This window comes from Strigops habroptila, chromosome 11, assembly GCF_004027225.2.
Source record: "Strigops habroptila isolate Jane chromosome 11, bStrHab1.2.pri, whole genome shotgun sequence".
Taxonomy (NCBI): Eukaryota; Metazoa; Chordata; class Aves; order Psittaciformes; family Psittacidae; genus Strigops; species Strigops habroptila.
Window position 1 is genome coordinate 20718184 of NC_046360.1, and position 121896 is coordinate 20840079.

Here is a 121896-nt window from a genome sequence, read left to right on the forward strand (position 1 = left end):
AAGGAAAAGAAAGGCATGACAACTTGTTAATTCGGAGCGTTTGGGACTGTATATTTAAGTAATAATAAATCAAAATGAAGTTGGTAATTACTGACATGGGTTAGATGAAACTGAGTTGTACAGACAACAGGAATCACATCCTAATCCATTAACCAGTGCAGCTGGGAGATACTTCAATAAAGACAGATAAAATAAGGTACAAAAGGGACACTTAAGGAGATACTTCCTTTGAGTTTTCTCCCCAAGTGATGTTTCTGGATGCCTTATTTTTGTCATGTTGAGGTAATTAGCGGCATATAATGTAGTATGGACCATCTTCTCCACTAAAACAAGCACTGATGTTACGCCATGACTGTGCTGTAACCAGTCCAAACCTGGTCTGATAAAGTGGTAAACAGGCTTTACATGCTCTGAAAATCACCCCCGTGAAAGGTTCAAAGGACAGGAAAGGACCATGAGCCCTCTCTGCTGCGGGGCCCTTGGTGGTAGGATCTCACCCAGAGGGAGGAGGGCAGGCTGCACGTGTGCTCGCAGGACTAGCAGATTCAAAGATCTCCACCCTACATACATGGAAACAACCTCTTTTTCTTGTGTGCTCCCCAAGAAATCCCACAGATTTCCAAGCAAAACATCCACAACAACTTGCAGATGGTGGGGGGAAAGGAGAAGGCTTGGAAATTTCCACTCCTTGGGACTACAGAGCTTCCCTAAATCCAAAGGGACAATCAGGGTAGATGCTGCAGAGCACAGGCTGGTTTCCAGCGATGTAAGCAGCACCCAGCATTGCCTCCTCATGTATGCCAGCATTGGGAGTACCTATGGAAAGCTGCAGCGGCATTTACCAGTGCTGCCTGGCTGACACAATGTGCCCCAGCACTATCTGCTGCAGACATCTCGTAGGTTCATATCGGAGCAGACGCAGCCCACGGATGTGTTTCGGGAGCAGCCTGACAGCGGTTTCCCCACCCTCCTAAGAGCCATTCCCAGTGGCAGAAAGAGGAGAAGGTCCACAAGGGCACCTGCCTGCTCCATCGAGAAACCTGGCTATAAATGGGTAAAAAGAAACCCAAAATAAGGTGGCTTACCATCATGTGCAGAAGACAACAAAGCTGATATACTTCAAAGGAAATATGGGAAAGATCTGAGCACTTTAAGGACAACACATGGTTATCATAGAATCCCAGACTGGTTTGGATTGGAAAGGACTTTAGAGTTCACCAAGTTCCAACCCCTGCCATGGGCAGGGACACCTTCCACTAGAGCAGGTTGCTCCAAGCCCCTGTGTCCAACCTGGCCCTGAACACTGCCAGGGATGGGGCAGCCACAGCTTCTCTGGGCACCCTGTGCCAGCGCCTCAGCACCCTCACAGGGAAGAACAACTTCCTTATCATCTGGCCTGAACTTCTCCTCTTTAAGTTTAAACCCATTACCCCTTAATGGTTCACTGCATCCTATTGCTGGTCCTACAGGGACTACATTAATGGGTCCCAAACTTGGAGCCCCACAAGTCCTGAACTTGAAATCAGTAACGCAATTAAAAGTTACTGTAGAGAAGCTACTGGAACAGCAGACTGCAGAATTAAAATGGAAAAAAATGCATTACCCCATCCTGCAGGCTTGGCGGTTATTGAGATGAGAATGGTTTAGGCTCTGACCACCTCGGGGGCTTAACCTAACTAGATCAAACCCAGCGCTGCCCAGCTGCAGTGCAGACCTACCTGGAAAGGCTTCAAACCATCAGTGTTTACTCTGGCAGTTAACTGGGAGTTTAGCATTTAAAAGGAAAAAAAAAATCCAGAAAAAGAAAGGAAAAACCCAACCAAACAATAATTTGTCTCCCTAAGAAGATTAATAGGTGCATTTAAAGAAATCAGTCTGTAGGCTTAATGAGAAAGAGGCAGCAAAATCCTAAATGTGAGTCCTCCTACAGTTTTTCAGTCCAGCTGTACAATCAAATAATAGTTTATGTAACTAGGATTGGAACAAAATAAATTAAAAGTAATTTCATGTTTCATCAAAGGAAAAAGTACAGTTCAGAGTCAACGTGGAAAACGATCTAGTTCAGCACAGCATTTCCCCCAAGCCTTTCATAAGCTTTGTATTATCAGCTGCTTGGGTTTTTTCACAAGAGGAAGGCAAATTACCAAGTCCCTGAAGAACTTCCACATTTCCAAATTTCAACTATTCCTATTTTATAACTCATAACTTCACATATCTGTAACTGAAATGTTTTCTTTAGGAGATGGGAGAAAAAAACCCCACACTGTTTCTCCCAGGCTGCAATCTGTTTTTTCTGGTTAAAAAAACCCCCAAAACTGGTTAACAGCTACAACATGTCAATCTTTGAAAGTAATTCCCACGCACAATTTCATCCTTTTGCAGACACTAATATGGCAAAATCTCTTCATACTCCTCATGTCTAGACTGATGAAGGAGGACGCAAGCTACCCACAGACTCCTTCTTATACTGGGGAGCCCACTGCAGACCCAGTTGGGTCTCACACCGGCTAGCAAGAGGGGCAGGACCACTCTAAATCCATTTAATAGCTGAAGACAATACATCTAACATTGACTTCAGGCCCACGTACAACTTCCAAGGACAAAGCACCCTGAGAAGGAGCTCCCTGGGACCATGTCAGAAGAGGTCATGTACTTCAAGTTCTCCTAACAGAGCTCAAAAGCCATAAGTAAAGACAAATTCCCAAATAAATCCCGACATTCATGACACTATGATCCTCATAAGAGCACTGGTCCTGCAAAGGGATGTCCACTGGAGCCAGGCTCTGAGCTCAGTGTCAGCCTCATGTCCCTCTCAGCAATCGGAGAAGCCTGTGAGCCCCCATTGCTGGGAACAGGCTAAAAAGCAACTAGTGGCAGGCAAGAAAAAAAGATAAGAAAGGTTCAAAGCCCCTCAGTGATTGACATCTGGCTTCTGAAACTCTCCCTCTCCTATAACACCTACATAGATGGCTGTGCCTCCGGCACCCTGGGCCGGATGGCGGAGGGAATGCTGACCTCAAACACACCAGCTGAAACACTGAATTTCATCACGTCTGCACTGAGCAATGCTTTGGTCCAGTGATTTTTCTTCTGCGGCCTTCAGAGAAGCTGTCAAATCCTCATCTGAAAGCTATTCAGTGTGGGAAACTGCTTTGTCATGTCTAAAAGGCTGTGGTCCCTGGCAGGTCCCGGAGCCAAGTGAGGAATGGTAAGTCATACCTGCCCAAAACCCTCCAAATTCAGCAACATTTCTCAAGCAGCATGGATGCACTTTCCATGCAGCATCTGCTTGCTCTAGGTTGTGTTATAGCTTTCAAAAAGAGGGGAAACCATCTGAGAGGAGGGCAGGAGATGCTCTTGTCGTGAGGAGCAGCTAAGCACGCTCAGGCACAGAGGTTCAGATGACTGCAGGTGTGATGGGCAGCAAGTCACAGGCAGGAGAAGGCAGCCTGCACCTCATATGGGGGATCAGAAGCCGCAGGACATCCCAGTAGAAGTCACAGCACAGGACTGAATCCTGCTGACAAAGAATGAAAAAACACCAAGAAACACAGGAATGACCCCAACAGTCTTCCAGGAGGAGAGAAAGAGCTTCTCATGGGTCAGAGGAGCCTGTGCAGAGCTAGCTACAACTCAGGAAATCACCACATAACTGTGACACGGTGAGGAAGCTTGGTGTCCATATGATATCCCCTCCATACCTCCTAAACCACCCACTGCCTGGCTGTGAACACAAAGGAGAAGAGCATGGTGGACAAGGGTAGGACTATCACGTCACCTCCAAAGGCTCAGCTTTGAGTCCTGACCAACACGCCAAGGGCCACCCTCCTGTGCATCCGAGCCATGCAACATGCCCCATCATCTGGCTACAGAACCAGAAATGGGTGAACATCTCCGTCACCGTTTGCCCGCCAGTACCTTACACACCCTGTTACGGTCACTTGGCTCTTGCACAACTGCGCCCATCACCAGCAAGCACTAACAGTCTCCGAGTGAAGATGTTAACCTCGGTTGGTCTAGGGGAAACGTGTGAAAAAAGGCTCTTCCCAGCGTCAGGAAGCAAGAGGAGGACAAGGGCTGAGGTGACCTGTGAGCAATAGGCTTTCAAGAAGGACTGCTGCTGCAGGAGACAGGGAGAGGAGAAAGGTCTGGGAACAGACTGGGGTTTTTTTCCTGTTGTTGTAGCTCTCTTAGAAGGTGCCTAATACACTTTACCACATTAAATATATACACAATTTTCTTCTATACGCTGACCTAGAAACACAACTAAATCATTTTTGACAAAAGAGAATGCACCGAACTATTTAATCACATCTTCAAGGGGAATAAAGCCAGTAAGAATGGCTAATCTGCTCTACATCAGAGAAACTGTCATTTTGAGCTGAGGAAGACTGTGTATTTTAGGAGGTGAAGCTTTTATTTAAGCCTTCTGTGATCATATATCCCATAACACCCTCTAGTACACTGCTTCCACACTTACTTATGCTCACTGTTTACACATATTTCATTGACATTTGGCTAGCTTGGACCTCTAAACTCCAGACTTCCTTTTGTCTTTGTTAGCCATCGGAATGATCTTTACCACCCAGTGCCAGAGGTCAGGCTGGATGGCACACCATCACTTCTCATCTCAAGCCAAACTGTAACACTTGGGAAAAAAAGAAAAGAGAAAACAAAATAAAGATCACATTCAGACACGGCTTTTCTTGCCATGGTGGATGATGTTCTCTGAGAAACTCAGCATGGGCGAGGAGCTGCTGTCTCCTGCCCCACCGCCGTCCCCAGTCTGATAACAGGCCAGGGTTGATCTTCAATATCAAACACACACTACTAAGCTATAAAGAGGCAACAGTCAGTGAGATACCATCACCATCTTTGGTCAGCTTTGATATTAAATATGAGCAGAGTCTGGGTGAGGAACCCCCCAGGAACACGTCTTCCAGCCCTGCAGTAAAGCACAGGCCAGTGTTAACAGGACACAAGGATACTGCTCTCTCTTGCAGGCTCCTGAATAGCTTGTTGGAGGTGCTGGGTGTTCTGAGCAAGGAGCCAGCTCCCTGTATTTATAAAACCACCTCAGTGTCAGTGACGTGAAAAGCGGTACGGCATGCTCAGCGATGACTGACAGGCTGCACAGCAGCACTTGGGGGTCACGCTGAAGCTCAGCACCTCCAGGCACTAAAAAAGACAAAAAACCCTGTTCATCAGAACAGTCGTGTCCACGGATTGATGCAAAAATAACAAATCTGTCATTCAAACAGATGTTTGGAATCACGGCGATGGCTCAACAGCGACAATCTCAATCTCAAGAAAATACATGCAATGCTCGCAACAGTTTGCAGTGTGTGGGACTGGGATGACCATCGGCGTGTGCTGCCACTCAAAACCCAAGCAGCAACCAGGAGCAGCAGCACTCATTAGCAAACAAAATGGTAATTTTCTAACGGAAATAAGAAAATCTTATTTCCACATTCAGTGAAAAGCCAGAATGCCTTTGCCATGCATCCCATTTCGCCCTTCTGAGCTACTTGCTTTCAGGAAATGCTGTTTGCAGCCTGACTGCCCATCACATCCTTCCAAAGGCGCATCTCATACATGAGGAAATGAGTCTGATGTTGCAAAAGGATTACTAGAAAAACACCCTCGGCCAAAAGTAAGACAGTGCCAGCCCCAGCCAGAGCACCAGGGGAGGAGGCTGCACAGAGAGGCAGGGTTGCGGCTGTGTTTTTCTAGCAGGTAGATGTTCAGATGCACATCGTGCATTCCTCAAACCGGTATGAACAGCAGGAATATGTCACAACACTGAATACCTGTTTGCACTGAATTGGAAACACGACGGGAAGCATCAACTAAGTGCTCAATTCACAGCAGAGGAAAGAAACAGTTTTATTCAGGCACGCTGGAGAAGCATACGCCAGCCCATAGCGCTGCTCAGCACGACCCATGGTGTGAGGGACCCACCGGCACCAGCAGCTGCGGTCACTCAGGCTGCGGCACTGCTCCCGAGCGTCAGCAGAAGAGGCTGAGCAGCAGTACTCGGGATCTGGGCACACAGAAAGCAGCAGAAACCATGCAAGGAGGAGCCAAAGAGTCCTCCAACTTTCAACCAGCACAAACCAACAGAGTGAAGGAAATCAACCCCTCCAAACTATTCCACGTCAGAATACAGCAGATGCTGTATGTGCATCCAGGAGCCCCTCCCATGGCAAAAGCAAAGGGTAGAGGCATGTCTCCAGCATGACATCCAGGCTGGTTTCAGCAGTGAGAAACCCCAACCTGTGAAGCGACTGCAAATCTGTGTATTTGTTTTGGAAATAAAGCCATTAATGTTTGATGCCAAACATTTTGAATATTGATGAGCGTGTTCACAGAAGAGGTTTTGGAGTTATTTAAGCACCCAGAACTGCACCATCTAAATTCAGTGGCCTAGCGGCTGCTGTCAAACCCATCAGAAGTATGCAAAGCACCGCTTGCTAAAGGGAAAATGTGTTGTAGCTGACACTGCCTGCCCATCATGGCAGAGGAAGATGAATTGAAGCCCAGTGGGATATTTAACACAGCAAATATTTTGACTCAATCTGTCAACTGTGGCACTTTGCACTCCTCCTTTTACCTTTTATCTGGCTTGCACAAGTTCCGTGAACTTGAAACGTTGCTTATTTGCTCTTTCCCTCCTCACCTAAACTAAGCCTCAGCTTCCTCCTGACCCTCCAAATGTCTTCTAGCAAACAGAATCACAGACTGGTTTGGGTTGGAAGGGACCTTAAAGCTCGTCCAGTTCCAACCCCCTGCTACGGGCAGGGACACCTTCTACTAAACAAATACTAATCATGGGTGCATGGCAGGCTTCTCCAGAGTGCCACTCCACAGTTCAGCAAAAGGCCAGGAAAAGGAACCTATCTGAGGAAAAGGTTTTCCAGCGATGCCTCTGATGGTAACAACCCTGCGCTGTCCTGCTCAGGGCTCAGTCTCTCTGGGGACAGCAGCGCATGGACACGAACACGGAGCTGGCTCTCCAGAGCACTGCGAGCACCGTCCACAGCCTGGTTTTCCATCACACAGCCTTCTTTCATTCCTAGCACAGTCATATGAAAATGGACATCGCCTGCTCGTCTCTGCAAGCTTGTGGAAAGTGCCCATTTAAAAAGAAATGGGCAAACTTGATTTTTTTTTTAAATTACTTTTCTGTATATACTCATTACCTATTATTGCTGTGGTACTTATGGTGAGAAAACAAGCCTGCACCAGCAAACACAAATGAGCTACCAAAAGGGCAGAACTGAGCATATAGCTGCACTAACGTTTCCTCCAAAGATGAGCTATTTTCCCTAACTGGGGGCTGCTGTTTTCAGTCCCATTTCTACTATACTCTTTCCTATCACCTGATTTTTTACTTCAAGCTCCACCACCTGCAAACAGACCGATGCTAAGTGTATAACAGGATAAACAGGATCAACTCTTGACTTGTGGTTCCAAGCCAAGCAAAGCTTCGGGGAGCACTCACAGCACACACAGGAGGTGCTGCCACTCAGCACTGGCAACTTCCCTTCTTGGCCACTTCAAGACCTTCAACTCACAGCAAGCCTACCTTGAAGCTTGAGGAATTCCGGGGTATTCAGTAAGTGGTTTCTTTATGATGGATAGCAACGGTCCTGGCGGCTTGTGCTGGCATGCTGTGGGAGAAAGCTCCCTCTCAACCTTGAATCCCAGCAGCCAGCCCGGCTGTTTGCCACATGCATCTCCCAGCTCCAGAGAAACGGTGATGCTGAAAGCGCTGCTGCTCCCACTGGCAGCCCGTGTATCTGTGCCCGGTCCTCAGTGCTTCCCAGGACACTGACCCTCTTCCCCTTGCCCATCCTTCAGCCTTAGCTCATGCATCCAGGCATCAAAAACAAGTCTTTTACAAGCTCTACAGCTGAGCAGCAGACAGACCGAGAACCTGAATGAACTGGCCATAAATCAGGCACAGACAAATACAATCACAAGCAGCAATAAAGTCTCTCCTCAGGATACCAGGAAAACCGGACACCTAAACAGCTGTGCCCCAAGCTATGTTTCTGAGCTCGGGATCAGCCCCGCTCTCTCATCCAACCCCTTTTCATCAGTCCATCAAGCTGCACTGTAAAATGAGCTTGTCCCTTCTGCTCAGGGTGTCTCTCTGGAGGAGCAGACCACTCCTGGAAAGGGTTCAGTCCTGGCAGGCAGCTGGAAGGTTTTCAGTCCAAATGCATCAATTGTGGTCCTTTGATCCTATAGGTTAACAAAGCTCCATCTTTCATCTCCTTTCTGGCAACAGAGGCTCTGTGCAGGCAGACTAGCAGCAAGCCTTCCCTCCCTCCTCAGCATCACCTTGCCCGAGCACTAAGGCTGGGCACAACTCCCTAGGTGAGATTCTAGCTGCACCTTGCACAGGGGCAAGGTCTCCTCATCTGCACTGAAAACGCCTCGCCTGATGCAATCCTGCACCACGTTTGCCTTTTCAGAGCTGCACCCCACTGGCAGAGCCCAGCCGTGGCACAGCCACACACTGTGCCCATGTTCTCTTCATCCCCTGGCTCCACCGTGCCTCACCCAAAGCACACAGGCAGAAAATCAAAGCTTATAAATAGCAGTAGATGTTGCAACCCCATGAGAAGATGTTACTTTTTAGGATGTTTTCCACTCTCTGAAGTCTCTCCACAGTGTGCACAGTTTCTTGAAAACGATTATTATGAATTTAAACACAAGACCCTGAAATCCACTGTACCACGTATCAGGTATTCAGACTATTCCCTGTATAACACAAAGCAAGTTGTGAAACACCACACAGAAAAGTAACACTGTTACACTTCTCATTGGCTTAGATACAAGTTACATATTTCAGATAAAATAAAAAACAATTGCCCAGATATTGGGAGGAATTCCCTTTCCTTTCTCTTGTCACTTGGGATTTCTGGAGCGGTGCTCTGTGCACCACACACTCGCTGCTTGGTCAGCACGAGCCATGCTTTGCTAAACCATTTACAACATCTGGTCTGCCTTACGTGCCCACTCCTGCGTCTCACAGAAATGACTTTCTTCTCGAGGCCTTCATTTCCACTTTCATTACCTTGCACTAAAACCCCTCAGCGTTACCTCAGCCCCCCACACCCGTCCTACCCTGGTACAGATCAGCATCTTCCCCATCCCATCGCTGCTCCGCAGCTGCCTTCCCCGCCAGCCTGCAGAGCCCCGAGCAGCCCACCTCCTTAATTGCATTAATTAATTGCAGGGGAGGGCAGCTCCCGGCAGCAGCTCCCCAGGAGGGGCAGGAGTGTCAGCGAGGGCTCGAGCATGGCTTGCAAAACCCAGCTGGTGTTCCCGGCAGGAGATGGTCAGTGCTGCAGGACTGTGGCTCCTCCACCCCTCCAAGCCTCCAGGACCCCCAGCCCTGGTATAACAGCGAGCACAGACCCCAGGCAGTAACAGAGGAGCCCCAGGGCAGTGCCAAAGCCAGAGACAGCAGATCTGCACGGCTCCCTCGGCTCATCTCACTGCACCAGCCTAAACAGCCCCACAAGTCTTTAATTTTAAATTGCTACAGGCAGCCTATGAACAACTTCTCACTGGCAGAGGCCGAAGCAGAGGGACCAGTGACTAGTTAGCAAGGGGGGGCTGGAAAAAACAGGATGGAAAACAGGCACGATTTCACTCAGGGTATACTTCCATGCTCCTTGTGCAAAAGCTAACAGAGATTTTACACAGAGAAGCCTGCCCGCAGCTCGGCCGCCCTGTGAGATCCCTGAAGCCCGTCTGGATGCAAGCAGAGACTGCAGCCAGCTGGGAGCGAGAGGGAAGCTCCGTCAGGCAAGACTGCAGCCTCCCGTTCGGCTCCTGCTTGCATTTTCCCTGCTTGAAGTAACACAACGGGCAACACAAGCAGAGCTCGTCGCTTCACGGGAGAGCCCGAAACACCGCCGCCTTGGCCACGCAGCGTAGGCAAGCTGCCCGCCGGGTCCCCCGCATCCCTCTGTGCAACTTTCTGCTCCTGCCATTTGTTTTTCCAGATAGGATGGTATTTTAGGACCGGCTCTTTTTCCTGTAAAGGAGTATCTCCAATCCCACGCCCGCCTCCGAAACATCTCGGTGCCGGCTGGCACTGCCTGGCAGAGGGAGTGCGGCTCAGCACCGCTCCCCGCAAGGCTTCGCACCGACGGCTCCTGGCAGGGCCGCACGTCCCTCCTGTTACATAAGGACCTTCCCTGTTTGGTGCTGGCTCCGTTTGGGATGGACATGGTTGGGGTGCCCATGGTTGGGGTGCCCATGGCTGGAGTGGCTACGGTTGGGCCACCACAGGCACCGTCCCCCCACCCTGTCCAGACCCCCAGCCAGGCACCCCAACCCCAAACCACACCCCTCCATCCTCCTAACCCCCGAGAGCTGCCCCAGCCCTCGCTGCCGGACCTCTGCCCGCCAGGCAGCACCCCGCTTTCTCTTGCCCCCCAAACCGCTGCACTCCTCACGGGGCACATGCTGTCCCTCTCCCGCACCCAGCCTCGAACTGCACCCTCGCCTTCCCCCAGCACCCATGGGTGTCCCCGAGCTCCCCTGGGGCTGCACCCTCCAGCACTGCCCCGCCGCGGGTGCCCCTGCCCGCCCCCCGCACCTGGCCCTGCTCTCCTATCGGCTCCTGCCCCTTGCACATCCCTGTCACCCACCCGCCCGCCCCTGCCCGCCCGCACCCCGCACACCTGACACCGGCCGCCCCCCGCCCGGCCCCCGGCTGTGCCCGCCGCGCCCGCGCCCCGCGCTCTCACCTGGGCCCGGTCGCGCTGGCCGGGAGCTGTCCGCCGCCGCCCGGTGCTGAAGGCGGTTTGACGGCGGCGGCGGCGGGCGGCGGCGGGGCCCCGGTGGCGGCGGCGGCGGCGGCGCCGGGCGGTATCTGCCCGTCGTCGCCGCCGCCCTCCAGGCTGGCCTCGTTGCCCATGGCGGGCCGGGCGGGACCGCTCCCTCAGCGCAGCGCCGCCTCCGCCGCCATCAGCCCCGCGCCGCCATCGCCGCCTGCCCCCGCCGCCCCGCGCATGCGCCGACCCGCCGCCCGCCCAGCCCGCTCGCGCCGCGGGCACGCGCGCCCGCCGGGCCAATCACCGCCAGCCGCCCCGCCCTCCTCCCCCCACGCCCCGAGACGGCACGTGCCCAGCGCGGGCCCGGGCAGCCAATGGTGGCGCGAGGCGGTGGCGGGCGCGGGGGGTGGGGGGGGTGTGTGCGCCCCGCCCCGACGAGCCCAACCGACCAATCGGCGCTCGGCACCGCCCGCGACCGCCAGGCGGCGCCCCCCGAGCTCACACTGCAGCAGCCAACGAGTGGGCAGCCCTCCGTGAGGTCACACCCCAGCGGCCAATGAACGCTCGCTCCCGCATGAGGTTACACCCTGATAGCCAATGAGCACCCACTCACCCATGAGGTCACGGACTGCTGCAGGACGTCACATGCTGCCAACTAGTGAGCCGCCCCCTCCACTATGAAGTCACGTCCTGTCAGCCAATGAGAACTTCACTCCCTTGAGAGGTCACAGTCTGCCAGCCAATGAGCGCTCTCCTCCCCCATGAGGTCATGGGCTGCCCAGGACATCACACCCTGCCAGCCAATGATTGCCCTGCTCCCCGTAAGGTCACAGGCTGCCCTGGGATGTCATACTCTACTGGCCAATGGGCGCCCTGCCACCTCATGAGGTCACAGACTGTCCTAGGAGGTCACTATCAGCCAGGCAATGAGCACGCAGCTTCTTGTGAGGTCACACAGTGCCCCGTGGGTAAGCACACTGGCTCAGCTGTGAGGTCATAGGCTCTCTGATGAGGTCATAGAGCCGTCAGCCAACCAGCACCCCATCCCCTTACAGTGCTCAGCTAGTGATCATCATTGCTCTTCTATGATGCCCTTCTACAGGGTCCAACCAATCAGCGTGCACGCCAGCTTCTGCAGGGAGATCACAGGCAGGAGCCAACCAGCACACCCCATGCCTGTGACATCACACAGCACTCAGCCAACAGGTGTGCCCCCTCTGCATGAGGTCACAGGCTGCCCGATGAGCTCAGAGAGCCTTTGGGAGAGCACCCAGCCCAGCCAGGGGCTCCCACAGTTACATCTCACCCACATCCCTCCCGTAGCTAATGAGAGGTGGTGATAATTAAAGCTGGTGGGAACAGCAGAAGTCAGTGGGAGGGGACAGGCTGCAGCCCAGAGGCCACCCTGAGGGGCTCAGCAGCCGCAGGTGCCTGTGTCCTGCTGCCACCCTGCAGCCTCCCACTCCCAGGATCAGGCTGGGGGCAGAGGAAGGACCCGCAGGACTCCTGGCTGCAGCAGGAGCAGAGGGGCTGCTCCCTCCAGCCCCACAGGAGATGGAGAGACCAACATCAGGCTCCAGTGCAGCTGCAGGAGATAGGGCCTCTGCCCCTTCCAAGCCCAAGGAACAAGGACACCGCAGTCACTGCTGTCATATGTAGCACCAGGCATAGGGGGTGAACTGTGTAACACAAGGAGGAAAATAGCCCAAAATCATCCCGAGCAAGAGTAAAAAGGCTCCATGTCTGGGCAGGGGGAAGGTATAAGGCAATAAAACAGAGCAGAAACACAGCAGGAGCAAGTTCTAAAAGTGCGAAGGACATGGAAAGTTGGAGCATGCTGGATGAAAGATCAGGACTGACACTATGTCCAGCAGGGGGGTGGGGGTGGTGCAGAATAAAACAAAACAAAAAAAAACCACCAACCCCCCCCCCAAAAAAAAAAAACCTACACACAAAAAAAAAAAAACAAAACCAGACAAACACAAAAAACCAAACTGGTTTTGGTGGTTTGGGGTTTTTGGGGTTTGCTTTTTTTTTTTTTTTCCCCCAAAACCCCGGAGATTCAAAACATCCACCTTCAACTGGACAGGGGGTTGAGCAGGTGCCAGCAGCAGCCCCAGCACATGCAGTGCCTGGGCCCCAATCACCCCACTTGATCAAGTCCCCCAGGCTTGTTGCCCAGACCTCTGAATCCTCCCTTTGTGGTCCTTCAGGGTCTTCCCTATCCCCTGTTTTCCAGCAGCCAGCCCCACTGCTGCAGGGAAGACACAGCAGCTGCTCTGCGGGTCTTTGCTGCATTCACTGCTCCAGAGCCTGGCATCACTTTTATCACAGCTTCACCCCACCACAGCCCTTCCTTCCAGAAGGGGCCTGTCCCAAGAGCTGGCACCAAAGGTTTCAGCACATCCATCACCCCGCACTCAGCCCTCCACGCCAAGAGCTGCAATAGGAAGGAAGATGATCAGAAGCCAGTTGTGTTAACTAGTGCATGGTGTTATATTTTATTCCCTAAAGGCATGGGTTTAGGCAGTCCAGGTACTGCAGGTTCCAGCCTGAAGCAGCTGAAAACAGCAAACACTATGGATTTGTACAGTGCAAGGTGCTGCACCAAGTCTGTTCCTTGCAGCTTGCACAGCCCTGCTTCAGCCGTGCGGTGAGAGGGGATCTCCAAGCTGAGGAGCCCCAGACAGGTTCAGCCGTATCTGTCTCCCCCCTCCCCTCAAGAGAGGTGTTCTTCAGCACGTCTTTAGGCTGTTCCACACCCTCAGAGCACTAGGCAAAGCAGTCAGAAAAGAACAAAACACCTCTACAATCTCATTAAAAAAAAATATAGAAATTCATAAACTAGCTTCACTCCAACACATACCACGAAGAGAGGTCACATCAGCACGCCCATCTCCCCATTCCCAAGCAGGGCAGGGAGTCACCCCAACACCCCTCTCCCCGGGTCAGCAATTTCAGTACCAAGTCTGCAAAAACACAGTGGACTTCATAGCCCAAACCAGAACACACCCCAGGGTGGGCTGTGGGGACCCCAACCCTCACAGGCCCACAGGAGAGGGAAGTTTAATTTGATGATGCCTATACACAGCCACCCTGCAGCAATGCAGGCCAGCACTGTTCCTCCCCTTGCCCACTTCTTCCTCCTGGGAACTTTATTGGAACTATTTACCCCCTGAATAGAGCGAGTCTAGGTCCCTGCTCCCACCCCAGACCGACATCCCAGATATCCTTCCCACACCTCTAGCTTGCGGCTGCATCCAAGAAGAGCAGTTCCACCTGGTGTCAGAAAGCCCAACAGCAGCAGCAACTGCAGAGCTCTGAGCAGGCCAGAAGATGAGAAAACCCTGTGTTTATTCTGCATGAAAATAGGAGGAAGAAGGGGTAAAATGAGGGGGGTAAATCAGTCCAAGCACTAGCCAGAGGCTTGGTCTCCTGTTGGCTTGCTGCAAGGCCAGCTGCTTACTGCAGGGCAGCTTGTCTCCCCCACCACACAGAGCATAGGTGCTTTGTAAATCATAGCCACTCACAGAGCAGTGGTTGCCCATTGCTTCGTGCCAGGCTCTGGGCAAGCATGCTCTATGCTATGGCCACCCTGGCCAGCCGCTCCCAGGGGCTCTCACTGCAGGAAACCGTCCAGTCTGGCTTGGCTGCTGCTGGACGTAGATGTGGAAGGAGCCGCAGACGCCGGCCTTGAGACTTTCTTCTTGCTCCTCACTGCCAATGGGCGGATTTCTGCCAGGTTTGTCTGGAGGTAGAACTGTCAAGGAAAGTACAGACCAATGCCCTGGAGACAAAAGTGATCCAATACCAGCTGCAGATGGACCTGAACCAGACCTGGGACCCAGCCATACATTGGCACCCTCAGAAAGATGCCCTGCAGGAGACGTTGGTCTTTGCCGCCTATTCAGAGCAGCAGAGCTCAGGCATGCTCCTGCCCCATGAGTCAAGGAACACTTCCCACTTCTATGCTACCCCCTTGGTACACAAGAGGGTGTTTAAGTGTATCTATCAGAGCTTCAAGACCTACCCTGCATGTCAGAGCCAGGACACTGTGCAGGGAAAGGCACAGCAACTACAGCCCGCAGCTTCCCAAGGCAGAGCAAGCCCGAGGGAAGAGCAGCTTCCCCACCACAGGGTGAGCTCAGCCCAGCCTCTCCTCACCTGCTGCAGGGCTGCCCACTGGGACAGGCACAGCAGGGCAGCAGCATCCCACAGGAATAGAGGGGCTGGAGGGCAGGCAGCCAGGAAGGGGCTGTGCTCAGAGATCCCAAGGGCACAGGCAGTCCCTGCAAGCTGTACCAATTTCAGGCTGCTCCACTCCTCTGAATACGCCACCTCTGATAATGCTCTCGGCAAGTTCAGATCCTTGATGCCTTTTCTGAGCTCAGACTTGTTCAGTCAGATGGAGAGAAATCTGATGGTTCCTTGAGGGTCCTAGCCCATTTTTTGTTGGCTGGGGGACAGGACTCCCAGAGATGAGCTGAGGCCAAAGAGCATGGACAGAGGAGAGGTCCCGCAGCATCACTACTGCCTTGCGAGCTGCAGGAAAGGATACAGGCTGTATGAACTTTGTTCTGCCTCCCATGCCATCATAACCCGTCCTAACCTAGGAGAGAGAAAGAAAGGAGTCTGGAGCAGCAGCACAGACTTGGCTACCTCTCCTCACACTGGTTATGTGAAAGGGGGAGCCTTGCAGGCTGCAGCTTCTGGGGAGGGGTTACAAGCAGCTGGAAACACTCAGTACTGATGCTAAGCCCTCAGCTTCATTAAAAGGCAGACCCAAGGGTATTAGTAAAGTTTGGGTATCTTGGGGACTTTCTGCAGCACACTGAGACTGCCAAGCAACAGCTTAGGATCTTGTCACTGGGACTTAGTAATACAAGGAAAACACCCAAAGCTCCAAGGAGGTGGAGGAATGGGGTGCAGAGAGCCATTTAGTCTGCTGCCAGGAAGGGAAGGAGCATCTGTCATCCCTGGAGCTCTGCAGGACTGGGAAGTAGCCAGGTCACACTCCAAGATTTATTTTCCACACACTGTTTGTGGCAAAGTAAAAGCCTCCTTTGCTTCCTCCTGCAGGGTCACTTGAGGACAGAGGCGTGCAGTGCCAGCCCTTGACACGCTCACCAACTGGACAGTCATACTTACAATGCCCACATTCCTGTGTGGACCCAGCAAGCTACCCGAAGGTGGCTTCTTGGAGAGAACAGAGTTCCTGATGAATGCTGGCAACAGTCCTTTAAGAGCATCATCCTCCGGATCATCTGCCCAGTTCTGTCCCACGAAACAATGAGAAAAGCCCTTTAACCAGCATGATCTGCTGAATTTAGCCCACAAACAGGGAGCACTAATAACGCGGCCAGCTACTTAGGATAACAGTTACTGCTGTAGCACGTCCGGCCAAAGAACAGTAGCTTCAAACCTCCCACCGTGGCTCATATGGAACAGTGCCTGGGACACAGCACCCAGCAACCCAGGGAGAACAGCCCCCTTCACTGACCCCACAGCCCCATGTTGTGTTTGCCAAGCACATCTGAGTCAGGGTAATCAGCAAGAAGCATGTAGGTCCCCATCCTCCCTCTCCTGCCCAATTCCAGGAGGCCTGAGGCAGCATTTCTAAGAGACTGGCAAGCAGAGCACTTTGAAGCATGTACAGTGGTTCTACAGATGGGCTGATCTGTGGTGACAGCATCTCCTACATGGAGAAAATGGGTCCTTTATCCTACGCTTATTAACAGCGGAATCAAAGAAATGATACAGAAAAATCAAGATTAGTCCTTTTACCTCCACTGTTTCCTTCAGAACTTTCTTCGCTAGATTTACCACGGGAGGCCTGCAAGAAGCCCAAGGAGCAAATCAGCAGAGATTTATTGTTCAAGTGGAGCTGGCAAGGACAGACAAGGCCAAGCAAATTATGACAAAACTTGCAGCACGACATCAGGCAGCTGGAGAGCTATCTGATCTCACACAGCAACTTCCAAAGAAGCGAGACTTTGATCTCCTTCAGAAGCAGAAAGAGGAGGGAAAACTCACGGCTTTTTATCCAGCTTCTGCCTTTTCGCAGGGCTGCAGAGAGAACTGCAGGGCTGATGTTCAGGGGTATCGACATCAAAAGAAGCATCCAGATTGATCTCCTCGCTGTGGGCCGGGCGGTGGAGCTTCGGGTGCCGCAGTTCCACAGGAGCAGGGCTGCAAGGCCATGCAAAGTGTCAGCCAGAGGCCACCGCCTGCCACCAGCAGATGAGAGGAGACAGAGCTGCACGATTGAGCTGAGGCAGCAGTGGGACCAGGATCACAGCCCCCTTCTGCTTACCAGCCAAAGAAAGGACAATCTGAATCCCTGAGCTTACAGCCAGGGTCCCAAATTACTGTTCACCCCCAAATGGCCTGTGCTGTAACAGCAGCACCCAGAGCACAGGGTGTACCCTGGCACACCAGTGCTGTGTGTACAACCCAGCTTGCTGTACTGGGGCAATAGCACAGGCTCTTTGCAAGAAAGGGCTTGATAAATATGCAAGAGATGCCATTTTTCAGGCTAGGTTCCTCTGACCGGCCAAGATTTCCAGTCCCCATACACCAGGACATGCTCACTGAAAGGCCACCTCTGAGGCAACCACAAGAGCAGCTTTAGGGATATTTCTCTGGAAGGACATAATGATAAAGAGTCTGTCAAAACCTAGCCCATTCTTCCATCCCATCCTGACCCAAACCCTCTGAAACACACACCTTTTCCCATGGTAAACCAGACACCACCTTGTCAGCAACAAGAAAAAACCCACAAACTAGGATACAATAAGCAAAAGGTCCATGCTGCTGTGATGCCTGCCAGACTAATACATCTCTGCTCCCACAGCTAGTTAAACTGTCAGCTCTTACTTTGGACCTGACATCTCAATCTGTAGCCTGTATCTAAGGATGCACTTCACTAACCTTTCAAAGACGAGCCGACTGAGTGTCTCTCTGGTTACGGATGGCACCTTCAGAGTATCCTGCAGGATGTCTATCTTCTTCTTCAAGCTCTGAAGGGAAAAAGGAAAGCAGACAATGAGATGAGGAATGATTTAGTAGCAGATACTTTTCCCCTTCCCATAAATCAGCATCAGGTGGAGACCAGAGGTGGGCAAATAAGAGAGGCAAGATGTGCTGGGTAACAGTCACTGAGGAAAAGCCAGCATAACTCCTGGCTTTGCAGCTGCAGGCCATGGCCAGCTGCCAGTTACTGCAGGCCAAGGAATAACATTCTCACCAGGATCTCCTTGTCCGCATTCTTCAGATCCTTCTGGGTGCTTTTTAACTCTTCCTCTGTCTTCTCCAACTCTAAAACTGTTTTCTGCAGCTGCAGAATAAACCCCCCCAAACAGCAGAGCACTGGTTACAACACTTGGATGAGGGAGACCGCAGATCCCCTGCGAGAGCAGCATGCTCTGCAGCACATCCTACTTTCCCCTGCTTAAGGGCTCAGTTTTCTTGTGCCAGTCTGACCAACCTCTCCTGTATCAGAGCAACCAAATACCTAACCATTTCCTCAAGCTGCCTGCAGAGGGATCTCCAGGGCTGCTCGCCCAACACAAACCTTCCTATAGTATTTCCTGAGCATTTAGGCCTGATGGCGACAGCTTTTCCCTGCTCTAACACTTGGTGGCTGCATTCTGAATTCCTGCAGGACTGTGGACACACCAAAACACAGGAATTACAAACCACAGGCTGGAGGACGGTTGTGCATCAGCGATACTGGCACATGGACAAGCCTGATTCAACAGGGAAACATGCCAGGAGCAGGGATTGGGAAGTGGACTGCCACATCAGAGACGTTGTGGGTTCAGGAGTCTGGGCCAGCCCACAAGTGTGGGTACAGTCAGCTCTCTGTCAGCCAAGCCAAGCCCCGAGTGCACTGACTCGCATCCTCTTGACCCAAGCTGGTGACTGCAGCTTGGCACCGACTCCACCAGAAGCAGCTTGATTCCAGCAGCAGCACCTCATGTAGGAGGTTAACTCGCTTGGAGAGCAGCACAGCTATCTGAGGACTTCCTTCTCCACTTCAGGGGACAACAGCTATGGCTGAGTAACAAAAACAGGCCAAATCCACCCACAGTCTCTCACTTTGTGAGCTTGCACATGGGGATGCCCCAGGGAACATAGAGCAAAGCCACACACACACACACACACACACACACACACACTTCTCATGGGGACTTGCTACCAAAACTGACAAAGCAATTCCCAACATAAGCTAACAAAGCCCAGCCAGACCTGGAGCAGGGGGAGCACAGCAACAGGGGCACATTAGCAGCTCCAAGCTCTGCACCAGGCCAGGGCCAACCCAGGCAGGCTCTGTGCAGAGGTATCTCCATGCCCTCACTTTGGGAACCTCACCTGCCTGGGAACAGCATCATGCAGAAGCCCTGGCCTGGTTTAGTCGGCTGAAGGCACAAGGCTGTGGTTGTGCCAAGCCAGGACTAAGCCCTGCGCAACTGGTGCTGCCTCCAAACCCCTGCCCATCTTTCCTATGAGCCCAGTTCTGCAGCAGGAGGGGCTGGCAGCTGAGAGCTCGGCAGCATGGCAGGATGAAGCGCTGCTTCCAGAGCCCAGTGGGAGCAGCGGAGCACCTGCATGCTGCTGCCTTCCAGCCCAGGCTCCCTGCCAAATTCTGGCTGGCTCTGCACACACTGCCCCACCAGCGTCCCCAGAGACTGACAGCCCAGGAGCTGCTCACTCACCAGTGTCACACCCTGCTCCAGAAACCCCAGCCTGACACTTCCACACCACCGGTACCACTCAAGCAGTGCTCAGTGTGGGAGGAGGTCACTGCAGAGGGCTTGGGCCAGTTATTGACAGGGATCTACAGGCCAGGTGTCACCCTCAGGACTCACATCCTCCCTTTACCTTGCTATTGACAGAAAATAGCTCCTTCTTCAGCTTCTCCGACATCTCACTAGACATCTTCCGAGCCTCCTTCAAGTTTTCATATTCCCTACAAAGATACCAGAAGAGGCATTCTGTTTGTGAGAAGACTGAGCTAGAATTTCTCAAGAGGCAAGCCAAGACCCTTAATTTGAAGCTCTGAAACTGCAGAGCCACCAGAGAAAACCCAGGGGACACAAAGGCCTTTAGGGAACAGAACCAAGTGTACCAAGACTGACCAACAGTGAGTCAACCATTCCAGTACACCATGGGGAAGACAAAAGCTGCATGGGATACCATGCCTGAGAACAGGGCCTGAACAGATTTCACCAGCAAAATGGAAGCCAACTCCAGAGACATTTCTGTTGCCAGTGGAAAAGACAGACAGACAACAGAGCAGCCTCCATGCTGGCAGCAAAGAGGGGACTTTGCTTTAAGTGACTTTTCAGAGACTTCGCACTCTTGGCCATGCACATTCATTCCCAATTACACCACAGGGACACTTGCCTCATTACAGCTTTGTATCAAAGCTGCAATTATTCAGCTGCCATCAGAACGGACCCAAAAAAAGCTGTAGTTTTGCCCAGCAGGACCAGATGGATTTCCAGGTAGGGGAGGGCAGCACTGCAGATCCTCCTTACTGGAGAGCAATCGAGGCACAGCTGCACAGTGCAGTGCAGCAGAGGGTACAGCCCAGCACCGCTCATCCACTCATTTCCCCCCAGGCAGGAGAGGGAAACGGAAGGAATAATAATAATCACCTTATAGGTGCACTGACAACTCTGGAGACAGTTCCCATGGTGACGCACATGTCACTACAGTGACAGTGGGAACAGTTCAGTGTGACAGGCTCCAATCTAGGTCCCCAGGATCTGTCAGTCAACACCCAGTGGAGGCCCAAATAGGCAGCAAGAGCCCTAAATTGCTCATGTGCCTGCTGGTACTTGGCAGAGGGTTGTCCCATGGCACATCCAGGACAGCATGAGCCAAGTGCCAAGCCCACAGCACCTACTTTTTCAGTGAGACACAGTAGATCGCGAGCTGCTCCACTGCTGCCTGCCCAACTCCCATCTCTCTGATCATCTCCTCCACTTCGGGGCGCTGGCTGTGAAGCAACAGCTCGATGCTGCACAAAAGAAATAAAGTCCCCTCAGCTCATGAGTCACAAACAGCTGGGAGAGAGACTGAAGCCCTGCTTCCCCCCAGGGGGCTGGTGCAGCCTAAGCTCCTGCTGCAGGCACTCTGGATGTCATGGGGGAAGAGGCATAACTGCCCCACCACAAGCAGAGCTTTTTGCTAGGGAAGAAGAGCCCTACGTAGACAAACTAGAGAATGGGCATCTGTACATACAGATAATGCACATGGAGCTGATGTCTCAGCTCTGGGGCCCTATAGCCCTGAGGCTGACTGCAGTCCTGGGCTGGGATTCTGTCCCTCCTGAAACTGGAAACACAGCAGGGGCAAGGGCACAGACAGACCTGCTACAATGCACCAGTTTCCAACCTCACGGGGTAAGATGAACCAGCATGTGGAGGCTGCAGCAGGCAGAGCAGGACCCTCCCCTCCCTCCCAGCGAAGGGGAGAGGCATGCAGCGCCCCAGCAAGGCCCAGGCAGAGCTGGGATCTCACCGCTCCATGGTCTTCAGCTTGTTTCGCAGGCGGCGGGCCTCCTCCTTTGAACTTCTGTTATCCTCCTGCTGCTGCTCCAGGAATTTCATCTGCTTCTGCAGAGAAGCAAGCGCACACAGACCGTTAGGAAGGCTCCAGGGATTGTTAGAGAAACATCCTGGCTTATGCGCACTGCGGGCAGCTGGGAGCGTACATTGGCTCTTAATGCTATCACCACCTCAGCAGCCCAGGATTATGGAGAGGTTAGCTCCCTCCCCGCTGCACCCCCAGCTCTGCTCCTCGCAAGTGCTGCAGGGTTTCAGTGCTCATCACGAGACGAATCTGGTGCTGAAACCACACCATAGCCACTGTTCTGCTGGAAGCATCTGTGGGGCTGTGCAGTACCCTGTACGCAGTGACAATTTGTTTGTCAAAAGCAAAACCACAGCAAGCAAACCTTGCTATTGCTTTCTCCTCCGTGCACAGCTGATCCCTTTATTCCGCCTCCCAATTCTCCTTCTATTAGCTGCTCAGAGCATAAACAGGAAATGCTGAGTGCATCTCTTCTGGGAGACTTCAGCCAAACCAGACACCCACCCGGGGAACTTCTCTCACCTGCCTGGAGAGGCTGTAAGCCCACTGCAGGCATCACCTTGCCAGGCTCTCCAGTAGCAGGCAGCAGTAACAGAGAACCTCAGTTCAGCACAGATCTGCGGTGTGGACAGGGGGAAGCTGGCCTGGATTAGCACTGTTCCAGCGCATCCACATTGTCTAGGTTTGTGTGTGCCTGGGCACCTCGCACAGTGCCTGCAAAGGGCTCTGGGCTTGGTTTCAGCACAGTGCTGACTCCAGGGAGAGGCCTGGCAGAAGACCATCGCCTTGTAGAGCTCCCTTCCACACAGAAGTTAAGGGATTTTTATCTGCTTCCTGCCACAGAAACGAAACAGCTGTGAAACTGCTGGGACTTTACAGAGGGACAGTGTTGCAGGCTCCCGTGTTACCCTTGCTAAGGCAGAGCCCATCTTTGGCTCTCCCTAACCAGAGCTCTCTACACTTCAGATCCACGAAGCAATGTTTTGTGCCAGGTTGGAGCAGTCCCCAGTCCCAGACATGCCTGAAAGGGCAGCAAACTCCGACACAAAGGTTCAGCAGCACCAGACAATGCTAGCAGAAGACAGGAATGGTTTGCAGCCTGTGGGCTTGACCCTGCGCCATGGCTAGTTAAATCTGTATTTTCACTGCAGAAGTTTAGTGCTTTAATCTTTAATGATGCAGTATAAGACAGTGCTTGGCATTCAGCTGGAAACTCTGTACACCACAGAAAAGATACCTCCAGGTCCCTAATCCTTCTGTCCTGCCCAGCTTCCCTTAAAGGACTTAAGCACACACAGAGGGTTCTGCAACAGGCAAGATAACCACAGAGCATCCTCTGAGGTGCCAAGGCAGGCAAGCCAAGCACAGAGATGTTGAGTTGAGCAGCAAACACCAGATTCCACTGTCAGTTGTTTCTGCAGGAGTAGGGAGGATCAGAAGTATCCTGCCACTGGTATGCCCAGGATCCCATGAGCATCTCTGGCATGGCCCTTTACAGGGGCTGCCTTTACACCCAAGCAGACTCAATATAACCCCATGGTCAGGCAAAAAACCAGTTGTGCTGGCTCACAGCAAGGCATATCTGGCATCAGTTCCTTCCTATATCTGTCCTTCTGCCCTGTGACAGCCCCACACTGCTGGTGTCAGGCAGACCTCCAGGGCTAGTTCCTCCCAGAGGAGCCCAGCTGCAGATGACATACAGCAAGGCAACCCAGCAACATCATCTACAAGCTCTCCCTGGACCACTTGGCCTCGCAGGTGAAGGAACATTATGCAGTTCAGGCTATTGGGCAGAGATCCAAGCAGCAGAGATCTAGGGAAGCGCAGCCAACCCCTCCAGTGCCTTTCAGCCCGCAGCTCACAACCCCACATGCCTGAACCCCATCTTTCTGTGACAGTCATGTCCTCTTCACACAGCAGTGCCCATCCCAGCCAGGTAAAGCTGCTCCACTCGCTACAAGACACCAACAAAGCAGCTCCTGCTCTTCCACTTGCTGTTTACGCACAGTACATGACTACACACTGAGTCACTGCACGCTGAAACACAACAGGAATATCTGATCCCTGGACTTCACACATTACTAGCCTAACTAAAGGAAAGCCCTGGCAACAGAACACAAACAGGAGAGTTAGCTGGATCAAATCCCACTCAGCTGAAGCTTGCAACTCCCCCTCCGTATATTTCAGTTTGATTTCTCCTCCAATCAAACCAAGAAACTAATTTTCCTTGAATCCCGCCTGGCCTAAACCCATTCCAGGAGAACATTCTACCGCGGGGAGCCAGTGTTTCAGCAATGGGGCGCTGGGGCCAGTTCCCACACTCGGTTCGTGCTGCTACCTTTATGATCAGCGCTGCCACCTCATTAGCAAGGCTCAGCCAGCATCCCTCAGGCTGGGCTGGCATCTCTCCCCCACCACGGCCACCAGCACACAGCCACTTGTACACAGACCACAGGCTTGGCTTTTACACCTCTGAATCACCCCCGGGTGGAGCACACGCAGGACCTCGAGACCAGCAGCACCACTCACTTTGGATTAATAAAGCCAAAATGAAAACCAGCTCCGCTGCCTTCTGGTCATTCAGAGATCAAGAAACAGGCATCTCAAGGCAGCAGATCCAAAATCCCACCAGCACAATCCCTTTATTAGCAGGGCCTGCAGAGATCTTCAACAAAATTAACACTGACTGTGCGCTGGTTAGAGCTGAAGTCCTGCCGGGGAGAGGAAAGGTACCTTGAGAGAGGAGCACAGCATCTCTGTCTCTCCCAGCACCTTCTGGAGCGACTCTATTGTGGCATTGCGCACATCCAGAGTGTCCCTCAGCCCATCCACAACTGCCTGGCATTCCCGCTTTTCTTTCTCTGGAAAAGAAAAAAGAAAAAGGTCATGGCCTGGAAACCCAGACCTCAGCTGCCCCACAGCAGCAGGAGCACAACAAAGACACTGCTTGCGGTCTCAGGCTCCAGGCTGCTAGGAGGTGGCTGTTCCTGTACAGACACATTTCCCTAAGTGCTGTCTGCACCCAGGTCTATACTGAGCGCTTGCTTCTCCCACTGCCAGCAGGCTTCAAGATTTTCTTTACTAAAGATAAAAAATTCCCTTTAATAGCTTTCCAGTGCTAGCCTCCCTAGCATTAAGCTGCTGCATCTTAACTCTTGCATGCTCTCAAAGCCAGGCTAGCACAAGGAAAACCTTTCTCTCTGGCTGCACTGAGCTGTCACAGAGGTGGAGACCACAGTCCCGAGCCCATCCTCCCCACATGGAGTCTTCTGTACCAGGAAGCCCTTTCTTGGGCTGTCAAGCAGCTGCGTGCAGCGATCCACCACACTGCTGCATCACCACGCTGCTGCGCCTACGTCAAAGGGGAAGAGGTAGTAAAGCAGAGCTCTGCTGGGCACTGGGGACTTCACAGGACATGCCACAGCTCAAGTAGATTCCCCAGAATGACCACATTTTGCGAGGCACAACCTCTGAGATCTGCTGTCCCTCCCCACAGAGGCAACCCAGGAATGAAGCACATGCCTCTGGCCACAAGAGAGAAGGTGGTGGAAAGCACCACCAGAATTCAATTTGTTTTATTGAGGCAAGGGAAGAACATCACAAAAAGCAATAACCACCATCAGAAGCTGACAGACCTAAGTAGGGAGCAGCCAGCATTGCTGGAAAGCTTGGAGCAGTTGGGCAGTGAGGGAAAGCAGGAACCTCCTGTCTAACCCTGCTGAGAGCAGGGTAAACCATTCAGGTCAGCATCTTCTGCCTTTGCTCAAACTGCCCATGGCTCCAGCTTGACAGTAGTGGGAAGCCAATCAGTGCCTTTCCAAAAAGGCTTTTTCTCCTTGCAAGCAATCCAGTTTCAAATTGTGCCATCACATCCCATGGAAGCATGACCTGCAGAGCAAGCTTCATTGCTCGATCCAACAGTAAAAGAGCCACATGGCACTGGGAAGGAATAGAGGAACCTATCCCAGCAGAAGCACAGAGCTGCCATGGGAAACATTTGTTTCTTAGCAAGACCTTTTCTCTCAGTTGATGTGAATAACCCTTCCTCACCAGAGGCAGCACAGCCTGGAGACACCCCCCTTCATTTCTGCAGGGACTCCACATCCACCAAAAGAGCTGGGGCTTCCCCCTCCTCCGTTCCCAGCTGCCCAGAGGCAGATGGCAGGAATCGAACCTCCCCGTGCTGCAGGAATGAGCTTCCAGCTCATTCAGAGTGCCTCCCACAGCGCCTGCTGGGTCTGCTCGGAGCTCAGCACCTCCAGAGCCATTTGCAAGCTGATCAGTGACTGGCAATTACACAGCTCCTCTACAGCGCGCAGCACAGAGCACATCTTTAAAGTGAAGAATTTATACACAAGAACCACCAGAGAGCAGAGTGCCCGCAGCAAAAGAGGCAGGAGGTGGGAAGGAGCTTCTCATTTCCAATATGAAAAGAGAATGGGACCGGGAATGTCAAATCCAACCTCTACTTACCAGAAGCCGAGAAGATGAGCAGGCCTTCGAGCAGTTTTTCTTGAATAACATCCTAGCAAGAATCCCAGACACCTTCCCCAGAAGATCTGGCTCTCTACCAAGTCACTAAACTCAACCAAGCTGGCAAGAGAACAGGCCTCAGAATAGAGACTTGCAGACCATCCAAATCTGCTCTCAGGCTAAGGACTGAATCCTCAATCTACTGGCTATTCATGTCTGTCTCGTGCACGCAGGGAAGGGAGAGGAAAGACGACTCTTGTGGCGTGGGTGAGCCCCCAGCATTCTTTAAAGAGCTTTTTTTTCCCCCCTTCTGCTAGTGTGTCTTTGGATTTCTGTCACTCAGAGTGACATTTTCCTTTTGCTGCTCATGACTCATGTTCTGATGACAAGCTGCCTACAGACGATGCTTAAAACCCATCGACAAGTCTCCAGGGCTTTTGCTTTTCCTGCCTCCCTCAAACATCCTCTAAAATTAAAGATGGGAAAATGGAAGCGCACACACTGAACTCCGTCTGCTCTTCACGCAACACATGTGGCACTGCAACAGCCAAACACATCCAAAGCCTTCCCACTGCTGCTTTTGGGCAGCTAGATCTGTTGGAGGGAACAAGGCTTTGCCATGTGCAGCTGTGAGTTTCCCAGTGAGCAAACCAAGGGTTTTGCTTTCAGCAAGCCTGCTCCAGATATAGCTGTGCTGCAATTCAGTACCTTGTGATCAGGAAGAGGAGCAAGAAAAGCGCATATATGTCTCCAAGCTTGCAGAGAGCTCCCCAGTTACAGCAGAGCTGGGCCAGGCTTTGGCCTCTGGCTCTGTGAAACAAGCTTTGTCCAGCTTTAGATGGTCTCACCTTTAGAAAAAGCAGCCTGAACTGTGCCCTGAGCTTCAGGGAGGGTGGGCTCTGCTCAGAGGTTCCTTCAGGCCTCAGGAAGCTGCCTAGCACAGGCAGAGCCCAGGACCTGCTGATCATGGGCTGCTGGCCCCCATAGGTGGCTGGAACTCACCTTTCACAGACAGCTCAGCCTTCACCTTGTCCAGTTCATTCTGAAACACAGATTGAAAAACAGAAAACCTGATTAGGAAAGAGGAGCTTTCACCAGATCCTAAAGGGACCTGAGAGTTTTCTCGGCAGGACAGCTGCACCAGCCAGGTGCTAAGAAGGGAACGCGCTAGCAGCAAGCACCAAGTTACAAGCAAGTACTATCACAGGGAACGCAAAGAGCACCTCCAACTGGCATCCTTCAGGGGGAGAAGAGAAGATCGCAGTTTCATCTTAGCCTTGTCAACCTTGTGTTTCTCACACTGTCAGTCATCTTGTTTTAGCTGAATAACTTTGGAAGGCTCTCAGGGAAACACAGGAAATCAGACAGGAGCAATTATTATAATGTTTTACCTAAACAAGGCAATAAGGCAGGGATGTTGCCAGACTAACTGGATTGAGAGTTGCTCTGAACTGAAGCGAACTTGAATCAGGTGCAGGTGGGAGACAGGAGGGTATGCCCAAACACCCGAGAAAGTCACCCAGCACACAATCCAAAGGCACCAGCCAGCATTCTGACCAACACTGAAGTCTCTGCAGTTCAGGATGCTGATATGAGCTAACAGCTCAGTTGAATGGCCACAAACAGATCACCCATAAACCAATCCATACCATAGCAATCTGAGGGTGCATAATGTTTCCTGGGTGCCACAAGGCTCTAAGGAACATCAAATGCTTCTAACGTCTTTATTAAGGATCAGAAAGAGGCAGCAAATGCCCCATAGCTTAAGTTATAGAGAGAGGATTTATGAACGCTGGCAAATAGTCAAATAAAAAGGAGAGGTTATAAAGAGAGGCTATCTATATATAATATTAAAAAAGGGGAAAAAACCAGAGTGAGGGAGACACAAATATATACAGGAAAGAGTCAACAGAAGATGACTTAAAAAGCTGTGTTAGGGAACTGCAGAGGAAAGCACATAACAAGTCAGGCAGGAACTGCAGTGGAATAAAACCACAATAAAATGCCAACACAGTACTGAAGCAGAGCACACAAATCTGTGCAACCCGGAATGCTACATGCAAATCTGAGCTGAGAATAGCACTGCCAGTGACCACGGATCTGACGGGACCAGAGTGAAGCTCTGCTACCAACAGCAAAGGCAGGAAAGAGAATATGGGATGCAAAGCTTGGCAAGCAGGAGGGACTAAATGCAAAGCTTAGCAGAGCTGACTTGGTTTTGACCCTGGGGGGACAACATCTGGAGGGCTGACATGGAATTAGCTCTGCTGCAGAAGCTATTCTGGAGTAGCTTCCTCAGAGTCCTATTCAGTAACGATTAGTGAGCTCACAAGATGTGCTAATTAGCATGATAGCAAAGAAATCCCAGGCTACTGCAGGCAGCTATGTAACATTACCTCATTCATCAACTTAATCCAAAATCCCTCATCCTCATCCTCCGCCACAGCTCCTAAAGGCTGCTCCCAATTTTCACTCCTCTGATAGAAGCTCTCCTCTCTCCGCCAGCCCGAGTTACAAGACCACATTTTCCCAAGATCAAATGAATATATCCTGATCACAAACAGACAGCTGTCTCCCAGGTTTCTAGCCTCTCCAGCAGGTTTACAGGAATTCTCCTCCTCTTGCCTCCTCTTCACCTAGCTGAACAAGCCAAAATCTCCTAGTCTCCTTTGAAAGAAAGGCTTTCTGCTCCCCAAATCACGAGCAACTGGAAGTATCAGGTTCCAGATGGTCTCACCACAGTGCTACACCCAAAAACTCACACTTTTCCCACTCTGGAAACAGCCACATGGAGACTGTTCTAATCACCAAGGACCATCTTTAAAAGCAACACAGGGTGAAGCTGGGCTCACCACCCAGAAACGCTTGGCCATGTCGCAGCATTCAGCCTGTGCTCTGCAGGTAATCCAGGGAACCACGTTCCCTCCAGTGTTTCAGTAGAAACTGATGCTGGTGGTGGGAAGCAAAGCATCCCTGGCACCACTTCTTCAGAGCCCCAAGACAAGAAGACCACCAGAGCTAACATTCTGCTTCCTAGCACACTGAAGCACACTGCCTTGCACCAGTCCAACCTTTCCATGGCAGGAGGCCAAATGCTCATTTCAGGACATCTGCAGGCTGCAGAGATACAGCTCCTGTTGATTTCAGAGCAAAGTACCACTCTATGCCCAGGCTCTTGGAGGGACAGGCAGCGGTTGGCAACAAACCCTGCGTTTGGGGGCTTTTTCAGGTGAAATCACTTCTGGCTGAGGATGTCACCAATTCTTAGCCTCTGAAGAGCCTGGGGATGGCCCACTATGTGTTTGCTTTGCTGAACTGCTGCCCTGCCCAGAATCAGATACCCCATCACAGAGAGAACTCCAGCCTAGATGAACATTAAATCCAATCCCACCCCTGATGGTCACTCATGTTCTTTAGGTGCTCCATATCCTTCAGAAACAAGGCAGCACACATGAAATGTGTAACTAACAAGCATCAGCCCAGCAGCAAGCTGAATCAGTGCATGAGGCAGTAAACACCCATACAAGCTAACTATGCTAATCTACACCAAAAATATTTGGTTCTTCGCCTTTAGATAGTGACCTCAGCACTCATTAGGAAAGCTGCACACTCGGGGCCAGATGCTGCTCTGACAGCCACACAGCAAACTGTGTAGGAGCATGATGAGTTACCATCAAGCTTGTTGTGCAGGGGTGGCTGCACAGTCCTGCCTTTGAGCATGGGAGCAGTTCTTCAGCACAGCCTGCCTGGAGGAGCCCATCTTAGATCCTGGGGTGGGGGTGAGAGGGAAAAGAAAGCTTTTCTAGGGCAATTTTCTCCAGTCAACCCATTTCTGAGTCACTCATCTATTTACACTCATGAGAGCAGATCGGAACATGTACTAAAGGCAATGTTTATCTGCTCCGAGCCATTGCTTTGCTTCTAGGGAACACAGCTTCAAGTGCCCAGAGATGCATCTTCATTTCCTCAGCACACGCACTTCAGCCTGCAGTTCCTCTATTAGTGATCTTGGAGAACGACAGCGCTGCTGACATTATAGTCTGGCTGGCTCTATTTTAAAAACATACGATATACATATAGCATTGTCATGGCAACTGCTAATTATGGTAATTGCTGCACATGCTGATTCTAAACATGAGAGGGTACAAGCATCCCATTATACCAAGGTCAACCAGTTATTTTTTTGGAACAGATAACTCCAAGACATAAGGAGCCCTGCTTCATCCACGCTAAACAAAGGAGGAGAACGTGGAACAGCCACTCTGCATTCATCCCTCCTCACCCTCAGCTCTCTACACCTAACAGTGGAGCTTAGAGAACACCACCCAGCACCCCAGCTCCAGCCAGGATCCTCCCCAGGGACCAGCCTCAGCATTGTCACCACTGCTGGTGCAGCTTCACGCAGTCCCTTTCCTAATATCTCTTGGGGAACCTTGACTCTCACCACCCTGCCCCACTTCCTTTCAGTCTGTGCAAACAAACCCACCTGCACACAAGTGAGGAGGGGGCGCTTCCTCTAATGAAGGGGTTAGCAGGCTCACACAGAACTGAGCCACAGACACCAGCAGCGATTCATTGCACTTGGGATTTTCCTTCTCCTGCCTTCTGGAAGAGCTCTGTAGCCTCATCCCCAAGGCTTTGACACACCAAGGGAGAAGCAGCAGTTGGATGTTTGTTTGAAGCTGCTTTGGGAGGTTTCCAGGTAAGGTGAGAACCAGAAGGAAGAGCAGTGAAGTAGAGGAGGCTTCACAAGTTCTGTTCAGGGCGAACTCTTAAACCATCATACGGAGACTTCCTTACAACAGAGCTGAGACTGGGTGAGCACCAAGAGGGAGAACAGAGACAGGCAGGAGACACTGATGTGCTTCAGGTCTGAAACACGAGCACAGCACTGCAAGCACCAGCTCAGGAAGCAGCTGCTGGCAGAGGATGGGCAGCTCAGACCATGCTGAAGCATCACACAACAGATCCACACAGTCAAATTACCTGCAAGGTCTCTGCATCCAGCGTTGCCTGCTCCTCCAGGGCAACATCAAAAAACAGCTTATGGATGATGTGTTTTCTGCCGACCTAAACACAGGAGACAGAAGAGGCTGATGGGCACAGATACAGAAACAACAGATATGGAAGACAGATGGAGGGGGAGAAGGTACCGTCTTGTCACAAGGCCATGAAAGACAAGTCAGATCACGTGCTCAACACCGTTAGTGACGATGCTCTGCTTTGGCTCATCAGCACAGCAGCAGACCCCCCCCCCTCAGTTTTGTGAGCGCGACTCCAGCCAAGCTCCTGAGCTGCAGCAGAAAGATTCAGGCATTTCTGAATCAAGCGCAGTCTGTTCTCTGGCAGCCAAGGCCCAAGCAGCTGACGCTGAGCTAACATGATGCCAAATCCTAAGACAGAAGTACGTGATGCTTTCTGCAGGCAGAAGGTGCTGTAATTGAATTTGATAGCTCTCCACACCTCCCCCATGCAGTTACAGCTTTGTGTTTTAAGTATTATATACAGTCATGACACCAGCTAATTGCATGGTTACTGCTACATGAGATGTTATTTCGCGATAACTCCATGGTAACCCAGAGATGTAAGAGGCAGTGAAGAACAGAGGGAATCAACAAGTCAGGGAAGGAACAAGGGCCAAGACCTTGAGAGGAAGAAAGAAGCGTGAACACAGAACAATCCCGAGCTGCAGCTGGCTGAAAACCCACATCTGAGTGTGCAGCAACATCTCCTGCAGCTGCTACACACCAAGACCTACTGGCAGCATCAAGGCTGGTGACATGAAGGACTTCAAAGAAGTTCAGGTCCCAATTAAGCCACTGGATCCTCAAGCCTTGGCTTCCTATCTCAGAAGCAGAGCACATCCTTCCTTCACATCCCTCCTTCCCTCTCCAGCCTTTGCTTTGCTCAACAAAGAGCTAAGTGCTGCAAAGCACCTTAATTACAAAGACCATATGCAGCAGAATGGGCTGCTTACCTGATGGCAAGGGGCAGGGTACTTCAGAAACACAAGTCAGATTAACCTGGCCTGATTAACCCCTTCCAGCCCTTTCTATCATTATGCCAGTACTTACTCAGCCTAAATAAAAGCTATGAAAACCCAGAGACCCTTTCTGGAGAAGCTACAATAGGGACAGCAGCAGGGCACCCTCAGACAACCCCTCTGATCAGAAAGGTTGCTGAAGCCTTTGAGGAGAGCCAGAAGTGACAGTAAACACTGTGCTTCATACCCTAAGCCTCTTCCTTATATCACCCCTGGCCTAGGCCACAGCTCCTTGAGGCCATTTGCAGAGTGTTGTGCCATAGAGAGATGTACACAGGCGGTGGTTTTACCTGGATTCTGCACTGCGGGCAGGTCCGGCTGGGTGCTGTGTCAAACCACTGGATGAGGCTGAGAAAGGAAAAGAAAACACCTGGTAAATCCTTAAACCCCAGGAGCACCGCCCCCAGAGCCCCCCGGCTCACCAGAAGACAGCAGGATGCACCTCCTTTTTACAGCTAAAGACAGAAACGCAAACATTTAGTCCAGAGGTGCAGCTAACGAGAACACTGTGTTCCGGCACAAGCACCCCACCTTCACCTCCAGGACAATTCCCAGCTGAATTTAGTGTGTGAGCTTATCTTTGCCAGGGCAGAGTCTTTACAGAGCTCAGATCTCCCTGGGAGAGAGCCTTTGGATAACCATAGCTTTGCAAGAGCAAATGGATTCCCACGAAGAACAGCGCAGGAGCTACCATATCAGGATACGACAGCCGAGATGCCCAGCACGGTCAGCTCCAAAGGGTGCTGCTGACACCAAACACACATTTGTAGGGTGATGGAGACTGGGCCGCTCTGCTCCGAGACGATGAACACAGACCTGTCAGGCTCTCCAGGAGAGCTGCGAGTGCATTTTGCAACCAAGGAGTCACATCACACTCAGAAGGGTTTATTTTTGGAGCACGGTAACAATCTGGAGCTGGCAGGTTTCCTTTGGAAGCTCTCCCTCCTCCGCTGGCTGTTCGAGGAGAGCAAGCCCGAGCTGTGCCACTGGTCAAGAGGTGGCCGTCCGCAGGCCGGTTAGCTAGCCAGGAAAGCAAACTCCCGCTCCCTCCCCGCACACAGCGTTTATTTCTGCAAGAGAACCGCTTCTTCCGACACAAGCGCTTCCAGAACACCTCCGGCAGGAGCACGGAACCGCCCGGGAGGCTCCGCTCCGCCTCCAGCACAGCTCCCTGCACACAAACACCCTGCGCAGAGCGACCTGCCAGCTCCGCAGCGGGGAGACCGCGGGCTGGCGGCACCGCCGGGGCTGCGGCCGCTGCAAAGCGGAATCACCGCCGCTACAGCTGCTGCCCATCAGAGCAACGGCAACCGGGGCGAGAAAGGGAGCCGCCGGTACCGGCACCGCGGTGGGACCGGAACATACACCCCCCACACACCCTCTCCCTCAGAGTTCCGCGGCGGGCAGGCGCTCACCAGGCGCAGTGGAACGTGTGGCCGCAGGGCACGGCCGCCACGTCGCGCTCGTTGTCGAAGAAGTCGGAGCAGATGGTGCAGTGTGCGCGGATGGGCATAGCGGGGCCGGGCGCGGCGGCCCCGGCGGGACACCAACCCGCAGCCCCAGCAGCCGCGCGGTACCCCGCCGTTCAAATACGGCCGCGCACCCACCACTTCCGGCCCGGCGCGGACGTGACTTCACGGGGCGAGCGCAGAAGCTGCGGGGCGGAGCCTCGACGGGGCGGGGCGTGTCCTGCGGGCCGCGCCCCCGGGTCTCTGCGCCCGCCGCGCCCGTGTGCGCTGGAGCCTGACGCGGGGGGGGGCCGGGAGAAGCCGCCCCGCAGCCGTTACTTGTCCCGTCCCGCTGCCGGCACCCCGCGCCCCACAGAGAGACAGTGCAGGCGGCGCTGGTGCTGTCTCAGTTTGTCCTCAGCGGGGTCTTTATTTGCCAGATACAGCCTGGGGGGGGGGGAGAAGGAGGGGCGCGGCGGCAGCCGCAGGCAGAGCCGGCCCTGCAGGCATGCAGCTGCGAGGGAAGGAAGCGGCGACCGGGAGGGGGGCAGCCGGGGCGAGGGGGGCACATTTGGGATCCTCCAGGCACGACGTGGGAGGGGGTGGGGGTGGCTCCCGGTGCTCCCTCGCCCCCTGCAACGCGCCCCCCGGGTTGGAGCGGGGGTACCGGGTGCTCTGCCCGCTGGGCCCCCCCGCGGCCCCGCACATGCATGTGTGTTTGGGGGGCTCCGCGCGAAGCTCCCCACCCCAGCCCTGCGGGGCGTGCGGCCGGGGGGGGCTGCCCCGTATCTCTGCTGGACATCCCCGGGGCGGGATGGGGTGGGGACGGGACACGGCGGCGGGGGACAGACTGAGAGAGCGGGACGGGGCAGGGGCGGACAGACCGACCGGCAAAGCCGCCGGGGGGGCGGGTCGGACGGGCTCCATGCAGGGCTCTGCCCCGCGGCCGGCTCTCCGTCGGGGCACGTAGAAAAGGGGGCGCAGGCGGGGGCGCGGGGGCCATGCCGGGGCTATGTACAAGGGGGGGGATGCCGGGGCCGCCGCCGCTCAGCCGGTCTGCTCGCTGGGGGGCTCGGCGGCGGCGGCGGCTGCGGCAGCCCCGTCCCCGTTACACGTGGTGGGCTCGGCGGGCGGCGTGCCGGGGGCCGGGGGCTGCGCGGCGGCGGGCGGCGGGCTGGGAGCAGCGGAGCCCGCATTGTCCTTGGCAGCGGCGGCGGCGGCGGCGCGGGCCAGGAGCGAGGCTGGACCCCCGGCCCGGGCCGGAGCCGAGGCCGAGCCCGACCCCGAGCCCGTCTCCGCCTGCTCGGGCGCCCGCAGGCGTTTCATGAGCGTGGTCACTCGCACGGCTTTCTGCGTGGGGAGAGGCGAGGGGCCGTGAGGCACGGGTGTTCCCCTGCCGCCGGGCCCCTCACCGCGGCGTCGGGTTCCCCACCGCAGATGCCTGCTGGGGGCTGCGGGGTTCGCAGGGGCTGGGACCCCCCCCCGAGGCTGACAGCCCCGTGCTGGGGGACTGGGGTCAGCTGGGAGGGGAAACTGAGGCACGGGGCACCCCCACTCACCTTCCACTTGGCCCGGGCGAAGTTCTTCTCGATCTGGGCACAGACGCCGTCCTTGATGTTCTTGTCGGAGGCGGCGTTGCCGGAGATCCTGGGGAGGTGAGGAGGGGTGAGCGGCCCCCACCAGCCCTCCCAGCCCCCCGCCTGCACCCACTGCCCCTCACCACTCATGGGAGATGGCCTCCTCCGCCGTGATCCGCTGGTCCTGCTCCACCTCCATCAGGCGCGTCACCAGCTCCTTGGCTGGGGGTACAGGGTGAGGAAGTCAGTGCCAGGGGGGACACTGAGGGACCCCATGTGTTCCCCCCACACCGTGGGGCTCACCCGCCTGCGAGATGTCGTCCCAGTATGGCGGGTCAAACTCATAGTCCCCGGCCAGGATTTTGCGGAAGAGGTTCTTGTCGTGGTTCTCGTAGTCCTCCTCCTCCGTCTCCTCGTAGAAGGGGGGGTTCCCCGAGAGGCTGGGGGACAGGGTGGGGGGGCTCAGCCCTAGTCATGGTGCACAGCACCCCACAGCCACCCCGGCCCTTGCCCTGCACTCACAGGATGTACATGATGACACCGATAGCCCAGCAGTCCACCGGCCGCCCGTACCGCTGCCGCCCCACCACCTCCGGAGCTGTGAGGGACAAGAGAGCGGCCCTGCCCTGGGGTCCCCAACCCCCCGGCCCCTTGTCCTCAGGGTGATGGGGAGGAGAGGGACCCACCGGGAGCACCCAGGATCAGTCCCTGGGGTGATGGGGGGGAGAGAGACCCACTGGGAGCACCCAGGATCAGCCCAGGGGTGATGAGGAGCAGAAGGAATCCACTAGGAGCACCCATGACCATTGGGAGGGACCTGATGGGAGCCCCCAGGGCCAGTCCCCAGGGTAGTGAGGAGCAGCAGGGATTTGCTGGGACCCCGGCTGCGCTGCCTGCCCGGCTGGCTCTCACCCACCCAAGTACTCGGGGGTGCCACAGGGCTCCTTGATGAGCCCGTTCTCCAGCTTGGCCAGGTGGAAGTCGCTGATGACGATCTTGGAGTTCTTCAGGCGGTTATAGTACACCAGGTTCTCCAGCTGCCGGAGCAGGGGCTGTGAGTGCTGGGTTGGGGGCATGCCAGCACCCATGGGTGCTCCCACCCCACCACCACCAACCTTGAGGTTCCTGTGGACGATCTTGAGCGAGTGCAGGTAGGCAACAGCCTCCAGCACCTGCCGGATGACGTTGCTGGTGTCCTTCTCCGAGTAGTAGCCCTGGTCCAGGATCCAGTCGAAGACCTCCCGGCCAGTGGCCCTGCCAACAGCAGCTCTGCCTAATCCCACCCCCCAAGGGGCACCCCCAGCAAGCCCCCCTGCACCCCAAACACTTACAGCTCCAGGAAGATGAAATACTCCTTGCGGGTGATGTAGACGTCCACCAGCTGCAGGATGTTGGGGTGCTTCACCCTATGGAGAGATGGGGGCACGGGTGGGGGTTCCTGCTTTGCTCAGCGGCATGGGAGCCAACCCCAGTCCCAGCACTCACATTTTGAGGATGATGATCTCGTTTTTAGCTGCCTTCCGCACTTTCCGCCCATCCCGCTTCAGAAACTTCTTGCAGGTGTACAGCTTCCCCGTGGACTTCTCCTTGGCCCGGAAGATCTCACAGAACTCTTCCCTGTAAGGTCACCCCCCTGATGGTGGTCCCCAGCCCCACCAGCATCCCCTCATCCTACCAGCAAGGGGAGATGCTGCAGGAGTGGAAGGAAGCTGCAGCTAAAATCCTCTCCATAGCATAAAGGAGAAAGGGCAGTGAAAAGGAACTGACAGGGAATAATCAAATTGATGGGGAAGGGGGAAATTTGCTGATTAAAAAGCCCCCTCCCCATGGCAGCCAGGGCAAGATCTGCTGCCTGTGCCGAGGTGGAACAGCAGCACACCCCGGCATTAATGTCAGCGCCGCAGTCGGGAAGAGAGAAGGGGAGATGCGCTGGTGCCGGGGGATGCTGCAATAGTTCTGTTCTATTATTAATGGTTCTCCAGCCCATGGGCCAGGCCGGAGCCACAGGGAGCCCCCGGGGGGGGGCCCTCGACACCGCTCCAACAAAACCTTTGGCTTTCCAGCTACCCTGGCTGTGCCAAAACCCTTGTGCCATCTGCCCTAGGTGCATGGGAGCCGAGACCCATGGGCTTTGGGACAGGCTGCCCAGAGGATGGAGCAAAGCTCTGACAGCACCCAACAAGGTCCCTAGTGTAACCCTGCCAGGCATGACTCACGGGAAAGCGGTCCCAGTGTTTTGGAGACCAATGGAAAAAATTTTGGTGCATATTTTGGGGTCAAACCACTCTCAATAAGTCTGAGAGCTTCAGGTTTTGGAGCGCTTCCTCGAGGGTACCCCAGCACAGCAATAAAAGTTGGGGAGAAGCAGGAGCGCTCCGCTCCCGCCCCCAAATACGCTTTCCTTTGCTGGAGCAGAGCCCTCCTGCTTCCCGGAGCGCTCGAGGGAGCCGGGATCATGCAGAATTGCTGCAATCCCTGCAAATGTTGGGGGGAGGAGGGAGGGATACGGGGAGTCGCCTGGTTGCAGCTGGCAGCAGCTGCCTTCCTCAGAGGTGGTGGTGAATACCCACCAGCGAGAGGGACCAACGAGGGGACGGCCACTCCAAAATGCACCCTGCCCATCCCAGCTGGGGACCAGCACCCCGAAAGCCCCCACGGGCACATTGTGCTGCTCCTCAGCTTGGGACATGCGGATGGTTGAGGTCCCCAAGGCGCCGTGGGGCCGGGGAGGGACCAACTCACGTTTTGATGACTTGGCCCAGGTCATATCTGTCGGTCACCTCGGACGGCTGGTTATAATCTTTCTTGTCTCCCAGCGTCACGCAGCCAAACGGCATCGCAGGGCCCGGTGCTGGCAGGGCAGGGAGAGGCAGTGAGCACCCCGGCACCACCAGCCCCTGTAGCTGTATTAATTAATGTGAAACCTAACGAAGCATAGCGGCTGCTGATGCTGCCTGGCTGCCGCTGGCCACCACATGCCCAGCCCCACCGATGTGTGTCCATCCCTGTGGCATCCAGCCACTCTGCCTGGGCTCGGGCTGCTGGTGGCCGGCCCCTCTGGCCCCTGTTTGCAGATCGCTAATGATTTAAGTAGCCAGGGCTAGCACAGAGCCCGGAGCACACACTGGGGAGGCAAGCAGAGGAGAACAGACCCTTTGCCATTTCTCAGCCCAGTTTTGCCCCACGGTGACATTTCTGCTTCTCCTAGCAGAGCATCACTGCATACCATCACATGTGCAACGAGTTACACCAGCCTCAACCCTCTGTCCCTCAATAGCTGCAGTGGCCCAACCACAGCACCCTGGTTCGGCAGCAAGCAAGACACCAGCCCTGGCACACACCGGCTCCCCAGCCCTTTAGGAAAGATATTTTGCCCTTTGCTTTCCTACCAGGAACCCTTCAAAACCAGACCCTGCTCAGACACATTCCAGCAAAAAATGGGCCCCATGAAGTAATTTTTTCCCCTTTCCCATCCCGTTACTGGGAGGAAGTTTCAGCTGATGTTATTTTCTGATGGCTCAGAAGGAGACAGGGCTGCCCAGCCCCATCAGCCTTCTTGGAAGGGCCCGAGTGGGGCCCTGCAATGGGATGCTGGCACAACGCTGAGGGCAAACATGGCCTGGTGCTAAAGCTCCCAAACCACCACGCTGTGCCACGCCAGCCTCACCGTGCTGTGCCGTGCGGTGCCAGCAACGCCCGGGGCCCGGCAGCGAGGGCCACGGGCAGGATGGCAGTGCGGGATGCGGAGCCGGAATCACGGGTACCCAAGCGCCGAGCCTGTTGCTATGGCAATGGGAGCTGGAGATGCAGAAAGCGGCACATCCTTGGGAGGAGGGGGCAGGGACAGGCAGCACCCAGCAGCGCCCGACCCACCTGCGGGTGCACAGCACCATTCCTGCCCCGCGGGCCTCAGGAGGAAGGTGGTCCTGCCCGCAGCACCCAGAACATGCACCTGCGCACTCCCTGGGGTGACCGACCCCAAATCTGGGTAGGATGTGGGTGCAGTGAGCCAGGGAACGGGGGACGCTCCCTCCTGCCTCCGTCCCTTGGGGCTGATTTGCCTCTGTGCCTGCCTGAGCGATGCCTGCAGGAGGGGTGCTCCCACCTCACACAGCACCCAGGCACCCCCATGCCAGGAAAGCCTATGCCAGGCAAAAGCACCCATCCCTGTCCCACTCAGGGTGCACCCAGTCCCAAAAGAGAAGCAGACCACCCATGGGACACCCTTACCCACGCCACAGACTGGCTGAGGCTTTCCAGCCCACGCTCAGCTCATCCCAACAGCCTTCCCGGCAAACATGCCCTGCCTGGCACCTCCGTGACCCTGTGCTGCACGACACCGGCTCTGCCGTGCCACTGTGCCCAGCAGAGGGGCACAAGGGCTGCCCTGGCAGCTGCTGGCGTGGTGGCAGGCTCGGTGCTGGCAGGGGTAGGGCTGGCCTGTGGACAGGCTGCCAGCACCAGCGGCGTGATGCCAGGATTAGCCAGGAAGGGGACCCGGGTGGGATGATATATCAGGATTTTATTGCTGTCTCTGCGAGTGATCAGCTAATCTGCGCTCATAAAATTAGTTCCCGTTGATTTAGCAGGGACCCATCCTGCTGGGGCTGAGCACCGGCACCCTTCCTGGTCCCAAGCTGGCTCGGGGGTGGCTCAGTGTACCCGGGGTACCCCACAAGAGAGGCTGGCACCCAGCCCCACATCGGGGCCAACACCTGCGCCCCACAGGTGAGAGCCCCCCCGCTATGGCAGGGGCACCCAGGCAAGCAGTGGGTGAAAGGGGAGTGCTCCCTCCCCGGGGTGCTGGGGGGGGGAGGTTGGGTGCTGCACCGGCACCCGCGCACGTCCCCCCCCGCTGAAGCATCTAATTTGAGAGCAAGAAGCAACAGCGGGTGTAAGACAATAGCGGGGAAGTGGGTGGCTGGGTGCGGACGGCACGAAGGGATGACGCAGCCCCGCAGCCCTCACCAGCGGGGCCCCCCAGCCCCCCGAACCCCGGATCTGCCCCACTGCGCGGGTACCACCGGCCGGGCTCCGGCCCCGGCCCCGCTTCTACCTGCAGCCCCCCTAGACGTGTCCGTGTAGGGGGGTCCCCGCTCTGACCCCCCATTCCTCCCAACATCGCGGGGAAAGGATGTACCGGGGAGAGGGAGAAACCGCAGCCGGGCCGAGACGGACCGAAGTGTTGCTGGCGCAGGGGGGAGGCGGGCAGCGGCAGGCGGAGGGGCTGCGCCAGCCCCGCGCTGCCTGCAGAAGCACCCGGGCTGGCGGGGGGAGCCCCGGGATAGTGCGGAGGGGCGGCCCGGGCCGCGCACCGCGGGCGAAGTCTCGGCAGTGGCCGGCTCGGAGCGATGCGGCACTGGGAAGGGAGCGGGCTGCGGGGAGAGGCGCATGGACCCAGAAGGGGATGCCCGGCGGCGGGGAAGCGGGACGAGGGTCCCCAGCATCATTCCCCCGCCGCGGGGCTCTCCGGGCTCCGCGCAGAAGCAGCCTGGGGGGGCGAGCGGGGACGCGAGGCGGGGAGCCGGTCTCCGGGGCGCCCGTCGGGGCTCGGGGTCTGCAGGACGCGGGGTACCGGCGAGGACGGGGCAGCAGCGGGCGGCCGTCGGGGCGCGCACGGAGCCGGGCACGGACCGGCCGCGATGTCCCGGGCCACCGCGGAGTGTGGGGGGGGGTTGCGCGGGGGACAGCCCCGAGCCAACAAGTGCCAAGTCCCAGCAACGCCCCCACCCCGGTCCCGGCCCCCCCTCCCCCCGCCCGCAGCACGGCACGGACCGGCTCTGCTCGGCGCTGCCCCGGCTCGGGGCTGTCCCGGCGCGGCGCCGCGCTCACCTGCACGCCTCTCCGACCGCAAAGGGGGGCCGCGGCCCGGGGCCGCCGCTCGGGGGGGCCGCACGCCCCTCCCTCGCTCCCTCCGCGCGGGGCCGGTGTGGAGCCGAGCCGAGCCGAGTCGAGCCGAGCCGTCGGTCCGTCGCGGCGCGGCCCCGCGCGCCCGGCGCGGCAAGTTGGGGGGGCGGGACCTCGGGGGCCCGCCCCCCGTCGGGAGCCCCGCCCCGTCCCTGACGTCACTGCCAAACTTCGCGCCCCGCCCGTCGGGCACGGGAGAGGCACCGCGGGAGCGGTCACTCGTGGCGACGGGGCGAGTCCCGCAGCGCGGCGGGACGGGGCGGCCGCGGCGCCGGAGCGGCCCCGCAATACGGGCAGGGCGTTAAAACCGGGCAGGGGCACCCCTCGGGACCCGCCAGCACCCACGTGTGGGGTGAGGAAGTACCCGCGAGCCCCCATGGGGTGGTCAGGTCCTGCTGCTGCCCAGCCGGGTGAGCCGGAGCTGCCTGTGGGTGTCCCCTGAGCCTGTCCCACTCTCCCTGTCCTGGCTCTTCACCCCAAGAGGTGCTCACCCAAAGGGACCCTGAGCCGGTCGAGTGCTGGGACAGCTCTGGTGACACATTGGGCTTCACTGAGGTGGTGGGGACTGACAGGAGATACAAAGCATCAGGATGCACCTGGGTCCCCTGGGCTGGGCCATGGCCACCGGCCCTGGATGGGATGATGCAGGATAGGATGGGGTGGATGGGAAGAATAGGGTAGGATAAGATGGAATGGGATGTTGGGGGATGGATGGGATGGTGTGGGATGGAATAGGACAGGATGGATGGAGTGGGGTGGGATGGGACAGGCTGGATAAGATGGGACGGGGGTAGGTTATTACCAGATCTGAGTGCGGGCTCAGCATCTCAGGTGTCTAAAAGGTACCATGAAGACACAGGCAGACACACGGTCCCACTTCCATGCCATGATCCTGTGGGAACCAGGCAACTTCCCTTGTCCCTTTCACAGTTGTGCGGCCCTGCTCGCTCCCCCATGGACAGGGATTATCCGTTCCCCACAGCCCAGGCCAAAGGGCAAGAAAGGGGTAAGAAATCGGCCACCCTAATGCTGTTAACTCTGCCCACCTCCTGGGCATGGCGCCCAGCCCGGAGTGGACAGCACAGCCCTGGGGTGCAGAGGAGCCCCCACCCCTTCCCCCAGCCCCCAGAGCACCTCACTCCTCATGCAACACAGCCATGTGTGTGGAGCCTCCGGCATGGCATCATGCTGCACGCTGGCATTTGTGGTCCATATGGTGCTGCTTCTGAGCTGCACCCGCGCTCCCCTCCCCTTCTGCCCTGCACCCACCAAACCCCAGCTCCCCGAAACCACCCGGTCCTGAGCTGCCACAGGGATGTGGCCATCCTTTCCTGGATGGCCACACCCTCTCCATAGCCCCACAAGCTTGGATCAGGCAGGCCCATGGACAGGGGACACCAGGATCCCATCCCCAAAGCTGGCATCTCCCCTCTGCTCACAGGGAGACCAGCCAGCAGCCCAAGACAGAGGCAACACGGGGCACCCCCTGCGTCTGACCCGCCACAAGCCCCGGGCCCACCATCACCCGCACCCGGTAATTAACGGTGCGTGAGAGCTGGGGAATTAGCAGGGCACTGTAGTTTGAGCTTCTAATCAAGAGTTTAATCATAGCGGCTGGCAGCGGCGCAGCGCACTTATTAATCTCTGCACCTCGCTGGAACCTGGAGTGTAACTCACAATTACCCAGCAGGTGCCCGGCACGGCTCAGTACTGCCCGGTAGCGGCTCGCGGCATGAGGGGTGGGATAGGGCTTGTCCATCCCTCGTGACTCCTCCATCCCTTGTGGCTCCTCCATCCCTTGTGGCTCCTCCGGCCCTCTTGGCTCCTCCGGCCCTCGTGGCTCCTCTGGCCTTCGTTGCTCCTCTAGCCCCCTCGGCCTGCCTCATGCCTGGCGCCTCCCGGCACCAGCCTCCTGCCATGGCAGAACTGCCCCGGGGTCCCTTCACTGCCTTCTGGTCCGCTCTTGGCCCCAGCTCTAGTTCAGATCTCCCACCACCCCATGGCACATTTTGGGATGATCAGCTCTGCTGAACCCACCAGTGTTTGTCCCTGCTGTGCCCTGGCCCACTGACCTGCTCACCCACTGCGCCATGCACCCACCACCCCATGCACCCACCACCACATGCATCCAGTGCTCCATGCACCCAGTGCTCCATGCACCCACCACCCTTCCAACCGCCCCATGGTGAGCCCGGACCTGGGTTCAGGGTGACATAACTGGTCTGGAGCGACATTTCCTGCAGGACTCCTGGCATGAGGGGCTGCCGAGGTGGATCTGCCAAGGCCGGGGACACCCGGCTGTAGCCCTTTGCCTCGGGTGGGGGGACGCAGGATGAGGGACACCTGGCTGCACCCCTCTACCTCAGGCAGTGTTGGAGAGGGTCCAGGGCCAGCCCGGCCTGGCAGCCCCATGCCGGGGGGTTGTTGCTGGGGTGCAGCGGGGTGCAGCGGGGGGTGTGCAGCGTGTCCGTGACTCAAGCGCCACGCGGCACCGCATCCCTGCGTGCTCGCCATTGCCATGGCAACCGTCAGGCAATCAGCGGTAATTGCGTGTGTCGGCCTGGCAACGGGGCCAAATAAACCCCATCCCTCCTTTCGGGGGGCTGGCGGAGGGGGGAGAGGGAGAAAATAAAGGGGTGCAGCCACCAATTGCCACTCGTGGGCCTTTATTGGGGTCAGCAGCAGTGGGGGTGCACGGTGGCGGGGCCGCCCTCCCCATAGACGTCCCGCGGCACCCATGCACCCTGGAAGGCGTCGAGGGAAGCGGCCAACGACCCACCCAGCCAGGCGGCTGCACGGCGGCGTGGGGCGGCCTCGGTGCTGACCCCCAGCTCCTCAGCCAGGCGCTGGGGGAGGCCGCGCAGCAGCGTGGTGCCCCCCGCCAGCAGCAGGCAGGGCGCAGGGCCGCCGGGGGGGCCCCCGCAGCGGCGCAGGCTGTGGGACGCCTGCTCCAGCAGCCCCGGTTCCGGCAGCCCCAGGGTGGTGGGGGCCAGCAGCACCTCGGGGCAGCGGAACCGCTCATCCCCCTGGAGCAGCGTCGAGGTGCCGGGGGGTGTGACGGGCTGGGGCCTCCCGGCGCCCGGCAGGACGCAGCAGCAGGTCTCCTTCAGGCGGCACAGGGGGTCGGTGTCAAGGTGGACCCCGCGGGACTCCAGCAGTTGGCCCAGGTAGAGGGTGAGGGCATCCCCGGCCACATCCAGGCGGAAGGTGGCGTGGGGCAGCGCGTAGCCCTCCCGCACCCCTGCCGTGTACGAGGTGCCGGCGCCGGAGCCCACCACCACACCGGTGGTGCGGCCGTAGGAGTATGCGGCGAGCAGGGAGCGGGGCAGCACCAGCATGGCCGGCACCCCGAAGCCCTCGAAGAGCAGCTCGGCCATCTTCTCCCGGTTGGCGATGGGGGAAAGTGGGCCGTCCGTGGCCAGCACGGCCACCTCCTCGGGGCAGACGCCCAGCTCCTGGTAGAGGATGCGGTGCCACAGTTCCTCCAGCCCGTCCCAGTTGGTGACCACGCCGTGGGTAAGCACGGGGCTGCCCCCAGCCTGGCTGGGCACCACCGACCGCGGCTGCTCGTCCCCAGCCAGCCCGCTCCTGGTGTGGCCTGTCCCCGTGTCGATGACAACGGCACACAAAGCCTTGTACCTGTCCATCGGCTTGGCCCCCATCACATCCAGTACTTGCGCTGGTACCAGGAGCTCTGTCTTGGTGGGGGGGGCTCGGTCGCCATAGCAACTGCCTGCATCACTGTGATGACATCACCCATGGCATCAGGGTTTGGTTCCCTTCCCACTGGAAGACCTTTGGGGGTCCCTGAGTCTCCCTGGGGCAGTACCTGTGGTTGTAGAGACCAGGGCACAGGGAGGCTGCTCAGGGAAAGGAGTTTCATAAGGGGCTCCTTGCTGGGAGAGAACTGATCCTGAGGGAGAAGACTGAGACCAGCACTGGCACAGGTCCTGATCGGGTGCCAAGTTGGGGTGAGTCTCCCCGGCTGAGGGTGTATACTCTCTCGGGGACAGAAAAAGGAGAAAAGATGTGTCTTGTAGGCTGGAAGGCTTCAGGGTGAAGAAAAGATCCCTGGCGGCCAGCAGAGCTGCTTGGGGACCACCACAGCATCCTGGGGGCCAGCAGAGATCCCCAAGGGCTACTGAAGCTCCCCAAAGACCTCTGAAGCTCCTCAAAGACCAGCAGAGATGCCCCAGGTCCATCCGAGCTCCCTGGGGGCCAGCAGAGCCCTAGATGGGTGCAGGGGTGCCTCCAGGTAGAGATGCCAGCACAAGGTGGGGAGGGCAGAGGTACAGGGCTGGGGTGCAGGGCTGGGGGGCCAGGGTGCGGGCAGCCCCCCCCGCGGCTCACAGGCATCATTAGCAAGACTTGCTGGTTTCTATAAACGTCTCCGTGGAGCCGCGGCAGCCGCTCTTCACGCCCGCTCCCCAGCACCGGCAGCTCTAAAAACAGCTCGGCGCTGCCTGCTGCCTCCTGCCACCTCTCGCTGGGCTGGCTGACGCCGCGACCACCGCTTCACTCCGACGCGGATTTGGCACCATTTCGCCCGACTCCACTCCAGCACCCACCCCTGGGTGCGGTGGAGGTGAAGAGAGGACAGGAATGTGTGCACCCATTGCCTGCACCCAGCCTTTGCACCCACTTTGCCACGAGGTGCCATTGCGGCAGCACGGGCAAACGCCGTCGCAGCACGTCCCCAGGCGCTGCTGGCAGCAGGTCCATGGCCGGCTCTGCCCGTGTGCCCGCAGCCTTGCGCGCAGCCACTCATGTTTTATAGATGGCTCCGATTTTAATAATTAATCCCTGCTAACGACAGCACTTTCCCCAAATAAAACATTTAAAGTGCTGTGTGTGCAAGGCGTGCTGCCGGGGCGGGACGCCGGCTGCTCTGCCGCAGCCGTGGCGGGTGGGCACGCTGCGACGTGGCGCGGCACAGCGTTGCATGGCATGGCCGCACATGCCCACCACTCAACTGGGTGCTCTACCATGCCGCCCAGCCATGCAGCACCTCAGGGCACCACTTGGGTGCCCACCTGTGTCCAGGCATCACCTCTGAGACACCCCCAAGCTGGGGCATGGGTGCTAGATGCCATGCAAGATGCCACCCTGTGATGTTGTCCTGCCTGTTCCCTGTGCCGTGGCGGTGTGTACAGCACCAGCACCAGTCCTGGCTGGCAGCGGGCAGGGGCAGACAGAGGCAGACAGGGGAGGGCCTGTGCCAGCCTGTGGTGTTGAAGGCCGGGCGCTCGCTCCTCACTTCCCGCAGCGCAATTAGGGCAGGATAAATGCGTATTAGCATGAAATCTGTCATCTCCGCTAGCACATTTGGGGGGGCACACACATGACAGCCTAAGGCAGGCGCCCTCCTCACACACGTCACCATCACCACCACACTAGCCTCGTCAGCTAATGAGCAGCTCCCTGCGCCGCCCTACTGCAGGCACTGGCAGCCCTATCACACTGGGTGTCCCTGGGGCTGCCCCTGGTGCCACAGGACGGTGGGACAGGCACCCATCTGCCACCCAAACACAGCCACCCTGCCTCGTGCTGAGGAGGGCAACACTGAGGTGCCTGTCCATGCATCCATCTGTCCGTCCGTCCATCCACCCATCCATCCATCCTTACATTCCACCTGCCACCAGCATCCCCCAGCACCTCCTGGTTTTGATCCAGCCCATATAACCATGTGGTGCTGGGGCCTTCCTGTTGCTACAGCAACTCAGCAGCGCAGCTGAAATGGTGCTGCTTGGCCTTGAGTGAGCACCCACACCAGGCCAGGGGAGCAGCACGGCCCCACTGCAGGGAAACTGAGGCACTGTCCCAGCACTGCGGGAGGCTGGGATCCAGCCACGCTAAATATATCCCTGCAGGAGTGGCGGCGGAACTGTGCAGGTGTGAGGCGCCGGCAGAGACGGACAGCTTGGCTGATGGGAGCTGACGTGGCCTCGGGCTCCAGCACCGCTTAATGAGCAGCCGAGGAGGGTTTATTTAAAGCCGGCGCTGGCTGCAGGACCCCCGTGCCTGGACAGTCACTGGGAAGCCGAGCTGCCCATGGCTGTGGGGCCGGGGCACATCTCAGCATCCCCTGCACATCCACCCGTCCCCACACCCTGCTCTCACCCCCTGCCTGAGCACTGGATGTGCGCCCAGAGGAGTGATGCCCATCACCAGTACCTTCCTCTTTTCCAACGTCTCGTTCTAGGGGATTCTTGCCCCAGATTTGGTATGGAGAGGATCTCCTTGTCTATGAGCTCCTCGCAGATGGGAATCTGCCACCACTGCCAGCATAAGGAATTAAGTCCAGTGGTGGGATCAGTGGGGGCTCAGCCACTCTCCCTGCTGCTGGGCAGCGCCTGGCATGAGCTGCACCATCCCCTGCACAGGCAGAAGCTGGAGCAGTTAGGCTGTAATTACGTGAGGCTGATAGTGACGCTTGGTCACCCTCAATCCTGATCCAGTGTGCCCCACCAGGACCCTGTGCAGGCAGGCAGGGTGAGTAGCAGTGCCCAAAAGCAGGCAGAACTGAGGGGTACCAGGGGCTGTGTACCACTATATCTGCCGTCATGATGGCATGTCCTGGGCACCATGACACCTCAATGCCATGGACACTGTAATCCCATGCCCTCAGCTCTGTGACTCCAGGCAGCGTAGCGATCCCTCAGCCAGGCACCTGTGATCCCAAGGGCACCCTGATCCCATGCCCAGGCACTCATCATCCCAGGAACAGCATGATCCCATGGGTGCCACAATCTCATGCCCTGGTCACCCATCATGCCGTGATCCCTGGGTCACCATGACCCACAGCTTGGGCAGTGGGATCCGAGGGGCACCATCACCCCAAGTCCAGGCGCATGGTGCTGTACCCAGCAAGCTGCCATGTCCTCACTACAGCCCCCCGCTGTCCAGGTAAGGGCTCAGAGGTGAGGGGCACAGCTTGGCACCCGCTGCTCTTTGGGATCACCAGCAAGGGGGGCCACAGGCTCCAGCCAGAGGGATTTTTAGGAAAATCCTTTTTCTTGGTGCCAGCATGGCCTCCATGGGTCCCTCCCTAAGCACAGGGGGCTGGTGGTCCCTGAGGCACATAGGGTGGCCCCAGTGTGGTGGGCACCAGAGGACAGTGCCCGGGGTGGCCACATCGGCACTGGCATGCAGGTGCCCTCCCATGGCTGGCACAGGAATGGTGGGTGTCCCCTGACGGGTGAGCCCCCTCCTCACAGGGGGACAGGCGTGCTTCCAGCCCAGGCATGGCCCCCCAGAGACACAGCCCCAGCCCGTGGGAAAAACAGAAGTAGGTTTTAATGAGCCATTCCAGCAGCCAAGCAGCTGGAAAACCCAAGGCACCCATGGGTGGGCCAGGCCACCCTATGGAATCTGCCAGGGCCCCACAGCAGAGCCTCCCTATTGTGGGGCTGAGACTGGGACCACACAGCACCCAGCCACTGTGGGGCTGAGCCCCCAGCACCTAGCCAGTGCAGGACTGAGCCCCATCGCACCCTGTGTTGTAGTGTCAAGCCTGGGGAGCATCTGGCAGGGTCTGGGTGTGAGGCATGGGAGAGCACCCCACAGCACTCAGCTGCCTCCCAGCACCTGTCCCATAGGGAGAGTGCCCCATAGCACCCGGCTGCACGCTGCATCCCTCCTAGGGGAAGCGTGCCCACAGTGTATGGGGGTCCGGTGCCCCCCACAGTGCAGGGCATCCCATCAGCACACGGCTGTGTCCTCCTCTTCTTCCTCCTCTTTCTCTTTCTCCTCTTCTTCTTCCTCTTCCTCCTCCTCTTCCTCGCTATCCTCATCCTCATCCTCACCATCAGGCAACAGCCCCAGAGGGGCAGGAGGGAAAGGGGGGCCACGCTCCAGGTTCACATAGGTGACAGCCAGGTTGACGTAGAGCTCACCCTCCAGCGCGGCCAGGACACGCTTCAGCTCACCCACCAGCCCGGTGAAGGACGGTCTCTCCTCAGGTGCCGGTGCCCAGCAGCTCAGCATCACCCCGTACCTGCCCCGACACCCCCATCAGCACCAGCAGCCCCCTGGGACCCCCGCACCCCACCCTGCACACCCCAGCCCCACTCACAGGGTGTCGGGGCAGTGCTGGGGCTGTGGCAGGCGTCTCCCCCGCTGCAGGTAGCGGGTCATGTCGTAGGGGTCCACCCCAGGGTACGGCGATGCTCCCCGTGTCAGCAGCTCCCACATGAGTACCCCAAAGGACCACTGCCAAGCAGAGAGCTGCCATGGGGCAGGCAGGCACGGTGGGGATGGGGACAGGGATGGGGGTCGTGCCTACCACATCCGACTTGGTGGTGAATTTTTGGGTCTGGAGGCTCTCCAGCGCCATCCACTTGACGGGCAGCTTGGCGTGGCGGTGCCGCCGGACACTGTAGTACTCCTTGCCGAACACGTCCCGTGCCAGCCCGAAGTCAGCCACCTTCACCGTCAGCGTCTCATCCAGCCTATGGGACACCAGTTTTGGGTGGGGAAAGACACCAGGCAGCACTCCTTATGCCCACCCCTGGGTCCATGGGGTGACCCCATATCTGGGGCTGGCAGGCACGGCCACACTCACATGCAGTTCCTGGCTGCCAGGTCCCGATGCACAAACTTTTTCTGGGCCAGGTACTCCATGCCCAGGGCCACCTGCAGCCCAAAGCCGATGAGCTCCTTCACCGTCGGGCTCTGTGGGGTGGGAGCAGTGAGTGGGGACACCCTGATCCCACACTACCACCCCCCACCTGCAGGGTACCCCCGTACCCGCGCCTGTGTGCGGATGAAGTGGCGCAGGTCCCCGTGGCGCATGTAGGGCAGGACGACGAGGGGCAGCCCGTGGCGAGGCAGGCACACCCCCAGCAGTGAGAGCACCTGGGGGTGGTGGAAGCTCTTCATGAGGATGCCCTCGCGCAGGAACTCCTCCACCTCCTCCAAGTCCGTGATGCCTGCCGAGAGCTGAGCTGTGGAGCGCCGCTGCTGCGCCGCGGGACCGCGCCGAGGCAGCGGGTGCTACTCACGGTGCAGGGACTTGACGGCACAGTGGAGGTCTCCCAGCAGCGGGTCCGAGTAGGTGCCATGGTAGACACTGCCAAAGTGTCCTGCAGGGACAGGCAGTGTAAAGCTGGCACCGCGCACAGTGAGCAGGCGATGCCACAGCCAAATTCATAGAACCACAGACTGGTTTGGGTTGGAAGCGACCCTAAAGCTCACCCAGTTCCAACCCCCTGCCACGGGCAGGAACGCCTCCCACTAGAGCAGGTCCAACCTTGCTCCAAGCCCCTGTGTCCAACCTGGCCTTGAACACTGCCAGGGATGGGGCAGCCACAGCTTCTCTGGGCAAACTGGGGCATTGCGTCACCTTTGCCGATGACCTGGTGGCGGTGGGTGACGAGCCGCTCCTCGGGGATGAGGATGTCCTTCACTTCCTCCAGCAGCTCCGGCCGCAGGTCCTCCAGGCAGCAGGATGTGGCCCTGAGCAGGGGCACGGGGGAGCCGCCGGCCGCCACACCCGCACCAGTACCCACACCAGCACTGGCACCAGCACCGGCACCAGCACCGGCACTGGTGAACCGTGCCCGGGCCAGCACTGGGCCGGGACTGCCTGCTGTGGGCAGCACTGCCGGGACAGGCAGAGCAGGGTGAGGGCTGGGCAGGCACCCAGCACCCCAGCAGCCCCCGCTGGTGTCACCCACTTACCCAGCACCTCCCTGTAGTCGACGCCGGAGCGCTGGGTGGTGGCGGGAGGGTCACTGCGGCCGGGATGCACCAGCAGCTCCAGGTTCTCCGGCCCTGCGGGCAGCAGTGGGGTGGGTGGTGGGATGCGGGTGAGGGCCGGGGGGCCGCAGGGTGCCCGGGGAGCCTCCAGCACTCACCCCTCCTCTTCCTCCAGCGCCAGCGGAGCAGCACGGCAGCCAGGATGCCGCAGACCAGGAGGGTGACACTGGTGCCCAGGGCCAGGCTGGAGGCCAGGTCCAGCGAGGCGGCAGGGGACAGCACCCAGCCCAGCGCCTCGCAGGCGCTGTTCACACAGATCTGGGGGAGCACGGGCTCAGCGGGGTCGCAATGGGGGACACTTGGGGGGAGGTGGCCCACCCAGGGGGTGCCTACCTCCACGGGGGCCCCAGCCTGGGGCAGGCGCAGCTCGCGGGGCAGGCGGCACGTCACCTCGTTCTTCAGCACGTTGGGGTGACAGTCCCGGCCCCCCACCATCATGGTGATGTTCATGCAGGTGGTCACGGCATCCAGCCCCAATTGCTGCCCGGACACAGCACCTTGAGCCCGGGGGTCCTGGCAGTGGGTCCCCCCACCCTGACTCACCCCATCGCCCCACATACGTGCACTTTGATCTCATCGTCACCAGGCTTGAGGTGGAGGTGCCCACCCTCCTGCTCCAAGGGGAAGACCTTGGGCCGGGGGTAGTAGAGGAGGCGGAAGAGCCAGCGGCCGGTGGCACCGTCCAGCAGCACACTCAGGTTCCCCGGCGTCATCTCCACCTTGCTCTCGAAGGGGAATGCTGGGCTGCGGCACAGCACCCGCGTTGGCAACAGCGGGCTCTCGCACTCCTGCGGGCAGGGGGATGCTGGCACCAGCGTGGCACAGGGACTGGGGTGGCAGGGCAGGGATGTGAGGTGATGGGCTCCTGCCCCGGTGCTTACTGCGGGTTTGGTCCTCACGCTGCTGGCTTCGAAGCGGATCTTGGCACGATACACTGAGTCCAGGTGGGTGCCGATGATGGTGAGCATCGAGCCCCTACGGCAGATGGGGATCAGGGCTTTGGGGTGCACATAGTCCCCAGGGTGCATGCAGTCCCAGAGACGCAGATGGTCCCTGGGGTGCATGCGGTCTCCAGCCCATCCAGGGTGGTGGGGAGGCCGGAGCTGTTCCCCTGGCAGGGAAAGGAGCCCAGCACTCACTCATAGCTGCAGCTGGGAACGATGGCCGAAACAGAGGGGTCGGGGCGATACTGGAAGGGCAAGGGCGCCGAGAACTCCTCCCCATCGATCCACAGGGACACCCAGGCTGAGCCCAGGCCACCGGCAGCAGGAGTCGTGCACCGAATGGCCCCGTCACCCTGCCTGAGGACACGGCGGCTGTGGCTGGAGGGGACAGCGGGGCTGCGGAGGGGTCCCTGTGCCAGGGACCGTGCTGTGCCCGCAGGGATGGGGCAGGGATGTACCTGGGCTGCCCGGCCACAGGGCACGCGGAGCCATTGACCATCACCTGCCAGCTGCTCCCTGCCAAGAGGTGGGTGCCGTGGAGCGAGAGGGTGGTGCCACCCCCCTGGGGGCCAAATGGGGGGTGCAGGACACTGACTCGGGGCTCCTGCGCAGAGATGGGGTCGGTGGGGCGGGCAGGTGAGCCAGCCCCCGACCCCAAACCCTGCCAGGGGGCAGCTGGCCTGCATCAGGGTAACTGCCAGCGCAGGGCCATACCACGAAGAGGAAGCCCCCAAGGGTGGCAGAGCCATGGACACGGAAGCCAGAGAGTCCAGCGGGTTCCTCCACGGTGAGCACCACATCAGCAGGGCCCTCTGCTGCTGTCGGGCCGCCCGGCTCCAGCTCGCACACCAGCACATCCACAAAGTCCTTACGGCGGTAGGCGGGCAGGGGTCTGCGGGGCGGTGATGGGGAATCAGCCGCGGGCTGGGGGGCAGCCCCAGACCCCTCTGCTGCTGCTCCCCGCCCCGGCACCACCACGGACCTGTGGCTCTTGCTCTCCTCTGGCAGCACAGTGCAGCCTCGCTGTCCCACCGTCACCCGGCAAGTTCCGGGGGCGCTGCGGCAGGGGTCGGGGTCCGGGCGGGAGCGGAAAGTCATTCCGCACAGCGTCACCCGCGTCCGGCCCCGCAGCGGGGCGCTCCGAGGGTGGAACTGCGGGAGAGGAACCAGCGTCACCCTGAGCCCCGAGTGCCCGGTGATGGTTGTGCCGCCCCATTTGCCACCTCCCTCCCATCCAAGCGCCCGGGAGATGCAGGAGCAGGAGGATGGGGTGCAGACCTACGTCAGTGAGGACGGGTGGGCAGCTGTCCTGGACCCACGGCCCGTGGCACTCGTGCTGGTGCGTGCAGCCGTCGCTGCACCAGCCGCAGCCCATGAAGCGCTCGGCGCGCAGGCAGCGCTGGCACGTGGAGAAGTGGCGGCAGCCGGGGCCAGTGACGTTCAGGTGCCAAACCTGGGGACAGAGAGCGGAGGTGAGCATGGCCCTTGGAGCTCAGCACCCACCCTGCGCCCCTGCACCCCCCACTCACCTTGGTGCCGGCAGCGAAGAACAGCGAGTGGTTGTGCAGCCCCATGGCTCCCCACACTGGCCCTGGCTCCCCCAGGGAGAAGTTGGCCAATGTGAGGAGGTAGGAGCTGGAGCGCTGGAGCACCATCTGCAGTGGGGCAGAGCAGGGGGCTGAGCGCACCCCATGCCCTGCTGGGACCCCTTCCCCACCCGGCTCCCCCATCCCACCTGGAATACCCGTCCCTCCGCTGTGCCCAGGTGAGCCACGGTGACGTCCCCCAGCGCGGTGACGAAGATGGAGGTGAGGAGGACGCCGGCCAGCTGCCCGTTGAACAGGTCCACCTTATGGGAGGCGGCAGGGACAAGGGTGGGCTTGTCCCAGCAGCTGGTGTTGGCCACTGGTGCCGAGAGGTTTACCTGCAGCAGAGCAGGGGGTGGGTGCCTCAAAGCCTGCCCTGGCACCCCAATCCCGCCATGGCGTCACGGGCGAGCACCAGCTCCAGCCACGACATATTTTAGAGACAGCCAATTGCCCAAGCTCCCCTCCAGGCAGGGAATTTTTTGGGGAAAAAGCACATCCTCGGCCCCTCCTGCAGCTCCCACGCAGCGTCAGATCCTGCCCTCCCCTCCCACCACATCTGGATGTGGTTATCACTGCCGGCACCACGGGGCAGACACCCCAAATCCAGCCCTCGCCCTCCGCAACCGCTGGAGCTCGACGAGGGGCCAGGGTCCTCACTGGCCCCCCACCAGTTTTGGTGCTGGGAGTGCCCCCCTGGCTCACCCTGCTGCCGGTGTGACTCAGCGGCAATGAGCTGTATGCAGGAAGTGGAGGGGATTTGGCTGCACCTTGCCCTGTGCCTGGCTGAGAACGCCAAAACTCGTGTCATGGGTTCTCGCTGGGACCCTGCCTACAGAGTGGGCCCTGCCGGGGCTCCCGCCTGTGCCCATCCTGGCCATGCCAGGGCTTGTACCTGGGACACGGCGTTCCCGCCCCACGGCTGTGGTGGAAAAGAAACCCCGGTGACTAATCGCGCTTCCGCCTGTGGTTTATTTGCCCAGCGAAGGCGGCGGCGGCGGCGCTGGGGCTGGGGGGGGGCAAGGCAGGAGCGGCCCCGGGAGCACCACAGCCTGTGGCTTCCCCCGCACACATAAACACCCTGGAGAGGGTGGCCACCAACAGCCCAGCGTGGGGACGGTCACCGTGGAGACTGGAGCTGGGGCTCCCTGGGGAAGCCACACCGAGGAAAGGGATGCACGGCAAGCAACGGTGCACCCGTGCGCCAGGACATGTGTCTGTAGCACCCGGCTTGGGCGAGCACGTGGTGCCCAGGGTGGGGAGCGCGAATGGATCTCGGCCTCCTAGGTGCTTCCCAGCATTCCGAATCTACCTCCCCACATCCCAGCTAATCCCCAGCCCACCCGGAATGGATGCGGCGCATGGCAGAGGACTCACGTTGTGCGGGCAGTACTCCACCGGCTGGAAGAAGCTGAGCCCCCGCAGCAGCGGCTGGTGCCCGGTGCCGCAGCACTTCTCCATGCCCTCCTCCATGGCCTGGTTGAGCAGGCGCAGGGGGAAGGCACAGACAGCCGAGTCCGCTCGCGGCACCCGGCTCTCCGTGTGGCTCTCGGCAAAGGCACCGAAGAGCACCGTGTCAGTGTCGTTGATGCCGAGGTCGCGGGCCAGGCGCGCGCCGGGGCGGGCAGTGTGCGCTGCCTGCAGCACGTTGTAGGCGACGTCCCGCTCAACTCCCTCCTCGCTGCTGCGCCGCCGCCGCCGCCGCTTGGACTCGAAGCGGCAGTCGAGGACGAGCTCGCGGTAGTGGCGGAGGTTGCGCTCGTGGGTGCTGAGCCGCGCCAGGCGCGTGTGGTACACCGCCGAGCCTGGCCGCTCCGGCTGCACCATCAGGAAGTAGACGTGGTCCCCATCCATGAAAGAGTGCACGTAGTGGATGGTGTAGTTGTCCCGGTACTGCGGCAGCACCGTCAGCCACTGGAAGTCATCCGAAAACCCATCCAAGGTGCCCTTCAGCCTGCGGACGGACACTGACTGCGGGCTGTACCGCGCCGCCACGCTGCTGTTGATGGTGGAGCCGAGGTAGAAGAAAGAAGCGTAGGAAGTGGCCACCACGGTGGCACTGGTCCCCAGGGGGCTGGCCACACAGTCAGGGCAGGATGCGGGGCTGTTGCCTGTGGCTGAGTACAGGCAATGCGTGGTTGAGATGGTCACCTCGCCATCCTGCACCTCCAGCTGGTGCTGGTAGCACAGCCCGTGCTGCGCTGTGCCGCAGCTGTACAGCCATGGCTCCAGCGGGTCCAGCAGCAGCAGGACATTGTCTGTGTGCTCGGGGCTGTCCACAGCAGCCGGGCACAGGCGGCAGATCTCACACTCGGCGCTGCCCACGGGGCCGGTGATGAGCATGGAGAGGAGGCGCAGCTCGGGGCTCACCAGCAGGATGCGGTTGCGGATGGCCACGAAGAGGGCAGCTGGGCCAGTGGGGTCGGTGAAGACGGCGACGTTCTGCACGGGGCTGCCAGCATCGAGGCTGGGCAGCGTGTAGGGGACGGAGAAGTTCCTGGTGGAGCTGTAAGGGATGCGGGGACACTGCCAGGCACCAGTGCCCAGCGAGGCCTGGGTGAGCACCAGCAAGAGACACATGCACCACAACAGCCCCATGCTGTGCGGTGCCACCGGTGTGGGGTTATCGATGGTGCTCAACAGTTGGTGCGGTCAGGACACACGGAACATGGGTCACCATCGCATCTGCCAAAACACAGGAGAAGGGGTTTTACTCACGGCCATCAGGCAAGGACCAGAGGCGCTGTGTCAGCTGTGTGTGGGGCAGGGGGTGCCAGGGTGCCCTTGGTCCAGGAATGACAGGTACTGCTGAGGGAGCATGAGCCGCACCAAACCTCTTCCCAAACACCACAGGCAGGAGGTGAAGCCAAGCTGCCTGCAGCAGGGGGGTCAAATCGTGCCTGCTGCCACCCCCCAGACCCTTGCTGACCCCAGAAGCCTTCCCCGTCCTCCAAGACCCCCCTCCTGGGGACTGGCGGACCCCTGTCAGCTCTCCCCGCAGACAAGGGCCCTGAGGGCCGCCTGGGGCCGGGCTGGGGACCGCTGCCAGCCCCCCGCAACAGCAGTGGGGACAGGGGATCCCCGCAGGACTGGGACAGGTCCCCTGCCAGCCCCCGGGACACGGACCCCGACGTACCCCCGGGGCCGGCTTCTTCCTCCCTGTCCCCCCCGCCCCAGCTCACCGGGGCCGGGAGCGGGTCCTCGTCCGGGCTCCCCGCCGGGTCCAGCTGTCCCCGCCCGCCCCTCCTGGTGGTCCGCCCCGTCCGGTCCGGTGCCCGGTGCCGAGCCGTGCCGGGCGGCGGTCGCTCACCTGGGCGCTGCCGGCGGGGCCGTGCCGGCTGTTCCGTTCCGTTCCGGGCCGGGCCGGGCCGGGGCGGGGCCGTGGCAGAGCAGCCGGGGCGGGCCGGGGCGGGCCCTGCTCCCGGGCGGTGCGGGGCTCCCCGCGGACCCGCCCCAGCACAGACAGCCCGCAGGGACGGGAGTACTCGGGGAGCACGGGCAGCCCGGGGAACACACGGTCCCGAGGTGCCCGGAGGGTCGCTGTGCACCCCGGGGAAAAAAGCTCGGGCGCGGTGCCCCGGAGGGACACGGGTGAGAGCCGGGACCCCGATCAGAACTTGGGGTGCAAGTGCTGGCACGATGCCTCGGGTGTTCGCCGCGGCCCAACGCCGACTGGGTGGCCGCCGGAGGGTCCCCGTGTTGGGGAGGTGGCTGCCGGCACCCCGGCGTGTATGTAGGGGGGTTCGGGCCTCCCTGCACCAGCCCCTAGCCCCGCTGGGGCTGTCGACACTGGAATTGCTCGTTCCCGGAAGCTGCCCGCGCTGGCACGCGCTTGCGACTCGTTTCCAGGCCGTCGGGGCAGCCCTCGGGGGGGCAGCAGGCTCAGTGTGTTGGGTTCCATCCAGGGGGCAAGATCCGCAGGGAGCCCTGGGGGTTATTTCTGATGTGTCCATTCTTTGTCTTCTGTTCGTGTCCCTTTCCTTTCCTCCCCATCAAGGGCTGCCTGCGGTGGCAGGAGGTGCCAGCACTGCTGGGACTTGCTGTTCCCAGGACTGAAGGAAGATGCTTTGTATCCTGATACACCGCAGGGATTTGCCCTCCAAGTGCCCTGCTCCCGTGGGGCCATGGGCCCAGCTGTGCGCAGGGCCTTCTCCTCCATCCAAGCAGGGCGCTGCCCCGCGGTCCCAGGGGGACTTTGCTCCCAGGAGGAGCTGAACACACCGAAAACAGGTTCCCCTGCCCTCCCAGGCTGCTGCCCCGCGTTGTGCAAGGCCCGGCGGTTACGCTGCCCCGCGCCTTGCCCAACAGGTCCTTCCTCTGGCTGCGCGTCTCCCGCTCGGTTTCGACATGAGCTGCTCCTGGCCAGCACGTCCCGGGGGTTTTGCTGCTCCCACCCGCACGGCCCCGGATGCCTTCTACTGCTCCCTGGCAGATTTCCAGATCCCAGTGGGTCCCTGGGGGCTGGATCACACCGTACCCAAACTTGGACCAAATCCCCCCCACAGCTTGGATGTTTCCCCAACACCACTCCCTCCCCGAAGTGATCACACAAGAATGAGACTTCGAGACTTGACTTAGGGTCCAGATAATGTTTATGAGCAAAGACAAGCGATTACACTCTGGCGGGAGCACAAATACAGGAGCAGAGTCCCTGCGCTAGCCCTGCCGGGTCCTTCCCAGCTCCCTCCGAATCTGGCTGCCACCCCCGTGGCTCTGCCCCTCTTTTGAACACTTGTCCCAGCGCTCAGCAAACAGCCCCAAAACACAGGGTCGGGCTGTGTCTGGTGTTCAGGGCTGCTCAGCCCCGCACCAGTGCCTGGGGACGGCCAGGAGGAGGTGGCCCCCATGCAGCAAGCTCAGCATAGCTAGCTCGAGGGGCTGGTTTGGGGGGCCAGGTGCCCCTGTGCCAAGAGGAAGACCATCCTTGGACTGGCGAGACACCAGAGCCCAGTGCCTGCAGGTCTCCAACAGGCCACACTTGAGACGCCCCTTTAGGGCCTGCTGCCTAGGAGCCAGCACTACAAACACCCCAGTGGGCACCCTGGTACCCTGAGTCTCTCTGAGGCTGCTCTGTGTCCCCATGGGGAGGTGGGCACGACCCTGCCGCCCCAGTGGGGCAGCTGACCCACACACTACTGACCAGTGTCCTCAGGGACGTCCTTCCCATGGCCATGGTGGGAAGGGTCTGGGCTCACACAGATACTAAGGGATCAAACCTGTCAGGGCAGAGCTCCATGGCTGCCCGGCACATGGGGGGCCTGGCTCCCCCATGGCTGGGAGAAGAGCAGTGCATGCCCTGGGCCAGCCCTGTCCCCTGCCTGGGTGGTGTCACCCACTATCTGCAGGCAGAGCAGCACAGGGGTCTCCTGAGCGCTGCCACATCTCCTCTGGGAGCTCCCACCCTTGGCGCAGCCATAGGATGGCAGAGAAAGGAGGATGCCAGGCACAGGGGCTCAGCTCCCCTCCAGCAACCTGGGGTACCAGTAGCCCTGCTCCAGGATCCTCAGAACAAGGGATGGAGCTGGGGGCACTGCCTGCAGATGAAAGTCCTGCTCACCCCTTCCCCTAGCTGTGCGCCCTGTCTCTAACACCCAGGTTGGACAGTCTCATGGGTGGGTTTCCCTGTGCTCCAGGGTCCCACCACGCCCTCTCCCCTGGACACATGGCCCAGGCTTCCCCAGGAACGGGCTCCCCGGCACAGCGGAGGCTCCCCTGGCTGGCACCATGCCCTGGGCAATGCCCATCAGTATGTCTGGGGTGTGAGGATGAAGAGTCGATCTTCCTCCTTGCGGATCCACTTCATGAGCTTATTGACAGCACTGATGGCGCCGGCCTTGGTCCCCAGGGGACTATAGCATATGTAGAGCTCGAAGGCGCTGGTTACCTGGGCAAAGAAACAGGGTACGTGCTGGGAACACGTCTGCGCCCCGCTTAGGGCTGGCACTGCACCTTCCCCATGGGCTGCTGGGCATGGGCACAGGGGCTCCAGTGCAGGGACATGAGGTGGCAATGGGGTACCCTTAATGGGTGCATCTGGTTTGTCAAAAGTAGGAGGACCAAACCCCCGAGTATGTTTTCTCTATGGCGCTGGGGAGTTAAGGACAGCGGATGGCACAGCTCATGGTGCCGGAGCTCACCAGCCCCTGCTGAGATCCCTGCCCATCCCTCCCTGGCACAGGGGGCACGGGGGCAGGCTCACCCCCAAAAGGACTGGGTGGCCACCCTGGGGACCACAGAGATGGTGCTGTGTTGTGCCACCACCCCCTTATTCCACCATGCCGGACGGGAGAAGACGGGCTCACCCGAACCCTGCAGACAGCCCTTACCCAAGCCAGGAGGTTCTCACGGGGGCCTGTGAAGTAGATGTTCTTCAGGGGGCGCGAAGAGTTGTGAGCCCGGCTGTGGAGGTACTGGTAGAGCCCCAAGAGCCTCTCCTTCTCCTCCTCCCGCACATAGGGTGCCTCAATCTCGGGGCTGCAGGAACACAGCACCCTGTCAGCCCCCTGGAGAAGGGGATTTGTGGAGAAGGCTTGCCCCATGCCCCGCGTTCCCCGGGGGCCTCACCTGGTGAAGAGCCCAGAGCTCTTGGACTTGTAGATGAAGTGCCGGAGGTCGGGGATGCCCACCTGGGCCACGCTGTAGAAGGGGGTGCGCAGGGCCTCCTGCAGAGCGTGGTGCACCCCCCGCCGCCGCAGCCGCTCCTGGAAGCGCCGCTTACAGTCAGACACGGTGAAGAAGTCCTCGCGGTCAGTGGAAACCAGCAGGAGGCACAGGTCCATCTCCTGCTCCAGGTAGGAGATGTGAGCGTGGAAAAAGCCGCTGGAGTTGAACTTAGGGAGGCAAATGGGAGTCCAGGCTTCCCCCTCCCGGAAGGAGGAAGATGAGCTGATGAGGTTGAAGAGCAGATGGAGGTCAATGGGGTGGAGGAACTGGTCCTTCTTCCTCACAAGAGACACCAGCTGGTTCCCCGACAGAAGAATGGAGAACACCAGGCTCTTGGCCTTGGCCTGCTGGAGGCTGGAGCTGACAGCGTCCCGCACGCTGGCAGCCAGGGGCAGGCAGCGCACGGCGCCCATGAGGAAGCTGGGGTCGTGGGCCATGAGGTCCAGCAGGTTGTCAGTGATGCGCTCGGAGCCAGCCAGGAGCCTGCGCAGGTCATAGTTCTGCTTCTGCTGGAAGATGTGGTTGAGCTGGGTCCAAGTGAGCAGGCTCAGGATCTGGTAGTAGATGTAGAGCAGCTCGTGGGCGATCTCCTGCTCCGACTGCCGGGTCCGTGCCACTGCCACCAGCACCAGCGGGCTCCTCCGTACGAACACCACCTTATAGCCATCTGCTTGGGAGGGAGTCCCCGGGAGGGCCAGGGACAAACCTGTAAGCCTGGCTACCCAGGGCTGCGAGGGGGAGCCAGGCTGCAGCCTCTCCCCCCAGCAACCACTCTGCCCCTGGGGACAGCTAATGTGGCCCAGAGTGGCAGGGGCACAGCTGGCCGTGACACCCCTCATCCCATTTCCCCTCCTCCCCAGGCGATACCTGCATGGATGGACCGGATGGCGTTTTTCTCAGCCTCCAGGAAGGACACCAGGGCCATCATGACACCCATGGTGCTGGACAGGGCCTCCTCAGAGCCGTAGCGGGAGTACACGGGCTTGCCCGCCTCGCTCAGCACGAAGACATGCTTCCGATGCATGCGCCAGGCGTCCATGGTCACGTCCTCCTCCTCCTTGCCCGACAGAACCGAGTCGCGGCGGGTGGTCTGCGGGGACGGCTCCAGCTTCCCCTCCTTGCTCTGCCTCATCTCCTCCTCCAGGTCCAGGGCCATGCCCGTGAGCTGCGTGCTCAGCTCGCTGAAGTCCTTGCTGATCTGCTCCATGGTGGTCGGCTCGCCCGGCTCCCCCCGCCTCTCCGGGCTCCGTGCTGCGGCCGCCCCGTCCTCGGGACTCGTCAGGTCCTCATAGGAGCGGGTGTGCACGAACATGGCTCCCTCCTGGCCCGCCCCTGGGAACAACAGGCTGTGCAGTGTCCGCCCGCCTGTCTCCACGCTGAGGCAGCGGGTGGACAGAGGGTGCAAAAGGGACAGGGGTTTGCAGGGAGGGACCTGCCCTCCTCTCCCCACCCCGCAGCACCCAGGAGTGTGAGTCCTGCTGGTGGGGTCACCAATGGGCCCATCTCCCCCTGCCCGTGGGGCTGTGCAGGGCCCAGCTCACATAACAAGGAGCTGCTTTGTTTTTCCCCCTCGCTTGCCCCTGCAGTGAGCTCTGCCCGTACCTGGCTCCGTCCCCTGCGCCAGCCCCGGCGTGGGGCTCTCGGACCGCTCTGTGTGCTGCCCATCTCCCGGTGTCAGGGACCCGTTGGGCACTTCCCAGCCTTTCTTCTTGTGGACATCCGCAGCCATTCCTCGGGGCAGGACCTGCACATGACACACGGTATCACTTCTCTGTTCCATCACCCACAAAGCAGGCCCAGAAATGGCTCTGCTCTCCATCGGGGCCATACCAGCATCCTCGGCCCAATCCTGCTGGCTCAGCAGGCAGCACTGAGCCCTGGTGAGACGTCAGGAAAGCTGCTCTAATCCAGCAGGATTTCCTCCCTCCCGTGGCCCCAGCTCCTTCCAGTCCCCCAACCCGGCACCTTTCATCCAGGCTTGGCCCTGATTTCCCCTGAGCACTGGGAAAGCGGCTCAGTGTCCTAGCAGCGAGGGGGAAGGGAGACGGCCCTGGACGGGGCTGGTCCTGCACACAGCGAACCCAGAGGCCTCATGTTTGCAAAGGGTGTGTTTTACGGCCCTCCCCGGCCTGGCTTAGGTGGCTGAGACGAGACCAGGGTGGTGACAACCCTCCCTGAGGCCAAGGCAGCTCGGACAGCGTAACCCCCTGGGAGCAGGGAGCCCTCCGGAGCCCCTGCCCGGCGGTCACCCCCCGGGGCAGAGCCCGGCCGTGCCGCCAGCCCGCGAGAACCAGCCCAGGAGCGCACACACGGGCACAAGCGAGCGCAACAGTTGGCAGCCGGGGACCCTGCACCTCCGAAACCGGCTGACGGACCCCGGACACCGAGCCCCGCGACACCTCCTGCCCGGCCGGTAACGCCGCGCCCGGGGGCGCCGGGCCCTGACCCCGAAAGCCGGTGACAACCCAAGAGCCGCGGATGAGGCCCCGCTCCTCGCCTGGCCCTTCCCTCCTGGCCGCACCGCCGGCAGACCGCTGCCCTTCCCCGCACCCCGAGCCGGGCGAGGGGTCACCGCTCCCGGAGCACCGACGTGCCGCGGAGCAGCGCCGGGCCTGGGACCCCCCGCGGCCCCGAAGGACAACGCGCAGGGACCGACCTTCGCGGCTCCTCCCGTCGGCGCCGGGCGCAGCTGCGGCGGGGGCCGCCCAGCAGCCCCCGGCACGGCCTTAGGCGGGGCGGGGGGCACGACACCGGCGGCGGGCGGCCGCCTCCCGCCCTGCCCCTATGCCCGGTCCCCGAGGCGCCCCCGGCATCGCGGCGCCCCGCCCCGGCGGGAACCGCCCCCCGCGGCCCGGCCTCACCGCCCCGAGGCCGGGCGCCGCCGCCGCGGAGCCATGGGAGCTGTAGGCAGACCCCGCCGCTCGCCGCCGCCTCCGCGCCTACAACTCCCGGCAGGCCTCGCGGGCCGTGCGGAGCACGCTGGGAAATGTAGTCCGCCATCGCGGCGCAGGGTAGGACCGGCAGGGCGGCGGCGGCGCAGCGGGACTACATTTCCCGGTGTGCAACGCGCCGCGGCCGGCGGGCGGCGAGGGCAGCGGAACTTCCGGCTCCTCGCTGTGGTGGCGCTGGGCCTGGCGCGGCGGGAGCGGCGGCGGCTGAGGAGGAGGTGAGGGGCGGCCGTACCCCGCCGGCCTGGCCGCGGCCCCGCCGGGGGAGTCGGCACCGGGCGGTGTTTTGTGCGGGGAGAGGCCCGCGGATGTGGGGTGTGGCGGGGCGGGCGCGGCTGCCGGGGGTCTGCCGGGGTGCAGGGGCTGGGCAGAGCCTCCCGCCGGGCCGCCCGCGGGGACGGGTGTTCCCTGGGGGCCTCCCCGGGTGGGGGCCTGTGTTCCCGTGGGGCTGTCTGCGATAGAGCAACGTGTGCGGAGAGGCCCTTCCCAGGGCCACTGGCGTGGCGGGGCAGGACGTTCCTCCTGGGGGACCATCGGGATGGGGGGTGTCTGTTTTGGGGTCACCCGTGATGGGGGGTAGCCCACGGATGGGGCTGCCTCGGCTGCGCGCTGTGAGGAGGCGCGTCCCTGCGCCATGCCCTGCTGTGGCCTCCGGCTTCGTGTTCTCTTTGGAGCCCCACGCCTCGGTGCGCTGTGGAGCATGGGCTCGGGGGGCCCAGACCCCGGTACAGCAGTACTGTGGGGTGTCCTGCACGGCTGTGCTGGGCGTTGGGGCCTTCTGCCTGTGCCATTATCAGTGGTTGTGGTGTTTCTGGGGATATCTGTGTTGTTCTGAGGCCCTGGTCAATGCCTGGTCATACCGTGTCATATATGCTTCTGTGAAGAGTGTCTCAGAACATTTGCGGTTTTGGAAGGGGCGGACAAAAAGTGGGCTGGATTCATGCTGGGATGCAGGGAAAGGTGATGGGGCTGTTGCTCAGAGTGTTGTTGGCTGATGTTAATTCCCCGCAATGGGCTAAACGGGATTTTGGACTGTAAATAAAGGCTTAGGAGGAGCAGGCTGAGGCCTAGCTTGTGCTGGAGGCTGGTGAAGGCCAGATAGTGCTCAGTGTTCTACAGAGCTACAGGGAGTAATAACAGTGACCTCCCGTGTTTTGTTTTTTAGAACAATTGGCCCCACGAGAGTTTGGTGTTGTTGCTGGTGTGTGGTGTTAACTTTGGAAATGCTGCTGAAGGTGGAATCCACTTTCCTACCCCAGAGGGTGTTGGTGGTGTGAAAGTCTCTCCCAACAATCCCTAGCTGGGAATGTGCTTGTGAAGTCCTTTGGGACAGGCAAAGTCAGGATAGTACTGGGGGTGTGTATGTGTTAGAAATTCATCTAATTGTTTCTAATACAAGTTTTAAAAAGCATCATGCAGCTGAAAAAGACACACATCCTCCTTTGTAAGTGAACACCTCCACCCTGACACCTGGAAGAGCCAAAATGGTTCTCCTTCTGCTTTCAAATCCCAGTGACATGGTTTCAATATTTCTGGATTCGACATCTTCAGTTTTAACATTGACAACAGCAGCCTTTTTTGGCTACTTGCAGTTTCTATAGCTTGGGGAAAGGTTCTCCTTTGTACCTTCTGTAGTACTTGATTTTCACAGAGGCTTTTTCCTTTCTTCAGCCGTACAAAAACTTTACTGGGTGCAGAAAATTGTTCTGTAGCAAGTTACTTCCTCTGTTCTTTTAGTCCTGTGTGTAGTTACGTGTTTGGTTTCCTCATGCTCTATAAATACCCAGTCTGGCAGCTTTGGCAAAATCTGTTTGGAGAGCAGTTGTGAATATCAGAGTATTTTTCTGAAAATAGCATCCCTGAAATGTCACCTCACCTAATCTGTCACTCATTTCTCCTCTCTTCCCCCAGATTTGGAAAACAAGGTGTGAAGTTGGGTGTAAGTTGGTGAGGAGGTGCTCGAGGACTGTGCTGGCATTCCTCACTCTGCCCCTTGCCTCAGATCTTTAATTATTCCTTAAGAAGGTCAGCTACTTCGGCTGGCTCCTTTGCACAGTTCTGATGTACAGTGCCATTCTTTCACCATAGTATGACATGAATTGGAATAAGAGATCCAAAGGAATCTGCTGTCAGGCCTGGCATGTGTGGCTTGGAAAGTGGAATCGGGAATGTCCCCAGGCACTGGGCTGCCTGGGGGATGCTGGGGAGGGCAGGGGCATGGTCCTGAAGAAGTTCTTTGGGGTAATCACCAGGGAGCATCTGTAGCTCCATCAGCTTCTCCTGGGAGGGCTGTGGGACCACTGGTCCTTGGAGGAACTTAGACCATGAAAGAGCTTCCCATCCTTTGAGATGCACCTTCTGTATCTTCCCTGGAGCCGAGGCTTTGCCACCAGGAAACAGAGCCAGCTGGGGTGGGAGGAGGGAAATACAATGCATATTTTCAGTATGCATATCTATCCTCCTGAATATCCACTCTAACTGTAAGAGCTAATTATTGTCTTGAACTCTAAATCTGGGCTCTGTGAGTAATTGGACCATGTTATGTGTTCTGTGGCTGTGTTACTGTGTCACTCTGAAACGTCCTTTGTTGATGTCTCCTTCAGATGTGTAGTTGTGAATGAATTATGGCAAAACTAATTGATGGACAGTTCCTAGGGCTTGAGGGTGGATTTCTGCTGTTTTGCTGTTGGCCTGGCCCCAGCCCCGGGCTCTGTTGGTGTCTCTGGCAAACAGCCTTACTCACACTGACCAGTCTCCTCGCTTCTGCCTTCCAGCAGGGAGGTGGGAGCTGAGCTGGCAGTTACCTGCCTGCAGCAGAAGGATGAATCCTGGTGGCTTCTCCTCAGCATGCATCTTTGGGGCAGCTGTAGCAGGGTTTACCTTCAGGAGATCTTGGCATAGGTGGAAGCCAGCCTAAGAAGTTTCTGTCCCTGTCCTGCAGCGTGCTGTCACTTTGTTTTGTGGGGCTGTGTAGTAAACCATATCGCTGCAATGACCTGGGTTAAATATAACTCTCTTTTGGAGGGTCACCCACGGTGCAGACCCAGAAAAGCACAGGCTGGCACAGCTAACACGTTGTGCCTTGCCAAAGGCAGAGTGGAGAGAGCGCATCGTATCAGGCTGAGCAGGGGACTCGGAGCCAGGGTTGCTGCCTGTGTTATTGAACCATGACCTCATACTCATGGATGTTGCTGCGTGGCTCAGCTGATCTGTGCCAGGCCCAGTGTCAGCCCAGTCGTGTTTTTTCCCCTTTTCTGATCATTTGAATGTTATGTCCAAACAGTTCCCAGCTGGCAAAGGTTTGTTGTGTTTTGATTTTTGTTTGTCTCTTTGTTTCCTTTTTAGCATTGGTAAGCTTGTTGACTTAACGAGAACTGCGGGTGGAAATCCAAAAGGGAAGAAAAAGAAACACCAGGTCTGCAGATGAGGGTGCTGAGGCGCTGGCACAGGGTGCCCAGAGAAGCTGTGGCTGCCCCATCCCTGGCAGTGTTCAAGGCCAGGTTGGACACAGGGGCTTGGAGCAACCTGCTCTAGTGGAAAGTGTCCCTGCCCATGGCAGGGGGTTGGAACTGGGTGAGCTTTAAGGCCCCTTCCAAGCCAATCCTTTATACAATTCTATGATTCTGAGTTCGCAGGCTGCAAAAGATCATAAATAGAAGGACCAGCTGATGCCAGCCAACCATAATGATGACTGCCACAACCATCTCCGTTCACCTGCCCTCTCTGTGAAGTGTGCAGTCTCAGTTCTCTTAGATTCACCTCCAGGAAAGAAAATAGGATGGAGCTTATGGAGGAAGTCCTTGGGACCAGGGGGTTGCTTGTTGCATCGAGAGCCATGTAAAACGTGAGCAGACCAGTGCTCTCGGGCTCAAGTGGCCAACTGAATGATCCTGTTTCTTTAGAAATGGGGCAGGTGGATCAGTGGTGGTTGTAGAGGTTGCCTTCATCAGCCTGCACACTGTTGCTTACTCCCAAGCTCCCATGTGAGCGTTCCCTGGCTGGCAATGGACCCCGGCAGGAGCGGGAGCTCCCTCTTGGCAGGGCAGCTCCCTTGAGCTCCCTGGCACAGGCGGCTGCCAGCTGCAGCACCTGGAATCGCTCCCCGGTGTAAGGTCTGTCACAAGCCGCTCTGTTAAGCTGCCACCCATTTGGCAGCGCTGACCTTTGGAAGTTAGAAGAAACAAGATCTGCTTTTCTTCAACATTAGCTGCTCTAGCCAGGCCTGGCAGTGACTGTCTGCACTGTCTTGTGTTCCACCTAACCTCTACGGTCAGTTTAATCCTGCTTTGGAGCTGTTTTGCAGCAGCATGAGAGCCCCAGGTCTCCTAACCTTGGCCTGGTGGCACAGCGGCCCTCCTGAACCGCTGCAACTGGATTAGCCAGAGCAGGTTTGAGATTGTCGGGTTGTGAGCTACCTCATTTTGCTCTATGCTGCAACCTTTGTTTTGGGGAGAAAGATGGAAATACTTCCCGCTTCAAGGCCTGGCTTTGACAGTCACCAGGAAATCCTCACCTTCTCTGCTGGTGGGAGGAAGTGGATGAAATTTTAGATCTCTGATGAGGCAAGTGTTATTTGCGTCACTCAGCTTGATGAGGGCAGCATTGGAGAACAGTGCCTGTAATGATTATTGGCAAAGTCTACTCTGTTATCTACATGCTTTTGAGGGCAGAGTAACCATAGTAGACCAATAGTAGTGATCGTTTCCTTGAACAACAGGGAGCTTTTGGCAAAAAAAAAAAAATAGTTTGGATTAAACATTAATTGCAAACTGTTGTTCGGCAGCGGTCCTGGTTGGTGATGATTGTGGCTTTCTCACGTCTAGCTGCACTCCAAATAGTGTCAGACAGCACAGCATGTTGGAAAGCTTTTTGTTAATCAAAGCAGATATCACATTGTTTGCCCACCCATATTGACAGCTTGATTTCAGAAGTCATTTGACGCTTGCAAATTCAAACATGGAGAAAGGCAACAATTAAATCCATGAGTGCCTGGATGTGGTCTTGTATATTTGCGGATCCTGATCAGAATCCTGACACATCCCCTCCTAACCAGCAGTGGGGGTTTTTATGTGTTATATGTTCTTTGCTTTGTGGCTTATTGTCATGTTATTTATTCAACAGGTTGTGCTGTCTTGGTGTTCTTAGAGTGAATTAACCATTTCTGGAAACCACCACGCAAGACCAAAATGTGGGGAGACCATCGACAAGGCAACAGAATGGGCTCTTTTCGGTAAGTGCTTGAATGTACAGTTTGTTTCAGCAACATTTGCTGATACAATAAGCCATAGGAACTTTGTATGTCAGTATTTCTGTGCAACCTTCTGTACACAGGCTATTTTGGTAGAACTCCCGAGGTCTGTGTTGAGCTAGGTATGATCGCCAAAGAACAGGCAAGTTGTGACAGTGTAACTTACTGCATTTCTGAAGATTTTTCATTTATTATTGTTTTTAACAACAGCTGCTTTTAGTATTTCTGTTCCTTCTCCACAGCACCTTTTCTAGCGATGCTCAGTTTAGCCATTGTAAGCTAAGGTGACGATATGCCGTGTGGGTTTTGGTGCTATGCGCTGTTGAGACACAGAAGAGAAGAGCCTTATAGTTGATTCTCTTCAACCATGGCGTTTGCCTTAACTTCAGAAATTCTGGCACTTCCATTGCACACAGGATCTTATGAAAACTTGGAGAGTTTATTTCTCTCCATGAGGTTAAGTAGATCATATATCCCCATGTTCTTGGTGATACTCCTGTGTAAGACAGTTTTGAATGTCACTGGAACTGCTTTAAAGATTCGTATGCAGCTGAGCTGCACAGCATGATAATTGTCTTAGTTTCTATTCCTCTGGTTATTACTTGGCCCTGTGCTTGCAAGAGGGTGCTGGCTATGAAAATGAAAGCACCAAAAGCTAGGGTTTTCCTCTGTTGTGCATAATTCTTTCATCCTTTGCTTATGTGTCCACCTCAGTTACTTGAATATCAGCGTGATAAAGGTACTTCCTTGTGGCATACCTTAGGCTTCTGCAATAAGATACTTCAAATAATTGTCCAACTGTAATGTATTGAGAAAGCTGGTGACATCTGAGCTATGAAAATGAGTATAATGGTCTTAATGGTATTGATGAGGGAGTGATTGTGTTCTGTGATGATACCAGTTCTGCTGATTTTTAGGTGGATTTTATTGGCATAATTCCTTATGGTATTTGGTGGGGAGTTCTAACCTTGAACCAAGTGTAGTTACTATTCTTCATGGTGGTGAAACAGAGGCATGTAGCTTAGGGAATCTGTATGTGGTTTAACTGCGTAAATGTCATCTTGCATGCTGTTGGTGAGTGATTCTGTTGTGAAACTCAAAGAACAACATGACTTGCTGTAGTTGCTGAGGAAATGTCCACTGCTTTGGGTAGCATTTGGCGTTATTTTGAAATGTGTTGATATTGTTATTCTATTTAAAAAAAAAAAAAAAATATTGAAGCCTCACTTGCATGAAAAATGAGGTAGCTCCATCTCAAACCCTCCCCTCCCCCCAAAACCTCACTGGCTTTTGAAAAACTCTTAAGAGGAGGCCTTTTCCTGAGTGGTTTTATGCAGATACCAGGAGAGCCCACAGCTATAGTGCTGTAAACTTGGTGTGAGACAGCCAGTCTGGAGGCACGAGCACAGGATCACCTTGAACACTGATTGTTGGCATATTCCTGTGAGGCATCCTCAGAGTCTGAACTGATAGCTTTCAGCATGGTGCCAGTTTAGACTCCAGCACAAGGAAGCGTAAATGAGTCTCTGTAGTATGTTAATGGAGCATGTTTGGTAACCTCTGCTTTTATGTGCCTCAGGATGACGTGTTAAGTTAGCTGTTTGTAATACTGCCTGGAGAACTTAAGCTCAAGTGGTTCCTCACAGGCATGTGCTGGTGATGCTAATGAACAAACACACCAGCTGGTGGAACCTTGAACAGCTGCCCAGCTGTGTGCAGTGCAGGACTATGTGGATTGCTACCATCATTAACCCATTAATATTGCAGGTATTCCCTGTTGAGTGCTTCTGGAAATTGTGCTGAAATGGGAGCACCCAAGTTTACTTTCTCACATCTGTCGTATGCTGCCTCATCTTAAACTGCCAAACATCAATATCTTCTGCGGATCTTAGACTGTTACACAACTCTATAAAAGTTTAGAGAAGAATGTGCTGCTGTGTAGATTTCAGACTCTAAGCACGTTATGAATAATACTGTCTTTATTTCTACAGTGGGAGCCAAGAAGAAAGGTTTGCTCCCGGGTGGAACAGGGAATATCCTCCTTCCCTTGATAGTCTTGCTCAAGAAAGACACTCTGGCAACTTCTCTGGCAGAGAATCACTTCCTTTTGATATCCAGGCACTCACAGGCCTCCTCAATCCTCAGTTTGCCAACAGAGAGGAACCTTCTTTCAGCTTTGGAGCTAGAGATGGACCACGTAGTGACTTCAGAGGTGGGGAGGGGCACCATGATTTCAGGGGCAGAGATTTCCCACCATCTGACTTCCAGGGCAGAGATGAGTCTCAGATGGATTTCAGAGGTAGGGAGCCACACTCTTCTGAGTATAGGGGCAGGGATATGTACTCTGGAAACTTCAGGGAGAGAGAAGGGCCACCTATGGACTTCAGAGGTGGGGACGTTCCTTCAGTGGACTACAGGAATAGGGAGACATTCCGTATGAACTATAGGGATAGGGAAGCACATAATATGGATTACAGGGGCAGAGATGAACCTCCATCAGACTTCAGGGGAAGGGGATCTTTTGATCTAGACTTCAGAGGTCGAGATGGATCTCATTCAGACTTCAGGGCGAGAGATATGTCTGAGTTAGACTACAGGGGCAGAGAGCATTCCTATTCAGACTTCAGAAATAGGGATGTACCTGATTTGGACTTCAGGGGTGTGGGCACCTCTGATTTGGACTTCAGAAACAGAAATGCACCATCATCAGACTTCAGAAATAGGCACAGGTCCCGATCTGATCAGGATTTTAGGAGCAGAGATGTGGCTCCTCCTATGGACTTTTCAGATAGGGAAATGCCTCCTGTGGATCAAAGCCTTGTAGATTTTAGGCGCAATCAATCTACTGTACCTTTAGCAGAAAGAGAGGGCTCTGGTTTAAGCACCAGCAAGAGAGAGGAGTCTGCACTTGGTCTAGATAGAACTCCCTTTGGTAGCCAAAAAGGAGAATTTCAACATTCAGAAGCACCAGCCAGAGAAGAGGAATCCCATGGATTGGGTCTTGAAGACGACACTTCACACAATTTCCAAAATAGCCGTGGACCTCTTCCTACTCTTCAGGACCAAGAGGAGCAACCTCAGACCTTTTCTAACAAGCAGCAACAGCAGCAGCTTTCTGGGGGGGAGCAGCAAAGATCCGATTCTGATCTTGGGTTAAAGGGTGAAGGTGGCCTGGACTTCCTTGGAAGGCAAGACACTGACTACCGAAACATTGAGTATCGCGATGTGGATCACCGGCTGCCAGGGCACCAGATGTTTGATTATGAACATGGCAAGTCCTTTTCAGAAGGAAAACCCAGCAAAGATTCTAGGCCCTATAAGAGCCTTCAGGTAGGTGGTTTTGTCAGTTGATGTTTCTGTTAAATGTGTGTTGGCCAAAGAATGGAAGGAGCTGTAAAGGAGTCTTCTGTTCATGTCCCATCACTTCAGTTCTATCCTAGTTCACCGTCCTTCTCTGAGATCATCCTCATGCTCCAGGTTGTTTTAACGGGCACCTTTTCTATCTCACAAATACTTTCTTCTCGAGAGAAATACAATTTAGCAATTTGGAATTGTTAAATACATGGAACCAGATTTGGTTCAGAAAATCCCCAAGTTGAAAATGACCAGAGGGAGGGAGTTGGGGGAAAATAGTATATAGGAAAGCTTATTTTGTTGTTTTCTCCTGGACATTGCTTATGAGCGCTACCAGAGAGAAGCTACTTGCCTGGGTGGACCTGTGTAGAACAGTACAGCTGTTCTCATGCAGGCTTGCTTTTCCTTCAGAATTAACTTTCAAATCTGAGGGTAATGGTAATTCCTGAGTTAATAACTACTGTTGAATTTGAATTGTGTGCTACCATCTCTCGTTTGTAAAAAACATCTTGGTTTTGTGAACTCAAGGACCAAGATTACCGGACCTGTCCCAAATATGTGAAGCCAAGCAAGCTCATTCGGCTAGGAGGAGTGCCTGAAACTGCCACAAAGGATGATGTAAGTGGGATGTTTTTAATCCAAAAACTTCTATCAAGGGTTTTTAAAAGTACCATTTTAAGCCTGGTTAATGTAGTACAGATGGTCTGTCATTTTCCTCAGGAAAAAATCCAGATTTAGAAGTCATTGCAGTGTTATCTTTTACCTTGTTATTCTGGGGTTTGGGGAGTCTGGAAGTGATGAGTTTTTCTGCAGTCATGTGTGGGGTGTTGGTGGATAAAAGCCTCAGCTCCAGACTCTTTGACATATCTTACTTTCATCATTGCTTTATATATCAAATATTATTATTTTGTTGTTATATTTTTGGCTCAGAAGACGTGTAATGTTTAAGTGAACTTGTTTATTCTTAGTTACTTGAAATTGCTTAAATGAGATCTTATAAAGATGGAAAAGGTGTCTGCTGCTACTGCTGATTTTAGTAAAAAGGCAAAAAATAATCTAGGCTACCAGGTGAAAGAAGCTTCCTTTCCAAAGGCCTCCACTTTGAATTAGATTGGGTTTTTTTGGTGGCGGTTCTGGATATGAGAATCCCTTCATGCAACAGTTTTTACTAGGGTTAGATGTGGTGATAAGAGGCTTCATACTGGAGAACTCATGGCAGAAACTTTGGCCGTCAGAGGATGATAAGACTAGGAAAAGTCACCCCATGTCCCTTGGTTTTCTGAAAGGCAGTAAGACATCTCCGACCTTAAATAAGGATCAGAGGTGAGCTACCTGGCTGAAACCAGCGTAATAAACCTTTGCACAGTTGAACTGAGGTGTAAATGGTGCTCACTTATTTAAACAAAACCCCAAAATACTTCCCAAACTCAATGAACAGTTCTTGGGTACTGCTGGAACCTAATCAGGAAAATCGGTTAAGTTTGTAACAGAGTTAAACCTAGAAAGAAAAGAAGTCTTGAGGAGAGAGAAGTGTGCATTAGCAAATGCTTCACTTTCTGAGGTTCGAGTTTGGAGACTGAAGTGGGTCTTGGTTTTCCTGTAGATTCTCAATGCTTTCCGAGGACCTGATGGGACCCCTGTGAAGGATTTGCGACTGAAAGATTACAGTTCAGGTGAGAATGCTTTTCTAGTGCTTTTAGTTTCAAGTTTACAATAGGCATTTTTCACACTGACACCCACTTAGGCAGTTTGGTTAAAGTCTTTGGTGCCATAATTGCAGGCATTTTAGACTGCAAATGCTCACGGAGTTCTGTAGTTTGTCCTCTTGTCTTCAAAACTGATGGCTGCGCTCACTGCTACTTCAGAGATAAAGCATACGTCCTGGTGCCTCTAGAGAGATGTAAGAGCAGCAAGAAAACAGTAAGGCTGTTCTAATAGCCATCAAGAGTAAAGCCAATATTGACATGGGACAGCAAGCTAATTCCTCAATAGATTTAAAAACAATTATTATTAAATCCTTTTGGATTGTTCTACATCTTGTTTCTGAGATGGTCTTACTGTGGAACGTGTCCTGCTCAAGTAATGTCCTCAGGAAAACGGATACATCATAACATTTCTCCTTCAATAACATGAACTGTTACCCTTCTTAGACACGAAGACAGGTTAAAAAAAAGGAAAAAGTAAGTTTTATAAGCAAATATCCAAATACTGGCTCTGGATGCTCTTCCTCATTCAAAGAATAAAGTTTTGCTGTACTTCTGATCAGTATGTATAGGATTCTGAAGAAAGAAATATTTTACAAGGCTGCTTTGTGAGAAAGTTGTACTGGAACAGAGATGTGCAATGGTAGGAAATGCAGGGTGAGTCCTGGGGATTGGTTTGGATAATACTGGTAGGAAATACCTGGTAAACAGTACTTGTTATTTTTTAAACTTATGAAAGCAGGGGCTTCTCCCTTCACCAGTGCTTTCTTAATACCAGTATGGGTTGCGTGTGAAACAGCTGGAATTCTTGGTGTCAATACATTATGTAAAGGCTTCCTATATGTTTAGTAGCTGAGGAGAGAAACTGGGGCAGTGGGTATTTCTCAAGTGTATTTTTGTTTCTGGAAGCTGTCAAAGGAGATTTCACAACCTTCTTGTGAACCTTTGAACTAAAGAGTACGCCTGTGTCATGTAATCTGGTCTGGCCCAACAAGCAGGGCACACTCAGTCTTTCTTGCTTCCTTTCCCAAGCATAGTAGAGCGTGGCTGTCGTCACCTGCACAACGCTCACTGCAACCCAGTAATTACAACAGCCTAATTTTTTTGCCTGTGCTGATGTGATTTGTCAGTTGTTTCTTTTCTGAAAGACATCACTTTTCAGTAGTAAATCAACTTGAACTGGGAATATCTTCATAAGTCTCTTCTCATGTATGTTATTAGGACTTCTTGCCCTCATTAGAGAACCGTTGTCTCCTCCTTCCCATTCCCCGTTTCAAAGGATGAGATGAAGTGTCTGAAGTTATGTGCGGAAGCCCTAGTATCTGGTGGTGGTTGCATGTAATAGGAGGGTTGCAGTTTTCTGCTCTCTCCCTAAAAGGTGCATTCTCTTTGAGTCTGTCTCCTCAGCTGCAAAGCTGTTTGGTTTTTTCTTTTTCCCTGGCAATTGTGGGGAGGGAAAGAATGAAGTTAAAATTAGCTCATATTTTATGAGTTATTTAAAGCTGTTGTTTAACCTGGTCCTGTCAGCATCAGTAATTTAAGCAGTGGAGTATTATTCTAGGTTACGCGGATGCTACATTGACTTTGTTTTGCATTATGTCCTGAGGCTGCAAATGCAGCTGCTAATTTAAACAGCTTCCTGATCCTTCTTACGCAAGATGGATACATCTAGGACCGTAATAGCTTCCTGAATTCTGAAAACTTCTTCTTGACATCGGGTTTTATTCGAAGCTGTAGTAAATTTAATCCAGCTTTTCACATGAGGTCATCCTATAGAGAAGTATGTGAAATTGACGTCATATCAACTTGTGAAAGGCTAAGCCTGTTTGAAACTAGAGGCCAGTCATGAGCTGAACAATGCTTTTAGGTGTGTATGTGAATATTCATTTGCAGAAGCATTCAGAAGCAAACTTTGCTGGATTACTAATGTCTCCTGGATACACCTGGGCACAGTGGCTGCGTTGTTCTATCGGCTCAATGGGATGGCGGCAGGCTGGCTCAGAGGAGCGCGTGCTGAGCCTGTCTGAGTGGGTTGTATAGTTTGGAGTGCTGTCCAGAAAGGTTAAAAATAACATTAATCATGAGTGTGCATGTGGAGTGTGTTTGAGAGAAGAATGCCTGCAGCTGGTGGAGAACAATAACAGCCATAACAAACAACACGCAATTAACTCGGAGTAACTGAGGTTCGGATCAGCTTCGCAAAAAGATAATGCTGATCATAAAGCTTATCTCAGCAGCTTCAGCATGATGATTCCACTGTCTGATCTTTCATGAGACTCCTTCTGTTTTGGGAGAAAATATGTGGTTGATTTTTTTTTCTTGGAAAACACAGCTCAAGTTCTTTATAAAGCCCTTTCTTTTTATGTACTGTGTATGTGCTAAGGGAAGCATATTTTCACTGAAGGTTGTGCTCAGCATGGAACACTGTTCTTAATATACCTGGTATGATTTTGGTACACATGCAAGCTGTTTATTCTTTAGATTATTTTGCCTCTGAAGCCTGCAGACTGAAATGGTGGTTAGATTTTAGTCAAGGAAGTGAAAGGAGAGACCCTAAGAAGTGGCATAATAATTCTATTTACATCAAAAAGGCAGATATTTAGAGACAATGACAAAATTCAAGTTAGACTTTATAGTATTACCCTACACAATGTTAACTTGTAGTTTCCATCGGATAGATTTTTGAATTGGTGCCTGTATGTTCAGACTGAAAGTATCAAATCCATTTGTGGGGGAAGAGGGCTGCTTCCAACGTGATGTGTAAGCCTTGGCAGGAATAACTGTATTAGATTGTTGGCTTATCTTTCAGCTTGTCTTTTCAAGTGTGTTTGGTCATGTCTGTTCAATTAATCATTACAAAGAATAAACTCTGAGGTGATAGTGAAGTCTTCTCAAAGACCATCAACTGTTTTAGTATGTGATACCTCCCGGTGCCTCTTGCTACCTCACGCAGAGGCAGCACCAGGGATCTGCTGCTGCTTCCATAGATGCTATTGGTGATGACTTGTCAGCAGCTCTCTGAGAAGGGGTTATCAGATGGTTTGTGAGCTCCCCCTGTTCCATCTGAAGGTACTTACCTCTGCTCACTGGTGTCAAGGCTTTCATGTGGGTTTACAGTGTGGGCCTCAATCTGCGGAGCTGTTAGTGCAGTGTGTAACAGCACCAGGCTACTTGTGGCATGGTGTCTGTCATTCTGTTACTGCCTGTGTTGGTGCTGACTGCCAGGAACTTGAAACATATACCTTTTGCCCTTTGAGGAATCTAACGCGAACGTGCCTTGTCCTGGGTTTGATTTTGATCATATTTTAAACTTATCTCCTGCCTGATTCTCATCAAGCTGTATTTCTGCTTTCCTGACTAATGCCAAACATAAGCAAAGTCTGAGATATCATCTTGAGTTTCTGATACTCACAGAACTCTTTGCTGAACACACACGTATGCCCTGGAGAAGAGGTCACATGGAGCTATCTTTATCTTAAAAGGCTGCTTACAATGACTCGTTCATCCTTAAAAGATGCTGCAGTGGTGGCCAAGTAATAAGTGAAAACATAAAGCGTACTCTGAGTCTTCTGTTCAAATGGTTCTCCTGGATGTAGTCTGTAGTGGGACAAGCTTGGAATGTGTGTTTTCTAACCAGGGTTCATGTTAGGGTTGGTACCAACAGTTGGGAAAAGATGTTCAGGGAAAATGAGCCTGAGAAATTGCTGGCAGCCCATGAGGCTTTTCCAGCTTACTCTATGAGCCCATCTGGGGAACCGAGAGGAGTTTTTGCTGAGCTGGGATTGCCTGGTGGAGAATGGACATACTGACAGAGATGGAGAGCAGCATGCGCAGAGGGGAGCTCTGTGAAGTGGACCTGGAGAGACCAGGTGAGCAGGATTGCATCAGAAGGAGCAGTGAGGGCTACCCCAGCTCCTTTATGTACCCTCTACATTAGTGCAGCACTTCAGAACTTGGTAGATTTGGGTTTGTTAACCCTCTCTGACCCTTCTCAATACTCACTTTTGAACCCTGAGTGGGGATGCAGGAGCACAGTGCTGCACCCCTGAGGAGCAAAGCACCCATGGAAATGGGATGGCTGGAGCAGGGAGGAGCTCTGAACAGCAGGAATGCTTTGGGCCAGAGGGGTGTCTGCCTGGATACCGGTGGCTGATGCTGAAGGACAGGCATCCTCCTGTGGTGGAGTTACATGCAGGAAATACAGAGTAACCTGAAAATGGGACTAACCTAGCAGCTCTGTAATGGCAGCTGCCTGCTCCGTGTTGAAAAGCTTTTATTTTAGCAAGTACTATTGGCACTAAATGTACCTTATTGCTTGCTTAGCCACCTTCTGGCACCAGCATTTGTTTTTTGTTTTATTTCTCCAGACCTGGCCCTTATGTCGTGCTTGGAAGTGCCCCCTCATCCATCTCTTTGTTAAACTTAAACTGCCTTCGCCAAGTCCTAGAAGAAACTGGATTATCTTGCTTGTTCTTGCTGAGCTCTGCCACATTGGTGCCCTGTTAAATATTAATAAGCCCTTTAGATAAACCTTTCAAAGGTGCTTTTTTTCTTCCAAGTGCAGTCTCTCTTGTATGTTGGAACAGTGAGTTGCTGGTTTCAGAAATATTTCAAGAACCCTCTGAAATTTGAATTTTGATTCTTTAGTGCCGCATTTTGCTAAAACTCGTAACCAGAAGTCTAGAACTTCATACTTCATGATGGAAAAATTGATACAGATTTTTGAGTGGTGCTCTCCTCCATACTAGGGATCAATTCTCCATTTTCCATGGCTGGAGTGAGTCCCAAAGCAGTGAGAGCTCCTGTCCCTTCAAGCAGAGCTCCTGCTGTGGTAACAGGCATGGCTATGCATTTGCCCGGCCCAGGTTTAACTGAGTCTTGGCTCCCTCACTGTAGCTGTACGTGCAGGTGGGGTTTGGGCTGGTAATGCCCTTGGAGGTGTGAAGGGCTGGTGAAATACTGCGCTTGCTCCCAACTTCTGATGCCTCAGGTGCTGTTGCGCTGCAGCTTCCAGCCTTAGGTAGGGCTGGGGAGCTGAGCTGCTGCTCTGCATGGGGGGGGGGATGCTTCTGGAGGTGTGCAGCAGCACTGTGCTAAACCAAGGCCTTTTGTTTCCTTCGAGGAGTGATGCATTACCCTTGGGTAAACCCCTCTGAAGGGTGGATTTGTGGCCAGCTAGTGGCTTCCTCATGATGAGGGCTTGGCACCAACATTACGGAGTTTGATTAGGAGTAGATCCCACAAGGACTTGGGTTCTTTGGGTTAGTACAAAGAACATGCTGTGGGTTGATGTGAGATGTTTCAGATACACGCTGTGGCACAGAGGTGAATCTTGCCAGTTGTGCTAATTATACAGAAGACAACTTGGCCCACCGTCAAGGCTGGTGCTAATGCACCACGGGAAGAATAATCAACTGTTGCTGTGTTTAGTGCTTTGCGCAGACTGTGGCCCACTCTACTGCGTCAGCCACGAATAAGGGCACGCAGATCTCAGGCACTTGCTGACAGCTGAAGTGATGATCCACGAGCTCACAAGATGCTGTAGCACACATGAAGCTTCCTCTTGAGGCATGACCAGATCATGTGCTCATCAGCAGAGTTCTGCGGTGTGCAGGGGCTCACCTTTCAAAAGCTGAGGAAATAACTTATCGGAAATAGCACCGATCTGCATGAAGTGGTTGATTCTTGTTTGTAGCCAGAATAGCCTGGTGAGGACTAAAAAAGCTCTTAGTTGGAATTAGTCCATGGTCATGCCACCAGTCCTTGCCAGTTTTCCCAGCTGTGTGGGCAGTAGGCTTTTGGCTAGTCTGGCTTGGTTTCAGGGCAGTATTACATTGTCTCTTGGAAGCAAAAGGCATTATTGCCCATTTTTCCTCATTTGTGATGCGGTGGCTTAGGAAATTGGAAGTGCAAATCTGCTTTAAGTCAGTGTTTGAGCTAGTGATCAGCTTTGATTCAGGGTTATAAGGCTTGTTCTACAGAAAAGGCAGCAAACATGTTCATCCATAAAACATGCTCCCAGTCTTTTTGACATGCAGAATCCTTCCCTCTGTTGCCACTTTTACAAACACGCTCACCCTTTCTGCATCTCCAGCACGGAACTTCAAGGCTTTTCAGCGTGCTGACTTTATTGCATTGATTGCTTTCTCAGTCATGTGTGCTAAGTGACGGATCATATATCCTGGAGACCAGGTTCACATTAGGAACACTTTAAAACCAAGTTCCTGTCTGCAGCGCCTTCCCAGGTATGTAGCTTCCAGCCCTCTCATCGAGTTTTCTGATGGCCTCTTGGATTCCAGGTTTCTGTACAAATATAATGTCATACTTTGTCTTTAATAACCGTACAGTGTGTATGATCTTAGTGTTGTGGGGTTTTCCCTCCTCTGTGCTGGTATACAAACTACCTTCCTGGGCCAAGAAGGGTCAACAGCCATTTGGGGCTCAGACTGTTGTAGTTTATAGGGCTGCCTGTGCCTGCCTTTGAGGACAACTCAGGCAGGTCCTCTCTGTGTCTTGTCCTCCTGGATGGATGGAGGAGGATGGACTGTAGTGCTCTGCCTTTCAGAATATAGCTGTGTTTCATATCCTGTTCTCTTATGCAGCACTGTCATGAATGAGTGTGTAAGTAGTTGTTTTTGCAGAGGGACAGTATAAAGTGACAGGCCTTTCCCAGCAGCCAGATGTGGCTTGTAAATGCTCAGCCTTTGAAAGGAATTGAGGATACGGCTTGTCACAGATCGTCCTGTTTATTCTGGTACAGCTCTTCAGCTTTAGTAGCTCTGAAGACCAATTTATCTGTGCAGGAAAGAGATTTGACAAATTTATGGATGCTCAGAATCCACCAGCTGGTATTGAGAGCGCTCTTCATTTTGGCTTCTGGGCTTGTGTTAGCACAGATAGCTCGTCGTGCTGCGTCCCTCCAAGTTTTCAGGCCGTGGGTGCAGCTTTATTTTCTCTGCTCACTCCAGAAGGCACCATGCTGTTGCCCATCCTCACTGCAATAGCAGGACTCACTGCATAAGCACAGGTACAGCCACTACAGTGCATGTCCAGGAGCTTCGTACATTGGAAGCATCGAATGTATTATGCCTGCTGATAACAGTACACCGTAATAGCGTAGAGATACAGAGAGTCTTGTATTTTCCAGTGTTTTCTTGTGATGAGGTATTTGCTCTTTAGTAGGGGTGACCCACATCTACGTCTTTCCTTGGAGGAAACATACAAATTTGTGCATGGGGTCATGGGTGTGTTGCCAGAATCTTCCCCAAATGAGGTAGGTCTTTCTGTCAAAGAAAGAACAACAGATTCTCTGAGAACAGTGTGCAAAATCCTGTCTCCACTACGCGAGCTGTGCAAAGGACAGTGTTTGAGGCTGCACATTCCTTCAAGGCATGTGGAAGTCCTTCATATCCACTCCATACTTCATGTCATAGTTGCCTTTCAAGCAATAGAACTTTCTTCCCTAACATGGAAGAACATCTGCAGAACATTTCCTCAGCTGTGCTTGGCTTTGCCATGCTGTCTCTGGAGAGAGCAAGCAGCAAGAATAAACTTGTTCAGCAGGTTGGCCATGGCTCTGCTTTAATGTGCTATCTCTCTGAGTCCAAGAAGTGCCCAAAGCTGCAAATGCTTTTCCTCTGTGGTAGTTCTGCCTTATTCTACAGAAAAAACCAAAAGTGAAGTAGTGTTGGGATGGTTGAGAAGCTCTCTGCCTACGGAGACTCCATCATCATCATCTTCTGCCCTCCTGGCAGATGCAGGGGCCTCCATCACGTTCTCAGCTGGCCCAGCAATCCAGTTTCTCATAGTTATCTTTTGGCAAGCTGTTATATGGAGTTACTTTAATAGGAGGCCATCGTCTTACTTTCCAGGCCAGAGGAGAGAGAATATCTGCACCACAGCAGACGGGGGGTTGTAGCAGATGGTTTCGAGAAGGCAGGTGGTGGTTCACCATGGGCTTATGGTTACCTAATGCCTTAAGCTTGTAGGGGTGGGTGGTAACGTGACTTACTGCGTGCTCATTCCTAGAATCAAGAAGCTGGATCACCTCTCAAACTGGATGCATTTGTCATGTTGCCATCATGCCTTCTTTGAAAAGTAGCTTTGCTTTGGCATAGGCAGGGCTGCTGTCATTACATGATCTTTCCACTTGGCCTCCTAAAACTCCAGAGATATTTTTTTGATGTCTTCACACTGCTTACAGCCCCTATCAGAGCAACATTATGGTTTTCCTTTATTTAGATCTTTGATATATCAAACTATCATGAAGTAACACATTACTGTGTGTCAGTTGTTCAGTAGAAACTGTGTGTATATAGAAGCAAGTCTTATTTTAAATCGCAAATCTTTGATCTTTTTATCTGAAGCAAAAGAACAGTAATTTTAAGTCAGGCTTTCAGGATTTTTAGCCAAACTATGGCATGCTAAGAGGGACCTGCTATTTGTTGTCAAAATTCGCTTCACTAAAGCACATCTCTTTCAGAGGCAAAATACTCCCTATTCAAATGTTTGCAGACCAGCTTCCTGGAGCTCTAAATGTGTCCTTATTCCTAAGTATTAAGCAATCGTGTCCATTTCCAGTGCAGAAAACATCTGAGCATGATTTGGGAACATCTGTAAAGGAATGTGTATACATAGAAGCACTTAAAGAAAACCAGAAGCCCCCTGGTTTTTATGTGCTCTTTCTGTGTTCCTCTTTCACCCGTCGTATACAGCCTGTGGTACTTGTGCAGATGAGAGGAAATAGTTAAATAAGGTACAAAAGTCCTTTTCCACAGTTGACCTGAAACACAGGCAGGGATAAGGACGTGCATGTTTTATGGCTATGCGAGGGCCAGAGTCGGGATGAGTTCAAGTGTTGGAGGACCTTTCCTGTAGGAAAGTTCATGGGGACAGTGTAACTGTGCTGCAGCATGCTCAGAGCTTGCGTGGGGGGAAATACTGGTTTCTTTCCTTTTTGACAGTCTGTGTGGATCACATACATGTCTGCCAAAACATAAGGCACTTCTTACTCCACTCTACTTTTTTGTGTATCCTGAAACTATTAATGTAGTTTCAGTAAGTGAAGGATCAAATTAAGAACATACCAGGATTTATATCTTCATGTGAAATCTTGCATATGAATTTAGGCCACCTTGAGTCAAAAAATCCATGTTGTAGTCTTCAGCAGGGATTTTGCTTGCTGGTTTGATTGCTTTGGTTTTACTATAATAGCCTGAAGAACACCGGTGGGTGTCCGAGAGCTCCCATTCACCTTGGGATGCCTGTTGAACCAATTCCTGCCATTAGGTGCCTGGCCCTGTACCTCTGTCAAAATCCTTGTCCTGTTCTGGTGACAGCAGCTGAATTGATGCATTCTGACAGGCAAACTGTGTGAAGGCTTTAGAAATAAAACTATACGAGCTCAGCAGCTGCTACACAAAGAGCTGAACCATCCCTACAGAGGAGGCAGGGAAAAGGTACAACAGTTGGTGGCAGGAGCCTCTATAGCTGCTCCCCCTTAAGAATCAGCCTCAGGTCACTTGGTTGTGTTTCAAGTGGTGTTTTCTGGGTAATGTGGACATTGCAGATCTGGAAAAATCAGCAAGCATTGTGTTTTGAAGGTGCTCTGTCACAGTGCTGCTGTTCCACATGCTTCCATTTCAGTGGCCTCTCCATCGTGGTCTGAAATGGAAGGATCTCTTGCGGAGCTGGGGACAGGCGGACGGAGCAGGGGTGCTGTACCATGCAAGGCTGATGTTACTCTGTAGTTCTCACATGCTGAGCCTGCCTGTCTGACCTGTGCGAAGGGCTGGATCTGGGGGCAGGGGAAGGTGTGAAGTGCCCCCAGATCCTCCCCAGGGGTTGGCAGCGGAGCAGTGGCTCCAGGCTGCTCTCTTCTTGCGTCACTGCTTCAGTGCTGTCTGTGCAAGGCCAGCCCATAGTGAATTGCAGAACGCTGTGTCCCTCTGCAACCTGACCACAAGAGCTGAACATCTGGCCTCAAGTTGCTTTTTGGCAGGATATGGGGCCACAGTTTCTGGGTTTGTTTTCATTGTACATGTTACTGCAGCTATGCTTATTGGGGGCAGGGGGTGGGTTTGGGGGGAAGGGCAGAGGTAGGAAAGTGTAGAAGGAGAGATGTGCTCATCTGCCCCTTAACTGTCTTCATGTAATGTTTGGAAGGATCCTCTAGTGTACATTCCTGCAAGCATCTCAGCTTTTTTAATCTAAATGTAACATTCCACATTGCACTCTCAGTTGTGTCATGCTGGATTAAATCCATGTCTGAGCCACTCATTCACTTCGTGGGGACTGGGATGTAAACTGTATCTCATTGTAGAGCAAACAGAGTGAAAACTTCTGCAGTCTTGCTTTCTGTCTGTCAGGAGACCCGCTGGTTCATACACACGTGAAAGTAAGATAACACTGATCGTGGCTTGCTGATTACAGCAGCTTCCTGTGAAGGGGAATCAGGCTGAAAAATATCATTCATGCAGCCCTTTTCTAAACACGAGGGGAAGAAGAGTTCAAATCCAGAGTTCTGGGTTTGAATAAGACTTTAAAATGTGCCATGTGAGCCTGCACGCTGTGCGGTGAAGTAGTCGAGGTGTCTGCCCGGAATGCAAAGCAGTCTCCCAGCAAGGGGCAGCACTGCTCCTGGAGAGCAGCTCTGTCTGCAGCCAGGAGAGCTGCTTCATTTCCAAAATGGGATTTAGCATGTGGCTGGAACTGCAGAGCAGAATGGATGCTCTGGGAGCAGCTGGGTGAATTCGGGTCTGTCGATCCTGCCAGCTGAAACCGTACCTCTAGGTCCAGGTGCCCACTTCATGTAAGAATATTGAGTTGCTTTAGCTGCATCCCACCGCAGATGGTGTGCTGCTGGGCTGCATCTTTCACTGAGCTGAAGAGCACCCACATGATAAATTTCCTTTTAGTATAATTATATCGACTAAAATAATATGGGGAAGGGGAATAAATTCCTCTGTGAGGTAGAGGAGGAGCTAGATTCAAATTGGAGTCTCGTTATTGAAGGCTAATGTGTGTTACAAGTGTGTGCAGAGAGCTCTCAGAATAATAATAATAGCAAAAAAAATACCAGTAGGGTTTGATGATGAAACAGTTTTGTGTGACCTTGTCTCTGATGTGGTTAAGTACAAAGATGGTAAAGAAACAGAGAAGGAAAAATTGGGGAGTGCAGCAAATATTCTTTGACGTAGGCTTGGGGGAGATGTGGGCTGTTTTCCAGCAGACTGGAATGCCTTGCCCGAAAGAAGCGTATGTGGAGTTTCCTTCCTATGGAAGGTAGGGGCTGAAGCAGTAGGAACCAGATACGTACCTGGTTTGAAGATACAAGTATTAAGATGTGCATCTTCAGGAGAGGAGACAAGCTCTTCACCAGGACAGCTAGGTGCCTAAAAATGGTACAAGCCACACGCAGACTGCCTTTCTTCTCATTCCTAACCAGCCAAAAGAGCAGCAGGAGGGAACCAAGGCTTTCCTCTCACTGTTTGTTCATGTAGGAGCATCTCAGCCCACGATCATCTGGAAAGCACTGTTTTGGAGGTGGCCTTGGCATGTGGAGGGTGAGGTTGTGACTTCAGGTTGTTCCTTAGCACTTCAGTTCTTGGAGATAGTTTGAACATCAAGGATGGCTCTTAGGATGGTCTTAGCTTCCGTGGTGTTCACCCTGCACTTTTCTGTGGGACATAACATTTCAGTGCAGGCGACGGGAGCACACGGTTGCATCAGTGAGTCCCTTCTGCCGCTGACTGAGATGACAGCTTTCCAACGAGTGAGAAGATTAAAGGCTCTCTAGTTTCTTGCATCTAAACTTAAGCTCCCACACCCTCTTGTTATATGTGCAATAACATCTACACCAAAATGAGAAAGTTGGAGTTCTCATTCCTGCTCTGCTACACTTTTTCATAATACAAAGGATTGGACTTCAAAAGTAAGCAGGTGTTGAAGGAAAAATAGCACAGGCAAAGGAATCGTGTTAGTTCTTTCTGAAATATTGCCCAATTAAGATGCTGGCTATTCATGTAAAATACATTTGCAGCAAGGTACTTCAAAATGACTTATCGACACTTGCTTTGGAGAGCACTGCCTCTAAGGTAGCACAAAATGTGAAACTAGCAATGGAAAATCACTATGCCTTTAAAAAAACAACAAAGCAATTATTGCTTGCCCTGAGGAAGGGTGTGCCTGTCACTGGGTTGTGTAAGGGGAAGTGGGAACACTGTACTATTAACATTCATGATAAACTGCACAGTTAATCATCATCCAGCTAGTCCCTGATTTCTCTCCTTTTCGTTCTGGAGTAGAGGGGTGGTGGTTAAAGGGTTTGTCATTGGAGGGAAAGTGAATATTTGATGTGGCTTTCTTTATGACAAGGCACTAACATGACTCCCGTCTGTATTTAAATGCTGTCCCCAGGTTACGACTATGGCTATGTCTGCGTGGAGTTTTCACTCTTGGAAGAGGCCATCGGATGCATGGAAGCCAACCAGGTTGCTTTACACTTCGGTCAATGCTGCTAGAAGATTTTAAATTTTATTTTTTGGTGGGGTGGTGGAAAGCCAATGAGGTTTATTTTTGAACCATTCAAAGGAAGATCTGTTCTTGTATAATACACAACACTGCGGTTTAAATGTTCTTTCCAGAAACTTGTAAAAGGCTTAGAAATGCCAGTGTGAAAGAGCTGCTGGACACCAAATAGTTTGCCCTCCTCCCTGCTGTATGTCGGCACACTGGGTAGAGTCAGAGGCTGGGGGCTGACAGACTCCTAACGCAGGTTTTGGTCCTGATGCTTTTGTACTCACACTGAAATCCAGTCAGAAAGAGCTCTGCGAGCATCAAATGCTTCCCCCGGCTGTGCGTGCACGCACACATACACATGTGACTGTAGGTGAGGCCTCGGGTGTGCAGCTCTGAGTCAGCTGTGGCTTGCACGCTCCACTGTTCCGTATGCCTCGTGTGTGGGAGACATTCTTAATTGTGGCTCCCCCATATGTGTCCTGCCCTTTGCAAGCGAGAGCTGCAAGCACGAGGACTGCCCTACGTGCAGTTGCACCTGGTAAATCTGAACATATCCAGCCCTTAAAAGTGCAAAATGGCTAAAAATCCCCAGTGAGTAAGTACTCAAGGGGAGCTTTTACTCTGAGCTGGTGTTTGAGGCTGGTTGTCCACTATTCAAGATGCATAAAATTTGTTAGATAAAACACAGATTCCTGTCTCACACCACCCTCCCTGTGCCTTGGAACTGCATGTGATGGATCACTTGAGGAAAAAACACTAAGCAATTGATCCCCTTTCCTCACTACGTCCCTTAAGCCTCCTCTCTGCTTCTTTTTTCCTCCTAATTTGCCTGAGTAAGAATCCACATCAATTATCCAAAGCCTTTTTACCTGAATCCCAAGTCTTGCTGTCAGGGGAAGAGAGTCATGAGTCAGATTCAGAGCTGTGCATCTGCAAAAATGTACTTACAGTTAATGAGTCTTCACAGCTGGGGTTTCAAAGGTCCCACTAAGCACTCGCATTTGCCTTTATTTTCAGTTACAGAGGTATAACAACTTAAAAAAATGTTTTACAGAAATAATTCTGTTGCTGGGAAAGAGCCTGGTGCATTCCCACCGGGGTAGTGGTGAGGAGCACAGAGAGAGAAGGCTCCAGAATTACTTACTACTTTTACCACAGTGACAACTTCTATTTTCTCTTCAGTGTTGCTACAATTCCCAATTTATTTTGTTGTCACTGATGAATCTGATTATGTATGACATTCCTTTTAACCAAATGCCTCTCCATATTCTCTCGACAATTCTGCTCACAGAAAATAACGTCTTCCTACACGAGAGCAATTCCCAAGTTTCTGGGAATTTGGGAATTCCTCTTTCCGCTGTTGTTGATGTCTGCTCCTCCTCTTCTCCCATTTGGAGCATCCCTGTGTATTTGGAGAGGTGTTTGACTTGATCAGATTTGCTCCATTGCTGCAGCGAAGAGCTGTAAGCGCCAGTCCTTGAACTGAGCTAAGTGCCAAGAGATGCTCAGTAAATCACTGCATGCACATGAAGAAGTTCTGGCTGGCCTTCAAGTGCTGCTTACGGTGACTCTCCCCAGCAATAGTTATGGAAGGCCTTCAGGATGGGTAGTTTTTTACCATGTTTCCCTTCCAACATTCAGGCATGGTGCTGCCAGAACCCTGCCAGAGGGAGGGGCCAGTGGTCCCAACCATGTGCTCTACCTGGGACATGTTAAAAACCAATAGGGTGGGAAGTCTTCCGGTTCTCCTTACTGCTGTGTGTGTGCGTGTGTGCAGAGGAAACCTGGAAGATAGAGTGGTTGGATGGGATCATCTCCAAAGCCTGCATGTGCCAATCTTCACTATGTCTTAGTAGAGCTACTGTAGTTTATACTTAGTGAAGCAAGAAATATGCTTTTTGGGGTGAATGAATTTGGTCAGGAGAGTTGTAAGCTCTGGATTGCCCCACGTAGGTTAACTTCTCTCATTTGCTCTTGATTGAACTTGAAAGAAAAAAGGCCGCCTAATTATTTAACTTAAAAATAAAGTAGTAAGATTTGTATCTGACCTGCTGCAAGGGAGCTGACTTTTAAGTTCTCAGTAAAAGCCAAATAGAGATATTGAGAAAGGGATTTATGCGATTCAGTTGTCCTCAGGCAATAGATATCCAATTTTAGTATCTTCCAGGGTAGAGTTGTAAGATCATCTCCTTAGATTGAGACTTAATCTACATTTTTACAGGATGCAAAAACCAAAACCTGTGTTAGCTGAAACGTAGATTCTTTGATAGTTCAGTTATTTTCAGGTTATCAGCTATCCCTGTCAAATTCAGTCGCTTGTGAGAGCATAAATAGCAAACCAGTGTCAGCTCACAGCGACATCCTAGTCCCTCACTAGTCAACCTGCCTCTTTCTCAGTCATCTCTTGGCTGGGAATAAATAGCTTTTGCAGAGATGGTGTTTTTTGTTGCCATTTAATACCTCTTCAACTGCCCCTGCCTGAAGAACAATTTGCTACATCCCTATATTGTATAATTCTGCATTGTGAAATCATTTTGTTTTACACAGCACAGACCAGCACTCACTTAAGATCATTTCCAAATTCACTAGCTACAGATTTACCAGGTCCAACTCCTTCTATTCAGTAAGTCTCACACGTGTATGTGACCGCTGAGATTTGAGGGGGCTTTCCGTTAAGTACATCGTGATAGGGAAACATCCATCTTCTGTGTTGCCCTAATTTTGTAGAGAGTTTTGTTCCACTTGTATTAACTGCCGCAGCTAAAGTAACAAAAATGCTGCCCTTATTAATTGCTTTGCCTTGTTGATTGTTGCGTTGGCACTTTATTACAGCTCAAGGGTCCCATCTGATGTGTATGGAACTGATGGATTGCTGTTAGTGCTTGTGCAGAGGTGTTGGGCAGCAGGTTTGGCTGAGCTGGGTGCTGACTGCCCACTCTCCTGCTGCCTCTGGGGGGCTCTTTGCCCTGGTAGGGCAGGTGGGCTCTCAAGTTGCTTTGCAGAACCGGGGTGCAGCCCTTGTTGCAACCTGATGGCTGGTGATGCTCCTGTTGGTCTTTTGTTACGAGTTGGCCGTCGTTTGACTTTTATGAGGAGACCTCTTTTCTGTCTCTGATGAGCTGTTTTTCCACTGGGGAAAGAAAGGTATTTTGAATGGAAAATGGGATTTCTGTCTGCTAAGTTACATGGTTTCCCCTACATAATCTTTCCCCCTCTATTCTCATTTTTGGAAGGTTGCAGTGTAGTGTGGCATTTGTCTTACTGCGTTTTCTTTGCATTCAGGCTTGGTGTAGCCCCCAGATAGCTTCTTGGAGGCAACTAGGGGAATATATCCCATGGCTCTTGTTCTCCATAGGCACTAGGATATCTCTGCACTCCTCCTTCAGCTGCGGGAGAAACACGACGTATTGAGCTTGTTACTGGGTGCGAGAAAATCATGTAGGAAATGAAGTACCCTTCATGTGCTGTCATTGTCACAGATCATAAAGGCAGGTGAAGGAGGAGAAATGGAGAGAGCCTGTCTCTGCTGCCTGGATGTTTTACTGTTTTCACTGAGATGGAGCTGGTTGTTACACATACGGAAGCAGAAGGATTTTTTTAAGATGAGGAGCAAATGATTAGTCTTGACCGGCTATATAATATTGTCTCCAAATCCTCTCAGGCCTCAAACTTAGCAACACTGGCAGTGTAAGTGTTTCCTAGCTTTTGTTGCTAGTAACTGATATCTTTGTAATCCTTTCCTCCTGTTTCTGAAGTAAGAGGGCAAAAATGGGAGAGCTATAGCATGAACTTTTAAAAATACATACCTTGTAAATTACTGTGGTGGTCTCCAGGCATGTGCTGGAGTGGTCATTCCAAGACTTACTCTTGTGCCTTCCTGCACTGAGGCTGGCACGTGTCAGAGAGCGGTTTCCCTGGTTCAGCGTGCTGAGCACAGCGACACCTCCATTCCCTGCCTGTTTCTTACTGGGGAGGCTAAGAGGGGTTCTTACTGGATTGTGTGGGAGCTCACTTTACTTGAGCACATCCCACCACCATGCAACTGGAAGCATCAGCTGTGTGTTGCTCCTGCTCTGAGCCGATCCCTTCTTCATTCACTGCAGTGCTTTTCTGCATTTAGTGTGAACATAGCTTCTGGTACAGATCAGACTTCACAGGCTTTTCACTGTAGCTGTTGGTGTTAAAATCCACAAGATGCTGTGACAAGCAGGCAAAGCTTAGGACTTTCTGTCCTGAAAATATTTTGAGTAACCAGTCACAACTCTGTAGCTTCTCAGTTAAATACAGAAGGAGCTTGTGGTTATCCTGAGAATGTATCTGCTCTGGTGACCTGTAGCCTTGGAGTGTTTCTTGAAGCCTGTGGTGGAAGGACTGTGTTGCAATTTCTAAGAGAAAATGTGTGTCCAAACATCCAAAATCCTTGTTTTCCTTTTGGTAGGATATGCAGAGTTGTGGAGTCTGGCATTTTTTCCTAGAATCTGCAAAATGCCCTCTGCAATGGAAGATGACACCCGCCTCAAGTGTATTTTATGGCCTGCCTGGTATCCATTATTTACTTGCTTGACAATGTCACTCCATCTCTTCAGCTTTAGCCTGCAGTTGAGGGTGATGGTGACAACTGAGTGTGTCTACAAATACATTGAAATCCATTTGCATGCTAGGCTAAGAGTGCTGGAGGTGGCCTTGCTTCTGATATGTCGTCCTTGGATTATCAACCTATAGAGTCTTCTGCTTTTCTTGTGTATTAGGTGTGTGGATTTTGCTCAGGTTGCATCATTAGAACATATCTTTTCCCTTATTAAACCTCTCCTGCTTTTTGAAAGTGTGGGTTTCTAGAGCTGCCTTTTGGAGTCTTCCACTTTGAGCATGTGTTTATAGAGGGGAAAGGCTTGTATACCTAGGCAGTGTTTCTTCTATAAACATCCTAATGTTTCGGGAAACACGCACACTATGGAGTAATTTTTATGATCCCAGTGACCTATAGAAAATTCCCTCCATAGTCTACCTTGTATTCAGATGAGTGGGTTTCCAGACAGCAGAGCTGATCTGTTTTTGTGTCTGATTCAGCGTGTGGCCTTGTCACGAGCCCGCCCTGGTCTCACATCACTGAGGCCCAGCATTTGAGTCAATCCCGCTGGTGTCTCACTGATCACTGCCTCGTACCGTCATTAACTGGAGCTGTGAGCCTCTGAGATCAGCACGGAAGTCTGCAGGAGGAGGCTCCTCGTGCTGGGCAGACGCTTGCCTGTGAATAAGCAGCTGGAGCTGACCTGCGGCAGGGCTGGGAGTGTGGGTGTACATGTGTATCCTGCAGGGATGTTGTGATAAATGCACTGTCTGCTTTGCTGTTCGGAAGGACTGACTTAATCTCTGCGTGCTACAGAGACCTTCCTTGTGCAGAGAAGGGTGGCTTTTGTTGTAAAATGTAACTGCCAAAAGAATTCTGGTACTAAAAATACTTCTCCGGACCACCTTCTCTTCTGGCATCTTAACATCTGTCATCTCAACTGTTCAAGCTGTGTGAATCCTCTTAGTCTCTCTTCCATTGGCACAGGAGGTCATAAGAGACCTTCTGCCAAAGACTTCACACACTCCTCCTTCAGCCAGTGGTAGCGGTCCATCAAAGTGTTTTTTGTAGCCTTACCCAGGTAAAAAAACTACAGCTACCTTCTTGGCAGCTCTGTCCTGCCTTGCCTCAGGAAGCAAACCATGCTAACCGGTGTATTTTAAAAGGAGTACGCTTTGAACTGGATGAGTTGTGAAGCTGCATCTTCTTGCTCTACTTGTGTGATCCCAGCTTGTCATGTCCCTCTACTTCCCTGCTCTTATTCCAAAACCCTGCCCTCCTCTTTTCCTTCCTTCTTTTTTTCCTTCAGCCTTACCCATGTGATGAGGATTGTATGCGTTTGCTGCTGCTGAACTGCTGCTGTGTGATGGGGTTGTCCCAGAGGACAGCTTCTGGGTGAGCTGCTCGGGGCACGCAGCAGATGCTTAAGAAGACTTCCTTAGAATCTCTAGTTGCTGCTGGGGACATATGTATGGCCCAGCAGGGTTATCTCAGGAGTCAAATATTGCTGTATATTGCAGAATCATCTCTTCTGTGTGCTGAAGTTCACTTTGGCTGCTGTATAAATAGATTGTTCCACATAGAGAAGAGTAGGGAGGGATGCTTTAAGATGAGACTGCCCTCCCTCTGGCCCCTGGGCAATTACATTGTGGCTTTTTTGCCCATTGACATTAACAGATATGTATGATGGTGTATCTCTGAAATACCTGTTCTTTCCCTGTAGATATCAAATGCTTTGTTAGTCAAGTTTTACTCTGTTGGGATAGGTGTTCTGTTTACAGTGCAGAAGCTTGAGCTGGCAAATGTTAAGGAATAGTTGTGATTTCCTGAAATTAGTTTAAATAACTTGATCCATGAGTGATTGCTAAGAGAAGTGTCGAGCCCTCTGACTGATTGATAGTATGATCATCCAGTGCATCACTTACTCCTGTTGGGTACCGCATGCTGCTGTGCAGCATCCAAAGGTGCATGGGAGTTCGTGTACACTGGTGGCTCAAAGTGAGGAACCACTGTTAGGCAGCTGGACCTTTGGTCATGCCCAGCATGGCTGTTGTGAAAATGGGGCCCCTTGAAAGCTTTTGCTTGTGAATATGAAGTGCAACATGTGCCACAGATAAGTGCCCCTTCCATAGAGCTAAAGTTGTAATGTAGAGCAGTTGTTTAAAGAGCAGTTGTTTAAAGAGCAACACCTAAGAAATAGCTTTGTTTCAGTCATTGTCAACATGCAAAGCTTTTTCCTGACTGACATGGCATCTGGCACACTCATCCTTTGAGTTTGTTTGTAGGTGAGATTTTGCCTTGAGCTAGAAGGAATTTCAAGTAGTCCTTGCGTGCATATGCAGGATATAGATGCTACTTGTCTGTGTAGCTGTCAGGTCCTCTCCTCCTAAGGTGATAATGGAACAGTTGTGTGACAATGAGGAAATCTTAGTCACAGATGCTATGAATAGGTGCAGTTTCAGCTTAAAATGAAGAGCAGTGTTTTACTGCTGGCTGCTCTTTCAGATTGTATGTTTCTAATTGAGTTGATTTTCTGTGAAGATCTGTAGAAACTCTTAAATATATTCCTGTCTAACCATTTGGAAGATGTTTATCATTGTAGTGTCAAAGTGCTTCAAAGGAGTATGGTAAATCAGCTGCAGGACAGACAGCATGTTGCCACAATCGATTGATTATGTATGAGGTCAGCTGGTGATTTTGGATTAAGATGTAAAATCCCTTGATCAAGCTCCTATATGAAAGTTAGTAGGACTCATGCCACTAATTTGCTTTGATGCTTTTGAAGTCATCCTTTAAGTAAGCTGGTGACTAACAGAACTGCAGATGCACTCTCAGAAATTCCCTCTGTACTCTTAGAAGTAGATGATGCCGATGGTATGACTGAAGTTACTTAAAGGAGACAAAGAGGCAGTGAGAGGGAAACGTCTGTATGGGCTCAGTGTACAAGACTAGAGGCGTTTTGGTGAGCACACCTTAACTTGCCTTTCCAGAACAAGACCACTTTCTATCGTGGTTTTGCCACAGTGGTTTGCACAGGAGCTGTCGTGGTGAACGAGGCAGCAGTCTTTCTCAGCCTGATCCCAGCAACATCGAAGGGAACACCAGATATGTTTTACAAGCCTATGAGCCAGATTACAGCACTAAGACTCCATCCGGGCTGTTTTGATAAGTGGGAGCACACCAAAGTGGTGTTGCAATTTTCACTTGATGAGTCGTTTTTGTTAGCTTCAAATGTTCGTTCAGGCTTTTATGCTATCTCAGCGGCGGTCGCTCTTCCGTTCTGTGGTGCACTGTTGATGTCGGATTGCTGGAACAGGAAGGTAAAAAGTTGAGTGTAGAGGTTGAAAGAAAGTCAAACTGCACACTCCCTGGGGCTAAGGGTGGCAGAAGCACTGTTTCCTTCTCTTAGAAGACCCATTCTCTGCCTGCTTTTCTGCAGATACCCTGTATTTTTTTTTTGCATAACTATGCTTAGGATAGTGAACGAGAGAGCTGGAATTCCCTTCAGAAATGTGGATGTTAGTCTGTTTTCTTCCCAGTGGAGTTTGTGTTGGGCCTTTCCAAGGTAAATCATGGAAGTCTGGCTACCTTAAATTGGTGTACTTTCAAAAAGAGTGCCTTAAATTTTGCCATTTTCTGCTGAGGTAAAAAATGAAATTCAGATGTTTTGAGTTTGAAGGTGCAAGAGCAAAGTTACAGCAGTCAGCAGCTTTTATTTGTGAATTTCTGTTTCCAATTTGACTGTAACAGGGCTGTTGATGTTTGTGACTAGAAATGAAACATGATTACAGTGGAAAATGGGGGCTGGCATGCCCGAGTGGGCTATTGTATCATTATCCATCAGTCACAGTCAACAAAGAAACAGGTATTTAACACAGAAAGACACAGAGTGAGTATCTGCCCCATTCCCCTGCCAGCCACAGGGCGCTTCCAAGACTCTAATTAAAGCTTTAATACCTACAGAGATCACAAGAAGCACTGTATGCTACAGGATCAGAGATCAGGAATGTTGCTGTCATTCTACATCTGTGTGGGACAAGAAAACATGTTAGGTGAAGGGCACCGAGGGTGCTGGCAGACAACAGCCCCCTGCACTTCTGAGAAGGGCACAAACTGCCCTTGATCCTCTCTCATTTCAGCTGGGGGAAATTTCTTCTTCCATCATATCTGGCAACCTGTTTAACCCAGGCTGTGTGAATGGGGCAGCAACTGAGAGGTCCTCAGTACCACAGTGTGACCAGCTTGCTGAATCTTTGGCGTTGATTGCTCCCAGAAGAGGGCAATGGGGAAAAATCCTGAAGCCATTTTGTACAAGGAGAAGCAGGAGGGAGGTGGAAAGTTCTTCTTGGCTTCTGCAGCGACAGCAGCTGTACAGTGCGTGGTTGACTTGTTGCAGTGAAGTGTCTGATGTAAAGCAGCATTCTGCCTTAAGGTTTGGTTTGCTGTCCTGTCGCACTGTGTGTGTGTGTTGACAACTACCAGATGTTGCTTCCAAGTGTCCTCTTGCATCTCCATCACTTCAGGCCGCTTACAAGTTTTGTTAGTGATGTCTTCCACAGGGTGAACAAACAGCTTCCAGAAGTAGGTTCCCCAAAGGGCAGGGGTCTATAATCAAGTGCGTCATGTATATGAATTACATTTTTTATGAGGGTCAAAGCTATAAAGTTGTGAACAGGAAGATTTAAGTATTGAAATTTCTGAAACTGCCTTCTTTAGAGCAAGAGGATGAAAGTAATTCTCTCCTGTTTTCATAGATGGCAGGGGAGATATCTTAGTTCTTGTGATGTACAATCCATGTCTTAGCAGGAAATTAGCAATATTCAGATGGGCTTAATGTTCCAGATTTGAGCCAGGATGGCAGTAAAAGCCCAAGCAAACATTTGATGTACTTTTCCATCAAGGATCTCAGGAGCAGACTTAACAGAGAAAGTAATTTTAAGCCCTCGGAATCCCAAGATGTATTTTCATACGTGTAAAACCAGGTTGAGAAGTCTCACTAAAAAGGTGTGTCACGATGCAAAGCTGTGCATTAATGATACAATGACTAAGGTATTTTACTGTTTATAGTCCTAGGTTTTGAAAGCCTGATTGATTCTTCCCAACTTGTGATATCACTGGAGAAGAGAGCGGAGGTGGTTTGATTTTATAACCCCTGGCAAGGTGTTCTTCTGTGCCTGGTCCACATGAGATCAGTGTTTGTCTTCTACCACTACCTGCTTCTCTGCCCATTGCACTAACTTAGCTTGTCTATTTTTCCTCTTTCTCCTGTATACTGGGCCCATCATTAAATGTAAGAAGTGAATTCCAAAATGCTTAATAAACACCTCTTAGTGACAGCTAATCCACCCAATTCCAAGAGGAGCAGCTGAAGGCAACACGTCTCTGGTGCTCCAGTGCTTGAGATGAGCTGCTGCGCACCAGGAGCTGCAGGCAGCACCTCTGTGTCTGTCTGTACTGAGCCACATGTCTCTCTCTGGCTTGATACGTCCCTGGGTGTTAGAGTCCCAGAGGAGGTTCAATTGGCAATAGCTGAGCCACCCGCTACTGTGCTGCTTATCTGTCAGTTTAAGGTGATGTCTGTGTGTGCTGTTTCCCTTTCTAATCTCTTAGGGATTCAGCCAAGCTGGGGCACTTCTGACACAACAGGGAATCATGTTCTTTTTCTTCCTCCTTGTCAGGCTTATCAGAGAAACTGCTCTCCTGCACACTCACTCTCTGCCTAGACTCTCCTGAAGAGCTGAGGTCAGCAACGGGAGCTCAGAGCCTGGATATTCACACAGGAGAGTTGCTTCTTCTGCCTCTTGCCCCCTGACAGGCGACTAAGCTCCTTTCTTCAGCAGCTCTGGGGGCTGGCCAGGAAGGAGGTATCTGGATGCTGTGCAGTGCAGTTGCCAGGATGAACTTCTTAGACCTCCAAGCCCCTCTAAAGGAGGAGCTGCTGGGTCCTGTGGGGAGCTGTGACACCTACTAGTGGGATATTGCACCCAAGCCAGGCTGGCAGCAGAAACTCATTTCCTTCCAAAGGGCTCAGATGGCTCTGTTCTCACACTGTGCCAGGTTTCTTGGTCAAATACTGACCAAAGAGGTTAAAGCAGCTCCTAAGAAGAACTCTCTTAAGAGGCAGCATTTGCTCAGATGTAGAAATTGGTACAGATGCCAGCCTGAAGATGTGCCAGCTGCACTCTTCTTCTGTCCAGATGTGACTGTTAAGGATCTGGATTTAGCTTTTGGTCAGGCCACATCAAGGACGTGATGATGTGCTGGGAATGGTCATTGAGAAGGCACAGGTAAGTGTTGCGCTGCTGGTGAATTTCTCCTGGCAACTGGCAGGGGTCTTTCTCTTACCCTTTGGGAGTCAGTATGAGGCACCCAGTTTTGCCATTAACTGGGAATTTAGGGATGTTGAGAAATGAAGTCTGCAAGGACAAAACCCTCTTTTTATCCAAAGCTGCTCCCTTTTCCTATGGTTTTGGGGTCTCTTCCTTTCAGCAGGGAGGCTGCCCTGCAGGCAGCTTGCTTGAGCACTGGCAGCAGAGAAAGCATAGCCAATGAAGGCTCCGAGAGCTTGATTCAGTGGGCGTAGAAGTGAGTTTGGAGGATGTATTGGGGAGCCTCTGCACTGCTCTCTCCTCAGTTGGTGTGTTCTTAGTTGAACATCAGTGAACGTTTGCTGCTGCACAGAACACCCTGCACTGTGTTCACCACGCAGGTCAAGCTGTCTTGGAATTGGTGTGAAATCCCATGGTTACATGCTCCAGCAAAAGGACCTGCTTTTGTTTGGGTGTTGGGTCTTTAAATGCTTCAAACAGTCTGAATTGTCTAGGAATAAGTTTACTCCTTTAAGGCAGAGCTTTCCAGCCTGACTTTTTCCCAGCATGATTTTGCATTGGGATTGCTCTTTAGTGTTTTGATACTGTGCTTCAAAACTGTGAAAAAAGAGCTGGACCTTTCCTCATTGTTCTCCCAGCTTCCTAATGGCCATTCCTAATTGTAAAGTACCCCTGGGAGAAATGCACAGGAAGGTCCTGGGGTGCATTAGTGCATTGTGTTAACCTTCCTTATCTTTATATCATTTAAAAACATTATGGGATGAGATGACCTTTGAGGAAGAAGGTGGCGATATAACAAAGTATTGAGGAGTATGTCCAGGCAGTAGAGCAGCATTTTGGAGAGAGAAGGGAAATCCCAGTGTTGGGAGCAAAGGGAGTCTTTGAAGCAGCTGTTGTTCAAACACAGTGTCCAGGCAGTAGAGCATGGTGAGTCAGAAGAGGAATATAGATGAGGCAGAGCTATGTGGACCCTTCCCTCGAGTCTTCTGTGAATAATGATACTCAATATGCTAAATATTTAAATACTCCTAAGTTTTGATAGTTTAAGTATACTTTTCAAACAGAGGATTAATCTGATTCATGCTTTTTTGGACATGGGAACAAGTGTTTGATATAGAATCGTAGAATCATTTAGGTTGGAAAAGACCTTTAAAGGTTATTGAGCCCTACCATTAAAGATCATATGCATGACCTTCTTTGCTTACCCCCAATAAGTCCTTAACCATCCATGCTTCTCTTCAGCTGTGGGATGGGAGCACAGCTAGTAACACCAGAGTGCAGAATTTGTCCCTCTTTGAGCTGTTATCTCCTGATGTCCCCAGACCCTCACTGTCTGAACTCTAGAAAGTCTCTTCTGACCCCTTTGTACTGTATAAGAAAGCCTTTCATTTTAAAATTTCCACATTTTTTCAGTGATCCTGTAATGCTGATCTGCAAAGGGTGTCCTCTTTGGAGGGTGGGGGAAGCTGGAGGTTAGAATTAGCTGGGCAGGGAGATGTTAGGACTCTTGGTGGCTTTCCTTCACTGGATGAAATAAAACTTTCAGATGTGTTGAAATCTCCTTCCAGGGTGAAATGCAGAAGCCATTCATACCACCTACCACCCAAAGCTGGCCCTAGAGCACGGGAAGCATGAAGCACATTGTGTGTTTTCTCAAGCTGCAACACATCACTGTTATCCTTCCTGAAGGGAATTGGGAGCTTGCCTGTACCGACTGTTTTGGTGGTACAGTTCTCAGAGTGGGACTGAGTGTGCTGACAAGTGGAGCAAATGCTGTGTTTGAAAGATAAGCACTTTGAGAGACCTCACTTGGAAGTGAATTGGAGTTCAAACTTCAGGCAATAAAATTAGAGAGCTGGCATAGCCTGAAAGGCAATTTCTGGGTCTATTTGTGAAAAGGATGTCAGGGGAGGGAGATGAGTTACAGAAAGATACTGGGACTTGCTTCAAAAGAGTATGGCTGGTATCCAGGGGATTCAGAAATCGTAGGAAGAAAACTGGAGGTGTCTCAGCAGGCTAAATGAGATGTCTGTGGAAATAAGGTGCTTAAAGGATGCAGACTGGCACCTTCTGCTAAAGGACAAATGTCCTGGATAAGCAGGCAGAAAGGGAGGCCTGAGGAGGGCTGTCTAGGAGCAAGCAGAAGTGGAAACTTGTGTGTCACAATGGATGGTTCCAGTGCAAGGAGATGAAAGGAGTTTGAAAAAAGGCACTGGGTGCTATCTGAGATAAAATAATCCTTATATAGCATCTTAATCTGTTATATTTAGCTACTACATCTTCAGGGCTCTCTTAAGTTATCCTCCTAATGCCTCAGTTCTGTGTTAGTGCCAATTTTGTTTAACATGCCCGTCAGTGATGTGCCTGAAATCATGTTCTGCTAACTCAGGACTGATGGTGACATCTTTGGGCTCTCAGTCTCAGGCTTCCTCTGATCTTGAAGACTGCGAGCCCTGAGCATGCTGTGCTGGTTAGCATCAGATCATTGTTGAAATGCATGCCTTGCTGCTAAATGCTTCAAAGTGATGCCACATGCTCTTCACCTCCATGGCATCGCTGACACCCGGGAGCCAAACATCCTCCTTTCTAGGTGACCACAAACACAACGTTCATGGAAGATTCATCTCAGTGTCAGTCTTGAGAGAGACCTGTAATAATAATACACAGCACAGTCGTTTAGATCCACGTGGTGATGTAACCATTCCTCAGGGATCCACCACTTGTCAGACCATCCTTTTCCCCTGTATATCTTGGATCTTCTGCCATGACTGTCAGCTACTGTCAGCAGTACTGGACACTGATAGATCAGGCAATGAAAAGAAGCTGCAAATGGTTAGGGAGCTGGAGGGGGGGGGCTGAGAGCTGTGGAAAAAGTCCCTCTACACTAGGAATTTGCTGGTAGTTACTGTTCCTGTAGGAAATTCCTGGATCGCTTTTATTTCTTCATCTTTCCGCGTCATGCTCTGTTTTCTAAATGTTTAATTACAGATGGATTGTGGTTTGTGGGTTCACAGCTTTTCTCATCTGCTTTTTGTCAAAGGTAAGCAGATGTTCTGCCTGTTGCTCCATAGAGTTGAATCCCTTGTGCAGCAGCTGCCAAGGAGCTCGGGGATAAAAACTTAAGCATATGGAAAAACTGGGGTGGGAAGCCAGTTTCTGTGGCTGAGATGATCTTGTTTTGAAATATATCCAGCTGCTCTCTTATGTTCCCAGGTGTCGGCCCTCTGCTCTGTCCTGGGAAGCTGTTGCCTCTGGAATTCCACAAGCAGCTGGGGATGTGTGGGTTAGAGGGACCTTTGGTGCTTGACCCACCTGCTTGCTTTACCTGAAGATGAGTGTCTTCAGGGAGAGAGCCTTGTGCTCTCCAGGCTCTGCACGGAGACGAGAACCACGCCAGTGGAATAGGATGCGGCGATGTAATTTACATTGAGTTGTGGTTGGGGTTGTTAAATTTGCATTTATAGTCCCTACTCAAATAGGAGAAAACCTGAAAGCAGTCTGGTTTGTGGTTACGCTCAGATAACCCCCCTCATCCTGCCAGCTGCCTGTCTCCCTGTGCTGTGCCGACCAGTGCGTTTGGAGGCCAGGACTGGGAAATACCATGCGGGTGGTGGGAGCTCCCTGTTCTAGGAAGTGCTGCTGGGGCCATGGGCTCTCTCTGCATTCCCAGGCTGCCTCCCCAAGGCAATAAAAACATCATTAATCGGTTTAAGTAATTTTTAAATGATGGATGTGGAATGATTTTTGAATAACCCTTCTAATAACAGTAAAGATGCATAAGAGGGTTGAATTAGCATCATGTAAACAAGGTTAATTCTGGTGTTTGAATGGGACTGCTTTGCTGTGCTGCCCGTAAGCATTCTTTTGTCATAATCTTTGTATTGAATTTTATATCTGCAAATGATATTTTAAGTTAATTTTCAACATGTGGAACCATATCAGTCTTCTGACTTGGTTATTAGCAAGAAGGATATCAGAACCTTTCAGTTCATGGCATGGATATTTTCCATTTAATCAAGCTATGAACAATATAAGGAAATAATTAGCTGAAGTGGTGTTTGGTTTTGTGCACGAGCCAGCTGCTGGAGGAGATCTGACTGTGGTTCACTTGTAGTGCAGGCACCTGCTGCACTCCCTTGGTTGCTGCTCTGCGGTTGTAGCCAAGGAGAAAACTTTGGCTTATTAATCCTTATGGGTTTGGGGGCTCAAGAGCTGAGCCCTGGTTTTGTTCCAAAAATGACCTGCGCTGCTCGAGGTGTGTCATCTGTAAAGCTGAGACTGATGATTGCTATTCCACTGAGTCAGGTACCCATGGCCTTTCTTGTGCCAAGGGACGGTGGCATGCGGTTACCATCCCACTGGAAGAGCCGGAGCACGCTTCCTCCACAGCAATCCACAGCGGTGCTGGTTGCTACATCCACTTCTCCGTGCAGTTTTGGCAGCCTGGGTGGTAGCTGCTGAAGTGTGAGTCGTGGGGTAGGATACTTGGAGAGCTGTCAGCTCATTGTTAAGAGGCTCTGAAGTGAGATTTTACTGCAGGTTTTAATGTTTGGCCAACTTCAGTTAACGCAGAAGCCTGGTTTGATGTGAGGGAGTGTGCCGTGCTCCGAAAGCTCTCCGCATTTCACATTTTCTAGGTCACTCTTGGATGCTCTAATTTATTTTTTTCCAGAAAAACAGTTAGCAAAAACTTTGACATTGCTGATTTATATTCTTCTGTCATCTCAGTCTTGGAGAACATAGAGATACTTTTTTGGCAAGTTCTCCCCCTCCTTAACCCCCAATCATCATCATTAGAAGGCTGTCAGCAAGCATGAGAAATCCCAGCATGCCAACTGTAAATGCTAATTGACAGATAAGCAGCTGAAGTGGGTAGCTCGTGCCATGCCTGACCTGCAGCAGTCTGTCTCCTGGCCTCGTCAGGAGCTGCCTTGCTTCCCTGGGAAGCATGATCAAAGTGATCCGTGCTTATGTACTGCGCTACTCGGCAGCAGGCAGTGAGTTAGCTCTGCTCTGTTTGGAGCAGGAGGCGAGTTCTTGCTTTCCTAAACTAGTATAATTGCAAAGAGGTTAAACTAGAGATGAGTTAAAACCAACCTCATGGGTGGGTGTTATATGTGCTAAGAGTGTGGTGTGGGGTTTTTTTCCTTACAGTTAGGCTTACCTTTACCAATTAGATCTTACTGATACTCTTTTAATGCTTCCAGTTTAACTGTCTTTGCAGACAGCGAGCTTGGAAACTGCTCTGATAAAACTGGAGTTCTGTTGCTGAAGCCTTGTGCCCAGCAGATGTGCAGCCTCCAAAGTGCTTTTGGAAGGATTTCATCACCTGTGGATATCATGGCAAAGGGATTTTCGCTTTTTCTCTCCCTCTCTTGGAGGAACCTGTTCTTGCGGGGTTTGCCCCTGCTCAGTGAAGGGCTTTGAGACACTGGTACTTGCTGTGTGCTCTTTCTGCAGACAGGCTTTATGGTTTCATGACATCACTCTCTAGGACCACCTCATGGTGGGATTGCTCAGTTGTTCAGTCTATTGCCAGTAATATTTACGCACTAGGCCGTCAGCTATTATTCAAGATGACGCAGATGCTTTAGTAGCTTTAGCTGAAATGGCTTGTACCGAATTGTATCACTTAGCTTAGAAGCCAGCACTGCATCTTCAACAGGCCTCTGAGCAAAAAAACATGTTTAACTGTGTTTGAGAGATATCAAACAATAGCATAAATCATTGCTCCCAGGAGTAAAGTCCTGACGCTTTGTTTTGATGAATTTGGCATGATTTTGATGAATTCAGAAAAAACAGTAGAATCTGCTTGTGTCCTTGGAAATCCAGACATTTCCATGGCTGAGAGCTCAGTGTTCCAGGACTGCGGAGCTGGGCAGCCTTTTAAACCCCTCACTGGTGAGTCAACTGTGTTTACTGCTTGTTTTGAGGGGGAGGTTCCTGACTGGGAGGACCAGAGAGACATTTCTGTAGCTTACTGATTTAGAGAGAAAAGGCCAAGCTGCTCAGAAGAACAGAAGGTTGAAAACCCACAAGGAGGATTAGCAGACATAGAGCAGGTCAGTTGGTGAGAGAGGTCCAGGCTAAAATGCATGAATATGGAAGAGCTTGTTACAGTCTGGGTGCCAGATAGTACATATGGCATACCTTTGGCATACCTTTTCTTTTCCCCTAGCACTGTTCGCTGACATTCTCAGAGAATCTTCGTGTTTTCACAAAGATCTGCTCAGTTGAAAGTGGTGAGCTGAGAATTAGGGTATTATCCAAAATATTCTGCGGAGAAAAGGAGGAAGATAGAGATAAAAAGAACAAGCAGTGGCAGGAACTAGAGGAAATAAATGTTCTGAAAATGTTCTGTAGTAACAAAATGGGGGAATGAGGAATTTAAAGTCACTGAATCCTGACAATGTGTGTCCTAAACGAAGGACTCATTTTGTGGTGTTAAATGATGATTGCAACCTTGAAAATGACTTTATCAAGAAGAAATCAGTAAGAGAGAGCTTGTTGGAAAAGTAAGCAGGCAATCAGCAGGGTGCTAAGGAAATCAGGGAGTAATTATGCAAGTGACACTTTCTGCAGTCTCCAAGAACTGAATTTGCAGTAGAGACCAGCACTACATGCACTTACAAAACATTTTCCATAAACCCAAAAATAATCTTAAGGCTTTCTGGCAAGTGTTACCCGCAATGGCTAGTAGACGGATGAAGCTGTGTGATGGATTGCCCTACCAGAGGAAGTGTCCTCAGATGTAGTTGTCCTTATTTCCAGAGCTCATAGGCAGGGCTGGAAGTGTCTGCTGAGGAGCTGCTGTTTCCGAGGGCTTCCCTGGGCTCAGGGCTGCAGCTCTGCTCATGGGGATGTGCACCCTGCCTTCTCTCCCTGCCTGCACTTGGTGGGTCCTGAGGCAGGCATGGGCGCTTCTAGCCTGCTCTCCTGGCACTGTCCATCTCCTGAGTGTGTGATGTGATGTGATATGATGGGTGCCCTGCTTGGGAGAGGGAGCATGTCCATCTCAGAGGGACCAACAGTCCCAGTAGGACAGCCTTGATTGCCTCCTCCCTGTCCTTCTCACTTGTGTTTCCTCATGTGCCTTAAAGAAGGTGCAAACCTTCTCCTGGGCATGTAAGGTAGGCAATACTCCACAATGTGAATAGACCCTGAGGAGATTCCTTGCATCCGAGGTTGCAGCACTGGGTGCAAATGCCAGCAAAGTCTAGGAATGGCTCAGCTTTCTGTGAGGCAAAGGCAAATCCATACCGGAAAGCACTACTTGAACTGCTGGACAGCAGAAAGGAAACCCCTCATGCATATAGGCCTGGTAGGAAAGGGTGGTCTTGGTCCATAAAAGGCAGACTGTGGAAAGGGGAGCTGTGGAACCCGACTGTGCAAGGCAGTGTCTTTGGGTCTTCAACTTTCTCTGCTGCAGTTTTTCTCAGGGGTTAAAGGACCGTTGTTGTACCGCCGCTTAGTGATTCCCTGCCATGAACTCTTCCCGCTATTTACATATTCCCGATCATCTCCTTCATGATCTGCACAGCAGTTTATGCATGGGTGTATCGTGACTTCCGAATAATAACTCTGGGAACTTGTTTTCTCATGTTCATGGTTTGCACTATTGGTTCTTGCGTGACTAGGCTACTGGGTCAGAGTACCTGGGAAGCTTCTGACCCATCAGAGCTCCCCGGAATAGCTTGGGGTGTTTACAGCTCCCTGATATCTGTCTGTACCATCCAGCAGTGGGCCAGAAGAGCAACTGCTGTCCTGGGTCTTGGGAGACCTGGGTCTGAGTCTCATTATTGTCACTGAGTCTCATATTGTGGTATTGGGAAATACAGACTGCGTGGTCTGGCCGTGCCTCCAGTGACATCAGGTGTCTCACAGCTCCGTGCACTTGCAGCTCAGCCTGCATCCTGCATGCCCAGCCATGGTCTATTGTCCACAGCAGATGAGAGCCACCAGGAATCCTTGCTGCTCACTGCTTTTAGGGGCTGTTCCAGGCAGCAGCTGGGGAACTTGCACCTACGGCTTCATTTCACCCTTAAATCATCTACATTTCAGCAAAGCTTATGGATTTGTTGGGCTCCTGCCGTCTCTCCAAAGCATCATGCGTGGAGCTGAAAGCAGTGTGTCTTTGTAGGCAGTGGAGCTCCTCTGCTGCTGCTGCACCAGTGCTCAAGGCCACCCCACCAAGGACTGGCTGCAGAGCAGCAGCTCTGCTGGCTGTGGAGCCCATGGCCTTGCCACATGCTGGCATTCTTCTCTGAAGGGTTTCATGAGTGACATGAAGACTAACCCAAGTGTGGAAATTCTATCACCTCAGTAGTGTTTTTCCTCAAATAGCTGCCTTGAGGCCAGCCTGGTGGTGGCTGGTGTGAAGGAGGCTGTCCAGCTGCCCCTTTCCAGCATGTGGACAAAAGCAGGTTAAAGCAGCTTCCCTCTCATGCACTGGTTACTCTGTCTCTGCTCTTCCTGGGAGGTGGCAAAGCCTCTTCTGCCTAGTTCCTCTGGAGCTAACAGCTTTGCTACCCTGTGCTAGAGCAGGGTGCAGAGAGTTTCCCTTCCACTTCCATGACAGAGCTCCAGCTAACTGAACTGGGAGACTTTCTCCCTTTTTCACCTTGTTCCACTTGTAAAACCTTTAGGAACCAGAGCTTTAACCCCTTTCTTTGCCTCTGAGTAATCTGTGTGTGCTGGGCACATTCGTCATTTACCCCCTTGTCTCAACAGGGAACTCTTTCGATCGGTGGCAAAGAAGTGACCCTTGAGTACACCCCATGCCCAGAGTTTTGGCGCTGCAAACGTGTAAGTATGTGATGAGAGCTGTGTTGTGCCTCCCCTGCTGGCTCTCAGGGCAGTGAAGCAGGGAGGAGTGTGAGATGTTTGCTCTGTGGCTGAAGATCCTTAAGAGTAATACTTGTGTCCTGAAGCTCTTCTAAACCTCTGTGGTTTTCCCTACTTTGTTTTTGATACCGCCTATGTGAGTGAGTGTTGCTTTGGTACAGGTAGTCAGTGTTTTACACATAGAGCAGTTTCTTCCCTCTGCAGTGGTTCCCTTTTAACATGTGGGGAAAATAGTGTGTGGATCCTTTCTCCTTAAAAACCAAAATGAGACAGTGATTCTGCCAACCAAAATGAACAGGCTTTCACTCTGGTTCACGTGTGTTACCACAGTGTCTTCACCGGCCACGTAACCAGAGCTTTCACCAGCAAAAACACAAATAGTGCAACCACCCCTGTGTCTCATGCAGGAACCTGTGATCTGGATTTAAGTGTAGTAAGTGCAGCAAGGAAGGAAGCATGGAAATGAGTCCATGTCCAGGCAGCAGTTAGTACAGACTGAAGATGGCCCAGGGGTCTGTTTTGTTCCGTGCCCTTCCCATGGTTCTCCCAGAATGGGCGCTTTTGGCTGCAGAAGGCTGGAGAGGAGTGCTAGAGCAAAGGGAGCATTGTCGCCTGCTTTCCCACTGGCTGCAGACAAGAGGTTGCAGCAGGGTGGGAAGGGATCAGTTGGAGTTAGACCCCCACCTTGACCACTGGACACGCTGGGCTACAAAACCCCTCATCCAGGCTAACTGGATGCACTCCAGCTGCCAGCAGAGCCACAGCTCAGTGCCTTGTCTGTGCTTGCATTGCTCCAAAGATCAAGTACAGACAGAAGTTTCAGGCAGTGGTTTCTTCAACAGCTCTCTGTGCGACGAGAAGTAGCTGTATTTTCTCTACTGTTGTGTGTAAGTATGGCCTGAAAGAGCTTCCTTGTGCCCTAAAGCATTTGCAGGGCTTCAGTTAGAGGGGAGAAAAAATGGTATGAAAGAGAAGCAATGCATTTCCAAAGAGCTTGAACAGGAAGTTAGGAGTGCTGTGTCCAGAGAGAGCTCTGAAGACAGGGCACTTGGCTCTTTCCATGGTGGTTCTGTATGGGATAACCATCAAAGCCTATATAGCTCTACCTCTTGGTTAGCAGACACCTCTTCATTGACTCTCCCTGTGCAGCAAATTACATCAGTATCTGCAGCTTAGCTCAGATAAGGACTTCGTCGCTGCTTTAGGAGTGAGTTGAGATTAGGGAATACGAAGGTAACTTTGGATCCTTTGAAACAACATGATGCTAGCAATATGGTGCCTAGCATGTAGCTTTTTGGTCCAGCGTCACTTGAGAGGGAGAAGAGTCCCATCTCAAGGTCTTCGCTACTCACCAGGGACTAGTGAAGTACCTCCATGGTGAAATGTGCTCAGAAATTGTGTGAAAATCCTGTTCCCAAGGCAATCCCAGCTGTGAGCCCTATGAGCACTTCTCTTCCATTCCAGCCAAGGCTCCTGCTCCCATTACCCATCCTTGTCTGTCAGGCTTTTCCTGTAACTTTTCTGTGGCTGTAGTTACCTTCTGAAAGCACTGTGGTGTGTGGCATTCTGGAGTAGATTATACCCACTGCCTTCAAAACATGACTTCCTCATGCTGTGCATCTTCCATTGCAGTGTAAGGTGTGTACTGTGGGCTACAGATCTTCCTGCTCCTATTGCAAGCTCCCAAGAGATGGTGAGTATATCTGATCCCTGTGCTTGGTCGGTTAGAAGTTTCATCTGCCCCGACAAGTAAGTTTCTTCTCTGGCTTCCCTGTGGCATCCCTCTTGTTTGACTATCTGAGCGCTGTCAGAGGATTATTAGTTTTGCTTCATTTAGACCCTTTTCCCTGTCCACACTAGAGATGTTACCTGTGGATCTGTAGCCACCAGGTTCTCTGTTCTTGTGAGGCTTGGTGGAGAGCTGTCTTACTGCACAAAGCCTTTCCTCTCTGTTGCTCTGGCATTGTCCTTCATCCACGGAGTTGCAGGTTGTGTGTCCTCCAGCACTGTGAGCTAGTACTGCTGGCCCTTGATGGCTTCCCCACCTTCCCTGGGAGATACAGCTGCATGGGTTTGGTGTTATTCTTCTGAGGCTTTCAGATTAGAGGTGAATCCAGGGTTTGAATTGCTGAACTCACCCTGCTGACTGTGAGAAGTTCATGGAAAGGAGTTCTGCTCCTCCAGGAGCTTCTCCTTAACCCTGCTAGCACCTCTGCTTTTTGGGGTGGGAGGGCATGAGAGCCAAAATACTCCCTTGAGGAACTGATTTCCTTGGAATGAGCAGGTATTCCAGGCACTCTGTAAGCTTTGACTCTCTATCTTGGAGCAGACTTCTCATGTTTTGCATTTCCTACCTGCATACCCCAGGCAGAAGGGCATTAAAATAACTGCTGATACAGAACTCTCTATTTACTGAAACACTGTCCCCATGGTTGTGCTTTCCTTGCACTGTGGCTCCTACGTCAGCGTTATGAAGGCAAAGCTGGCCCAACACAACTGTGGGTTGTAATAAAACTGCCGAGGAGCAAATTAAACGGAGCCCTAAGATGCTGTGAAGACAGACTGTGGTGCATGCTTCTTACTGACCTGCTCTTGTTGATTGTGAAAACATGTAATAAGGTAACCTCTCTCTGCCCTTTAATTTCTGGGTGAAACAAAACAACTCTCTAGGCATATACAGTTGTTGCTGCAGCTTCACATGAGTTCTTGCTTGCTTTGTGACTGATGGGCTTGAAATGGACTTTAATATGCCTCTCTTACAGGGAGCAGAGCAGGCCCAGAGTCCAGAGGTGCTTCTGAGGGAGAGGATGCACCAGCTGAGCAAGAATTCAGTAAGATAATCGCTCTCCTCATCGCTGGGGTTGTGCTCATGTCTGTGTGATTTGCATGGGCAGTTTTCTCAGCTGTATGTGCAGACTGGATTCATATGCAAATTTTACATGGCTCATCAAGTGTAGCCAAAACTCTGCACGCTGCAAACTGCAGATGAATTGGTGCAGGTCTGTCCTGCACCACGAGCTGTGCCTACAGCCAAGCCAGTCAGCGTCCAGCATTCCCAACATTTATGTGCAGAATCTCTGTGTGTTCTGCCACGCTGCCCACTGCCCAGGCAGAAGTGAGTGGGGAGCTGCTCTGGGGGACATTAAAAAGTGAAGCTTCACTGTGCCAGGTTTTGCACTCTCGTTTTTTTCTCTTTGTGGGAAGAGGCTTCAGCAGCAGGTGCAGGGCTGGTGATATCTGACTTTGCAGCCCCACAGCTTTGGTAGGGATCTCTTCTAAAGTGAAGCCAGGCGCTTCAGAGGCCGTCAAGCACAGAAGCTTGATGGGCTTTATCTTCTTTGTATTGCACAGATAGGCGGGGGGGCAGGGTGTTTCCACATATCTGCCTCATCTGTGGTAAGTTGGCACCTGATAAAATCAGTGATTGTATTATGATGCATTTCACTTGGTGATCACAGGGGCCTGAACCCAGTTTTCCTCTAGCATAGAGATAGGGTGGCAGTTACGAGTTGATACTGCTCAGCTATGGGTGCTCAAGAATACATCAGGCACAGTAAGGATATCACTGCCATGTAGGTTGTCCTGGACATAGAGGGAACATATCCAAACCCATCTCTGATTCACATTTGCCCAGTCAAGAGCCAGTCCTGAAAGGAGCCAAAAAAGCCTCTTGTCTCTGACAGGAGAGGTCAGGTAAAGGAGCCCAACATGAAACAAGGCAATGGAAGAATGAGCAGTATCTAGCTTGTCCTTTACGTACCTTGTGCCTGCAGAGTGTTAAGACAGAGGATATGCAAAGGGCAGAACAGATTAGCCTTTTGTAAGGGGTGTTAGTGCAGTGGTCAGAAAATAGAAGAAAAACACATGTTGAAACACAATGTAGAACCAGTCCATTTCTTCTCTCTAATAGCAGAGACAAAGCTTGAGAAACCTGAGCAAGAGTTATCAGGACAACCAGGATCTCCAAAGCAGCCTCTCCAGCCTCCGGTTCCTGCTCCACAGCAGGAGTGTCAGCCTCAGGAACAGGAGCCAAGGAAGAGAGATGAAGGGAGAGAGCGGCGGCCCTCACAGGAAAAGAGACGAGACATGGACCGGCACCAGGAGCTGCCTTCTCAGAGAGAAGCAGAGGAGACCACACCACAGGATGGTGGAGGAAGCAGAAGTGAGTGGCACAGGGCCCTGTTTTGGATTCCTCTTGCTTCCACTGCATGAGGCCATCCGCAGAAAGGGCAGCATTTCACTAAAACCTCTGGAGGAGGTTTCTGTGTTATACAAGTGAAGTAATGATGGGCTGTCCATCCCCAAAGGCCATGGCCAGTTGCCTTTAAGAAAATTAATTCAGGGCATGGTGGCTTCAGGATGGCGCAGTTAACACAGCAGCAAAAGTCTCTCTGGCCAGAAGTTACCATGGGCTGAGCTTCTCTGAGGAGGGGCCTGCTTTCTGCTGTGTTTTCTGGGAAGGAAAGGTTAGCAATTGGAAGCAGTCCTCTGAGCATCTTGCAAAGTGGAGAGGAAGACAGCGATGGCCTTCAGTCAAACTCACCTGCAAGAAGCCATGCTGTTGCTTTGAGTGGGTTTAGTTTTACCTGCACTGTCATAATAAACTTAGGTCTGAATTATCTTTTTCTACTTTTTCCTTCCTGGCCACATCCCTCGTTGGGCTTCACAGCAATTATGCTGAAGCGTATTACTCGATTCACCCCACCAGAGGTGATTGTGGGGCTCCTGGCCCCATATGTGCGTCTCTCCACATCCAGCGTGCGCATCATGAAGAACAAGGCTGGGCGGATGGGGCAAACCTATGGCTTCATTGAACTGGACTCGCATGCTGTAAGTAGTTTCCTGCTTTCACATGCTCCCCCTGTTGGCATCTATAGTCTGTAGTAGACACCACTGTAAGAAATAGCTGTACTTGTGAGGCAGCTCTCCTGGAGTGAGTCCTCTCTTCTGCTCGTCTGGCTTTAGGAGACAAAGATTGTCTCTGTTGTCAGAAGTTGTGATGCTGAGTGAGTTTGTGGCAAGAATCTTAGTTAACAGACAGTTCCATGATGGAGGATTCACATTTTCTGCTTCTGGGTGACTCCCAGGCTCCATAGCTGTGTTCTGGCATTGGTCCAGAGGGTGCAGCAGCAGCCACGGTGCTGCATTGTCCAGTAGCCCTAGGAGAATACAGTCCCTAGCTGGCTGCTGAAAACGCTCATAGGACAAGCAGAGAACCTAACAATGCATTGGTCCTTTTTGTCTCATCCTAAATACCTTTCATTAATATTTAGACAAGAGTGTTGTGTTTCCTGTCGTAGTATGGTCATCATGTAAGCACAAAGCCTTCTTTTCAGGCAGACTGGATTTAAGAAACAAGCATAGTTTCCTTCTCATGGATGTGAAATTCTCCTTTCCTTTTACAGGAGGCAATGAGGTTGCTAAAGATACTGCAGAATCTGGATCCCCCGATCTGCATTGATGGACGTACGGTGGAAGTGAATCTTGCTACAGGGAGGAGAAGGTATAGACAGATGAGGTAGTAGGGTTGTCCTTTGTGTGATGTGCTGCAAGGCTAGAGCTGTGTTGTCAGACCAAGTGCTTAAAGGTTGGCGCATGAATTAGCACAGATGTTCCTACAACATAAAAATGTGTTGGAGAGTTAAAGGCATTGGAGCTAGAAGACCCTTCAGTGATTGAGCAGTATGGGATTAATCATCATCTTGCATGGCCTCTTCTTGTTGTCCAGCCATCAAATCCCATTGTGAGGGAATTAATGGGTTCAGCTTTTTAAAAAGCAATTGGAGAGTTTCATCTTTGCAGACACAGCAGAGTGTGGTCATAACTCTTGTGGAGACAGTGATCTGCAAAGTCTCTCTCCTGGGATGGACACAATCCAGCATGTGGCCAGCGAAGATGGTCTTTCTGCCTTTATTGGTCCTGCAAATCATTTTGAGTATACTGAGGCTAATGTGAAGCCAGATAAACAGTAACCTGCAACCTTTATCTCAACAGGAATGACTACGGGGAGCACGGTGACAATTCCTACTATGGCCCGGTAGGTCTGCACAGCTTCCCTGCAAGTCGCTGGAAAGGGAGGGAGCACTAGAGATTATAGCCCTGACTTTGTTAAGCTTTTTCCTTTTGGGCTGCTGAAAGTTCAACGTGTTTGAAGATGGGATGATAATGCTCAAGTGTGCTCCTTGCTGCTACTCTAACACTGTGTCTGTAATGTGCATAGAAGTGCAAGTCAGACTGCAGATGCTGCTGGAGGGAGTTCTGGGCTGGATTACTCTGTACCATGCTTATGCAGAGTGATTTAATTGATGACTGATCGCAATTCCTGGAGTGAATGTCTCTTCTCTGGTGCTTGTTACTAGACTACAGGGCTCTTCCCATACTGAAAGGGCTGGAGGCTTCGATTCAGATTGCTAGGAACACCTAATTTAAAGATTCATGGAAGCTACAGGGGTCTCCTGCTTTGCAACACTGTCCATTCCTCTGTAGGTGAAAAGTTATGTCTGCTTGTGCTCTATTTAGGGCAGCTAAATGAGCTGTTTTCCTGAACTTTGGGTCTGTGAGAGCGAGGAAAAGCAATATGATGTTTGTCAAGGAGCCTCTGATCTGTTTGTGTTGTTTACTTACTCCAGGGCAGAAGAGGCATGAGAGACAGGAGGGGTGGCGAATCACAGAGACGCACCAGAGCACAGTGTAAGTTAAGCTCTGCCTCACTCCTACTGTGGACACTTTTCTTCCTTAAAAGGGCACTGACATGTAGAAATCAGCCCCACAATATTTTTAAAGGCTGAGAGTAGGTTTGTTTGCTACACCCACTTCTGAGGTTTTTTGCCAGCTTTGTTTAGTCACATTTTCCTGTCTGATGATGTGTTTCTCTCTCCTCTTACTGTGCAAAACTACATGCAGATAAAGAAAACTTGCTGCATGCTTTTCCTTGTTGTGGTAAACTGATGGGATAAAATCAGCCTGGCAATTACTAGATGAGACAGAAGAAAATACATTTTATGCAGCAGTGCCAGTAGCTAGAAGAACACTCCTGATTCTTTTACTAACTTGTTTGTAGCTGAATTCTGTCTAATAACACTTTGGAAATGAGAAACAGTCCTCACATTGTGGGCTTACCCTTAAGGCCCTTGGCTTTTCATGTAGAAACAGTTTGCTCCCCTTTCTTGTCCAGAGCTTTCATGCACCCACGGAGTGGAAGGGATATGGGGAGTGTCATCACTTAAACAGGAGACTGTTTGAAAGAGCACAAATCTTCCTTGTTCACAAGGGTGGGTGGACACAGAGCCTGGGACTCATTACCCCATTCTTAGGGAAATTACTGGATTTCATGTCTTTGTCCAATCAAGTGTTGTGGTCTGGTGATCTCAGCACAGGCCCTGTGAGAGTGTTTTGATGTGGAAATTTTGCCAGAGTCCTAAACCAGAAGAATTGTGAAAACCCATCTCCCTTCTTACTCCTTAAAGAAAAGAATATGTAGGTCAAGTGAGTGAGACTACTCATACCTCTGTTGCCAGGAGAGAAAAATTCTTCTTTCCCACTCTTGATCCTTTCACCACTGTAATATTTGCTCATGCTTTTGTCTTTGTAAAACACAAGTTCTGCTTTTGGAAGATTGTGATGTTAACTCTTGTCTCTCTGTTCAGCTCCATCAGATGTGTCCACATACATATATGATCCTGAAACTGGGAATTACTACGACCCTATAGCTGGGACATACTATGACCCTAGGACTCAGGTGAGTGTGTGGGAAGGAAACATTACACACAGTGCACTCTTACAAACTGCCCTTCTCTGGAGAGATTTTGCAGCTAGATCCTGAAGACAGGCCAGCATGGGACAGCATAGAGGCAGCTTTGTTTCTCTCAGTCCTCTGACCTGTGTAAAAGGGATACACATCCCAAAATACCAACTTAATGAGAGGCTAGGAACCCTAGATGTGCCTTGAACCAGTTACTGTAGCTGCCTTTTTGGCTTCTGAAGCCCTGCCTTGGAGGATTTTTGGTCTCCTCTTCATTGAGTAGACTTACAGGCAGAGTATCCTTGCTAGTTTTTTCTGAAGGTCTGTGATACATAGCTCTCTATTCGAATATGGACAGCAGCACTCTGTGTTCATCTGTGGTTTGTTTGCTCCCTGACCCCAGCCAGCAATAGTTACAAGGATGTCAAAAAAGAGCCTTCAGCAGAGGTTCTTTGGGACTGTGATCTTGGTTTTGTGATTCTGGAGTTACCCATGCTCCGCCTGAGCAGAGTAGTACCTGTGATGACCTGACTGTGGTAGACTCTCTCTTCCCCCAGCAAAGTTCTGAAGCCTTTGCCCTCAGTTTTCTGAGGCTCTGCAGTTCCTTCTGTGCTGGTCTCCCAGCCCAGTAAAGAAGATTGCAGGGGGTTGGCTAAGTCTTTTCCAAATGCCTCTTTCAGAGAGAAGTCACGATAGACCGAGAAGCTTGTTCATCACCTCCAGAGAGCAGGAGGCGGCGGCATGGGAGCCAAGAGCGGCACGGGAGCCAAGAACGCCAAGAACGGACAAATGAAAGGAAGGAGCCACACAGCAGGGACAACAGGGACAAAAGAGAGAAAGGGAAAAGTACTTCTGCTAAGGTAAATCCCTCCAGGCATCAGAATGATCAGAGATCTGAGGCCAGGAGGCTGAGGTAAGAGAGGTTAGAAAATAGAGAGTAATTTATAGAGGATTCAAAAAAGGAGGTTCGGTGAGAGGAAGTGATGAAATACATGAGGTCAGCAGCAGGCCGGGAATGTGATTGTTGTCAGGCTAGGTGGGAGTAAGTTCCTGAAATTTTTCTCTTGTGACATTAAGTCAGGGTTTCTCATCCCTTCCTTATGGTAAAGGATTCAGAAACATTTAGGTAACTGAGACACACATTTTACTTGTGCTGCTGGAAGCACCCAGCTGTTGTAACAGGGCCATCAAAAAATAGCAGAGATATTTAAACATACCAAGTCAGATAATAACAGAGACTCAGCTCTCCACTCACTGCAGTTCCTGCCCCCTCCAATCATCATGGGCAGGCAGGAACATGAGCCAGGCAGTGCATTGCTGAGGTGCAATGCAAATACACCCTGTACGGTCCTTCCTAGAGCCCCAGTCCTGGGGCAGTGCCCTTCAGTGCTGCTCCCAGTGAGCAAATGCTGTCTCCCCAGCATGGGGAGTTGCTGGCTAGGAGTAGCTGCCCAAAGTGACGTTTGAACATGGGTGTTGGACCACAGCCCAGTGCTGTGATACTGAGTGGGCCTGAGGATCACCAGGAGAGTTTGTAGAAGGGATTTAGCCGTGCATACACAAACTTTGTTTTCCTCCTTGCCTATTGGTCTGGATATATTCTGTGGCACGACCAGTCCTGAGCAGTTGGGACCCAAGGAGTGTAATTGTCCCTGAGGTTGGTACCAAGCCAGTCAAGGAGTCCCATCTGGTATGGAGGATGCCTGCTTTCAAGGGCACAGACATAGGGCAAACATGGTCATGTATGACTGGAGGGTGAAAGCGTCTCCCGTAGAAATCCTCTCATCATTTTTGCTGGCTGCCTGTTTTCTGTGGATGCTCAGAAGTGGCTTCCTGGCTGTTCTGTGCATTCTCTGACCCCTGTGCTTCTACCGGCCTAATACCCAATCTTGGGTTTTTCAGAATGAGCCTGGAGAAGAGAGGTTCTTTGCAGAAGATGTCTTCAAAAAGCCATTGCCTCCCTCTGTGAAAAAGGATGAGAGTACAGGCCTGGTAAGCTGTTGCATAGCATTAGTCAAGTCTGCATAGTCCCTAGTCAAGTATGAGTAGCTAATGAACTGCTAAACTGGAGCATGGCCAGGGCTCCAGACCAGTTCTATGTGAAGCATGCAGATGTGGAGCTTCACCCCAGGCTGCTCTTTGTGCTGCTGAGCATACAAGTGAGCATCACAGGCTCCTCTTGTTGCACTGCTGTGTGACTGCAGTCTCTGGTGTTCTTTGGCCGGTCTAAAGAAGATCCTGGAGACACCACCACCTTGGTTGAGCCTGGATGTGTTGGGCCACAGACACAACAGAGAAAAATGGTGTTGCCATCCTTTCCCCTCCCCACCTATAGTACTTGTGCTTTGTCTTGCCTCTCACAGGCAAGCAGAACTGCAGCTCTTCCTGGGATGGTGGGTTTCTCTGCTCCTGGTCTCCATTTGTGTCCTTTGTGCACACACAGAGGTGTACAAATGTGACCTGGCCCTGCCCCAGTCCCTCACTGGTCTGAGGCATGGCTGGGGCTGCTGTCAGCGTCACAGTCCAGCAGAGCGTGAGAGTGGGGCAGACTGGGATGGCACGGTGAGCTGCTGCAGCTGTCCCTGAAACCAAGGGCATAGCTCCAGGAGAGCTATGGGTTCCCGAGAATGGGAATGTCTCCCACCAAAACCACCACCTCATTTCTGGCAACTGCCTGGTTTCCTTGGAGGCCTGTTTAAACGGGTGCCTAGCTATTGTGTGCACTGAGTCCATGCTGTGGCAGTCTTAACACCTATCTTGGCTGTTTCAGAATGAGGCTGGAGAGGAGAAGTTCTCTGCAGAAGATGTCTTTAAAAAACCATTACCTCCCTCTGTGAAAAAGGATGAGAGTGCAGCCCCGGTAGGTGGCTCCATAGGATTGGGTTTTGCCTTGTTTGAACCTGGGTGCAGGACTAGAGAGGCTCACCAAAGCCTGCCCATGACCTTGAGTGACAGAGGTGCCAGCTGCTCGTGACAAAGGAAGGAGCACTGGAGATGGAATGGCAAAGGCAGTTTGGTTTATAACTCTGAGTTTGTCTGTGGACTTCTAGCATGGGGAAATTTACTACCTGCATTTAAGCAGGGTCTTCTTGCTCAAGCAGTCCTCAAGCAGAAAACTCTTCCAGCTGCCTCCTCACTGCTTTCCATTGCTAGAGGAGGTGACTCTATTTGGCACCTCCCTGCCAAATAGCTGCTGCTTTGGTCAGCTTCCATTTCCTGCCTGTATTGCTGGGATGCTGCTCCCTAGCTCCTGGGCTGGAACAAAAACAGAAGTCATAGGGAGATTGGGGAAGCAGAGCCCCACACGGCAGGGCAAACATGATGCTAAAAATTGCCATGCTTTTCTGCTGCTTCCCTCAGCCCAAGGTGGTGAACCCTCTGATAGGACTTCTGGGAGAGTATGGAGGAGACAGCGACAATGAAGAGGAGGAGGAAGAGGAGGAGCAGTCACAGGCTCAGTGGCTGCCACCTCCCCACCCACCAGCACAGCGCGAGGAGCAGCTGAGGAAGGTCAAGGCCAGCGATGACAAGCTGACCGACTGGAACAAGCTGGCCTGCTTGCTCTGCAGGAGGCAGTTTCCCAACAAGGAAGTGCTCATCAAGCACCAGCAGCTTTCCAACCTGCACAAGGTGTGGGGGAGATGGTGCTGTGGGGCTGTGTGTGTGCTGGAAGCTGCCTTTGGCTCAACAGCGTTGTGATTTGCAGGGAAAAATGCAACGATTGGGTGGGAAGAGCTGTGCTGAATTTGGCACAGTAGCAGGCAAAGTTCCCATCAAAGCTCTGTTCAAAGCATTGTGTGAGCTTCTTGTTCCTGCTATGGGAGTGCTGTAACATCAAGGTGTGACTTTTTAAGCTGTAGCGAGATAGCTGAGCCTTGGGGAGAGTGGGGTGCTGGCACACATGAGTGTGATAGCAGTAAGAACTTAGCACATGCCTCCCCATGTTCTGTGCTGCCTTTGAGCTCTTGCTTCCAGGAGGGCCAAACTGCACGCAGGTTAAAATAGAACTTCCTTACTGTGGAGAGGAAGGGCTCCTGGTCTCTGGGGGAGAGCAGGTAGTCTGGGCTGCAGGAGGTGCTGCTGCGCCTGGTGTAGTGCAGGTACAAGAGCATGCTGCCCTACCTGTACTCCTTATGGGTGCAGCAGTTGACCCTGACAGCTTGTATGCTCTGCTGACACTGGCTTCTCTTTTCCTCCTTTCAGCAAAACCTGGAGATACATATGAAGATCAAACGATCTGAGCAGGAACTGGCGTATTTGGAGAAGAGAGAGCGTGAGGTGGGTCTGCAGTGGGGGGCAGACTTCTGTTTGTGGTTCTGCATGAGAGGGATGTTGGACCCTCCACTTGTGCACCTCTGTCTGCAGCCTGGGCATCAAATGCCTCTCAAAGGGTCTTAGACTGAACTATGGGCACACTCTGCAGTTGGACCTGTAGACAGTGCTCTGATTTCTCAGAGCAGGTCTTCTTCCTCCCAGAAGGTTCTGAGTGTGGTTCTGTTGTCCTCCAAGCCAGTGTTGGGCTCTGGGCTAAGTGGGACTCAAATTTCCACCTAAAATCAATGTGGTGTGTGGGCTGCTGCTGCCTGGGCAGGAATGGGAGAGCTGTAACTGTCTGTTGTTTGGAGGGTAGCAGTGCTGCTCCTGGTGCCATAGCTGGAAGGCTGCAACCACGGGTCTGGGTTAGCCCAACAGATGCCATCAGGATAGAATAAGTGGATTGTGGATCCCAGAAACATTCAGTAGGTCTCCAGGACAGATTTCCAGACAGCTGAGGATGAGATAGAAGATGAGACCTGGCTGCAGAGCAGGCTTCTGCGGAGTGTTGAATCCCTTGTAGCTCCTGTTCTTACTTTGTTCTTTCTGTGACGAAGGGGAGACATAAAGACAAAGGAAATGACCGGAGAGAGAAATTCCAGCAGATGGATTCACCAGAGAGGAAACGACTCAGATACGATCGGGACACAGAGAGGTAATGCCTGCTCTTGGTTAGATCTCTTTGGGGCTGCTGATGCCAGGACGGTGTGTGTGCTGCTGGTGTGCCAAGGCCAGGAATCAGCCAGTGGGGTAGATCTACATGAATCACAGCCAGACAGGCTGTGATTCTCATGGGTAGAGTTCTCCAAAGGGGAGCCTGTTGTGCCACAGGACATCTTGGAGAAGGCCAGGGTTGCAGGGGTGAAAAGGGTTTAGGGGAAAGCAGAGACAAGCTGCCTAGTGCTGGAGGAGTGAAATGGGGGGTTTGAGTGTGCCTCGCTAGGTGCAGGGAGCAGAATGCAACCTGTTCCCATCCACCTTGTCCTTAAGGCACTTGCTGTCCTCCTGTCCTGGCATCTAGCCATTGAAAGAAAGAGCAAAGCTGTGTTTCATCTGTTCCACTGACTCAGAGGAACACTGGGAGCTGTTTCCATCTCATGCAGAGTAGGTGGAGGAAGAAAGTGCGTGCTGTGTGGAGCTCTCAAAAGACCTGCCTGCTGCAAGCTCGCGTGTTCCAGTGGGCTGAGGAACTGCTAGGCATGTGGTGAAGACAAAACTGGTTGAGTGCCTGTCCGCTTCTGATACAGCACCTCAGAAGGAGTCCTTTCCTCTATGTCTTGCAGTTTAAAAATCCACATCTTCTCTTCCCTCTGTTTTCCTGGAACAGCTGTGGATAAACTAAGGCAGTTTGTGTGCAGTGTCAGCAGCAGCCACAATGTAGAGCTTTCCTGAAGAAAACTGTTCTTGTGCTGAGCAGTTTTCAAAACTATGGGTTTAGGTTAATGGTCTTGGGTGAGTAATGACCAGGTGGGAGAAGAGGTGTCCAAATCAACACTGCATCTATCGAGCTCCATGGCCACAGCACTGGGAGAAAAGAAAGATCTGGCAGAGCAGCAGGGATTACACTTCACTTCCTTTCTAGTGCTAAAAATCGATGAAGAAATGCAAGCACAGAGTGCTCCTGGCTTGCTTGTACCAGAAATATTTTGGAGCCTGAGCTCATTTCCTGCACCCTGGTGTATTTTCCACTGAGGTGGGACAAGAAGTTATGCAGTCAAAGGTGTCTGAGCCCTGCACACAGAATCCACCGTGTTGGTTTCCTTGGCCAGTGTGCTTCTTGCAGGCAACTTGAGTATCCCTTAGGAGAAGCTGGAATATTAATAAAGGTGCTATTAGCAGAGCTAAAAATCCCTGGCGTGTGTTTGAAGCAGGACCAGACAATTGATTCTGCTTCTTTTGCAGTGACTTTGACCCAAGGATTGATAGTAACAACAAAGGGAACCGAATGTTGCAGTCCACGGGGTGGAAGAAAGGCTTCAGCCACAACCAGCAGGGCACGACTTCCCCAATGGAGGTGAGTCTTCCCTTCCTTTCAAAACACAACTGTCCTGCAGCCAGTAATGTCTCCCAAGACGGCTGGAGGGAGTTCCCAGCCGGAACAAGTCAGGCTGCGAGACTCAGCACCCGCTAGATGGAATAATACATGTGCACTGATTAACTTTGCAGGCTGGGAGGGGCTGCAAGTATGTTGGCAGTCAAAAAAGGTTAGAATTTATATGGTTTTTGATGTGTTGAAAATAGAGTAACAGTGAAGGTCATAGCGTCTGATTAATACCTGCCCAACGCCAGGCTGGGCTTTGAGCAGGTCACCAGCTCAGTGCTCTGCAGCCATGTGAGCTGGGGGAAAAGGTGAACCTCCGAGGAGAAGGAGGTGTGAGCAGAGCCAAAGCCATGGGGCACATGATGCTGTTTGTCTGCTCTGCCTAGTGCTTGTGAGGCTCTCACTGCTGCTCTGGACTCTGAACTTCAGAAGGTAATACCAGGGTACATCATCTGATGGGGAGCAGAGTCCCCATCGGCAAAAGGCTGCAGGGGTAGGCAGGGTTGGATAGATCCTGCCTTCTGGGCTGGGCTGGTCTCCCAGTGGACCTTAATTTGCTGCAGAGGGTTTATCTGACAAGCAGCCTGGGGCAGGGACTGCCCCCCTTGCCCAGGGCACGTGAGCAGCGCCATGCCCTTGTGGCTGCTGTCACTTGTGGTGCTGTTGCTGGTGGTGGCAGGTCTGTCACCGGACTGTCTCGCTGCTGTGGTGTCAGTGCTTCCCCGAGGGGCAGGCGATGGCAGCGCAGCTCACATTGCGACATTGGGCTTGCAGTCGAGTGTATCATTAAAGGCAAATATTTGAGGCTTCGTGACGTGTGTTTGCTTGAGCCCACACACACGAGGCAAGATTCCCTTTTCAGTGCAAACAGCAACCCCAGCTGTTGCTAAGTCCTCATGGAGAGTTTCCTGTGGCCATAAAACGGGCTTTGTTGAGGAGCCAGCTCCAGAGATGAGCTCTGGGAGGTCTGACCTCCAATCAGGGCTTCCTGGACTGGATGAGGATGCTGACAGCAAAGCTCTCAGGCAATTTCCATAAAGGCCTCCCAAAAGAACCCCGGAGATGTGTTTGCTTTTCACTTCCAAGACATGCAGGGCAACGCTATGTGCCCACTTCAGCCCTACAGGACTTTGATCTCTTGGCCTAATTGATGACATCTCTGGTGCTCAAATAAGTCGGACTTTAAAGCAAGAGAAACTTTCAGCCTTGGGCCTGCTCTCCTGCGCTAGCTCTAGGCAGGTATTACTGAATAATTCAGATGCTGGCTGCAAAAGCCAGTCCTTAAAAACTGGTTGAAATTCAAAGTGAGCTACCAGAGCCCATGGGAACTCTTATTAGAGGAGAAAACAGCCGAGCTTCTGCAAATGCAGGCTAACTGCAGACAGCTCCCCAGGAGCCCAGCTCTTGCTGGCACTTCCCTTTGCTCTGTTTCAATCCTCACTTGCACACGGCTGCTGCCTGTTTTGGCTGCCCGCTCCCACCAGCCATATGCTCTTCTTGTTCCCTGCAGCCAGTCCCTGTGATTCCATTCCCACCGGGCATTTGCTGGCTGGTTTTGTTGCCCACAGAGGGCAAATAGTTTCCCCTGAACAGCTTTTGGAGAAGCACAGTGCGCTTGCTGTGCCTCCTCTCCTGGATCTGCGTGGCAGCAGTCAGCTGTCCTGAAGCAGCCCAGGGGAAGCTTTCTCTTTATGGGCAGGCAGCGAGGAGGAGAAATCACTAACTCAAAGTGTGTCTGTTTGCAGGCAGAAAATCGGAGGAAGGGCCCTGGCCTGGGTGCCCCAGGGAAGCCCAGCAAGAGGCAGTCCAACGAGACCTACCGCGATGCCGTCAGGAGGGTCATGTTTGCCCGCTATAAGGAACTGGAGTGAAGGGTGCAGAAAACCCCAAGCCTGTCTTCCTCCATCTCTGTCTTTCTCTCTGTGTCATGTTCTTTTGGGGGTTTGGTTGTCTTTTTTTTTTTTTTTTTTTTTTTTTTGGAATTGTTACAGGTTTTGCTGCTAGGAGTTTTTTAATAAAACTGAAAATTTGTCAGTGCTTGTCTCTTGCCTAAAATGGTGTGTTGTAAAAGCATCACAGCTTTGGAAGATTCTCAGCGTGCTTTGCTCTCTGCTGATGAGGACCCTGGTTGCTGCAGCCATTCAGTGAGGCTGGGACAGGTTTGGTCATGCGTGGTCCTGCCTGCAGTGTGTTCCCTGCCAGCTCCTGGTGCCTTGTGCTCATAGGTCAGGATGTGAACTGGGAGCAGGGAATAGCCCCACGGCCTGGAAGGAATTTGGGAGCAGGAGCAACTCCTGGCTGCTATTAAGGACAACTGAATTCAATTAATAGCAAGAGTGTAGTGACTAAAGGTAGTCTAATGCACGCTGTGTGGTATCTGGGCTTCCCAACCAAGGCAGAGCCTTCCCCATCCTCCCCACTGAACATGGGGAGGGCTGGATCTGGCAGCAGTGGTGTTGAAGACTCTCGAGGGACACAGCCATG

At 53.0% G+C, this 121896-nt stretch overlaps 7 protein-coding genes across 17 annotated transcripts in view; 1 reads left to right on the forward strand and 6 right to left on the reverse strand.

Annotated features, from left to right (window-relative positions):
* The window catches only part of BSN (bassoon presynaptic cytomatrix protein), a 95433-nt gene extending 84319 nt beyond the window's left edge, over positions 1 to 11114 (reverse strand). Inside the window, 1 exon segment of the mRNA XM_030501027.1 lies at positions 10776 to 11114. Coding sequence (XP_030356887.1) covers positions 10776 to 10945 — 170 coding nt within the window. The 5' untranslated portion in view covers positions 10946 to 11114.
* Positions 11115 to 13274: 2160 nt separating this feature from the next.
* TRAIP (TRAF interacting protein) lies at positions 13275 to 33528 on the reverse strand. Of its 3 annotated transcripts, XR_003993876.1 has the most exons (17): positions 33336 to 33525; positions 32211 to 32268; positions 30864 to 30947; positions 26880 to 26919; positions 24138 to 24265; positions 21333 to 21427; positions 20716 to 20829; positions 19686 to 19773; positions 18049 to 18138; positions 17733 to 17821; positions 16836 to 16991; positions 16587 to 16635; positions 16303 to 16497; positions 15951 to 16076; positions 15361 to 15411; positions 14044 to 14550; positions 13275 to 13574 (listed from the first exon to the last, which is right to left on the reverse strand). XR_003993876.1 is itself a non-coding variant. In XM_030502262.1 (16 exons), the coding sequence occupies exons 1-16, from the start codon at positions 33431 to 33433 to the stop codon at positions 14422 to 14424; spliced, it is 1590 nt and encodes a 529-aa protein (XP_030358122.1). In that variant the 5' UTR covers positions 33434 to 33525; the 3' UTR covers positions 13275 to 14421. The 3 variants fall into 3 exon arrangements, 2 of the variants coding, with proteins under 2 accessions (XP_030358122.1, XP_030358123.1); XM_030502262.1 differs by having other exon boundaries at positions 13275 to 14550; XM_030502263.2 differs by lacking the exon at positions 16303 to 16497 and having other exon boundaries at positions 13275 to 14550; positions 33336 to 33528.
* Positions 33529 to 33767: 239 nt separating this feature from the next.
* CAMKV (CaM kinase like vesicle associated) lies at positions 33768 to 41048 on the reverse strand. The gene is made up of 11 exons (XM_030502264.1): positions 40778 to 41048; positions 37688 to 37796; positions 36431 to 36562; positions 36277 to 36351; positions 36061 to 36199; positions 35862 to 35982; positions 35468 to 35543; positions 35249 to 35385; positions 35089 to 35167; positions 34928 to 35015; positions 33768 to 34718 (listed from the first exon to the last, which is right to left on the reverse strand). The coding sequence occupies exons 2-11, from the start codon at positions 37780 to 37782 to the stop codon at positions 34416 to 34418; spliced, it is 1245 nt and encodes a 414-aa protein (XP_030358124.1). The 5' UTR covers positions 37783 to 37796; positions 40778 to 41048; the 3' UTR covers positions 33768 to 34415.
* A 2479-nt stretch (positions 41049 to 43527) lies between these two features.
* On the reverse strand, positions 43528 to 44594 carry LOC115614536 (actin-like). Its single transcript, XM_030501528.1, has one exon. It carries the CDS (start codon positions 44512 to 44514, stop codon positions 43528 to 43530), a length of 987 nt encoding a protein of 328 aa, XP_030357388.1. The 5' UTR covers positions 44515 to 44594.
* A 3532-nt stretch (positions 44595 to 48126) lies between these two features.
* On the reverse strand, positions 48127 to 55823 carry MST1R (macrophage stimulating 1 receptor). Of its 4 annotated transcripts, none has more exons than XM_030502268.1 (20): positions 54519 to 55823; positions 53291 to 53479; positions 53085 to 53210; positions 52838 to 53008; positions 52538 to 52707; positions 52270 to 52447; positions 52014 to 52159; positions 51751 to 51912; positions 51493 to 51586; positions 51172 to 51399; positions 50945 to 51091; positions 50710 to 50869; positions 50534 to 50626; positions 50196 to 50453; positions 49855 to 49935; positions 49601 to 49782; positions 49416 to 49525; positions 49137 to 49302; positions 48927 to 49063; positions 48127 to 48848 (listed from the first exon to the last, which is right to left on the reverse strand). In XM_030502268.1, exons 1-20 carry the CDS (start codon positions 55737 to 55739, stop codon positions 48554 to 48556), a joined length of 4314 nt encoding a protein of 1437 aa, XP_030358128.1. In that variant the 5' UTR covers positions 55740 to 55823; the 3' UTR covers positions 48127 to 48553. The 4 variants fall into 4 exon arrangements, with proteins under 4 accessions (XP_030358128.1, XP_030358127.1, XP_030358126.1 ...); XM_030502267.1 differs by having other exon boundaries at positions 51751 to 51933; XM_030502266.1 differs by having other exon boundaries at positions 50710 to 51091.
* Positions 55824 to 57715: 1892 nt separating this feature from the next.
* Positions 57716 to 62712, reverse strand: MON1A (MON1 homolog A, secretory trafficking associated). 3 transcript variants are annotated; one of them, XM_030502274.1, is made up of 6 exons: positions 62461 to 62712; positions 61407 to 61548; positions 60672 to 61136; positions 59706 to 60471; positions 59468 to 59615; positions 57716 to 59025 (listed from the first exon to the last, which is right to left on the reverse strand). In XM_030502274.1, exons 2-6 carry the CDS (start codon positions 61531 to 61533, stop codon positions 58885 to 58887), a joined length of 1647 nt encoding a protein of 548 aa, XP_030358134.1. In that variant the 5' UTR covers positions 61534 to 61548; positions 62461 to 62712; the 3' UTR covers positions 57716 to 58884. The 3 variants fall into 3 exon arrangements, with proteins under 3 accessions (XP_030358134.1, XP_030358135.1, XP_030358136.1); XM_030502275.1 differs by lacking the exon at positions 62461 to 62712 and adding an exon at positions 62159 to 62431 and having other exon boundaries at positions 57750 to 59025; XM_030502276.1 differs by lacking the exon at positions 59468 to 59615 and having other exon boundaries at positions 58941 to 59025.
* A 173-nt stretch (positions 62713 to 62885) lies between these two features.
* On the forward strand, positions 62886 to 121447 carry RBM6 (RNA binding motif protein 6). Of its 4 annotated transcripts, none has more exons than XM_030502269.1 (23): positions 62886 to 62970; positions 67874 to 67982; positions 69992 to 71330; positions 71883 to 71972; positions 72958 to 73027; positions 85475 to 85548; positions 105203 to 105277; positions 106949 to 107009; positions 108079 to 108147; positions 109227 to 109478; positions 109986 to 110146; positions 110722 to 110819; positions 111311 to 111353; positions 111946 to 112006; positions 112963 to 113054; positions 113738 to 113917; positions 114960 to 115049; positions 115828 to 115917; positions 116418 to 116687; positions 117261 to 117335; positions 117929 to 118026; positions 119274 to 119385; positions 121158 to 121447. In XM_030502269.1, exons 2-23 carry the CDS (start codon positions 67939 to 67941, stop codon positions 121281 to 121283), a joined length of 3570 nt encoding a protein of 1189 aa, XP_030358129.1. In that variant the 5' UTR covers positions 62886 to 62970; positions 67874 to 67938; the 3' UTR covers positions 121284 to 121447. The 4 variants fall into 4 exon arrangements, with proteins under 4 accessions (XP_030358129.1, XP_030358130.1, XP_030358131.1 ...); XM_030502270.1 differs by lacking the exon at positions 62886 to 62970 and adding an exon at positions 66130 to 66167; XM_030502271.1 differs by lacking the exon at positions 62886 to 62970 and adding an exon at positions 66321 to 67314.
* Positions 121448 to 121896: the final 449 nt, after the last annotated feature.

Coding starts and splice junctions, on each gene's coding strand:
- MON1A (XM_030502274.1), bottom strand. CDS start 61,533: ATGGCTGCGGATGTCCACAAGAAGAAAGGCTGGGAAGTGCCCAACGGG. Junction 60,472..60,671: donor CATCCGGTCCATCCATGCAG/GTATCGCCTGGG, acceptor CCTCCCAAGCAG/ATGGCTATAAGGTGGTGTTC. Junction 59,026..59,467: donor GTGAGAACCTCCTGGCTTGG/GTAAGGGCTGTC, acceptor TTCTTTGCCCAG/GTAACCAGCGCCTTCGAGCT.
- RBM6 (XM_030502269.1), top strand. CDS start 67,939: ATGTGGGGAGACCATCGACAAGGCAACAGAATGGGCTCTTTTCG. Junction 110,147..110,721: donor TTGAACTGGACTCGCATGCT/GTAAGTAGTTTC, acceptor TTCCTTTTACAG/GAGGCAATGAGGTTGCTAAA. Junction 115,050..115,827: donor AGGATGAGAGTACAGGCCTG/GTAAGCTGTTGC, acceptor TGGCTGTTTCAG/AATGAGGCTGGAGAGGAGAA.
- LOC115614536 (XM_030501528.1), bottom strand. CDS start 44,514: ATGGGGGCCAAGCCGATGGACAGGTACAAGGCTTTGTGTGCCGTTGTC.
- MST1R (XM_030502265.1), bottom strand. CDS start 55,739: ATGGGGCTGTTGTGGTGCATGTGTCTCTTGCTGGTGCTCACCCAGGCC. Junction 51,400..51,492: donor GCGTGAGGACCAAACCCGCA/GTAAGCACCGGG, acceptor CCCTGCCCGCAG/GAGTGCGAGAGCCCGCTGTT. Junction 49,303..49,415: donor CTGGCAGCCAGGAACTGCAT/GTGAGTGTGGCC, acceptor GGTGTCCCATAG/GCTGGATGAGACGCTGACGG.
- TRAIP (XM_030502262.1), bottom strand. CDS start 33,433: ATGCCCATCCGCGCACACTGCACCATCTGCTCCGACTTCTTCGACAAC. Junction 32,269..33,335: donor CACACGTTCCACTGCGCCTG/GTGAGCGCCTGC, acceptor TTCCTTTCTCAG/CCTCATCCAGTGGTTTGACA. Junction 17,822..18,048: donor ATGCGGACAAGGAGATCCTG/GTGAGAATGTTA, acceptor TTTTCCCTTCAG/AGCTTGAAGAAGAAGATAGA.
- CAMKV (XM_030502264.1), bottom strand. CDS start 37,782: ATGCCGTTTGGCTGCGTGACGCTGGGAGACAAGAAAGATTATAACCAG. Junction 36,563..37,687: donor CTGGGCCAAGTCATCAAAAC/GTGAGTTGGTCC, acceptor GTGACCTTACAG/GGAAGAGTTCTGTGAGATCT. Junction 36,200..36,276: donor TATTTCATCTTCCTGGAGCT/GTAAGTGTTTGG, acceptor TGCTGTTGGCAG/GGCCACTGGCCGGGAGGTCT.